Source organism: Cnephaeus nilssonii (genome assembly GCF_951640355.1).
Source record: "Cnephaeus nilssonii genome assembly, chromosome: 2".
Taxonomy (NCBI): Eukaryota; Metazoa; Chordata; class Mammalia; order Chiroptera; family Vespertilionidae; genus Cnephaeus; species Cnephaeus nilssonii.
This window is the reverse complement of record NC_137073.1, coordinates 83252780-83396958: the sequence shown is the minus strand read 5'-3', so window position 1 is coordinate 83396958 and position 144179 is coordinate 83252780.

Here is a 144179-nt window from a genome sequence, read left to right as displayed (position 1 = left end):
ATTTTATGGGCTCCCTATGGGACTACACGTGTAAATTAAGATACATATTTAGAAAGCAGTAAATAAACTTCGGAAAGCAGCAGTACAATTAATGAACGGACAGAAAATTGCATATGGGAGGAGAAATAATGTTTTTATATAGAGAGTCAGAAGCTAAATGGGCTTTAAACATTCTCGTGTCACTACCATTAAGACATTAATAGCAAACATGATATACTGAAATTCATAAGGAAGAGTCTTTTGGAACAAAATGAATAAGCAACTCTATGTATAACAGAGAGATCCAGCAGGTGATGACTTCCTCTGCCTTCCATCCCACTGGACTACAGAACTTGTCTAATTATCGTAGTCTCTCCAACAGAGCAAATGTTTTGATCAAAAGAGTTATAAAGGAAATATTCCAAGGCCTTCTTCGAATGCCACCAGTTTTCTAGCATAATTATGGCCCGTGTCACTTTTTCTTTACCACACATTCTTACAGAAGACACAGTCACAGTCCGATTCCAATGTGCCTAACAAATCAGGGCCAGTCACATTGGCACAAAATCCCGAGGCCGAGGGGTTGGACTCACAGGCCCTTCCCATGCAGGACCATCACGCTTGTGAATGACTGGTGCTCACTCTGAGCAAGACTGGCTGTACAGGGACAAGCCCCTGACTCTGGTAAGATTCCCAGGAAACTGCAGTTCTCACATTTCACACATCCCTCCTTCCACATGCCCTCAAAGATAACACAGAGGAAAGCTTGCCTCTCATCTTCTCTAGCAGGGAAATACTGCCTCAGCCCCTGCTTATTTGTTATGCCTGCGATCAGGTCCCATGCCTCAGAAGGAGTAGGTGTGACAATGTGATTCTGGCCGTGATCTGTCCCCATCCCACCTCCCCCAGGCTAGCCCTCACCACCAAGGCTGGGCGATGAGTGTTTTGAACACAAAAGATGAGTGTTTTCACTTTGTGGCTGTCCAAGACGAGGCCACCACTCATGCCCTCACTCCCTTCCCAATTCTCTTTCCTTCCAGCTACACTTCCACACCGGTTGGGCCTGGCCCGGAGTGCTGGTCTCCCGTCTCTCCCAATTTGCCCTTGAAATGCTGCTTGTACTAAAGGTGGTTAGAGCCCAGGAGGCCATTCCCTGAAGTATCGCTGAACCGAAACATAATTCAAAAGATAGAAAAGGTTTTGGTCTGATGCTTTATATTAGAACAAGAATAATCATGGTAATGGCTTGCCTTTTCTTTGATTCCTATCCTTCAATAATATCAAGCAATTTGTACACAAGTAATTAAGAAAACTCTCCTCTGTGGTAAATTACTAATTTAACTCCCATTTTAAGGAGAGACAGAAAGAGGCTTAATGATTCTCCCCAGGGGAGACCTGAGTAGGTAGCAGAAGCATTGGGTATGCAGTGATTTGTGGCATAAGATCTCTCCTGCTCGTCTCTAATCCCCAATATTGGGCTCACAAAATTGCTTCAGAGAAGAGTTGGTCTTAAGTCTCTGGGGTGGTGTTGCTGTGTTCTATTCGAGAGCCGCCTGGTTCTGCTCGGAGGCAGCTGCATTCATAGCTGCTGGTGAATATTTTCTTACTCTCCTTTCATCACATGATGTATATCATTCCCCTCGCTGGCATTTCCAATCACTGAGAGCAGTAGAAGCACAGGATGAATTGGAGCACTGTAATTTTCCCCCTCATTGATTTGGGGGGAGGGAGCCAGAGGCTGGGGAGGGGAATGGGTAAGGTAGAATGCTCTTTCAAATCTCCCAACCACAGCACAATTCTCTGTTTCTTGTCCTCAGAACTGCTTATTCGAGCTCCCTCATGGCTCCATCCACCTGCCCTCTGCCAGTAGCTTCACCAACCCGGGATGCCTCCTTCTCGGAAAAGCCAGAGTGGCCTGGTGACCAGGGCACAGGGCCTGGGCTCTGCCTCGCCTGAGCTGGTCCCTTCCTGCTCACGAACTCTCTAGCTTGTCAGGAAGAAGTTTTGGATTCGGAGTGGAATATGACATGTGAATTAGAGCGGCATTATTTGATGCTAGTGGTCATTATTTGTAATTATCCTTTTCATGTTGGAATGCTGCGGATTGAGGCTGTTGTTACTGGAACATATGTTACTACATTTCTATCTCATTCGTGTGAAATTTAAGCTGACAAAGGGGAAAAGACAATTACTAGATTGCTTTTGAATGCATATTTTCACTCTGAGGCTGAACCAAGAACTTGGATAATATTGGGTAAAGCTATACAATTTCTTTGTGAAATAGACAGAACTTGGAGATGGAAGCGGGAATTTATAGTTGCTATTAAAATGGTTGCTGGGGTTCTTGAAGGTAACTATGAGTTGTGTTCTTAAATAACTTCAATAATTATAGCAGTAATTAGCACAGGTAGGCACACATGAAAGTACAACATGCAAGAAGATAAATATACTGGCAACCATATAAACAAAGCACTCTACAAACATAAACTGCTATATAAATGCTAATTAATTACGTAAGTAGGCATACAGGAGGGGATGGTTATTCATATTATGACAAAGATAAACAGGCAGTGCATTCATTTGAGAACGAGGCTTCTCCCCTCCTCCCATCTCCTGCCTCCTGCAATGGTTGGCCCTTGTCAGAGAGGGTGGGGACACTGCACCTCCACTGTCCAACCAGCTGCCACCAGCCACATGTGGCTCCTGATGTCGCTAGCCCCAAATGAGATGTGTGGCAGATGAAAAACAGACACCAGATTTTGAAGGCTCAATTTTTTTTTTTTGGTGTGGGGGTAGGGGGGAGAATATAAAATAAATTAGTAGTTTTTTATATTGATTACAAATGGAAATGATAACATTTTAGATAACTTGCATTGAAATATATTATTACAATTGATTTTACCTATTTCTTATTACTCTTTTAGCATGGCCCCTAGAAAATTTAAAAATATATCTGTGGTTCACATTTATTGCTTGAAGTGCTTTTATTTGGACTACGCCACTCTGGTCTATTGCACCTGTTTGCAGGAGCTGAGAGGAAGCTACAGACAGGAGGGTACCACTCGGCTCCCTGGGCCAGTCTGTTCCCTGGGCCAGTCTCCTGGCTGTGAAATATAAAGGAGACAGATGAGGTGGCTTCTCCATGTTGAGAAGGATGGTGGTGAATCAAATCAACAGGCAACCCCCATCACCCTGAGATGCTCACCTTTTGGGGCACCAAACGTTTATTAAAATAAAGGAGCCTGAGGCAGGTGGGATATTGGGGCTATTTACCTGCAAAATGAAGAGGAAGCAAACCACATTGCTCCATTTTGGTAGGTAACTGTCTGCCAGCCAGACCTGTCAGCTAATTGTTCATGTGGGGAGAAGGGACTGGGGCATACATGAGGGGTACTGACCTGGGAGTGAGAAAGGGAAAGATTTGTTCAGTGTATCTTCTGCAGTAGTTTACCTCAAAATTCACCACACACTGAGTTTGCAGGGCACCCATTTGTTGTGAATGAAGAGGACTTGTAAGAATTCATTCATAAGCTATGTCACCTAGTACAGTGCTTAATTGTTGGGTAAATGTTGATAATTTGTGAGCTCTGGGTTAAGGTGCTATAGTCTTTGGTGGGTTATTTAAAGCACTCAAAATTCTAATTTGCATGTTATTTGCATAAACTTGCATATTAAGTTCAGAAGGCTGTAACTCCAAGTATGCACAATTAAACTGAATTAAATTGATTAGTGCAACACCTTACAATTGTGTGCAAATCTAATATTCCAAGATTAATGCAAGTGATGATATAACAGATTTTTCAATCATAGAATCCCATTCCAACCCAGAAACCATGAATACACAGCCTGCATAGAACCAGCAATACACACCCTCCTTTTTTATGTCCTTGCCCCAGGATATGTTTTTATTGATTTTTAGAGCAAGAGGAAGGAAGAGAGAGGAAGAGAGAGAGAGAGAGAGAGAGAGAGAGAGAGAGAGAGAGAGACTGAAATGCTGTTCCACTTACTTATGTATGTATTGGCCTATGAGGACAATGCTCTAACCAACTGAGTTACCCAGCCAGGGCCAAGAGGATGTTTTTAAATGTCCTACCTTTCTTAGAAGTGTTTATCTTGTTTATCTTTCAAAACATTTAGTTCTCACCTGGTCCAACCTTACCCTGAGACTCTTATTGACCAATGAGAGATCTCAGACCCAGAGAGGAAACAGGGCTGACCCAGCACTGGAAAACATTCCCTGGCCAGGCCCGCTCCTCACAGTGGTGGTGCCTGGCCTTGAGTACTGGAGGAAGCTAATGATGTACTATGGGACTGGGCATCTAAATGTCACAGGACAAACTGGAAAGTGGTAAATACAGTCTATCCCTCTCTCTTGCCAAGCATACCTTGCTAACAGCCAGTAGGCCAGACTCCACACTAGAATCCTGGGGTTTCTCAGGGTACCCAGACAGACTCAGAAGGAAGATGTGAGCTCAGGAGAGGCAGGTGCCTTGTACCCACCGTTTCCTCTCTGGTAGCAGAGACACAGCCCAGAAGAATGCCAGAGTTGGGTCCTTTAAAGCACTACCCTGGCAGGGCACCTCCTGCTGGCATTAAAGGGGAATTCTTCTCCAGGCCTGCCTCCCAGTCCTGTATGTACTTTCCATTTTACAACACTGCTTTCTGCACAATTTAATGTTTCCTTAACCTTATGTTACCCTGATAACAATTATTATTCCTAACAAGGGAAGGAGTTCTTTGGACTCAGGAAATAGCAAATAGTGTTGAAGTGCTAATTTCTTTGGTGCATTATTATGTCATTGCTTTTCCTGTTACACTGCAAACATACATACCCACACATGCACTAAGATACACACACACACACACACACACACACACATACACACACACACACACACACACACACACACACACCTGGACAACCCTATGAATCAGGAATCCTCCATGAGGCACACTAATCACTCCCTTTCCTGTCATTTGTTTGTTTTTGAATCACTAGAATGATGCTGATTTGCATGTCATTTTCCTAAATTTGCATAGCACATGCAAGAGGCCCTCTCTGTTCAGGATCCCATACTGCTGTGGAAATGTGGCCAGCTTTCCCAGTGTTACAAAGGAACACAAAAGAAAGCTTTATTTCCACAAACATTTATTACAATGAAGCTTTTAAATGCTAGAGAACATAGAAGGATTTTGTTTTAATTAAGTGCAGCAGGAGGAATTATTATAAAGCCATCCTTTCTTATTGTGGTCTTATTGAGCTGCTTGGAAACATGAGAGCAGGTGACCTGCATTGGACCCAGCTGGCGTGGCTCAGTGGTTGAGCATCGACCTATGAACCAGGGGTTCATGGTTCGATTCCTGGTTGGGGCACATGCCCAGGTTGCGGGCTCAATGTCCGGTGTGGGAAATGCAGGAGGAAGCTGATCAATGATTCTCTCTCATCATTGATGTTTCTACCTCTCTCTCCCTATCCCTTCCTCTCTGAAATCAATAAAAATATTTTTTTTAAAAAAAAAGAATGTCCGGCATTGGGAATGAAGTTTTTAAATGATCCATCTAGGACAGTGTCTAGAGATCCTTCAGGATGTCTGTCCTCAGAGCCTCCGAAGTCCTGCTCTCCCAGTGGTTTGCAATCAGGACTCCCAAGATAAGGGGCCTCATCGCTGGAAACCCCTGCCTACCTGGCTTGGCTCCATGCTCCCTGCCCTTAATGCACCTATTCAGGCTTCATTTTTGGAATAATGATTACTCTGTAGATGAATGACCACCTGATCCTAATCACCCAAAAGAATTAAGGAAAAGATTTTTATCAGCCCTGTATATAAATATGCATATGCTTGGGTCGTAGGCTCGATTCCCCGTAGGGGGCGTGCAGGAGGCAGCAGATCGATGATTCTCATCATTGATGTTTCTATCTCTCTCTCTCTTTCCCTTCCTCTCTGTCTAAAAATCAATAAAACATATTTTAAAAATAAAAAAATAAAGACCTTCCTCTGGGCCAGTGCTCAGGGAGCTAACATGCATGAGGTCAGGAATCATGGGCTTCTTTCCTGTAGAGGAGTGGGCAGACCTCCACCCCGCCTGGGACTCAGGCTGACCTGGGCAACTCCTGGCTCCACCAGAATGGGCTATGTGGTCTTGGCCAATTTGCTTGGCCTTTCAACCTGAATTTCTGGACCTCTAAAACTGGGATAATAACACTGTAACATCCTTGTTTACTGTATAGAATAACAGAGATGATTAAATCATTTCATGTATCATTTTTGAGAGACACCTGTGTTGGGCTTTTATGAGACTGTGTCTTACAGATTTTATATTGCCTATCACAAAGTGACTGAATTTTGTTTCTTTTTAAAAAGTCAACCCACAAACATGTCTGAACATGTGTTTAATCTGTAGTATGTAAGCTGCAATATACAAAGGCATGAAGTACCCTGCCCCTTCCAGGCCTCCCAGCCCCAACCACTCTCCTCCAGGGGCTGCTGTTATGGTCCCAGCAGGCTTCAGGGCTGAGGTCATCATGGCAGTGGATCACCAATTTTCAAGTCATTCACTTGAATTTCTAATCTTTGTGAATACAAGCAAATCTATGAGGAGTAATGTATCCCAGCACATCATTTTCAAATACCAACGGAATGATTCAACTGTTCTTGTCAGGTTTCTGATCATCTCCATCCAAGTGATGAAATCTAATGGACACTTCTCTGTTCTCATCTTATTTGGCTCCTCGACCAATTTGACCACTTCCTCTTTTCTGGAACACTCGCTTCTCTTGGCTTTTGTCACAGTACTCTCTCTCCTGGTTTTCCTTACCTCAGGGCTCTTGCCTTTTCCCCCTGTTGTCTTTGCCTCCTCTCATTTCCACAGGCTGAAAATACTTGGAGCCAGTCCTACCCTCCCTGCCTGCCTCTCTTCTTTTTTCCCTTCTTGTTTCCTTCCTTCCTTCCTTCCTTCCTTCCTTCCTTCCTTCCTTCCTTCCTTCCTTCCTCCCTTCCTTCCTTCCTTCCTTCCTTTTCCTGTCTATACTCTCCCCCTAGGTGATCTCATCAACCCCAGTGTTTAATTCCATGAATATTATAACGAGTGACAAATTTACAACTATAGTACTTGATTTTCAGAGATCCATATTTACATATCCAACCGCCTATTTGATGTTCTTCTCTTGAGTGTATCAGAAACATCTCAATTTAACATGTTTAACATTTTCAAAACAAAAACTTGGTCCCCAAACTTGCCTTGCCACCTCCCCATGTACATACCCAGTACCTGAAGCCAAAATCATAGGGTCATTCTTGATTCTCCACTTTCTTGCATTCTCAACATCCAGCCTATTTGCAAGACCTACAGAGTCAACCTGAAAACTGTCATGAATCCTTCATCTCCACCACCACTGTTTCAGGCCAGACCACCATCATCTCTCACCTGGTCCACGTTACTATCTCCCAACTGGTCTCTCCACTTCCACTTTTGTTCCCGCTCAATTCAATTCATTCTCCACACAGTAGGAAAGTAAGTTATAATGTAAATCAGATCAACATTAAGCATAATGATTAAGCATAATGAATGATGATGCCATTCCCGCACATAAAACTTCTAATGGCTTTCTATTGCAGCTGGAATGATATCTAGTTTCTGTACGCTGGACTATTGAGCCCTGCATAGTCTGGTCTCTGTCATCTCTCCCACCTCCTCTCAGGCCAGGCTCTCCCCTTGCTCAGTGATTTCTAACCACACTGATCTTCTTGGTTTCCCAAGCACACCCAACTCCTGATTCAGGTTCTTTGAATGTAGTGATTTTTCCTATACACTGTAGCGCTTCTCTCTTTTATTCTTTTGCACTTAAGTTTCAATGATATATGCTCAAGAGTTCTCCAACAATCCTACCTAAAGACAGTTTTCCCCCAACCACTTCCATTACTTTCTACCTTAGCTCTTTTTTTTCTCCTTTATTAAACTTGCCGTAATATTTAATTTTTTTTCCTGTTGAAAAATTTCTGATGAAACTTCTATTTCATCTGTGTCCTTCAGTAAAATGTGAGCATGAAGGCAAGAATGGACAATTTTTAGGTTGTTCCTATTGCATTCTCAATGGGAATGAATAAATAAATGAAAAATTGGATCTCAATACTATTTCAAGGGTTTGAATAATCCTTTTCCTCAAATTATAGTTCCAGTTTGATTTGAAGACTTAGGGCACCCTTGAGACATCTATTCCTGTGGAAACTTCTAAATGCCGTCTTCGGTAGCATTTAGGCCACACTCCTGTACAGGCCACACTCATAGGCACAAAAGTTAGATACTCCAGAAAATGACTGAAGTTGAAATGACGTATGTTTAATTTGACTTCTCCTTCCCAAATAGCGTTTTGTAGCCATAACCATCAATCCAATATTTAATTAGGCCCAGGTCTCAGCTTCTTCAAAGCCCATCTTTTGACCATTGTTTCCCTCTAAAACCATTTGTATTCCTGACTTCCTTTCCTTGTTGCCATTTAGACATCAGATTCAGCTCCTGTCCACGTGGGTTGCTCTTCTTCCAACTGGCAGGTGTTGTGTCTGTGCTGTGATGAAGCAAGCACCTTCAGGTAGAGGGCTGCCTGTCTTGGACCTGCCTGAGGAAATGAACCACACACTGAGGTGGCTGGAAAGGATCTTGGATATTCCCTTTGCTTTATAACGAGAAAATCAGAGAAGTGAATTGACATGTCCAAGATCACACAGCCTTGTAGTCAAAAGCCAGAATCAGAACTTAGGCCTAGGCCTCCAGAAACCCTGTCCAGTATACAGTGGTGTAGAAATAATATTCAGAATATAGTATCTTTAGAAAAATGTTTCCATGTAAATATCATGTAGACTGTAAAGTAAATAACCTATTTAGAAGAACAATGTAAATATTTTATAGGCTGTGGTATAGCTGTCAAGTTTGAAATTAGATCTACAGTTCCTAAGCAATGCCGCACACATGTGGTATGATACAATACGCTGGGGTTTGGGCAGCCATCCCTAAATTGTGTCTGCAATTTCCTAGAGTGGCAGAATTCAGACTGCACAGCCAGCTGCTTTCCGCCCCTCATATTCCCACTGCACAGCTGCCAGGGGCATGCAGCCACAGGAAAGGAGGCTGAGCAAAGAGACTGCCATCCCTAGGGGTTTTGCTGCTGCCCCTGGGGAGTGGAGCTCTGGCTTCCTAAAAGACTCAGCCTAGAAAAAAAATCAAAGATGGCCAGACCTCCCAGGTCACTCTGGAGTGCTGTAAGCGAGCATACTGCTGACCAGCCGAGCCACTTCCTCCACTCAGTGTGAAGGTGAATGGAACCACACTGTGACACTAGGGAATGGGACCATGCGCTTCACCCTGTGGCTTAGAACTGCTCAGAAAGTTCTTACTCCGGAATAAATTTCTCTTCCTATTCTTTTCCCTAAGATCTTTCTTCCCCATTCCTACTGCACTGGCCATCTCTCTGTTAGTTATAATGTTGAGTGGCAGTGGCCAGTAGGCACAGAGAAATTGACCTTCAAAAAAAACACAGTACTTTATTTCCCTTAATAATTCTGGCCAAATTCTGTCCTCTAAAGGTAAAATCCTATATAATAAAAGCCTAATATGTTAAGTGTCTGGTTGTCCGTTCAACCAATCAAAGCATAATATGCTAATGATATGGTGAGGCTGCTCAACCACTCGCTATGACATGCACTGACCACCAGGGGGCAGACGCTCCGATCGGTAGGTTAGCTTGCTGCTGGGGTCTGGCCAATCGGGACTGAGTGAGATGGGCTGGACATTCCCTTGAGCCCTCCCATGGTCCCTCTCTGGTTGGCCAAACTCCCGCATCCCTCCCCGGCCCTTATCATGCACTGGTGGGGTCCCTCAGCCTGGCCTGCACCCTCTCACAATCCGGAACCCCTCAGTTTCGGCCCAATCTCATAGGCATAAAAGGCTAATATGCAAATCGACTGAACGGTGGAATGACTGGTCACTATGACGTGCACTATCAGGGAGCAAATGCTCAGTGCAGGAGCTGCCCCCTGGTGGTCAGTGCACCCCGATAGGGGGAGTGCCACTCAGCCAGAAGCTGGGCTCACAGCTGGCGAGTGCAGTGACGGTGGCCAGAGCCTCTCCTGCCTCCACAGTAGCACTAAGGATGTCCGACTGCCGGCTTAGGCCCGCTCCCCAGGGTAAGCAGTCCTAAGCTGTCAATCGGACATCCCCCAAGGGCTCCTGGACTGCGAGAGGATGCAGGCCGGGCTGAGGGATCACCACTACCACCCCCACCCCCCAGTCTGCACAAATTTCATGCACCAGGCCTCTAGTAAATATATAAAAGCAATAAGAAAAATTCCTAATAACTGACAACCAGGTGGGCCCTCCCCAAGTATTTAACACACTTCCCTCCGTGGCCCCTCACATTAGCGCCTCATCTTTTTTACCATCAAAAGGATGCTGCTAGGACCAGGGGCCCTGCCCAGCTCCTGGCTCCATATCTCCTACTCTCAGCTGAGTGTCTGGCTGCTCCACCAAGAAAGAGCAGCCCAGCCCCGGCTGTGAAACCAGCTGCTCCCTTCTCAGCAGACTGGGAACTCCAGAGTAATACTCACTTAGCCCATCTTGCTGTTACTCTCTGGGTCTAACCGCAGGGGGTTGGCTCCTGCCCTATTGCTGAGACCAAGGTCCCCTCTGCTACCCCCACTCCAGAAACCAGGGCCCTGTCTTCATCTTTGCAGTTCGGGTTTTTCTTGATAACCAACCATCAGGAATAGACTTGGGAAATTTTAGAGGAATTTTAGAATCTTAAGCACTCAAAATGTTATATAATTTCTTTACTTCTGAATTAGTCAGGTTTTGCAGAGAAATGGAACCAATAGGATTATATATAGACATATAAGAGGAGATTTATTCTAGAAATTGGTGCCCGCGATTATGAATGCAAAGAAGTCCCACAATCTTCCGTCTGCAAGCTGGAGACCCAGGAGAGCTGGTGGTGTAATTCAGTTTGAGTCCAAAAGCCTGAGAACCAGCAAAGTCAATGGTGGGTCCCAGTCTGAGGCCAAAGGCTTGAGAACCAAGAGTGTCAATGCCAAGGGCAGGAGAACATGGATGTCTCTGCTCAAGCAAGAGAGAAAACTCACCCTCCCTCCACCTGTTTGTCCTACTCTGGCCCGTTATGGATTGGATGCTGCCTGCCCACATTAGTGAGGGTGATCTTCTTTAACCAATTTATTGATTCAAATGCTAATTTATTCCAAAAACATCCTTATAGACTGTTTCACCAGCTATGTGGGCATCCCTTAGCCCAGGCAGATTGAAAAAATAAATAAATAAACCATCACAGCTTCCTTCCATTCCCCACCAAACGTAAAATTCAAAATTAAAAAATACTATGTCATGAAATAAACTTCTGGAAATGACAAAAAATTTACACCCATATTAATGTTAAAGTATCTCCTTCTTATACTAGTATTTTCTATCTTCCTTTGTTTTGCTGAGGCCAAGATTGGAGTCTAGCCTAATCAGTCCCCACTCCTTAATCTGCAGTATTATTCCTAAGCCCCTGAAACAAGGTCAATATGACAGTGACAGTATACACACCTCCTGGCCTACCTACCTATGATAGAGATGCAGCTATTCAAAAAGAATGCTTCTCTTCCACAGTAGTATACAATTGTAACTAGAAGGTGGCTTCTAGCCAAGGACCATATTTCTCATCTAACCTGGTGTCTAGCTATGAACATGTAACTAGTTGTCCAAATATGTACAAAATTCCCGCATGCCCCTTACAGACAAAGGGTTTTCAAAAACAGGTGCACTTTCTCTGTTCTTTCTTCCTTCTTCCACTGGCTGGATGAAGACATCCTTGGGGAGTAGTGGATCCACATATGGAAGGAGTTCTGGTCCCCCAATCTCCACATGTAGGAGAGCTGTCATGTGATGACAAATACTCAGCTTGCTCTGTGATGTGCATGAGATATGAACTTCTATTGTGTTGGAGTTGTTACATACTTAAGGGTGCATTTGTTACAGCATGCTAGTCTAGCCTCACACTGTCTAAACCTACTCCTATTACCGGCCCTAGAACTCCCCTCCCCCATTGCTTTGCTCCAAACCAGTTGCTTCTCAGGGTGATGTGCAAGCAGTACCTGCCAATTGTAAACTCATATTAGTGCATAGCTCCTTTCTTTTGCATTTTGGTCAACCAAGGAGTTCTCAACTCTCCCTGCTCCTCACATTTTATGTTCTTTTAATCTGAGATTAGAGAGGAAAAGGAGAGCTGTGCTCTTGCTGAGCAAAACTTGAATCTTGTTGCAAAAACTCGGAACCTGGAGCTTAAATTTAGTGTGGGAACACTGAGGGACCAAACTTGCAATGTCTTTCCCTTTTCCCCCCTTCCCAAAGTGAGTGGGGAGGAAAAGACATTGAAGGAGCTTCTGTTAAGGTGAGTAATTTACCTTCAGAGTTGTATGGCTCAACTATGATGCATGGGATCTGGGCTGTGAGACACTGAGCAATGACACATGCTGAGGTCGCCTGGCGGAGAGGCACTGAATGATTGCAGCCATGTTGGGTAGAGGCTGCTAGCAAAAACAAGATCAAGCTAGTGCTGCATTTTGTTACCTAGACCATCTGCTGGACAACTTAGGAAGCAGAGGACCATTTGCTAAGGGACAAACTGATGTCACTTTATTCTAATGTTCAATAAAAGAAGAACTCCGCCAAGAAGCAGACAATAAACAGACTATTTTGCCACTTTTCATCAAGCAGTTTGGGTGATGTTTACAGCCCCTTAAGTATTATTCTTGCATTATGTTTATACTGTGGTAGCATCTGTAGAACAGGAAATGTGTTTCTAAATGTTAGATGCCATTTTAAGTAGAGTGTTGTTCATTAAATCTATTGTCGACAAAGTTTTGCCTGAACTTGTCTAGTTGCTATTGGGAGTTATCCATAATTTCCTCTGCCTATCCTGCTCTCAGCCTTTCATGCACATCACATCACCTCATACACCTGACAGCTGGTGGTAGATGGGTGCATTTCATGATGGTGCCCAGACTTGGACTGTTCGGCAGAGCTAGGCCACCTGGAGCTCCAAACAGGTGATCTGCATACCTCAAAATAGAAGCAAAATCTTTAGAATTTCCACAGGCCCCATACCTACTTTTATCTCTGTCATTGGGGTGTATATGCTTGCTCTGCTATAAATGATGAATATTGCTTCTGGGGAGGCTGGTTTTCCTCAGTGTTCTGATCAATAGCTGTTGATCTCACACACACACTCACAAATGATAATTCCTTATGCAGAATGCTTTGTCTCAATCTCCTTTACATTTTACCATTGTCTTTGTCACCAAGACATCTATGCATAGTGTATGTTACCAGATTTATAAGTGATTTGAGGATAATTGTTTGTGTTTAAAATGTGCAAGTTCTACTTCTTTACCAGATCAACTGCATGAAGTTTGTATCAAGCAGTGAGATATATGAACAATTATGAGGAGCAAGAAGGAGGGTCATAGTGCTTTAGGCATTTAAATGTCATTTGGGCGAGTCAGGAAGTGCTGTTGAAGGGCTTCTCTATGAATATCATTTGCACAATGATTCCACAGTTGTCAAAACTTTCCATATTCCAATTTGGAAACAATAGCAATCACTAATATTCTATACTAGAGGCCCGGTACATGAAAATTCATGCACTGGAGGGGGGGGGTCCCTCAGCCCAGCCTGCCCCCTCTCACAGTCCAGGAGCCCTCAAGGTCAGGAGGTGACCCAGCAATCAGGGGAAGGCGACGCCCCCATCACATCTCTGCTGCTGCCACTGCCGGCAGCACAAGCTTCGGCTGGCCCTGGTTACCTGAGCCTTGGGCTGGCCCTGGGCAGCTGGGCAGCTGCCATCTGAGGCTTGCCTGCACCTTGGGCAGGCCTTGGGCAGCTGGGGAGCTGAGGGCACTGGGCGCTGCCTTCTTGTGGCTGTGGGTGCTGCCATCTTTGAGGGTATGGCAGTCAATTAGCATATTCCCTCCTCATTGGCTGTGGGCACTACCATCTTTGAGGGCAGGCCAGTCAATTAGCATATTCCCTCTTTATTAAATAGGATTAGCCCTTTCTACATGCCAGAAACCATGCTAGGCTTTGACTGTATATGTCACTAATCCCCAGAGAATCCCTAGAAGGGAGATACTGTTACTGTTTTTGCTTTATAAATGGGGGTTTAGGGAACAGAGTGGTTAAGTAACAAGCCCGGTGTTGCACAGCTAGCAAGTGGCTGAGCTGGAATTTAAATTTAGGGACTCTGACTCCAGTACCTGTGTGCTCAACGTCACTAAGAAGACCTCCTTCGCAGCCCTGTAATATTCTGCAAAACTCTAGTAATGTCTGCACCAGGCTTTTTATTTCATTTACAAAATTTACATTATTGAGTGATGAGTTGTAAGACTGATAAAAAGATGAATTCCAATCATTTCAGATATTCAAAATGGTAGCTTTAGGAATAAGCAGGAAGTGGGAAGACGTAACCATGGTAAATCCTAGAGACTGCCCTCAGGAGGACCTGTCCACCCCGGCCCCTCTCTCTCTGCTTCTGTTTACTTCAGGAGAAGCCTCTCAGCATGAGAACCACAGGGATCGGGGGAACAAATATAAAACTTTTCCAAGTTAGCCACAGAGTGGGTCTGTTTGAGGGCCAAGATCTGGTCTGTATTCAGTTTCAGGCCAGTAACCCTGGAGAGTGGATTTACCCAACTGTGGTCACTTGGCTTTGAACAGGTATCCCATTCTCAGACCTAGATACTTAACCAAGGGGAGTGGATTCTCAGCAAGATCATTCCTTATTGCACAGGCCAGCAAACTTTTCTAAAAAGGGCCACCGTAGAGCAAAATCAGCCATAGACAACATGCAAACAATGAGCCTGGCTGGGTTCCAATAAAAATTTATTGATGGAGACTATAATTTGAATATCATAGAATTTTCAGGTGTCCTGAATTCTTCTTATTCTTTTGACTTCTTTTCAACCATTTAAAAATGTAAAAACCCTCCTTAGCATGCTAGCCATACAAAACCATCCCAAGCTACCAGAATACCAGCAACTGATTGGGACACCCAGGAGCCCTGCTACTCAAACTCTACCCAGCTCTCCTGAGGGCCATCTCCCTCACCCTGGGGCACAACGCTTGGCACGGGAGGCTTGCTGGAGGAGGGGGAGTTTACTGGCCACTCTTCTTACTGTGCTGCAGTGAACATCTCATTCAAGAGGGGACATCCTGGACTGAGGTGAGCAGGCTAGAGCTCCTGGTAAGAAGAAACACCCTTTCCCTCCAATTCTTATCGTCAGTATCCCTGACAGTAAGAATCACAGGGTTGCTCTTCTGTCAGATTAGGTTTCCATGAATTGGAGATGATGTTAATGAGCATCTTAGCAAACACTCCCTGTACTGTTTGCCAAGAAATAATCCTCACCCTGACAATAATAATTAGAGAAAAAAAAAGTTCTCTCTCTTTCCTTTTAAAAGACGGGTGTTTGAAACTGATGTGTGTTTTATGATTAGTTATCTTTTGCTTTAAAAAAAAAGTGGATGAAGGTGATCTACATGTTGATCTCAAGTTTTCGCTTCTTGCCTCTGAGAATTTCAGGGCAAGTTTTCTCATCATAGTGGAGAAGGGGGAGGCTTCCTGCTTCTCCTCTCTTAGTAAGTGGTGGGAAAATAAGATTCAAAAGCAATAAAAAGAGGCTAGTAACTCTGTTGGTGCCTGCCCATAGTCCCACCCTTACCAATTCAGGGCACGAAACTGTCTGACTTGCAACTACCAAGACTGGCATCTCTTTGCTGGACGGTTTTCCCTGGCAGCCTGGCACTGAGCCATTTTGTCCACCCATGTAGCCCACTGGAAATGCTGGGAAATTAAGGCCCCCTAGCAGTAGCATCTCACTGACTAGCAGGGATTGATGTATAAATACCCCACTTCCTCGCCCCTTGAGTGGAATAACCCTCAGGCTTCATTGTAGAACAGTTATCAACAGGATAGCTATGTTCTTCATTGGCTCCCAAGGTTATGTTTCCCTGGGGTGGTGGCTGGTTTGGAAACGCACCCTTTACTGGCTGCCTCCTTACTTCCCTCTTGGTGCCTCCTTATGACCCAATAAATTCCTTGTATTCAAATCCTTGAATCAGTGTCTGTTTCTGGGAGGCCCATCTTAGACTCTAACAAAAAATAAAACAAAACAAAATCCGGTCTACTTGGTCGGTGTGGCCAAGGGCAGTGGTTTCCTTGGTGCACTTCGTGACATCTTGACATACCAGGGGAAGGAGGATCAAGCAAATTCCAAATGCGTAGAAGACTTGCTCTGTGTTTTCCAGAGAAAAATGTATGTTCTTTGCAGAAACCATAAAGCCCGACACAGTCTGGGCCTCCATTACCTCCTGACTTCACCTCCTACTGCTCTCCAGTGGACGGCTGCATTCCAGCCATTCTGTCTCTTTGCCATTCCTAGAAGATGCCTGGCACACACCTGCTCGGGGCCTTTGCTCTTGCTGTTCTGCCTAGAACCTCTTTTCAGATATTAGATGGCTAACTTCCTCACTCTTCCCAAAGGGCTTTGTGACCTTCCTAGACTACCCATGTAAAATTGCCACTGTCCTACCCCATCCCGAACACTTCCCAACCCCTGCTCTGTTTATTATTTTCCATAGTACTTACGACCTTCCAGCATGGCCTGCCTCAGGCCTTGTCTTGTGAAAGTTTGTTGGTCAGTGAGAAAAGCTTGGATTCAGTGAGGTTAATTTGGCCCTTTTTTATTTTTATTTTTATTTTCACTAATTCTATATTATTTTGGCTTCAGAATTTTGTTTGTCTGTTTAACTCAACAGATTTATACACAGAGAAATTACCTTGAAATTGTCCTGGGTGGCAGAGGGGAGCAGCTTTTATAGTAAAGTTTAGGCTGTAGTAGAACTATTAATTTTGATAACTGTGTTTAAGTCCCAGCCACTGACTAATGTGTACCCATGAGCAGTTACTGACTCTCAGTTTCTGCATCTGGGAAACAGAGGCATGGATGTCCACGCTGCTATTGTAAAGATAAATGAGCTAAGTTAGATAAAGTGTGCCTAGCAAGTTGGCACATGGCAGGCACTCACTAAATAGTAGCTACTTTGATTATTGTCCAGAATCATTTGTAGAGATGGCCCTGGTCCTTGAAGCTTAACTATCTCTTTGAAGTTATCATGGGTCTCAGCAGGGAGTTCAAATCTCTTCTCAAATGCTAAATGTCCTTGGCAAGGACCTTTGGGCATTCTTTTATTCTATAAAAGACTATATATTAATCGGCCCCAACAGTGTTTTCTCCCTATATAGCACAGTTCTTTTGTCCCAAAACTTTAGAAGGTTTTACAAGATCTCACCCAACGACAAGAAGAGAAGAAGGTTTCCCAGATACCCCTCCTCAAATGGAGAGAATTGGTGCTCCCCAGTTAAAGCTACAGATAGAGAGCTTGCTTTGGCAATACCCTCACCTACAGTGGGCAGGGTGGGCCGCAGCACTTAGCAATACAAAGCAAAAGTGTAGATCAATGTCTTTGAAGAGAACACTCGAGAGAAGTTAGAAAGCCAACATGCGATCAATAACTCTTTAGCCAAGCTATGACATCTCAACTATCTCACAGCGTGACGGCCATGACATGACATCAGGTACCATCTCTCTTTGCTCACTAGTTGGCTTACCTGCACTGAGGAGCTGCCCATTGTTTATAAACACTGCAGTCAAGTCAGGTCGCTCTGCCTGCCTGCTCCTTGGCTGTCTCAGAAGTCCACAGCTGTTCTGCTCGGCATGGGGTCGGGCCATAGGCATCATTAAGGCATGTCTTCTCCCACACTGCTTACAGCTTTCCCACTTAGCAGCAGCTCCAGAATCCTTGTTACCTATTGTCTGAACTTATATAACTTGCATGTATGTTCCTGCAGACCCTGCTTGAAACTATTAGACTGTGGCTACTTTCCAAATTGTGGTCATTTGTGACTTCCAGAGGTGAGCTGAAACTGTTCAATCAGCCAGCCGTTACAAAGAGTGCAGCAGATAGAAAGCTTAAGTCAGAAAACCTGTTTCAGTCTCAATACTGCCACTAACTCTGTGTGACTTCACCTTGTCATTACACATTCCTGATTCTAACATTCCAACTATGTATAGACCATCTTTCAATACCTGGTGCTACGGGAGATGTAGAAGAATAAGGCAAGATACTTGTCCTCAAAAGCTTAACATCTGGTTGAAGATACAACATCAATATGCTTGTGATGATGAAGGGAATAGTGCAAAATAGGGCAAAATCCAGTGTTAAAGTGTGTAGTATAGATACTCGTAGGCCTCCAGGTCCCAGCAGCGAAGTTCAAAGATCTTCCCTGGAGCTGCCAGGGAAGGTCCCCAAGAGGAGGACGGGCTGGATTTAGGTCTTAAAAGATACACCAGACTCTACATGCCAAAGAACAGTAGGGCTGACATTTCAACTAAGGCATTCAGGAAAAACCATGTGAGGGCTAAGGATTTAGGGAACCCTAACCACTGTGGAGGACATTAAAAGCCAGAAAAAAGAGTTTATGTGACCAACTTAGAGGTCATATGAGGTCACGAAGCATTTATATAATGAGGAGTCAAACAGCTAGAAGGTAATTTATAGGCCATTAAATCAAGTAATTTCTGGCCTTTCACATCCACTCTTTCCTTACCAGCTCCACCCCCCATTCCCCCCCCCCCCCAATAGAGCCAATGATTTGAAACAATGTATATTTACTTTGTAACAATTCATTATTTTCATTCATCAGAAACACTGAGTTGTCTACTAGGACTTCTGATAAACATGAGCTGACCCTGGATTTTTGCACCAAGCGATATAATTATAGCCAAAAATAAATCAACAGCATGCTTTAATGAGCCTATGTTCACTGAAGAATTATACAGCTTATGTTTTTGAAATACAATCAATGGTCCCAGATTGGGATTCAAGGATTTAGATGAAACTCCTTATTTTGTAGATAAGAAAAGTGAAGACCAGACCCAGCCTCCCCCAAGACCTTTAAGAGATTTAGAACAAACCCAAGGATACAGGAACATGGGTGCCAGACCTGGTCCAAGGACTGTTGGCCCCAGTGGATGAGAGGCTGAGACTGCAGAGATGCTGGGAAGCTAAAGAAAAACACTCATTAAGACAAAAATAAGCGTCTGCATCCGGATATGGTGAGGAACAAATGAATCCCAGGCATTTTGAAGAAAGAATCAAAAAGGACTTGATAACTAGAATTGTGATATATAGAGGAAGATGTATCTTATAGTTCTTTGAAAACCACAGAAACTGACGTTGACTGTCAAAAGACAAAAAGCAAAAACAAACAAAACAAAACGAAACAAAACAAAACACCACCACAATAATAAAAGGTTCTGGGCAGCTCAGAGAACCTAAGAAAAAGCTGAAAAATCATGGGGATCCAAAGATCTAGATCGCAAAAATTCTGAGTTTCTTCAGGACCCTGTCACCAGGGAGACTCCAGGTTGCTGTTTCAGTAATTTTTGGCTGTGCTCAAGATTCAAATTCCGGGTTTCCAGGCAGAGTAACTAAAACAATGGTGGTGATATTAGTCAAATTCAGAGACCTGAGACAAATACAAGGTTTTTGACGAATCACTTTCCTTCCTAAGCCTGAAAATTCTAAAACTTCCAACTCTAAATTGCTATGAGGTAATAAACTGGAGTTCTGTTCTTTAATATTTCCTGTCTCTCAATTAACCTAGTGTTTTAGGTTAGATTCTCCCAGAATCACACTCTAAGACAAGGATTTGAGTGCAAGCGATTTATTTGAGAGGTGATCCAGGAGGTACCGGTAAAAGAAGAAGGGAGATGGGAAAGTCAAGGCACATGTCTCATGAACAAGTTGTCATTGTGATCATCAAGGGGTCAGCCCCATTGGGAAGCTCTGGGAGACTGTAGAGAACCTACCTCAGGGTAAGGAGGCTGAGCTATTTATCCACCAGCTTTCTTTGGTCACCAGTAAGGGCTGCTTCCAGGGGCATTAACTTATGGCCTGTTCCAAATGAGCTGAGCGAGCTCCCAATCTGACAAGAATTGTAGGAGCTGGTAGTAGAAAGCCATTGGCATGTAAGGGGAACAGTGGATGCCAAAGCTCTATGAGCAGGGCATCAATAGCAGCTACTATTCAAGTGTCCCCCTTGGCATCACAGCATGTTCACCTTGGAGCCATAATAATGTTCCATCAGAAGAGCCAATCGGGACCATCTGTGAGAAGTTCACAAGCAATACTACGGAGCTCAGAAAGAGCTTAAGTCTGTGCCCGCCTTCCCTACCGAGTTCCTGCTCCACTTCATGGTCTCTCAGATGCTTCATTTCTGTGGCTACTTGTTTGTTTCACTCCTAAAGCCAGTGCTCCTTTTCTAAACAGCATTTTAACACCACTGTCCCACCATAGCCAGGATGCTCCTCTCTGCTGGAACGTGCAGAGTAGATGAGGGGGGACAGTGTTCCAACTTAAATTAGAAGTATGGAAACAACACTGGGAAACTCCTTGTGAGGCTGTGCCTCTTGCTCAGTAGAAAAATCACCCTTCAGGAGAAGCAATGCTCATTTTGGTGAACGAGTGGTGGCAAAGGTTTCGCTCAGGTTTTGCATTCATTGCCTTTGGAAGGTCTCATCCTGCCTCTGCTCTATGAATCTCAAACCAAAAGTGTGATGAGGATGTCATAATTGTGTCATGGCAGATCCATGAGCTCATGGTTAACCCATTACCTGTCCTGAGGGGCCCACCAGTTCATATGTTCCACTGTCCCAGCCAGGCCCTGCCCTGCTACTCCTAAGATAGTTACTTGAGCTGCCATTTCAGTTCAGAATGTAATGGGGACACTATTACAGAATATTCTCTGGATGTGCCATATGTATTAGTTATTGTTACGCAGTCACATTATTATGCATATTTTTACAATCCACTTATCTAGCTCAGACAAATTGGGGAAGGTTGGCAGATACGTCCCTAAAGTGACTTCCCTCCTCATCTGTCTGTCTTTCTTTGCTTCAGTAAGTGACATTTGATATGTAATTTATATCATTATATACATGAGACAAATCAAAACAAAATAGAGCCAGTATTTATATCTTCCATTTATTTAATACTCAACAAACAAGAATTTAAAAAGTGATGGAAACCATAGCCTAAAACATAATATGTATAGGAGATTAATATATTATTTTAAAATTCCTTTATAATTTAGTAAAACCCCTAATTATGGGGCTTCAATAGTTTAACTGAGACATGAACCCATCCCTAATCAGCTCTATTTTCAACATACCCTGGTCTAGATATTCCACCCCAGGGATCCAACTACGCTCTAGTCCCCACATTCTTTGCCTGCAATGTACCTAAGTCTTTAACTCAGTCATTTCCTCCAACATGAATACCTGCTCCTAGGGTGTCTCCTCAGTGTGGCCTCTGTGTCCACACCCTTTCCCACTTCCATCTCTAGAAAGGCAATGCAGAAGAGAGGTTGAAGACATGCATAGAGTCCGGTAGACCCATCTTAGACAGAAAAGGTTTAAGTCACAGTTTGCTCTTTATTAGTTGCATGACCTTAACCTAGTTAGTTAAAACTCTGAGCATCAGTTTTTTCATCTATTCAATGAGACCAACTACCCAATTCCTAGCATCATTTATTTCCCAATTCCTAAGCTCCATGCATAGCACAAAGGTGTTCTGATGTTTCCCCCTTGGCATCAAATTAAAGTCCTACTCATTAAATCATCAATATAAATAAAAAATAAACATCATGAAATATGTGCTTTCCTGGTCATCATGTTACTTGAGAGGAGATCTGTATACTTCATGCTAAAGAAAATCAGTTCTCAAAAGCAAATACCGGTGTACCTGGTAACCTTGTGCCTTCTCTTTACTCACTCCAGAAATCCCACTAAATTGATGGGTAAGGGATTAAAAGTTGCAAAATTTACAAGGATTATATATGCTTCTACTAGACAGAGCTAGTCTAGACCATAAGGTTCTGAGCATCTGCGAGCAATATTATCAACACCGGGGCAAGCCAGGATGCTCATTAGGCAGAGCAATGGAGGAAGAGACTTGTTTGCTTTGGAAACTCTGGCTTCCCAAGGACCCACCAAGCCAAGTTGGGGGTGGAATTACCATGGTGATAAACATAGCCTTTGACACTGACCCCAATCTGTGGAATAGCTGAGGTCATGAGCCCCTCTGGTTTCCTTTTTCCCTCTGGAAGGGTTTTTCTTGGAGACTACTCAGAGCAGCCATGGTACTGCTTGTCACTATTCCTCACGGTGGCCCTAATCCATAGTCAGAGATACAACCACCACCATTTACTGAGGCCTTATTGAGCACCACAAGTTGGACAGGTAAAACTGTGGTTCTCATCATTTTCACATCATTGCCTACACAGGAATTGATAATATCTTCACAGCACATTAGTATAAATGCGTGAGGCTGCCTGGGCTGGAAGTGACTAGCTTAGAGCTCCAGCTGCTCTAGGAAGAAACCCTGAGGGCTGAGGGGACAGTGTCTCAACTCCTCTTTATCCCTTTTACAGTATAAAAGTTAGTCCTGGCCCTGACAGATTGTTTCATTTACTTGCATAATAATACTTGGAGATAAATATTACCTATTAGTTGTTTCACAAGTTCATATACTTAGTAAATGGTAAAGCCAGGATTTGAATCTGGTCTGTTTGATCCCATGCTATCTTTTCTCTATCATGAGTCAACCTGCTTCTCTAGCTGCTGACGCTGACTCTAGCAGCTCTGGAGTTGTGGTTGGGGGATCTTGCTAAAATGGGAGAAGGCCAGGGTTTTAATGGCCTGGCTGGCACCTGGGCCGGGCATCAACAAGAGATGTCCCTATGTGTTTTCACATATGGATCTGAAACCATTAGTCTTAGGGTCCTATGAGGAAGTCCGAAGAGAAACGCAGGTTGACCTTTTATAGATGGCATCTGTCCAAAAGGGCTAGACATCAAGGTACAGGTCACCAAGGAAAGGCAAAAGAAACCAGAATGAAGTGAGTGTCAAAGCAGCAGGTGAGAGGTGGGTACTGACATATCCCTGTGCCAGGGACTCTCAAACTTGAAGACATCAGAATCATTTGGACTGTTTGTTCAAACACAGAATTTCAGATTCGATAGAGTTGAGGCAAGGCTGATCATTTGTATTTCTAACAAGTTCCCTAGAGATTCTGATGCCATTGGTCAGAGACCAATTGCCTTAGCCAAAAAGTAAATGTGGCTGCTTGTTATGGAGAGATACAGTCTTGTCAGGGGCATAAAGGGAACATATTAAAGGACAGAAATCTAAAGTGTTACAATTCTTTGTCCCCAGCCATTTACACTGCCCTCACAATGTACCTGAGTTAAGGTTAAAAGTCATTAGAATGACTTCATTGAATATATTTAAGCAACACCTGCTGTCAGATGTCAACCAGCATCCTAGTGCCCCAGCATCCCAGGCCTTGACCATCCCCTAGCTAAGGGGACTGAAAGAAACATGTATTAGTATAGCCACTGATATGTTTAACCTTTGATGTCTTTGCCAATAATCCAGCATTCTTCTAGTTCTATAATTTATTTAAAACCCAAAGCATATAAATATAGTTTTCATTATAAACAAACAGAAAAATAATGTGCGGGGGCCTGATGCAGCGGGGGCCAAACATGGCAGGGATCTCCCTTTTCCGAGTCCCGCGCGGAAAGAGAGATGATGAATCGGTCCTAAATGGAGGCGGCCAGGGATTGAGAAATAATAGAAATAAAGAAAACAAGACGCAGAAATAGATTCACAAAGTTGGGGCTGGGTAGGACGCCATCTTTCCTCTCTGATGGAGAGGCTGCATGACGACGACGACCCTGAGCCACACAACAGGTTTATTTTATATCCCCAAAACCCAGGAAATAACACCAAAACTTAGGATCAAAGGAGCTTATTTGCATTCTTAACTAGGCCCTAGCACTACTGGATTTACATATCTAGACCCGCCCCTGCTGACACCTGGGCTGCTATGAAGTCAGAACTGATTAACGTGTCCAGCTTCATTGGGGAAGCATGTTCCCAGGGCGTGACTCGGCCTACGCCCTGAGTTCAGCGGACGATAATTAAGGAAAAATGCCCATGTGTCTTCCCAGGCGGCCCTCTACAATAATGGATCGCCCCTCCATTAGCTAAAAAAGAATACTAGATAATAAATCCTTTCATTTGAGTTCTGGGATTATTCATGCAATGACGTCATTACAATGATGTAGGATCTTGAGTCTTTTAAGGGCACCTCTCCCAACTTAGCCATGATTTCTTTCTTTCTTGTATCCCAGGCACAGCTAACACAATTAACTGTGTGCCGATTGGAGGCCCCTGAGCTGTTTCAATCCCCATCTGGCTTCATTCCCTGTTGGATAGCTTGTCAAGGCAATCCGACTCTGAATTGGAGTGCGCCTCTCTTCACTTACAGTCCTTCAGGGGGAAATTGAATTTCTTCCGGAACAGGTGTGTTGGTTGTTTAGAAGGATGCAGGTAAGGCACAGGCAATTGCACCTTTATCCCTGAACTTTAAAGAAGCCATAGATTTCAAGAGAAAATAAATCTTTTAATCCTTCTATAGCTATCCTCCCATTTACTAAATAACTGGCATTTAAAAGAAACCATTATTGAACATGCCTCCTGAGCCCTTCCCTAAGTGTTAACAAGAACTTCTCCTCAGAGACAAGGGCTCCTGTCTTTCCAGAGTTAGGTCTCACTGTATTTAAGAAAAAGTCCTATTTAGTCAAAATAGGAAATTATTTTTATTTCTTTTAAATATCTGTTGACCGGAAGCAACCTCAAAATAATACCAAATTGCATTATAGGCAGTTTCAGGCTCTTGCTAGAGAATCCATGTTCCAAGGAAGGTGGTGCATGTGTATCTTGGAGAGACCACCTGGCAGCATCTGCCAGTTCCAGTGCACAGCAGAGTGATGATGTGTGAGGGTCCCAATACCTGCCTCTGTCATAACCAGGTAGTAGGTACCAAGGGGAAAATTGTATCATTAGCAAAAGTGACCAAAAGAAAAATACTTATGAGGAACCTACAAAGAAAAGGACTACATCAAGAAAATTCAAAAAATTTACTAAGAAATATCAATGAAGGTTTTTATACAAGGATAAATATACATATACTGTTTCTAAGTGGAAAGACTGAAGAGAATAAAAACACCAGGTATTTCCTCTTTAATATTGTGATTTATAATAAGAAATAAATATTTGATCTTGTCCAGTCCCGGCACAAAGCTCCTAAAACCCCTGAAATTTCCCAAGCGATAAGAGCAATAAAGGTGTCTTTTGTTAATCATAACAAGCCCCTTTCAACTATACCTGAGTTTATGCTAATGAGGTGATTTTTGGAAAGCCCCTAAGAATGGGGACTGGTATGCCAGGGGAGCCAATACTGTGATTAGAGGGTTAGAACTTGCAGCTCCACACCCCAAACTCCAGGGAGGGGAGAAAAGCTAGAGGTTGAGTTAATCACTATTAGCCAATGATCAAATCAATCTTGCCTTTATAATGAAGCCTCCACAAAACCTCAAAAGGATGGGGTTCAGAGAGCTTCCAGGTTGGTGAACATAGGGAGGTGCTGAAAGGGTGTGGAACCCATGGAGGGTGGAAATTCTGCTCCCCTTTTCAACACAACTTGCTGTGTGTCTCTCCTCTATCTGGCTGTTCCTGAGTGGCCTCATTTTATAATAAATTGGTGATCTAGTAAGCAAACTATTTTCCTGAGTTCTGTGAGCCACTCTGCCAAATTAATCAAATCTGAGGAGGAAGTCATGGGAGTCTCTGATTTATAGCCACTTGGTCAGAAACACAGGTGACAATCTAGACTTGTGATTGGCATCTGAAGTAGGAAAGGGAGGTGGTCTTGTGGACTGAGCCTTTAATCTGTGGAATCTGACACTATCTCCAGGTACATAGTGTCAGAATTGAGTTCAATTGTAGGACATCTAGTGTTGCAGAATTGTTTGGTAGAGTGGAAAAAAAAATCCCTGCACATTTGATGATCAGAGTACAGAAGTATTGAGACTGGAGAAAAAACACACAGCAGTATTTTTCCAAAACAAATGTACACATTTAATGCCATTCTAATAAAAATTGCAATGACATTGGTGGGTGCATTATTCAGAGTTCTCAAGAGAAACAGAACCAATAGAATAAATAGAGAAAGAGAGATACATATGAGATTTATTATAGGAATTGGCTCACATGATTATGGAGGCTAAAAAGTCTTGCAATCTGCCACCTACGTACAGGCTGAAGACCCAAGAAAGCTGGTGGTATAATTCAGACTGAGTTTGAAGGCCTGAAAACCAGGGGCACTGATGTCCAAGAGCAAGAGAAAATAATTGTCTCAGCTCAAGCAAAAAGAACTAATTCTCCCTTCCTCTGCTTTTGATTCTACTGAGGCCCTCAGTGTATTGGATGATGGCCATCCACACTGATGAGGTCAATCTTCTTTACCCAGTCTACAGACTCAAATGCTAATCTCTTTTAGAAACACCCTCAGCAATACACTCAGAAACAGCATTTTACCAGCTACCTAGGCATCTCTAGCTTAATCAAGTTGACACATAAAATTGGCCATCATAGTGGGGTTTGTGGGTTAGAGGAAGTTGATAAAACTACACCAAAGTTCATTCAGAAAAATTGCTGAGAAAATTTGAGAGGATAACTGTACCGCATGTAATATCAAAGCTGTTAATGAAGCCATAAAAATAAAAACTGTGGGTGTCTTGATGTAAGAAACAACAGACAGAAGAATGAAATTGATTAAACAGTCCTAAAACTGAGGCCAATGTAGGTAGATTTTTTGAACAAATGGTGTTACAAGAATTGGCTATTTAAAAAAAATTTCAAATGCTATCCTTATTCATAGAAATGATACCCCCCCCCCCAATCAACAAGAACAGTAATTTAGCTATAAACAAATTTTACAAATCAAAAGTCACTCCTTACTACTGTGCCATGGTGCCCAAAATTTGCATGGAGAATCTAGGAGTCTTGTGTCGGAATGCAAAATCTGCAAGAGTCAAAGATGATATTCAGCAATTATGCGCCATGTGGCACTTCTCATTCATAAACAGCAGCTGCCTGAGACCCATCCAATGCCTGCCTTCCCTTTACCACCCACCCACCCAAAAGATTCATCCTGACTACCCCAAGAGCCAGCAACTAGAGGAGCGGCACCTGGCTAGAAAGAGCCACGAGGCTGTGAAGCCTCCACCTGTGTCCTTTCTGATCCGTCAGTGCCTGTGTCAAGTCAACTGTTACTGCTCCTGATAAAACGTATGACAAATTGAGCCATTATTAAGGTTTAGTTGATGTAGTAAATGCCCTGTTGGGCAGAAAGTAGGACCCTGAGAGCATAGGTGAAAAGCCAGATCCATTTTGATGGATGCTTGGAGAAAAAAAACAAGGTCAGCCAGGAAGCTACTAGCAGTAACTCAGACATCCAAAGGGTAACCAGTTCGTTTCTGATTTGTAGAGAAAGCCTGCAGAAAAGAAAAAAGAAGGGGGAAAGGAATATTGAAGACTCCTAAGTCTAGACTTCTTCAATTTTATAATTTTGCCAATCACTGACCAGGTACCTGGGTCAACTTTCCTCTTGCCTATTCTACCACTTCATTGTGGGTAAATTAAAGTTGCACCAAGCCAGGAAACCAAAGCCCTCCTGCAGGGTGTGAGTGAAACAGACAAGCACGAAGTGTGGAGTCTTCCTTGGCCAACCCGGCTCCTCTGGTTTGTGAGGGGAAGAGAGGAAGGCAGGTATCAGGTGCATGAGCACTAGGAATGCCAATGTATATCCTGCTTTGCACAAGGCAGGTCTGCACCCAGATAATTGTCCCAACTAACATGCCAGTAGCACCCCAATGAGCAATACTGAGGAGGAAGTTCAGTGCTATTTTACCTTTACAAATCTTGCTAGCTGAGGTTTGGCACTTTTTTGTTGTTGGGGTAGGGGAGGAGCATTTCTTTAATAAAAAATAATAGAGTTCAAGAAGTTTTTTTTTTAACTCAAAGCATTTTTTTTTTTTTACAAAACTTTCTTTGGTGTTAAAAGAAAAAGATTCTAATAATGACATTTTGTGCCAAGAGTCATTAGACCAAAATGTCTGCCTGAAGCAAAACTTTATGGCCAAGTTATGAACCGGGAAACAGAGCCTTAACTATTGTGATAGGAACTGACTGTAGTAATAAAAGTGAATTTGTTAAATAAAACATGTTTATAATTCACTGGGCTCAGAATCAGGTAGGTGAGCAGAAACCTCTAGTGAGTTGTTACGATTTTGCAAAATAGTAAAGAGCAGTTGGCTCTGTAGGCAGGTAAAGGAGAGCATGCCCTATTGTCATTATTACAGTATGCGATTTCATTTATTCATGGGGTGCCAGGCATATGTGGCCCTTTTGAGCTGCTAAAACACAGTGGACAAAAGCAAGAAAATGAAATGAAATCCAGGCCTTAAAGAGATTGCAATTGAAATGTGTGAGCAAGTCCAGTTGGCTGATGACAAGAAAAATTGGGAGAACATTAATGCAATAAGCTTTTACAGATCCTGGTGGGTTTTTGCAACAATTTTCAAAGAGAAAAGTAAGGACATGATATAGATTCATTTGGAAGTTATTCTGGGTGGCCAAGGCAATGTGAAAGAAAACAAGGCCTTGAGGACAAATATGTAATACCTTGATCAATAAAGAAATTTTTTAAAAAGCAAAAAAAAAAAAAAAATGAATCTCATTGGGGCATAAAAACTAGAACCAAACAAAGAAAGGAACAAGGTTTAATATTGCAGAGGATGGAATTCAGAATTCTTTTTCTGTAGGAGAAAAGCCATGGCTGATGTATGAAAGAAGAAAAGGCAGCTCCAGCCTTTTCCACAAATGGATGACCTATACAATCATATAAAAGTGATATGAGGAGCAAACACAAGTAAAAGGCATAACAAAGAGAATCAAAACTTAGGGAAGATCATGCCTCCAAATAAGCCCAGATGTTTCTAGTTTCAGCGCATTTAAGATCAACACAGATTTATAAAGAGAAAGAATTATTAGCTGAATTATGTTCCCCCCAAATTCATATATTGAAGGTCTAACCCCAGTATCCCAGAATACAACTGTATTTGGAGTTAGGGTCTCTAAAGTGTTGATTAATTTTAAATGAGTCCATTAGATCAAGCATGTCAAACTCGCGGCCCATGGGGCACATGCAGCCCACAATGAATATTTTTGTGGCCCAGCCAATATAATGGTATGTAAGAAATGTTTTAGTAAAAATCTATAACTTAATTTTTACAATATCCTGTTATACATAATTATTAATAACGAACTACAATGTTCCCTAATGACTGATTACTATAATCATGTTGCATTTGTTTCCCTTACATGCCTTATGTGCAGGCACACCATTTCTCTCCACTAATACTAGCAGCGAATATTTTTGCAGCTGATCGCCACGTCATTAGTCTTGTACTGACTTGGTTGGTGTGCGCGACAGGAAATATTTCGTTTTTGGAGAACAAGAAAAATTGGTTTATTTGCATTACACTTATTAATTTGTGCAGTTATTCAGTGTCTGGTAAGTTAATGTTCAAGAAAAAAATATTAATTTTTATTAAAATATTCTATTATTTTATGGTAATGATTACTCATTTATTTCAGCCCTTTGTATTCAGCATGTCTCTATTGAAATAAACCTACGTTTCTATGAAAATTGAAGCTTTTGTTTTTTTTTGCGGCCCACATAAAATTAAACCTTGTTTATTTGGCCCATGTTAGCCTCTGAGTTTGACATGCTTGCGTTAGATGGTCTTTATTCCAATCTGACTGGTAATGTATAAGAGGAAATGTGGATACACAGAGACACCAGGGATATGAGTGCACAGAGAAAAGGCCATGTGAGGACAGAGTGAGAAGGTGGCCATCTGCAAACCAAGGAGGGAGGCCTCACCCGACCTTCTGACATTTTGATCTCAGACTTGCAGACTCCAGAACTATGAGGAAATAAATTCCCATTGTTTAAGCCACCTAGTTGGTTGTATTTGTTATGGCAACCCCATCAAACTAATACAGGAAAGAGAAAGAATAAAAGAAAATTTAAAATACAAAAAAAAAAAGAGAGAGAGAAAGAGAAGAAGCTCATATAAATAGTAGGGCTTAAAAATGACATAGAAATAGAATTCTATGACCTTAGAAATCATCATTTACAGTAGAGAAAACTGAAGGCCAGAGAAAGCAAAATTAATGTGCTAAGTCACAAAATTAATGTGCTCATTATACTACCATTAGAACTCACGTATCCTGACAGTGATCCTGAGCTATCTCTTTACTCACCTTATCACCTTTGCCCCAGTATGGCCTTTATGGGTGCAGGGGTGCACAGCTGCCTCCACTCTGGGATCCCCCATGTACTCTTCTGCTATGAGGGCAATCTTTCTAAACCCCAAATATCATCTTGTAACTCTCTCACTCACAGCCATCCTTTGTCCTCAAGTTCAAACTCCTCCCCAGGCCGACTCCTCTTCCTCTATCTGAAAGTCATTATTTCAGGTCCCCGGGCAGGGCTGCACTCTCTCTTCCATGCAGACCTCTGAGTACTGTCCTTCTGTCTGAAGCATTCCTGACCTTCCCTCATCCCCTGCTTTTTGAATGGTAAGTTCCTGTCATTTTTCAAGTCTTTAGCTCTTCTTTAAAGATCACTTCTCCTTCTAAATTCTCTTCATATTTCCCCCACTTTAATGCTCATCATATTACATTGCAATTAACACTCCAATAGCCCATAAACTGGATAAAGGCGAAAACCAGGTTTTTCTTATGCTTAATAAATATAAGTTGAGGGAATTATGTATTATGTATGTTTTGGAGAGGTTTCATTTGCACTGCCTCAGATTTCGGCAGACATTTGTTAATCTGACTAGCCCATTATAGCCATATAAATGCTTAATGAATACTGAATAAATGAAAATGCAGATAATACAATATGCACTATCAGGCTATAAAAAAAGGGCCACATGTTGTAGCTGTTTCACACTTCATCAGCAATTTGTTCATCTGACCCATTTTATCCATCCTCACACAAAGCAACAGTGAGGCCACAAAGCGCATAATGGGAGGATTCCTGGAGGTCATCAAGGAAATGGACCTGAGAAGGGGTTGAAAACCTTGAGAAAAAAAATGGAAGAGCCTTTGGAAGCCTCTGGAACAGGTATTTCTAGTGCTGGCCTACCTCTGGCCATGTTAGCATCTGCCAACAGCATCCCCAGGGAGCTCAGGAGAAGGGAAGAGAAGCAGAAGTGGGCCTTTACTGAACAGCCTCCAAATCTAGCCAAAGCCCCAGACACTGAAAGGTTAGGTGACTTACCCAAGGTCATGAAGCTAACCAGGTGGTATGCAGGGGCTGGGATTTGAACCCAGGAAGTGTGGCTCCAGGGTCAGAGCTATTAACCACTACAGTGCATGGGAGGATGGATTTCCTGAATTCTTCAATTGGTGAGAAATGGTGGCCAAGATTTCCTCACTGAAGCCTGTGAGTTCTTGCTCCACCTTCTTGCACATGAGACAGACTGGAGGAGTCCAGTAGGCCTTTACAGAAGGAAAGATTTTTCTCTCTGCAGGTCTGGATTCGTACCAGTGGAATGTCACCAGGCAGAAAAGGCAGGTGGCAAATTTAAGCAATTAGCGAAAATCAGAACTCACAGTCTTGAGAATAATTAATGTTGTCTTCTAATCGCTTTCCATATTGCTTAGAAACTTTGCATATTGCTTACAAGAAATGTCATCTACGCCTCACTGTTTCCAGAACCCGACCGTGAATAAAAGCACTTTTTTTTAGAACTCTGCAAAAGCATCATTTAAAGGGTCTTTCCCTCAATTACCAGCCAAGTACACACACTTGCCTGCAGATATGATACTCCCACGCCCCCCACCCACTAATGGTAGACTGCCAGGATAATCAGATATCCTATATAATGAAAGCCTAATATGCTAAGTGTCTGGTTGTCCATTCAACCAATGAAAATGTAATATGCTAATGATATGTTAAGGCCGCTCAACTGCTCGATATGACATGCGCTGACCACCAAGGGGCAGACACTCTGACCCGTAGGTTAGTTTGCTGCTGGGGTCTGGCAGATCAGGACTGAGCAAGATGGGCTGGACATGCCCTGGAGCCCTCCCGCTGTCCCTCCCCAGCCAACTTCCTGCATCCCTCCCCGGCCCTATAGTGCACCTCCTTGGCCTGGGCTGTGCCCTCTCGCAATCCAGGACTCCTTAGGAGATGTCGGAGAGCCGGTTTCTGCCCGATCCCACGGGCATAAAAGGCTAATATGCAAATCGACAGAACGGTGGAAAGACCAGTTGCTATGACACGCACTGACCCCCAGGGGGCAGACACTCAACACAGGAACTGCCCCCTGGTGGTCAGTATGCTCCCACAAGGGGAACGCTGCTCAGCCAGAAGCCGGGCTCATGGCTGGCGAGTGCAGTGGTGGTGGCAGGAACCTCTCCCACCTCTGCAGCAGTCAGACATCCCCTGAGGGCTCCTGGACTGCGAGAGGGCACAGGCTGGGCTGAGGGACCCCCCTGCCCCTGAGTGCACGAATTTCATGCACTGGACCTCTAGTGTGGTTATAAGATGACAGGGAAACTCCTGGCCCCTGTTGCCCCATTGTTCTCCCATTGCCAGTTGGCACCTCAAGGACAGTGATGGGGGACCCAGAGAAGAATTCAACACCAGAGAAAATACAGAAGAGCTTCATGGAAATGGTATCAGGTGAAGTATGGTGAATGGTGAGAAGAATATTCACAGATGAAGCAGGGCAGAGACTGCAGACAGAGAAAACAGCAAGAACAAAGGAAAAGAAGCAAGAACATACAATAGAGTCAAGAGAGTCTCTTCAATAAATGGTGTTGGGGAAATTGGTCAGATACATGTAAAAAACATGAAACTAAACCAACAAGTTACACCACACAAAAATAAACTCAAAATGGATAAAGGACTTAAACATAAGTCAGGAAACCATAAACATCTTAGAAGACTCCATAGGCAGCAAAATATCAGACATATGTCATAGCAATATCTTTACCAACACAGCTCCTAGGGCAATGGAAAATAAGGAGAAAATAAACAAATGGGACTACATCAAAATAACAATATTCTGCACAGCAAGAAAAACTATCAACAAAATAAGAAGAAAGCCCACTACATGGGAGAACATATTTACCAATGTTATCTCTGATAAAGGTTTAATCTCCAAAATTTACAAGGAATTCATATAACTTAATAAAAGGAAGATAAACAATCTAATAAAAAATGGGCAAAGGACCTAAATAGACACTTTTTGAAAGAGGACATATAGAAGGCCAAGAGACATATGAAAACATGCTCAAAGTCACTAATCATCCGAGAGATGCAAATCAAAATGACAATGAGATACCATCTCACACCTGTCAGAATGGCTATCATCAACAAATCAACAAACAACAAGTGTTGGCGAGGATGTCTCCACAGGAACCCTCGTGCACTGCTGGTGGGAATGCAGACTTGTGCAGCCACTATGGAAAACAGTATGGAGTTTCCTCAAAAAATGAAAAATGGAAATCCCATTTGAACCAGTAATCCCACTCCTAGGAATATAAGTTCTTTGGTTAGTATGTTCCCACCCCAACCCCCTTCCCTCTGGCATCTGTCAATCTGTTCCATGTTTCCATGCCCTTGATTCTATTTTATTCATCAGTTTAGTTTGTTCATTAGATTCCTTGTTTATTTTGATTTTTATATTCAGTTGTTGATAGCTATGTATTTATTGTCATTTTATTGTTCATATTTTTTATCTTTTTTTCTACTTCTTCCTCTTCTGGAGAGGGCCTGGCTATTTTGTGGTGAGCCTTTAAGACCAAAGAAATGGGTTCAGTTGGGAAGGCATTAGAGAATCATGGAAAGTTTTTGAAGAGAGACATGGCATAGAGTGTTAGGAACTGGAAGGAATCTTAGAGATGGCCCAAGCTCCTCATTTTACTGGAAAGGGAACAGAAAGGAGAGAGGACTTGGCCAAGGTTCACCCAGAGTTATATGCCAGGTCTCTTGACAACAGTCCAGTAGTTTTGACACCAGTCATCTCCTCTTTGCCAGTCCACAATTATGTCTGATTGTGTGGTACCTAAGTGGTATTATCCATGGTGGCTTTCTGTTTGTTGTTTTTTGTTTATTATACTCCCACCCATCCCCACTTCATGAATGGGACTTGTTCATATATTTAGGAGGAAGCTAGAAAACTACCCTATCTTGGTTGCTTAGCATGTCCCAGCCCCTAAGCTAAACACATTACACATTTTTCCTCTTTTAATCCTTACAACATCCCTATCATAAATTATTATCACAGAGTATTTTGCCAAAGACGTCACAATCAAAAGAGATGAGGCTAGCCAGATATGGAAACAAACTAAGTGTTCATCAAAAGATTAATGAATAAAGAAAGAAAATGTGTCTAACACATATAGAATGGAATATCACTCAGCCTTTAAAAAGAAGATGATCTGGCCATTTGTGACAACAGAGATGAACCTGGAGCACATTGCGCTAAGTAAAATAGGCCAGACACAGAAAGACAAATTCTGTATGATCTTACTTATATGTGGAATTTTAAAAAGTCAAACTCACAGAAGCCAAGAGTAGAATTGTAGTTGCCAGGGGTTGGGGGGAATATGGAGAAATATTGGTCAAAAGTTGCTAAGTTTTATTTATGCCTGATGAATAAGTTCTGGGGATCTAATGTATAGCATGATAGCTATAGTTAATAATACTGTGTTGTACACTTGAAATTTGCTAAGAGAAAATCTCAAGTGATTTTACCACAAAAAAAATAATTATGTGAGTTAAAGAATAATTAGCTTAATTGTGGTAGTCATTTCACTATATATATATATATAATGTATTTATTTGTCAACTATACCTCAATAAAGCTGGGATGGATAGACAGACAGATGGATGGGCAGGTAGACAGATAGATAGATAGATAGATAGATAGATAGATAGATAGATAATAGATAGATAGATAGATAGATAGATAGATAGATAGATAGATAGATAGATGTTAGTGAGGAAAAAAATAAAAAGAGGTGAAACTAGGATTCCACCCTTGTTTTTCTTTCTCCCAAGATCAAATTTCTTCCACTATGCCAAATGCATGTTCCACTTCAGCATGTGTTGATGCCCAATGCCCCTTAAAAAACTCTGAAATAAAAATAGGTAGACATAATTCCACTTTTCTCACAACTGAACAGCAGTCATCTCCATCCTGATACCCTCTGACCAGAGCAGCCATGGCAGGGTGTCCTTACAACTTCCCTCAGAGCATCACCCTGATGATGTGTGATCCTAACTCTGATCAGTATAAACAGCAATCTCCTGTGGTCTGGCCAGATACAATCTGCCTCCCCAGTATTTCTCTGGGTATAAAGAAATCTTATCATATGTGCATTATAACTTGAGGGAAATCAACCTCACATGCTGGGCCAATCAAGAAAATTTGAGGGAGGGAAGAAGGGAAGCAGAGGAAGAAAGAGAAAGTGGTATTTCTCTGCACCACTCTATTCAATGGTCAAATATCCTAATAGGGGACTGAGGGAGGAGGGAGAAAATTACCATCCTTTAGGCAGTCTCAGTCCTGGGTTGTTTTTCATAGTGAAAGCATATCACTGAGTGGAGTTCATTCTAGTATTTTAAAATATTGTTTTTATACAATACAGGGTGGAGCAAAAGAAGGTTTACAGTTGGTTGTATGGAAAATAATACAATAATCTATCTATATAAAACCCTAATATGGAAATCGACCGAACAGCAGAACAACTGGTCGCTATGCCACGCACTGACCACCAGGGGGCAGATGCTCAACACAAGAGCTGCCCCCAGCCTGCAGGCCCTGATCAGCAGTGGCAGTGGGGGTGGGGCTGGCAAGCAGGCAGCACCAGGCCAGCCAAGGTGGGTGCAAGCGGGGCCCCCCCAACTCCTGATTGCCCCACCAATTGCCATGCAGGTTGGCCCTGATGGTCGGCCAGGCCTAGGGACCCTGCCCGTGCATGAATTTCATGCACCAGGCCTCTAGCTAATAAATAATAATATAAGAATAAACTCTGTTTCATGTACTCACAACTGTAAACCTACTTTTGCCCAACCTGTATAATCCCTCAGTTCAAGGCAACTTCAATGCTTCTGATGCTAAATACAAGAAAGCACTGGCTGTTCCAATGGTATAAGGAAACCAGTATGTTTTATACATCACTAACGCAGTACCTTCCTAAAGAATTTTCAAGGGTAATTTGCAGTGCATGACACATTTTCTTTGCATTCTGCCTTTAAAACCTAACCTCCAGTAAGATAGAAATAAGTCCACTCTATGTTCAAATTGTTATGGAGAACTCCCTTCTGCTTCTTCTATCCCTCCACATAATCTCTCACTTTTTGCTCTCAAAGTCCAAAGCCATGAGGTATATATGGTGGTAGGAAAGAGGGGTTGATGAAAAGGCTAGCCAGGGTTCAGGACATATAGACTTTTTTAGTGGGATACTAACTAATCTAGTAACATTCTTCATACATTCTACCAGCATTTTGTGAGCACCTGCTTATGAGTCAGACTCTGTGCTAGAAAATGAGTGTAGAATTGTGACTTAGCAACTCCGTGTTACTACAGAAGGAAGTACAAAGTACTTTGTTTTCTCTGCCTCATATAATGGGTACTACAGTCTCCATTAGCATTTCATCATGATGCTCTCATCATGCAATTAAATTCACTTTAATATTAGGTGCATTAGAACCATTGGAAATATTACTTCAATGGCTTTACTTCAATAGCTTTAGAAAAAGAAACAAACTCTTGCATTCTTCACATACTCATTTATTATGGACTGAATGTTTGTGTCCCCCCACAAAACATTTTATGTGTTGAAGTCCTAATCACCAGCCCTCTCCTATCTTGTGTCTTGTGTGTTTTTTTAACTTTTCACCCATAGGAAATATTAGACAAAAAGCACTGATGGCTTGTCTTTGTCTACCAAAATCACTGCCTGAACACTTTGGTCCCCATAACATCACTCAGCGTTCTTTGCTTGCTTTCTCACTGACAGCCCACCTGTCTTTAGACCAGTCTAGACCCCGCTTTCTGAGCATCCCACACTCCTGTTTGTCCACCTCCACACCACTGCTTTCTGTCCCCTCCCCCTGGAATGTCCTCCTGCCTGCATTCACCAGAATCCTATATTCACTGTCAAGGCTCATCTCCACAGCTATGAACTTGTCCCCAGTCTCACAAAGCAGATGTGACTTCTTTCTCCTTCCTTTGAATTTCATTTGAACATCCCTTTTGGGATTTATCTCACGTCCCCTTCCATTGGTTATGTTTGTTGTGGCTTAGCCTTCCTGCTAGACTGTGGGTTCTTTAAGACATGAAGGTGCAGCTCAATCACTTTTTCCACTTCGGAATGACACCTCACAATGCTCTGCCCCTAGTTGATAAGGGAAGATCCTTGAATGATTTTATATTTTTCTGAGTCATTTAAAAACAATCTTCAACCATACCTTTCCTTCTTGACTATTTGGAAGCATCATTCACTCACTGTGAACATAGTTCATACATCCCATTGTGAGCCAGACAATCTCGATGAGAAATGGCCAAAGTGAAAAGTCAGAATGTTTCATTTAAACATCCAGATTCCCAAATTTCCCTGGCATGCTAAAACACCTGATAACACTGTACATTCCTCGAAACTATCATCAGAAAGGGTAAATTCTCAGCTACCCTCTTTGGGTGGGGCATGCCCACTACAGTTTCCACCGTCCACTGGGCCTCTTTTACTTTAGTCACCCACTGGGCCCTCCAAGTATTAGAATTTGCAAGCCTTGGTCTAAGTCATGCTTGGCCTTTGTCATTCTCAAAGAATCTAGTATTGGATGTTACTAGAACAAAAACTCTACACTTTAAGCCTTTCGTGTCATTTTTTAAAAATATCCTCCTGTGAATATTAACACTGAGAACCCTGAATGATTTCCTGATGTACTTCTTTCTGAAAAGGTGTCTCCAAGTACCTTTAGAAATTGTAAATCGACAGCACACAAAGGCAGCATGAAAGTCACTTCAATGAGTATAAAAATAAAACAAAATTGTAACATGTGAAAATGTCAAACCCTCATTAAAATACTAGAAATGTTATTTAATAAAAGCATCTTGGAGATTCACACTGTTAAACTGAAATGCTGAGGAACTTTATGCACATATTTTAACATATAATCAAAAGAAAGAACTGAACTGGGAACAGTAAGGAAAATAATTTTGCCATATGTACCCCAAAATGTAGTAAATAAACAATGAGCAGAGATGTGTTTTTACAGTTTGAATACAACATCAGGTCCCTAGAGCCGTGCTACAAGTCAACAGTGTGTATTGTATTGAGAAAAGGAACTCACTTTATTAAGCATCAGGAGCAAAATCCTCCACAAATGTCTTCTCTAATAGAAATCACCTTCACTGCTAATTTGGAATCTGCAGCAATAGCCTTTTATTAAACTATTTACAAACAGCATTTCATACGTCAGAATATATAATCATAAATCAAGCCCAGGTTATTGCATTAGCCTCGAATAGACTCAGTTAGAGAACCTCAATGGAGATTTTTAAATGCCCTGCCTTCCAATTTACCCATAATACCTTGCAACACAACTTAATTTTGATATTGAGTCTTTCATAAAAGTTCTATCTTTACTAACTCAAATAACAAAATTTAAATGAAAAACAAAACATGGTAAGGGGTGGAGGGGATTAATAGGGATAGCCAAGGGACTTTAGTATATCTTCAAGTTTAAGTGAAAATAGGAGATATATGGAAAGTCAATGAAGATGTGGGACAGAAAAGTAGGTTCTCATGTTTAAGCAACAGAGCAAGTGAATTTTTACCAGCTGTGGCCTACTGGCTTGAATAAACAGAACAGATATTTGGAAGAAGTTAACTATAACATGAGGGAGTAGCAGGCAGGCATTCAAAACAAAATCAGTGCTATAACTAGAGTTTGCAATGATCTTTGAATGCATTTCTAACCCAGTGGTATAACCTCATGAACAGGGGCACAGGCTTTGGAGTCAGATTTCCTGGTGATGAAGGACAAGTACTCTCTATCCCTCTGTTTCCTTACCTGTAAATTGGAAATAACAGTGCCTACATCATACAGCTGTTATGGGGTTAAAGGAGTAGTGCATGGGACACACTTAGGAGGATTGTAGTTACACTGTCATTCTTCATGTTGGCATCCAGGCAGATTGATATGGGGAAAAGTCCACATTGGTATTAAACTTCAGAACAAGTACACTCAATCTGTTGACTTATTTCATTTGAAATAAGAAACTTGTATTGAACCAAGTCATAAAACAAAAATCCAACATTTTTTAGCAAGGAAATAAAAAAAGATCTTAAAATAAAAATAACTGAGTAAAGCACTTTAAGCCATACGTAAGCTGACCTAAACCCACTGGACCAGAATAAAATCAGAAATATCAAAATGTTTTCCACACTAAAAGTAGAATAATTATTTAATTAGGTTCAGTCCCTGGGAGAAAAATGATGAAAAAGAGGCAAATAATTATGTGTACAAAGTCAAATTAATTCGTGGTTAGTGACAAACTGTGAGTCCAATTTTGTTGTTCAACTTTCCATGTTCCTAAGTGCTGTCCTCAGCACCCATGACTTGGCCTTTCCATTCAGCCTTTGTCATAGCCATTCTTTTTTTTTTTTAATATATTTTATTGATTTTTTTACAGAGAGGAAGGGAGAGGGATAGAGAGCTAGAAACATCGATGATAGAGAAACATCGACCAGCTGCCTCCTGCACACCCCCTACCGGGGATGTGCCCGCAACCGATGTACATGCCCTTGACCGGAATCGAACCTGGGACCTTTCAGTCCGCAGGCCGACGCTCTATCCACTGAGCCAAACCGGTTTCGGCTGCCATAGCCATTCTTATGTAGGGGTATTTTACTTCTGCTCACAGTGGATTTGGTAGCAGTGGGTTGTAGGTGCCAGCAGGGTATTGATTTGGACAAAGGAGGTCTCAGAAATAACTTAGCAGGTCTGATGTGGAGATGAAAACATCAGGCCAGGCTTATCAACACGTAACAGTAGTTTCTGATAACAAGAACCAAGAGGACTAACCAAATCTAACACCTATAGAGAAAGCAAAGATCATAACCAGTTATGAGTCAGAAGTCAGGCCAATAGACAAGAACCAGAGAGGAAGCAAAAGGAGCATCGAAAGTTCAGGTCCAGAACCAGGCATCTGAAAATAGACTGGCCCATAATAGAAGGTCAATAAATGAATGAATAAATTAATGACTGTAAATAAATGAAAGGATCATGGAAATGCCTGGGAGAGACACGGTATTCAAAAGCTTTCTTTTGTATTGCCATTAAAATTAACTTCAGGAGAAATTAATATGGTGGTGTAGGCAAATGCCTGTACTCGCCACCTCCCACAACCACAACTAAAATACAGAAAAACCATTATCCAGAACCACCAGAGAGCTGGCTGAATGGAAGTCCTACAACTAGAGAAATAAAGAAGAAAGCACACTGAGACTGGTAAGAGGTGCGGAGGCACGGAATAGACTGGTCTGGCACCCACATGTGCCTTTTTTTTTTTTTTTAATTGGGAGGGAGATCATCTCTGCGGAGGCTGCCCAGAGGAGCAAAGGGGTCCCAGCCAGACCCCAGCCCAGGGCCCCAGAGCTAGGAAAAGAAGTCCCTGTAACTATGGGCTGTAAAAACCAGTGAGGATTAGAGCTCTGACACAGAGGCTGCTGGAGACCCAGCTGTTCCTCTTAAAAGGCCAACACCACAAACTGAACTTACAAGGTCCTGCTTCCTCTGAGTTCCAGCACCAGGGCGAGGCTCTAGGGGACACATTTGTCTGACATCAGGGCAGAAAGTTGGGGGCAGCTTACTCCCAGATGGAGGTACTCCCAGGGATCACTGTGCCTGTGCTGGGACCTCCCCAGTTGCCATTTTTGTTTCATCCTGGTGATTTCCTAAGACCCCCACCTAATCCAATTTAGAACCTCACCCAACCTGCATGCAGTGGCTTTTGCATATGAACGGCCTGTCCTTGAAAATCTCAAACAAGCTGCAGCCCCAAACCTATCAATGAAAGGCTCAAGATCCGACACCAGCACCAGCACCAGCCTGCCTTGCTTTATAGCTGGGCCTCACCTGGGCACTTCCAAACCCAATACAAAGAGGAGGAATCTGCAGATCTCTCAGTAGCTCAGGCAGTGGCTGACTTTGCACCTCCCTGGAGACCCAAGAGCCAGTGTACCCAGTGGTCAGTGTCAGACCATACCAGATTACAACTCTACCCATCCACAAATGACACACTCAAGGGGCAGACTTGAGCACCAAAGCCCCACTGAAGCAAGTCCTATTCCATAGGGGTGTCTCCTGCATAGTAATTCTCCCAATATAGTCGCAGCTGATCCTCACAGCCAACTGGCCTAGAGGTCAATTCCTTCCAGTGACTCAAACAGCAAGCAAGTCTCAACTACAACAAGACTGTGCTCACAGCCCACAAAGGGGTGCACCTAAAGTTCCTAGCTAAGGTGACTGGGGAGGCTGAGCCACTGGGCCCTATAGGACACCTACTACACAAGGCCACTCTACCAACTCAAGGAGACATAGCAGCTCTACCCAATACATAGAAACAAACACAGGGAAGCAGCCAAAATGCGAGACAAAGAAACATGTCACAAATGAAAGAAATAGAAGGAATCAAACTATTGGATATAGAGTTTAAAACCAGTTATAAGGTTACTCAAGAATCTTCTAGAAACCTCCAAGGGACATAGTGAGACTTTCTTAGTGAGAATGCTAAACACATGAAAAAGGACCAGTCAGAAATTAAGCATACACTGATTGAAATAAAGAATAATATACAGGGATTCAACCAAACAAAACAACAACAACAACAACAACAACAACAACTCAGCCAAGAAGAGCAAAAAGAAATAAGAACCCAAAAATATGAAGATAGTGTAAGAAGCCTCTGGGACAACTTCAATCGTACCAACATTCACATTATGGGGGTGCCAGAAGAAGAAAGAGAGCAAGATATTGAAAACCTATTTGAAGAAATAATGACAGAAAACTTCCCCCACCTGGTGAAAGAAATAGACTTACAAGTTCAGGAAGCACAGAGAGTTCCAAACAAGAGGAATCCAAAGAGGATCACACCAAGACACATCATAATTAAAATGCCAAGGGCTAAAGACAAAGAGAGAATATTAAAAGCAGCAAGAAAAAAGCAGTTAGTTACCTACAAGGGAATACCCATACAACTGTCAGCTGATTTCTCAACAAAAACTATGCAGGCCAGAAGGGAGTGGCAAGAAATATTCAAAGAGATGAATAGCAAGGACCTACAACCAATATTACTCTATCCAGCAAAGCTATCATTTAGAAGTGAAGGTCAGATAAAGAGCTTCATAGACAAAAAAAAGCTAAAGGAGTTCATCACCACCAAACCAGTATTATATGAGATGACGAAGGGTGTTCTTTAAAAAAAAGGAGCCTTGCCATACTAGCAGTTAGCAGCTGTGCATCACTGCAGGTTGCCCAGGACCAAACCAGAGAGAGTCGGACCTGCATTACCACCATTTGTCCACCATCCAGAATTGAAATGTCATTGCTGACATGTACACATAAGGAACTGTTTGACATTGAAATTGGGTCTCAAAAGAACTGTTGGCCCAGAAAGAAACTCACTACAGACTGATTCATTTGCCTGTCAGCATAACCATTATTGCTTGTCTCATTTTCAGTTCTTATAAGTGTATTTCTAATAGCACATGATCTCACTCATCTAGGGGAAATAATGAACAACATAGACTGATGAACAAGAACAGACCCAGAAACAAGGAGGCATGGATCAGACTGTCGGGCCTCAGAGGGAGGGGAGGGGAGGGTGGGGGTAAAGGGGAGAGATCAACCAAAGGACTTGTGTACATGCATATGAGCCTAACCAGTGGTTAAGGACAACAGGGGAGTGGGGACATGCGTGGGGAAGGGTGTGGGATGGGAATGGGAGGATGAGGACAAATATGTGATACCTTAATCAATAAAGAAATTAATTTTTTTAAAAAAAGAGAAGCGGTAAAAAAAAAGAAGAAGAAAAAGAAAATGAAAAAAGATAAATGAACAAATAAATACATACCTATCAACGATTGAATCTAAAAATCAAAATAAATGAATAAGAAATCTAATGAACAGAATAAACTGGTGAATAAAATAGAATCAGAGGCATGGAAACGGAACAAACTGACGATTCTCAGAGAGAAGGGGGGTGGGGGTGGGAAGTGATTAAACAAAGATTTTATATGCATTACCTATGGGCACAGACAATAGGGTGGGGAAGGCATGGGGTGGGGCAGGAGCTGGGTGGAGGGAGGCAATGTGGGGGGGTGGGGGGAAGAGGGACATCTATAATAATCTCAACGATAAAGATTTAAAAAAAAAACAACCAGTTAAAACCACAAAATTTCTCCAAGATATCCTAAAAGCATCTGATCCCAGTAATACTAGTGGACTTTGCCTATAGCAGTGGACTTTAATGAATAGGTAATATGTCATTTCAGAATTTGTCAAAATTCTATTCAAAGTCCTGCATAGAATTTGAAAAATACTTCCACCCCAAGTGTGGTCATTTTTATCTCGTTTCCCAAGAGTAAGTAAACTTTTAGTCCAGCCATTTATCTTGACGTATATGCCCTAAGTGCTACTATATATCCCACAATTCCATGTAGGAAGCAGGAACTCTATTCCATTTGTCAGCTGCCATGACCAGTTTTCAGGGAAAATGATAAAGTAATCAATGGCTCATTAAAGTATAACATGGTATCCCTTTATCTGCCTTATGTTCCTTCACAGTTGTTTATAAAGGACTTTGCATCTCACTTATCAGGAAAATCTGTATGTTGACTTTTCCCCCTGGCAAACCAAAAGCTTGAAGTCTGAGTCTAAGGAGCTCTCAGCGCCCTACATAAAATAAACTCTGGCTGCTGTTAACGCTATGAAGATAATGTGTAGGTAGAAAACTGAAAGGAGGGGGGATGGTTTCACTTTAATTTGAGTGGATATTAAAGTTTCTTTTGCAGTGGATGGAAGAACTTGACAAGTTTGTAAAATCTTAGTACAAACTTATCTTTTCTAATAAAAGCCCCATTTTGAGAATATTTGTTTTAAAAGAGGATCCTGGAAAAACAAACAGTGGGACAGGTACAAGGTATATGCCTGGGGGAAGGAGGAAGAATGCAGGAGGGAAAACCTTGATAGCAAGGACTCTTTTTGCCCCTTCCTGAGAGCCACAGAAAGGAGCCCCCTTTAAGACTGGAGGGAGCAATTAGTGTGACTGGCTAAGGAGAGGCCAGTGTAGGTGCATCTTGCTTGCTTCAGTAAGGCATAATGAGAGAACAAAACAAATTATTGCTTATAAAACTTAAACAGCTTATTTTCCTTTTTTAAGTGCCCTTTTCTGCACCATCTCTAAGCAGGTCTTCATAACTCCACCTCCAAGGAGAGTTCCTGCTAAGTCTCACAGAAGTTCACTATATTGCTACACTATTATTCTCCAGGGTTGAAATTCTCTGGGCTCTACTTCATTTCATTCCTGGCCTTGTTTAGGAAAAAGCTGGGAGAGAAGGGAAAGGAAAAAGAAGGGTAATAATTTTGTTATAGATTTGAGTTAATCTTTACTGAGAAAAGAAACAAGACTGTATATAAAAGAAATAGTACCACCCATCCATATCTCAGTCTCTGTCACTATTCCTCACCCAGGTTTTCCTTAGAATGATAGGTGGTGCTCCAGTGCTCTTTAGTGGTTGGGTGCTACTCCAACATCTCCCCCTTAGGACGAGCTCCTCATTTCTCCACTGGCTGCAAGTATTGGTTGCTGATAGCTCCCTAACAATTGCCGTTGGCCATGGGGTCATGACCCCTTCCAGGGAGCAACCACAGCCAGCGACTGGTTGATGCAGGGATACAAAGGCCTTCCCACCCTACCAATGTGCCTGATAGGATCAACTAAGCCTCAGGTGCGTTGCCAATCTTCTACCAATCCTGACTTCCTCACTTCCCTACAGGATGCATCTGACAAATCTCTGTCTCAGATTGGGGATTCCAGAGACCCCAATCTAAGACATGTTTAGAAGCACATTATATAAATTACAAGAGAGAAAATACACTGGCCATGTATGCTATTTCCACCAGCCATTGACCAGACAATAATGATGTCAAGAGATGATTCTTAAAGGAATGCTTCTAAGCAGCAGATTTACATTTGGACAAAATGGAGTTGGTCCTTTCCCCATGGACAAGAATAGATGACAAAAGAAAAGAAGCTATCAAAACAAGGGCACAACTGCTATCTAGAAATAGTTTATGGTTTCTCCCATTGCTATGCAATTGGGATGTTCTCTCATTAAATATAGAATAACATATAGTCCCTCATTGAATCCAAACAATTTCAGTAATGTTATAACCCTCAAAAGCTCAGCATGAGTAGTTTATGTAAAGCAGTGGATAGCTGGGATTTAACGACTGTCTTGGGGCCTGGTAAAACTGTGTGGTGTTATTTGGATGATTGTGTCCAGGAATAATTGTTTCATTCATATTGAATACCAGGAAGCCTTTAGAAATTAAATAATTTATATTGAATTAAGTTAAATAATCTAGCCAACAAACCTAATGAATCATGAACTGCACTCTGATTGGTGGAGAAGACACATTAGCCCCCAGAGAGTAGCTGCTTTCTCTGCATAACTGTCCAGGCATGCTATAGATAAATTTGCAATTTGGCCAATAGAGTTGCAAAAGATGAACTGAGTATACAAGATAGATACTGAATTCCCCAGAGTCTGAGCTGACCAGTGGTGGTGAATACTAAAAACTTATTACAGAAACAATTTTAAGTTAACCCTCAAATTTATGAAATCAATGCAAGTTATGCAGCTTGAGAAATTAACCGTGCTATTCATCGTAAGATTGCTAATTAATGTTAGGGAGAAATGTGTCTTTAAAGCAATAAACTTAAAACAGAAATGCTTGGCACAAGAACAGACATATAGACCAATGGAACAGAACAGAGAACCCAGAAATCGACCCAAGCCATTATGCTCAATTAATATTTGACAAAGGAGGCAAGTGCATACAATGGAATCAAGAAAATCTCTTCAATAAATGGTGTTGGGAAAATTGGTTAGATACATGTAAAAACAATGAAACTTAAACCATCAATTTACACCAAACACAAAAATAAACTCAAAATGGATAAAGGACTTAAATGTAAGACAGGAAACCATAAAAATCTTAGAAGACTCCATAGGCACCAAAATATCAGACATATGTCATAGCAATATCTTTACCAACACAGCTCCTAGCGCAATGGAAACTAAGGAGAAAATAAACAAATGGGACTACATCAAAATAAAAAGCTTCTGCACAGCAAAAGAAACTATCAACAAAACAAGAAAGCCCCCTGCATGGGAGAACATATTTGCCAATGTTATATCTGATAAGGGCCTAATCTCCAAAATTTACAGGAAACTCATACAACTTAACAAAAGGAAGATAAACAATCTAATAAAAAAAATGGGCAAAGGACTTAAATAGACAACTCTTGAAAGTGGACATACAGAAGGCCAAGAGACGTATGAAAACATGCTCAAAGTCACTAATCATCAGAGAGATGCAAATCAAAATGACAATGAGGTACCATCTCACACCTGTCAGAATGGCTATCATCAACAAATCAACAAATGATAAGCGCTGATGAGGATGTGGAGAAAAAGGAAACCTCGTGCACTGCTGGTGGGAATGCAGACTGGTGCAGCCACTGTGGAGAACAGTATGGAGTTTCCTCAAAAAATTAAAAATGAAACTTCCATTTGACCCAGTAATCCCACTCCTAGGAATATATCCCAAGAAAGCAGAAACACCCATCAGAAAGGATATATGCACCCCTATGTTCATAGCAGAAAATTTACAATAGCTAAGCTTTGGAAACAGCCTAAGTGCCCATCAGCAGATGATTGGATTAAAAATCTGTGGTACATCTACACAATGGAATACTATGCTGCGGTAAAAAGAAGGAACTCTTACCATTCGCAACCGCATGGATGAACCTGGAGAGCATTATGCTAAGCGAAATAAGCCAGTCGGAGAAAGATAAATATCACATGATCTCACTCATTTGTGGAATATAATAAACAACATAAAACTGATGAACAAAAACATCCAGAGACAGAGAAGCATCAAACAGAATGTCAAACTTCAGTGGGAAGGCTGTGGGGAGGAGGGTAAGAGATCAACCAAAGGACTTGTATGCATGCATACAAGCATAACCAATAGACACAGACACTAGTGGGGTGAGGGCATATGCTGGGGGGTGAGGGTGGACGGGAGGAGGTCAATAGGGGAAAAGGAGACATATGTAATACTATATGTAATACTTTAAACAAAAAAATTAAAGATGGATTAAAAATAATAAAATAGGGATGCTAGATTGGTTTTTGTCAAAATATTGAGCATCTATAAAAATAAATGGAATAGTCAAGAATAAGAATAGGAAAATTTCTATGACATACACATATGTAAAATCACCTTTTATTTGCTGTAGCCATTGAAATAGTCAATACAGAGTTAGAATATTATTTTTCTCTGGGGATTGTGAAGAATATCATGTAAAAGCTAAAGAATAAATGAAAAAGATGACTAGGTATTTGACATGTTTTCCATAAAGACAGTTAATTTAAGAGTTTACATGAGCTCTGCCTGATGGCCAGGTGGGATGTCAATCTAAGTTGGAGTCTGCAAGGTTTGTCCTCCTGAATCTTTTTATTTCTCCTTGGAGGCTGTTTTCTTCTAGGAAAATAGTCATGGCCTCAAAAGTCCTGCGGGGTCAGTGCTATGAGGAGAAGGATGACTTCCTTGGCACCAATAACCAGGACCCATAGAGCAGTGCTCTCCCTCTTTTTCATTCTGTTTTTTTCTAGAGAGTTGAAATCATGATTAAAACAACCAAGCATAAGATTTACTAATCACTATGTTTATTAAATAAATACATAACTTGAACAAAAGACACAAAGAGACCCGAGTGTCTTTCTAATCTTTAATAGTAGCAGTCACTAGATTTTCTAACGCTGATTTTTTTCTTAAGGGTAGAATATAACTTTCCAAATTATTCCCAGACATTTTCAGTCTAGACTTTAGACTTGTAGGTCACCTTATTATTATTATTTTTTGTATTGTTCTACTTTTTTAATTTTTATTGTTAAAAGTATCACATATGTCCCCTTTCCCCCCCCCCCCATTGACCTCTTCTAGCCCACCCCTACCCTTCTACCACAGGCCTTCAGGTTTTTTTAACTGTTGGTTGTTGTTTTTATTTTCCTTTCTTTAACAGAAGCCTTTTCTTGCCTCCTTACCATCTGGTAGAGAAGAATGACTATAATTACCTTTCCAAATATCTAGTCCAAAGTCCCTGCTATTTCATTTTAAAGAGTATTCACATCCGTTTTCAGCACACATTTTTTCTCACCTCATAGAGAGGATATGTGGCAGGATAATAAGAAGCTGGGAAAATTCCTAGGCAAGTGGAATGGAGAAACTGAGACAAGAAAATTAAGCAAGGCCAAACAGTTTGGGCAGCTTGCAGCCAGTCTGTGAATCACAAGACCTATCTTCCCCAACCAAGGACACTTGAAAGCAAATGGTTTATACCTCTCCTCCATAACCAGAGAATAACATAGCTTAAATCACCCTGACCTTGGGAAATAGAGAACAAAGACCCAATCAATACCATTTGTGCCACCTAAACCCAAGGACAGATAAAGTCTGGGGGACATAAACAAAACCCCAAAAGCATTTGGATGGTATTACTTGGGAATGTTAGGCAGGAAAGTAACTCCTAGGGCAGGAAAGGAGGGGAGGAGGAAAGAAGGGGGAGTTTATCTCACCCACTAAACAAAGAAATCAGCCGTCTTAGGACTTGCCAAACATGACCAGATGTATGTACAAACATTCTGAGATAAGCCACAACAATGTAGAAGGGGACTTTGAAACCTAGTCTTTTACACAGAATGTCAGGCAGGGGAGCTTTGAAACCTATAGGGGGGAAAGTATAAAACCCTTGAACCTCATTGGGTGAGGCACTCAGACTAGCTGAGTTGCCCACTTGTGCTTTATGCCAAGTGTATTCTTAATAAATTTGCTTGCTTTCCTTCAATGCTGTTTTTTGTCACTAGTCTGAATTCCTTCTTGGGAGATTGACAAGAGCCAAGGAGTGGGGAGCCCCCCTCCCACTTAGGGGGTTCTCCAGTAACAGAAGCACTTATCAGAAGTTGGGTATTACAGATGTATTGCCAGAGGGGAATAAAACTGAGGCTGTTTCTGAAAAGTCACACTTAAGAAATAAAAAAAGCAATTGAGGTTATTTACTTAGAAATGTATTTTAATAAGTATTAGTAATTTTATAAACTATAATGCTACATAGTACAGAATCAGGAAGTTTTGTAATTACCAGTATCACATGGGCAGAGAGAAAAAAACTTCATCTGACAGGAATGCAGAAAGAAAAAACTATCCAGTGACAGTTGAGTTGAATAACTCTTTCTCCTTATTTTACTTTGTTTTGTTTTCACACATTTTGGCATCTTTCTAGACAACCTTAGGAGAGGTGATGACCTTGCAATTCAATACTAGTAATAGTAGTGCAAAAAATCACAAAGCTAGTGAATGATAGCAGTTGCATCTGAATGTAGACATTACCTTTTGGTTGGAAAAAAATTAATGTAATTTATTTTTTTAAATGTGTTTGAACATTTAAATGTTTGGGTTTGACTCTACTAAAAGACCAAGAAGCACATACATTTCCAAAATGCTCCTTAGGGGAGTACCATGCCTGGTGAGAATTGCTGGTTTATCCTTTGCTGGTAACGCATCGTAAAAATAAAAGCTAAAGAAGCTGCAAGAAAGGACATGAGAACCAGAAAATTACATCAGAAACAAATACGACCCAGTGGGAAAATGTTCACTTCAGAGACCTTGCAGCGGAAAAGGTATTCTGCAGCCCAGTGAGCAGGAGGGCTCATGAGTTTTCCCATGCTGCCTGGGACGTTTACAAAATGAGCAGTCTTCAAACCTAACTTCACAAAATGCAACTGTGGTACTCACAGATTCGCAAAGTGTTAAAGATACAAGGAAACTCACAGATCATTTGCTTCAACCTCTTTGTTTTATCAATAAGGAAATGGAGCCCACTAAGGGTAAGTGTGAAGCCCAAGTCTCCCTGTTCACTAGCCCTCATCTTAGCAGCATGAACACACTGGAATCAAGGTTCAGGTTTTGTTTGGTTGGTTTCATTTTTACATTGAGAAATCAATTGCCTTCTGAAGACTTAATGTAGTTAAGTTGATTATCAGTTTAGTTTCATTTTTCGTTGACAAAGTTCTCATAGTTACCCCCATTTTTATATTATACTAGAGGCCTGGAGCACGAAATTCATGCACGGGGGTTGGGGGGGAGGGGGAGAAGGTCCTTCAGCCCAGCCTGCACCCTCTTGCAATCCGGGACCCTTCGGGGGATGTCCGACTGCCAGTTTAGAGGTTAGAAAGAAACTTTGTGAGAGAAAAAAACACACACACAAAAAAAAAAAACAGGCCACTCCAGCGAGGGTGGGTTCTGAGGAGCTAGGTTAACTTTCCGTGTGAAGATTCGCCAGGCCAGGGAAGAGGGGAGGAAGGTGTGTGTGTGTGTGTGTGTGTGTGTGTGTGTGTGTGTGTGACCCCCCAAAGACTCCAGACTCTTCTGTTTTAAAGCACAAAACTTTGCTTTCCCTACGTTTATCGCATATCTAAACACAAACCATGGTGTACTTGAAGCAACATGTATTAGGGAAGGAGAATGCAGCCTTAAAGCAAAGGGTGGGGGTGTCAGAAGTGAGTAACTCCTCTTGTCCCCCCAGCTGAAGCTCCTCAGGGACCTGCCTCTTTGTGAACCCACATTCTCTTGGCACAAGGGAATTTAGGGAGCGCAGCATTATCCTGGGAGAGGAAGGTCACAGGGACTGCACCCGTGGTACTCACCCCAAGTTTCATTTCCTCACCCTCCCAGGTTGCTTTCCACCCCTCCACTGATCCAGTTAATGTGGTCAGAGGTCTGCAGCTGGATGCCTCCAGGCAGAGAGCATGCTGGGGGCTGGGTGGTCCAGTTCCGAGGCCCCTGCATCTATGCCCCACCCCCACCCACTTACTGCCTGCAGGTAGCAGCTCAGGGTGTTCCACCCTAAGGTGCACCAGACCCAATCCGACTGGGTGGCTCCATGGCAGGCGGCTCCTTGGCTAGCACCTTTGAATTGTGCGCCACTGGCGGCGGGGGGGGGGGGGGGGGGGGGGGGGGGGGCGGAGAAGAAAAGCCTCCCCAGAAAGAGGTTTTTCAAAAGCCTGTAGGGACTGGGAGGTTGGCCGGCCAGGGCCTTCCTTCCCCCTGGCTGCCGGCAGCTGGCCCCTCCCCTGCCCACATCCACCTTGGCCTGGCGCCACCCAAGTCTGCTGCCACCCACTCCCAGTTCCCCATTCCAGTCGGGTGATCAGCACCTGCCAGCCAGGGGGAAGCACCAGGAGATTGGCCGGCAGGCCCCAATCAGGCAATTGGAGTGGTCAGTGCACATCATAGCGACCGGTTGTTCTGGTCATTCAGTCATTCCGCCGTAATGGTCGCTTAGGCTTTTATATATAGAGATGTAAATCTTAGCTAGCCCTCACAATGGTCTATACAGTGACTAGTAGACATAGATAGTGGTCTTAAAGGAGTTAGCATTTTTTTCAGATGGCAATGTTTTGCCCCAAGAGTTGGTTTCTTACTCTGAAACACACCTTGGGAGGAGAAAGAGAGGCTGAGGGCCTTCTTTGAGGGCACAGAGTTGCACCTACATCGCAAAGACAAGTGCTTAGGTACAACCCACAAATTAAAACCAGTTATTTACACACTACTGCCATGAATCTACACACATTTTAAATGTATTAAAATATTTTGTATTTCACAATAACATCTTTTGTTTGTTTGTTTGTTTGTTTTAATCCTTACCTCCTCAGGTGAGGATTAAAACATCAATATGTTTTTATGGATTTTAGAGAGAGAGGAAGGGAGAGAAAGAAAGAGAGAAACATCAATGTGAGAGAGAAACATGCACCCTGACGGGGGGGTAGAACCTGCAACTTTTGGTGTACAGACAACTCCAACCGATTGAGGCACCCAGCCAGGGCACAATAACAACTTTTAATTGTTATTCATTTTTAATGTTCCTCTTTTATTTGTTGTGATTTTATCTTTTTTATGGAAAAAAAGTTTTATGGCCAATTAGTTACGTGGCAAAATGCTTATAGCAAAGATGTCTATGACAAAGATGCTTAAGGTGAAAATACCGGACATGCTCTTCTAGAATGCAGATGCTGTCTTCTAGCTGTGTGCTTTCACGTGGCAAAGGGTGGAGAGCTCTCTGGAGCTGCTTTTTAGGGGCACTGATCCCATTAGAGCCCCTCATGATCTAATTACCTCCATAAGGCCCCAGCTCCTAATGCCATCACATTGAGGGTTAGGATTTCAACATATGAATTTTGGAGGGACACAAACATTCTGGTCCATGGCACTGTATTTTATCTGCACACTATTATTGAAGTGAAGCTCTGTGCTTGTGTTTTTAAATAGCTTGTCCTTATCTAAAAAACCATGGTACTTTTATATCATTGAAGCACACCAAAATCAGGATGATAGTTCTTGAGAATATATAATCTGCTAATAAATAGGGTATTTCAAATATGTTAACTAATTTAACTACATAAACTCCATTAAACAAAATGCAGACAGAGAACTACTAAAATAGAAGAATCTACCTGTTAATTATCCTATATAATAAAAGACAATATGCAAATAGACCAAACGGTGGAACAACTGAACAACCAAACAACCAGTTGCTAAGAAGTGTGCTGACCACCAGGGGGTGTGTGCGGAACATGGCAGGCGTTGGCCGCGGCGGGATGGTAGAGCACGTGAGCAGGGGCGCCAGACCAAGGTGGGGCGCCAGTCACTGTCATTGGGGCAAGCCTCTGGTGGTTATTGAAAATTCTTTGCTCCCACGGGCTGCAGTCCCACCCAGTGCTCACACTCTGAGGGCTTCTCCACCTCCCCCTGCTCCTGAGGGGTGATCGGGGCAGCAGCCGCTGCTCGCACCCACTGACGGTGCCAGCCCCACTCGCACCCGCTGCTGGCACTGGCCCCAATCGCTCCGCACCATCAGTGGGTGCAAGTGGGGCTGACACAGTCAGTGCATGGGAGCGGCAGCGGGAGCAGGGCTGCCAGCAGACAGGGTACCAGGGGGTCGTGGCAGGAGGGGCTGGGCGAGGGTACAGAGGATGGGCTGAGACCTGCCCCTGTGCCTACTGCAGTCTCTCGGCCCACAGTTCCTTTCAAGGTGCATGAATTTGTGCACTGGGCCCCTAGTAGATTATATAATGCTCTTTGTTAAACAAAATATAAATTTCCGTGGAAAAATATTTTCTCCTCCTACATACTTTTTACCCAATCTTCCACATCCTTTTTTATGCTATAGCAGATATACTTTAATATTATAAAATGTTATAATTGATTAATATATCCTTAACAACATTATTAAACTACCATTTATTTACTGCTTACCAAGTGCCAGGCATGTTGCTATATGCACTTTATTTACTAGTGGTTCTTCGGCCTAATACATTAGAATCATCTGAGAACTAGTCCTAAAAAAAAAAAAAAGGTCAGTGCTCTCATGTGCATTCAAGGATTGAGAAACACTGATATACACCATCTCATTAGAGGTAGAAAGGCAGGCACTATCATATTCATTTTTCACATGAGAACACTAAGATTTATAGTCCAGCCAACTTGCCAAAGGTAACACATTAAGTGGCTGAGTTGCAGTCTTAACCCAAAGAAGATGGGTTAGGTACTGCTATTTATTTAATAGATACTGCTATTTGCCATCATGATGATAAATCAATGATAAATAAGTAAATGATAAATGAATTAATAGATTAAATAGCCATTTTTATCAATTAGGTCTATGTACTTAATATATTAAAAATCAGTTCCCAGCCAAAAAAAGTCTTTAAACCTATGTTTTAAAAACAATTTGCATTGCCATTCCTCCTCCTCCAAATAAAATTTCAGATTAAATGTATATGTTAATATGGCTTTCTTACCACTTAACTTTTTTTAATTGAAGGAAAAGTCGTATAACATAATAGTCATCATTTTAGCCATTTTAAAGTGTACCATTCAGGGCTTTTAGTACATTCATAATATTGTACAACCATCACCACTATCTAATTCCAGAACATTTCCATTAGTGTCCCCCCCCCAAAAAAAAAAACCCATACCCAATTAAGCACACTCTCCATTCTCCTCTCTCCCTCAGTCCTTGGCAACTAATAATCTGCTTTATGTCTCTATAGATATTCTGGACATTTCTTTCATATAAAAGGAATCATACAATATGTGGTCTTTTGTGTCTAACTTCTTTTACTTAGCATAATATCTTCAAGGTTCATCTATGTGGTAGCATGTATTAGTACTTCATTCCTTTTTATGGCTGAATAATAATCTATGGCATGTTTATACCATTTTCAGTTGATGGACATTTGGGATCTTTCCACTATAGGTCTATTATGAATCATGCTGCTACAAATATTGGCATACAAGCTTTTTTGAATAATAATAATTTTTTAACAATAACTTTTTTAGTCCATACTTCAGTATTCATTCCAACCAGGCCTGGCATTTAGTATTGAACTATTTTATCAAGTCATTAAATTTTATTTATAAACTTACCTATAACATTCTAAGTTAAATCATTGTCTGTTTTACAAAATAAAATTATGTTTGACACAAAAGAGTTTTTTTCAAATGCTCCTATTTCCATTTTGAGAGCAAAGCTACATTTGACTTAGGACTTTTAACTTTCACAACGGCCTAATTCCCTTCAGCTATTGATTCTGTGTATCCTTGAATGAGTCACTTCCTCCCTTTGTTCATTCATTCATAACCAGTAACCACTGACCACATTTCAAGTTTCAAGAACTAGGCTCAATGGGAATGTAGCATGTACAACACAGACACAGACCCTACACTTATAGATTTTATACTCTAATGGGAGACAGACACTAAAGACTTAATTATACATATAGCTATCCTATCTAATAAAAGAGTAATATGCAAATTGACTGTCACTCCAACATACAATATGGCTGCCCCCATGTGGTCAAAGATGGCTGCCCCCATGTGGACACAAGATGGCCGCCACAAGACGGCCAGCAGGGGAGGGCAGTTAGGAGGGACCAGGCCTGCAAGGGAGGGCAGTTGGGGGCGATCAGGCCAGCAGGAAAGGGCAGTTGGGAGGTACCAGGCCTGCAAGGGAGGGCAGTTGGGGGCAATCAAGCCTGCAGGGGAGGGCAGTTAGGGGTGACCAGGCCGGCAGAGGAGGGAAGTTGGGGGCAACCAGGCCTGCAGGGAAGGGCAGTTGGGGGTGACCAGGCCTGCAGGGGAGGGCAGTTAGGGGCAATCAGGCTGGCAGGGGAGCAGTTAGGCATCAATCAGGCTGGCAGGGGAGTTGTTAGGGGGTGATCAGGCTGGCAGGCAGAAGCAGTTAGGGGCAATCAGGAAGGCAGGCAGGCAAGCAGTTGGGAGCCAGCAGTCCTGGATTGTGAGAGGGATCCCAGATTGGAGAGGGTGCAGGCTGGGCTGAGGGACACACACCCCCATGCATGAATTTCGTGCACTGGGCCTCTAGTTTTGTTATAATTATAGTAAGTATTATGAAGAAAAAAGTTGAGAATGCTATGAAAGTAAATAATAGATGTACTTTCCCTATGTCTCCATTTCCTTATCTGAGTATTACAAAGAAACAAAATGAGGTGTTTTTTTTTTTAATGTTAAATAGAGCAGCTTCACTGAGGAGTCTACCATAATGGTGGGTCACTGCCCCTGTGGTGATATTGTCCCCAAAACATGTTCTCCAACAACCCTAAACCTGAATATCTACTGTAAAAATGCATGGTTTAGAGTCTTGAAAGTACTTCTGTTGAAATTGATAAAACTTCTTTAGACATTTTCTGTTAGTAGATCTAACCCTTTGCACTCGCTTGCTTTTTTCTCGAGCTGCTACCGATGCTAACCGTGTCGGGTCACACTCGACATCCAAGTGCAAAAGTTTAATCTTAAGAGCAGCTGAGTAAGAAAGGCATGACAGAAGGGCACTTTCAAATTGTGATCCAGGCAATCAGAAATGTGTATGTGTGGGTAGTCACATAATTTAAATTTTGTTTATTTTTCAATTACAGTTGACATTCAATATTATATTAGTTTTAGGTATACAGCACAGTGGTTAGTCATTTATATAGTTTAGAAGTGTTCCCGTAACAGGTCTAGCACCCACCTGACACTACATATATTATTACAGTAGTAGTGACATGATTTGTAATTGATAGGATGATTATGTCTAAATACCTAAAAATTCAAACTTTAATAGCATCATGAAAATATTTAAAAATCAATTTATTCACTCTAGCTATTAAAAAAACTAGTCTTTGAGAACTTTTATCAAGTTAATAAAAATATTGTAATTTAAGATGCTAAATTAGACTGATTTCAACAATAGGAGGCTTTATCCCTACAGAGCATACCCCCATACTGACTCTAAATTTGCATCTCAGCTTTGAAGTCATTGGTTACTTTAAGAAAATGTATTTTCACAAACCCAACTAGTTCCAAATATTGTCCTGAGTTTGACCACATCATTAGAAATCTTGGGTTAGCTCTGAGATTCATATATGCCCAAATTCTAAGGGATGTCGAGTTTCCTGGTGGACCCAATTCACATTGCTCATCAGTCCCTCAGGAAAGAGCCATGCCGCTAGGGCAGATGGTTGATGGTGCCTATCCTCCAATATTCATGCTCCAGGAATAGCTGTGGAGCAAGACTACCTATGAAATTACTCCAAAATTGTGACTTCATTTCTATCAAAAATTATGCAACTTAAAAAAAAATCTGTGACTTCTCAGGCTCAGGATATTTCTGCACTGGGAAGTGACTACCAGGTGCCACCAGCTTAATCCACACATCTCTGGTTTAAATTGATAAGCCCATACTTCCAGAAATAAAAGCACTGTATTCTATTTTTTCCCTTTAGTTTCAAATTCAATTTGTCCAATAGCATGGCTCATCAGTAAGGATATGAATGGAATCCCAAAGCTTTGGTTTCCTAGAGCCCTTTAAAAAAAATAGGCCTCCCCAACCTGGTCCTCTGGCCACACTAAGGAACATAAGTGTCTACACTTGGCTTCTATTTCCATATAACCCATAAACTGTCAGCGATTAACAGCATGAACCTGAGATTAGTGAAAGTTATTTACCTCTTCGTTCATGTCATGCAGCAAACTTGAACCTTCTCTGCCCACATGCCTGATTTCCCTCATGGAAGATGCTCAGGAAACCTATCTCCTCTTTAGTCTTGAATAAACTGGAGAATTTTTTTGTGCTATTTATTATGTGACCCATGATCTGTGGCAAGGGGACCCAGTTCTTTCAAATTTAGACTCAATGTTTAAAAATTTCTTATAGAAACCCTCACAATTACTGTGTGTTAATCAATGTGGTAATTTTTCCCTAAAAACATCAGGTCAGTCGCTTTGCCCCACTGGCACCAGGGACTTCCCCATTAGTGTAGCACTGGTGCTAGTTTGGAGTCAAACAGAAATAAGATTGATTTCCAACTTCTCCATTTATTACTTTGGTTACCTTGGGAAAATGACTTTTTATCTGTATGAGACTCAGTTTTCTCACCATAAAAGGGAATTGTAATTTCTACTCTGTTGGGTTACTGGGAAGATTAAGTAAATTATTCATGCTTAATAAAGGTTTGTTGCAAATAATTTTTTAGGGCTAATTAACATTTTTAAGGGTTTGTTAATTGTGGGTTACATAGGTGTCTGAGGTTGGGAGAAAAGGGGTGTAATTGTAGATATGTGTGTCATTTATTGGATTTCAAACATCCATTCCCCCTTCCTAACACCACCTGGATTCCCTTTTGTAGAATTGCTTCCTTAGTATTGTGTGGGATGCTGGTGGATTACTAAATCCAGTTGCTAGTCTCCCACTCAGAATCTAAAGAGGCCAGAGCCTGCCTTTCCCTGGCACAAGACAGCCAGAGATTGGGCTGATGATGAAAGTCACCAGAAAGACACTCTACTAGAGGACTTGAATTCTGAGCATAGGTGAAAGAGATGGCTAAACTTACCTATTTCTCATGGTAATAAATTTTCTCCTGGTGCAACTAAAACTATAGGCTTCCTATTTATGTCCAGGATACAGAGTTGAATCTACATCATCAAAAAACAAAAAGGAATTATTGTGCTTAAGACTGCTTGAGGTATCTCTGAAACAATCATTGTGCAAGAGAGATGAGATTGTCTTTATTAATTCTGACTAGTCAGGGCCCTTCTCTGAAGCTGGTGGCAGAGTATGTGTCACCCAAGTCACAAGACTATTCATCATGGTGAAGAGATAGAATAATCATTGGGGAACTCCCACAATGTCTACTATGGTACATCTTTGGCTGTCCAACTTCACAAAGACTGTCCTTTCCATACAAACCCCTTTTAAAGTGCTCATAAAACACTGCCACTCCTTTCCCCGCAAAAGATCGAAAACCTTATCCAGTTAACACCTTAAGTTGCCAGGTCACACATCTGTAAATGATGTGCCATCTATTCCATCAGTCCAGATGTGACTCCAAAGGGTGCACAGACCTTAGGCTGAATGATGTTGTTCATCCTTAACACATGCAATATCCAGTGGTAGAGAACAACAACTCACCTCTTTGAGGGTAGAGAAAAATACAAGCGGTCACTAGCTCACAGCACATATTGAATCCTAGAAGGACTCCCTGCTTGGACAGTAAAGACAGTGCTGAGGTCACCTAATCTCGACACCCCCAGATCTGCCATCCAAGAGGAGCTCCCTTGAACCTCATCTCCTACAACCACAGCAAAAATAGGCATAAGGGAGAATATCCATTTTGAACGCTGTGCCTTTTTAGCAGTGTATTTCTTATTGGTTCTATTTCTGGGGCCTGTGGAAGAACTAAAAGCAGTCACAGCTGTTGTTAGTCAAGTTTGGGATTTCTTTGGTAATACAGGTCTCTTAAAAACTTAGCAGGCTTCTGTCTTTTTGCTCCCTGTCATTTTTACAGATCTTTAACCAAACCCAGGGGTCCTACTTTAAGTCTGGGAAACGTATCTCCTGATACCAACCCTCTGGGTTCTGCCAATTGAAATGGCACTAGCCACTGCAGAGTCATAATGACCTTTAAAGAACCCTAAATGATGCAGACAGTGGATGTCAAGGGCCAAGGGCCACACTTGACCATTTTACTTATGTCATCTTTACCCATTGCTTTTGTTTCTTTCCAGTGATATCCAATGGACTGGAATACATGGAATATAAGTAGGATGGAAACCCAGACTTAAGGGAAAGGTAAAATAAGAGGCTGAGAATTTCTCCTCCATCAGCCAGTTAGTCACTGCAGTTTATTTATTTTTCTATCATGTACATGGGTGTTTGGGAAATGCCTTCTATAGAAATGTGGTCAAATAAAGTGGTTAATTAAAATGACTGTAGTTCAAATACACCCACAAATCTATATGGCAAAAGTCAAGAATCCTCCAATCTTTGAAAAAATTGCTCTCCTGAAGAACCAAGAAAGTTTTCTATATATTCAATGTTTTCTCCTTGAGTCTCCAGAGAGACCTCAGGAAGTCAGGCTTGGATGTTTTTAAAATGTTATTAATATCGGGTGCTTGGGCCGAGCAAGCAATGGGTCCACTGATCATTTGAGGGACTGTGTATTCTAAATGTTAATATTACTTGGGAAGATTACTTTGTGGAGGTCATAAAAAAGAGAACAAATCACAGTTTGCCTTTGGAGAAAGGAGGATAAAGGAAGATATGTCTTGTGTATCTGTAATTAATGGGGTTTACAAATGACTCAATCTGCTTCCCACCTGAGTCCAGGGCTTGGGGAGCAAAGTGATAAATGGCCAAGCGGATGATTTTAGCCAAAGGTAACTCTGCAGTGCAACACAGAGGCTTATTATTACCTTTTTTTAATCTGCAAAGAATTTAACATGTATCTGGCTTTCAGTAGGACTTCTTGGTGGATGAGAAGAGGAGGTCCTGAACAATGAGCATATCCATTACTTTCTTATCATTAAAGCTCTAGGCATCATTCTCTGGTGATGAAGTGCCTCTGCCATGATTAAGACTGTAGAATTATTAAACCACCTTGAGTCACAAAGATGACGTAGATGTGCCTATGGAGAGTTGTCCAGCCAGGTATTCTCAGAGGAAGAGCTATCCAGCCACGCACACACTTACCCAGCATGACCTCCAGAGAACAAGCATTACTTCCTCATTAAGCAAGTGCTTTCACTTTCTTATCCATTTACTTTCCAAAATTCTTTCCTTATATTTTTAACCTAGTTCTCATGTTTCATGAGACACACACAGAGTTAAAAGACACACATGGTTCTGTAAGACAATCACTGTGGTCACTCTTCCAGGACTGACTCATTACTCAAAAACATGTTTACAATATTTCTTCTTGATCTTTCCATTTTACACATTCTCTATTCACTTCCCACTCTCTCTCACTGCCTCCCTCCTCCCACTCACCCATGAGCCTTCTCCATCTCCCAACATTCCCATCAGAGCTATAGAGCTACGGCATAATTTTGGTTGGAACAGTTTTATCGTTGACGTTATAACTATAAAACTTCTGGGCCTTGATTTCTTTTCTTGCATAACTTTCTAACCTCAAGGGAATTAATAGCTGTGTGTGTGAGTATGTGTGTTTGCTCAGATTTTTAGGAACTTACCACTGAATCAACCCCAAACTCTCCCTAGGAATCTAAATCACTCCCAGAACATTCAAACATGGCACATAGTCAGTCTCTCAATTTCATCTTCTTGGAAACATCTCTTTTAGCACCTCCTGATCTAGTCCATTCCTCAATTTTTGTCCTCTACCCCTAGTGCCTAGTTTTCCTCTGACAACGGTGGAGATTTCCTTTGCCCCTTAGATTGTTGTTTCCTAGGTCCCATCTCTTCTGTCTTGGTTTACTGTCTCATTTTAGTGTCATGCCATCTTGGGTGACTTCCTAAAAAATTAATGCATAAGAGGAAACCTGAGGCCTTGCACATTCCAAAATGCTGATAGCCTAATGCCTTCATCTTTGATCAATGGTTTACCTGAGTACATAATATTAGGGTTGAAATAATTTTTCCCTCGGAATTTTGAAGGTATTCCTTCATTTCCTACTAATTTCCAATGTAACTTTTGAGAATTTTGATGCCAATCAGATTCTTGATCTTTTGTAAATAGTTTTCTTTCCTTAAAAAACTTTTATCTAATCTCTTATTGTTGGTGTTCTAAATTTTTGTACATGCTTTATTGGGGTCTTGGTCTGGGCACCAGATGTGTTCTTTTGATCAGAAAAATTATGTACTTTAATTCTTAGAAATTTTAAAAATCATTTTACTTTACTTGTTCTTTCTTTCTCAAATTCCTGGTATTGAGATTTGAGCATCCTGAAATGATCCTCTAATTCTCTTTAATTTCTCTCCAATCTTTCTTACATTTTTATAATACTTCTGAAAGATTTACTCAGTTTTCTCTTTTAACCTTCTACTGAGTTTTTGTTTCTTCTAATATATATTTTATTTCTAGCAATCTTTTTTGTCCTCTGATTTTTTCCCATTTTTTATGGCATGTTATTCTTGTTTCAGAGATACAGTATCTTTTTTTTTTTTATTTCTCTGAAGAGATTATGTTTTTTAGGTTTGCAGATCTATGCATGGTCTCTGTTTCCTACACATTGCTTTTTTTCTAGTGCTTTTGGCTTCTGTCTTTCACTTTATAGAGTCTTCCAATGTCTTGTGCTCCTTGTCTATCATCTTACAGGTACAGTGGAGCACTAAAGAGCAGCTTGGAGGCACAGGGCATGCATAAGCCCAGTCAGCAGGAGGCTTTGTCCTGCATAGGCTGACCTGGCTGTGCATTTTTTGGTGAGCCCCTTATGTCAGTCTCTTTAGGGATTTTCTCCTGGGCTGCTCAGATTCCCCAGAGAACAATCTTCCAGAGTGAAAATTCTTTTTTTCTTCAGTTTACAACCTCTGATCTATATTAAAGCGTCTAGCACCAAGTCAGGCACATAGCAGACACACAACCATTAGATCCAGTATATTTTCACGTTGCCTTGGGGCAATTTTGAAGTTGGTTCCCTCAGGTACTGATGGGAAGAACCCAAGAATTAGAAGCTCCTCCAGACACCATAGAAGTGGGGAGATCTCCTCCCTGTGAAGCAGGAATTCTCAATAAAGTAGTTTCACCTTTGGGGTTGAATTCTGCAATATCAGCAAAAAAAAATTCAAAGTGGTTTCAAATTTTGAACATATTCTATAGTGTCACGTGTTATTTATTTTATAAATGTGATCTATATCCTATGCCTTCCTCTCCACTTGTTATTTTTGAGTGACCTCTGTCCCTTTTGGTTTTTACTGTGAAGGTCTTTTTGTATTTGTCCCCTTCTTCCATCTATGGGCTTGTGACTTCTATTTGTAAAACTCTCTGGCCTTCTTTAAGAAAAACACCATTGAGAAATAGTTGTGAGTAGTCAATGACCAATGACACAAAAAATGTGGCTGAAAAAAATGCTGATCCATTTAACAGATGCATACAGCTATTACACATCCAGAAGATTCCAATAGCCTCAAGACTTCAGGAGCTGATCTTACTTTTCAGAGTCAGTATGAAAATTGGGATAAAAGATTCTCTGAGTAAGCTAGCAAGTCCCTTGAAGCCCTCACCATAAATTAGGTTAATACTGTTTTAAGGGAAATGGCCCAGCAAGATGACACCCAAAATTAGATCTCTATAATAAACCAAAGGCCATTCATTATTCTAAATACTCTTAATGTTGAGTGAAATCTAAGAATTTATTAATCAGGATCATTATTATTTTTTAAATGTCCCATCCCTCTATCACTAGGAAGCTAACTGGAGCTTAAAATTATATGCCTGGGTACAAAGTTTGTGTACCCTTAATGACTGTACTTAAATGTCATAATTATATTGTCCTACCTGCCCTCATTATCTAGCTAATGACCTTACCACTCCATTGAAGTTCCTAATGTCTATCTCTGCTAGGGCTAGTCTGATTTCTCTGACTAAAAAGTTCAAATGAACTTGTTCTTTCTACAATATGTCACACAAGATACATTCAGTCATTCGACAAACATTCACTCAACAAACATTTATTGAGCACTTCCATGCCTCTGGCACTGTGAGAGGTACTAGGGCTACAAGAGTGAGCAAAAAAGGACCTAAGTGCCACCTTTATGGACCTTATAGTCTAGGGAAATGTGGGCATTAATCAAATACTCACAAAACTAAATGTATCATTATAAAAAATATATAGTTGTTCAAGGGCACATCATTAGGGAAACTGTGCTAGGCTAGGAGAATATCATAAAGGCAAAATTTGGAAGGTCATTTGAAGGAGATGTAGGTGGTCACTAGGCAAAAGGAAAGGGAGAAGACCAGATGAAAAAAAAAAACTGGCTCAGTACAAAGAACAGTCTGTGTTGGGGGTAAGTATGCACTTTTGAGGAACAGAAGAAAGGGCAATAAGGCTAGAACACAGAGCCAGGGGGAAAATTGAGGCACAACTGCAGTGATGGTCAGATGGTCACCTCCAAGCAGGGCTTTGCAAGGCAAAAAAAGGACTTCGGTCCTAATCCAAGAGGCCATTTGAAGTCACTGAATTGTTTTCACAGGGAATGGTGCAACATTAAAACATTACATCTTGCAAAGGTCCCTCTGGCTCACTGAGGAGAGCAGATTGAAGAGTGAACGCAGAGACTGGTTAGTGAGCTACTGCTGTGGTCTAGACCCGTGGTCGGCAAACTGCGGCTCGCGAGCCACATGTGGCTCTTTGGCCCCTTGAGTGTGGCTCTTCCACAAAATACCACGGCCTGGGCGAGTCTATTTTGAAGAAGTGGCATTAGAAGAAGTTTAAATTTAAAAAGTTTGGCTCAAAAGAAATTTCAATCGTTGTACTGTTGATATTTGGCTCTGTTGACTAATGAGTTTGCCGACCACTGGTCTAGACAATAGCGATAAATGATGATGGGATCTGGGACCAGTGTGATGGCCATGATGGAGTGGATGTAAGGAGAGAAAGGAAGATGACATCTTCATTTTTGTATTGTAGAACTGGATAGGCACTGGTGTCATTTACTAAGGAAGAAAATACTAGAAGAGGACATTTTGGTTTGGGCAAGCTGAGTTTGAAGTATCTTTGAGGCTTCAGTGGAGATTTTTATTGCCATTTTGATATATGGGTCTAGAACTCACAGGATGCATTTGGGACATGAATAGAAATTGGAGAAACATAATATCATGGTCAAGAAAGAGACTGATTAATCCAATGTTTTTCTAGGCCAGTGGTCGGCAAACTCATTAGTCAACAGAGCCAAATATCAACAGTACAACGATTGAAATTTCTTTGGAGAGCCGAAAACCGACTTCTGCGCATGGGCCACGAAGTTTCAATCACACTGTACGTGCGCGCCTGCACGTGGTATTTTGTGGAAGAGCCACACTCAAGGGGCCAAAGAGCCGCATGTGGCTCGCGAGCCGCGGTTTGCCGACCACTGCTCTAGGCATATGAAATACCTACATTAGAATTCCCTGAAACTCTCTGATTAAAATGCAGATTTGAGGAGCCATCTCCAAATTATGGAATCAGAATTGATGGGAGTAGAATCCAAATCTTTATTTTTGAACAAGTGCCCCAAACGATTTCTCCAGTATCTATATTTGCAATCCATTGACCTAGAGGCAGAGCTGCCCTGAGGAGCTCCGTTTACTGTCTCAGTAGAAGAGGGGGAGCCTGCAAAGAGGTACTTCCATGTGTTTCCTTCTCCTTTACTTATTAAAAACAATAAAAAATAAAGCTTGGGTTTCCGTTTAGAGCTGATTAACCTTCTAGATTAATCTCACAATTCACATAAAATTAAAACTCCAGCTTCCCAAGGTCCACAGGAAAGTCAGCTCCAACTCAGCTAACTCATGCTGGTGACCGTAGTGTGAGCCCTTGTTCTTTGTCTCGTGGGCTCCCTTCCCTCTCTCCTGAGTACTGACCTTCTGACTCTTCCCTTTCCCTAGAAAGATAGCATTTCTAGTGAGCAAAATGTCACATTACCTTTGCTGAACAGGACATTTCAAATAAAATATTAGCAATAACAATTACCTCTAAGCCACTAATCCGTCAGAAGCTACTTTAAACCACCAAAGGATTTAAGGCAATTCCTTGAAAATATCTCAGGCTTAATAGATTATGGTACTGGGCAATGAAATATATTGGCTCACATTGCCTTAACTTGAATTATGTGGCATTTTCACCAATAAAAAAATTCATGACACAAACTGCTTCAGCAATTATTTAATGTAAAAATCAGGATATAGAAATATATATAATAATGATTATGATAATAATAATGAAGGTGATGATTATGATGATCCTGCAGCACACATCACACTGTGGGTATGGCTACTTCTATAATCAGGGTATTATTGGCAAGAGAAACCAGTAGAAAACAAAATAACTACCCAAATGCTATTTCCTCACATTTACAAGAGAATTCTGAAAGAATACTTTTCCCTGGCAGTGCAGGAAAGAGCATAGATTAGAACAAATGTTCTTAAATCTGAGCTTTCGTCACTCAAGCTGGTTTCCTTTGCCACAGCCGAGTTTCTGAAGACAGGCCGTACCACATGCAAACAACAAGCTTTCTGGGGCGGGGAGGGGGAGGGTATGTAAGAATGTAAGATCTTCACTTTTAGAATTACTGTTGTGTATTTATTTTTAACTCATTTAGCAAATATGCAGTGCATGCTTCCCATTAGCAGGAACTGTGCTGGGAGCTGCAAATTGAAAGAGAAACAAGATACAGTACCTGACCTCAAGGAGCTCACATTCTAGAAGGATAGACAAGGGAAGAGAGAACCCATCAGTGCAACAGTCGGGGCTATGAAAAGTCTAAGGAGAGGAGCATGAGAGCAGATAGGAGGGGCACCCAACCCATTCTGGGAAGGTCAGGAAAGGCTTCCCAGGGAAAGTGAAATAAGGACCTGGGTTTCTCAATCTCATCCCTTATTAACATTTGGGGACAGACAATTCTTTGTTGTGGGGGTCTTTCATGTGGGGGTCATTGTAGGTTATTTAGCAGCATCCCTGGCCTCTACTCACTAGATGTCAATAATATCCCCGCCCAACTGTGACCATCCAAATGTCTCCAGACATGGCCAAATGTCCTCTGGGGGACAACATCACCCCCAGTGGAAAACCACTGAACCTATACTAAGACTACAGAGAAATAGAATTTATTAGGAAAACTAACTTAGAGAGAAGGACATTAGGGAGGCCTGCCAAGCAGAACCAAGACCATATACAAGAACCCAGAAGCAGAGGATGCCTTTAGACTGTAGAGATAGAAGAAGCTCAACAGGGCTGTACTGGAAAGACTCAGGAAGGAGCAGAAAAAGATGAAGCTGGAGGGGAGGGAGGCCTGTCCTGCTACTGGGTTTGACTTTATCTTCACACCAGTGATGAGTTCTAAGTAATGGACTATAAAGAGGGTTAATGTGTTGTCAGAGGTGAGGGAGAGAGATGCCAAGCAGTCACCTTGGTTTTTATTTGATCAATATCGTGGACAGGGGATGAGATGATGACTATAGGAGGAGGTGCAGAAGCGTAGATGGACAGAGAAGTTAACCAGCTCAGTCTGGACTGTTGGCTTTGAGAGTCTCTAGTCATCCAAGCGGAGTTGCCAAATACAGGTTTGTTGTGTGTTTGTTGTGCAGTGTGGTACAGAGAAGGGGTGCCAGAAGGCACAACATATAAAGTATGGGTGAATGAGACTGCCCAGGGAGAATGTGTGCAGAGTGAGGGAAAAAGAGGGCTCAGGACACAATTCTGAGAAGTATAACCATTTAAAAGGTAAGTCCAGACACAGCGTCTAAGGCCCAAAGGAACCTGGAACCAAACTGTAAAGTTAGTCAAGTTTGCCACTGGCTTCTAGACTCTCCTTTTCCAATGCATGCCATCCCCATGAACACATCATTATGTCTTTCCTCCCTGTCTCTAGTACATTTATGCCTTTTCCTCCCCTGCACTTCCTCCTTACAATATGCTCTCCAGGAATAACTTAGTAAGTCCATTCTCCCTAAATTAGGAAGCACAAACAAAGCTTTTTTTTTTTTTTTAACTTATTCCAGATAGGCACATTTTTAAAGAAACAAAGCCAAAGAAATACTTATTTGTGAAATTTCAAGTTCCTAGAAAAAATATATTCTGGCCAGTTTTTACTGTGTAACAACATTGATATCTCACTGGCTCACAACAAGTATTTATTTTGTTTGCTACTGGGTCTTCAGGCCAGTGCTCCTTCTGGCTGCCAGCTGGATTTAGATCTCTTCTGCAAGTCTCTCACTCTCCTGTAACAGCAGCAAGAGGACTTGTTCTCAACGTGAATGGCCAGAGTGCAAGATAGCAAGTGATATGATGCTAGAACATGTAAGGGCTCTGCTTCAGAGGCACAGCCACCACAGATCAATGGCCAAGCCCAACATCAATGCAACAGAAAATACACTTGCCCTGATTGGTGTGTTCAGTAGTTGGAGCATCAGTCCATGTACCAAAGGGTTGCAGGTTCGATTCCCAGCCAAGGCATGTACCTGGGCTGCAGTTTCAATCCCCAGCCCCTGTGGGGGCACATGCAAGAGGCAACCAATCAATGTGTCTCTCTCTACATCAATATTCTCTCTATCTCTCTCTCCCCCCACTACTTCTCTCCTTCCCACTCTCTCCAGAAAAATCAATGGAAAAAATACCCTCAAGTGAGGATGAACAAACAAAAAAAGAAAATACACTTTGCCTGCAGAGGGAGACACAGTAAGGTTACATGGCAAAGGGCACAAATGGGTCTTAAAAACAGGGGACATAATCCAATCTACCAAACAAATGAGTATCATAGTCATTATTCCCCTTTTTCATGGGTCTTTCCTGGTCATACTGGGCTATGGTCATCCATGAGTTTGTTATCTTTGCTTCAATCTACAAGCACAGGATGTGTACTGCTGGTCAAAGAAGGGTGTCTGGCAGAGAAAGCATGGATGAATTACGGCAGACTCTTCTGTGCAGTGGGTAGACCACCCAACAGCCATATTCTAGTCTGTTACAAGTCAATAGTGTCTATCGCCTTTGGGTTTGAGCAGCCTATGTAAATGGCATGGTAATAAATACATTGTTAGAAATGGCCATTAAACTCAGTTCTGTCTTTTTTAGAGATGAGTAAACCAACGTTAATAAGGTGAAGATATTTGCCCAAAGACCCCCTAGTCAGTCAATGAGAAGGCAGTACCCTTGCCCAGACTTCCCAGCCGCCCTCCATCATGCCTACTGTTCTGGGAAAGTCTCCTGACCCACTGAGTCAGGCATCAACAGTGGCACATTTATGAGCTTAGACTTTCAAAACAGGCTGAAGGCATTGTGAGCCCAGATCCACATCCTCTTGCAGAGGTACTTCTGTAATCTCTTGATCATGGCTCACCTAATGTTCATTTTCTTGGCAGCATAACATACAAATGAGTATCTCTTGCCACCAATACTCCCAGGAGAAACAGAACCCAGCCCCTTGTGTCTCATCACTCACCGTGTAGTAAGAAACAGGGGAGATGGTTCAGCTACTTTATGTCCTTACATGACAGATGGGCAGCGCGCATCTTTCCTTGTGTAAAAATGTCACTGCGGCTATAGATATAGTCGGTGGCTGAAACTGGAAAATGATGCAGATTAGCTTTAACCTGGGAGGACTGACAGGAACTCGAGTGAAACACCCTGTCCCACATTCCAGGAGCAATCGGTCTCCAATCCTGACAAGCGATTGATAAGCAATGAAAGGAAAGTCAGAGTATCAAATATCTGGAGTATTTCCAGGTGGCTGATATTCAATTTACTGTGATTGTTATGTATCCTAAAGAAATGGGCTTGAAGGCACTGAAACCTTTGTAGCTTTATATATAAAACAGATTGGAGAGATTATGAAAAAAATTCACAATAACCAAAGGATAGTCACTGTCCCTTAATCATTTTCTAATAAATTTTTTTAAATATAAATAAAGGCCCTAGGATTTTCCCTTTCCCGCTAATATAAAAGTATATGTATTTATCTTTTTACATACTAAGTGATATATTTTGAGTGACAATAATGAGTGAGAATAAAGATCAGTTTTATTCTACTACCAATAGTTAACAAATATGAAAGAAACATTACATAGATCTTGGCATTCCCTGGGAAAGTTTAATATCAGGATCCGGATGGGGACAAAAGGGAGAGAGGAATAAAACCAACTAACATTTTTTCTACTTTCTTTTCTAAACTCCTATCCTTTAGCCATTTTCAGAGTTATTTATAAATAATAATAATTCACATTGATAATAATGTCATTCAGCATTAACATCCTAAAGACAAGGTTTACTCACTTTATGCAGATAATTTATAGGGAAATTCTACTTCTGGGTGATACTTGGTGCTTTGGCAGTGTTATTTCACTATTTTCACTCACATTTTATTGCTTCTAAGAGTAACTTGAAATATGAAGAAGAATATTAAATAAATTGCTTCTAAAGAGAAAATTGAAATATGAATATGGCTATTATCAAAGAAAGCATAACAAATAGTCCAAGTTTTTAAAATGGGCAAAGAAAAGTACAGAGAGGACGCAGTAAATAGGTAACTAAACAATAAGAAAATGTTTAAGCTCAGTAGGAAGGGCTATAGCGTATGGGGAGAATACATCTGTTTGGGAGCAGTAGAAACATGACCATACGCAATGCTGATGTGGCTGGGTGACAGGAGCACTCCAACACACTGCTGGGAAGGCTTCTAGAGACCAAGAGGAGAGCTGGGTTCAACCCATGCAGTCTAACCCTAAAGCCACACTCATGACTAGATTAGGATGGAAAGATTGGGGAGATACTCTGGAATTAAGGTTAGTAGAACTGTGTGATAGATCAAGTGAGGGTGATGAAGAAGGAGAGGTAATTATAGAGTAAGGAAGGAGAGTCTGCAGTGACTCCCAGATTCATGATTCTGATCAGAGAGTGGAAGGTGGTGTCATTAGGCAAGAAAGGAAATACAGCTTCTAATTTCCAAAGGCTTTCAAGTATCCCAAAAAAGAAAACTACAAGAAAAAAAGGCAAACTTTTAGAATGCCACCGTAACTTGGCACGTGCATTTGTATTGCTTACTCATTTAGAATGACTGCTGACAGCTATTTTAAATTTTCTCCCTCCAATACGTTTTTTGTTATCCAGTTTCCCAATAATAATTATTCCCCATAACTCGGCTTTTGGGGTAGATAGTTTCAGATATCTTCTATGATAAGGCAGCTCTCTCCCTCCTATGAAACCGGCCTACATCAGACATTTCTAGATGACCAATGGAAGTATCACATGAGTGTATACAGGGAAGCAGGCAGGAACAGGAATGTGAGAGTAGAAAAAAATCTGCTCCCATCAAATGGAGCCAATGGCTTCTCTCTCTAAGCAGCAGGTTTCCTCTTCAGTGAGACAGGAATCTCCAAAGTTACCCCATAGAGAGTGATGAGGGAGAACAGTGCAGCTGAAGAGCATCCTCCATGTGCTTCATTCTGGGGTCAGAGATGACCTTTGCAGAGAGGTGAAACTGATGGTTCCTGTGTGCTGTGTCATGTCTATGAACCTTAAAGCTCCCCAGTGCTCTGCCAAATCTTAATCCAGGTATAAAATTGCCTTTTGCTACAACTTCCCATCTGAGCTGACAATTCAGACAGTTAACTACCTGATGGAGCATTTTGCTGAGTGGGTTGTGTTGCAAAATGAGGAACTGGGAACAATTTTGCTGCACATTAGACTAGGTAGGAAGGAAAGCAAAAGGGCAAGTTAGCACCAAAGGGAAGATCATGCCCTGCAATATGTAAAAGCATGGCTCCATGGATGGAGATATATATATATATATATATATATATATATATATATATATATATAGAGAGAGAGAGAGAGAGAGAGAGAGAGAGAGAGAGAGAGAGAGAGAGAGAGATCTATAATAATAAAAGCCTAAGCGACCATTGCAACCTAACGGATGACCAAACAGGCTGCCTGGGGTGACTAGGCCGGCAGGGGGGTTAGTGAGGAATGACCAAACAACTGAGCAGCAGGCTGTGTGGGGTGACCAGGCCGGCAGGTGGGTTAGTGAGGGGCGACCAAACAACTGAGCAGCAGACTGTGTGGGGCGGCCAGGCCTGTGGGGGGGGCAGTTTGGGGTGATCAGTTCAGCGGGGGGGGCAGTGAGGGGCAACCAGGCTGGCGGGGGGGGGGGGCAGTAAGGGGCGACCAGGCTGGTGGGGTGCAGTTAGGGCAACCAGGCTGGCAGGGGGGGGGGCAGTTGGGGGTGACCAGGCCAGTAGGGGGGGCAGTTAGGGACGATCAGGCCAGCAGGCAAGTGAGCAGTTAGGAGCCCATGGTCCCGGATTGTGAGAGGGATGTCCGACTGCCGGTTTAGGCCCTATCCCCAGGATCAGGTCTAAAGCGGCAGTTGGAGATCCCCCAAGGAGTCCTGGATTGGAGAGGGTGTAGGCTGGGCTGAGGGGACCCCCCTCCCATGCACGAATTTCGTGCACTGGGCCTCTAGTATAGATAGATAGATAGATAGATAGATAGATAGATAGATAGATAGATAGCATCCCAAAAGAACTTATACAGTTTGAATGATTATAAAGTCAGTATTTATAAAGTTCATTTGCAAAATTTAAAAGAATCTACAGAAATGAATAATTTTTTTGTCAATGTCTGTTTTCAAACTGATGAGTGTTCTGGTCCAGGCACTGCTGAAAACACAAAGCAATGGAATCGCAAACATCAAGAATCATTTTGTTCGGTATTTGTGCGCCCTCAATTCATAAACTGTTGCCAGTTTTGTACAGTAAACTTTATTTTTTATGTATCCCCATAAAAAAGCCTAGTGGATAAATTTTCTTTGTTCAAAGCTTAGTCTGGCTTTACCCATTATTTCAAATCAGTTAAAGAGTGAAAATTAAGTGAGTTATCAGCTGTTAAACTGTGTACACATTATTTGGGGGATATATAATCATCAGGGCACTTCTACTCAGTGACATTCTGCTCAGGGGAAACCTTTCAAATTAAAAGTACAAACTTTGGGAACTTTATAAACCTTGAGAAACATGATTATATAGTAGTAATGACTACATTTTAATTATTAGCAAGTTATTCCATTTCACTTTGAGTCTTTAATCTTGTCAACGGTGTTGTTGAAAGTATTACAGATGTCTCCTTTTTCCCCCATTGATCTTCTCCACCCGCCCAAACCTCCCAACCCCCACCCCTGGCCTTCACTACACTATTGTCTGTGTCATGAGTTATGCATATATGCATGTAAATTCTTTGGTTAATCTCTTCCTGACCCCCTCCCCAAGGTTTTCATATTTTTTGAAAAATTGGAAAACCCAGCAAATCAGGAGGACAGGCTCTATTTCCAGTTCTATTCATGGCTTATGAAACTCAAAAAAGCTATTCAACTCTCATGTAACTCAATAGCTCACTTTGCAAAATAATAATAATAGAACTATGTTCTCTTGATTTAATGAGAGAATGTCCATAACTGTAAGCTCCTTATAGCAAAATGGGAAAATATAAAAAGCAAAATTTTGATTGTTATCATTGGAACTGGGGTCTTTATTACAGACTTGTATAAAATACAAAAGTAATAATCTCATGTTATTAGGTTATGTGAACAAAAGACTAGACATTGAGGGTCAAAATGAACCATTTCCCACCTGTCAGGCACACTAAGAAGTTCAATTAGAATATGGCCTATAGACTAGGACTATAAGGGTGCTGACCTTTTTAAGCAGTTATCACACAGAGCACAGAATGTGATGCAGCTTCCATTCTGACTGGATAATTATATGAAATTTAACATCTCTCACTGTTTCCATGATTGAAGAGATTTGCTAGAATTTTCCAAGCCATAATTTCGACCTAACACAAACATTAGAGTTGCATGTTTTACTGCACTTTTGGGGATCGTTTCTAAGCTGAGTATTTACCAAGAAGCATTGGGAAGTGTCTGGTCTTGCAGATCCCAGAGGAGATTAGAGCGTTCTTTCCTGACTTCCTCACCCCAGAACACTATTGCATTTCATATTGATTAATATTAGCAATATCTTATTAATACAACTTTTGTTTTCCATTATGCTTTTATCCAAAGGGTCAAACACACTATATCAGTGAGTCTCATAACAGCTAGGAGAGAGAGAAACTATATTCTTGATTTATTTGAATGAAGAAAATGAGGCAGTGGGAAGACAAGTTCCTTGTGTATGCACTTTACGTATTGATAAATACCATCGTGCTGGTTCTTTATGAAGTAGAAGGAGTTTCATAGTAAGAGAAGGATGCTGGAATAAGCATTCTGGAAACTTGGTTCCTCACTCTGGCTCAGCCACAAGCTGGTCAAGTTCCTGAGGGCACCAAGCCAGACAGACTCATGTGAAAGCTACAGACAGGCCAAAAATGTGATGCCCCTTCAAACCTAGACCCTTCAAATACTTGTATAAAATTTACGGGGAAGGCTGAACACTAGGTATATAAAAGAGAGACAGGAAAAATGCATATATCCTAGGTATCAAAACAAAAATGTGCAGTTTCTTGATTCCATCCTCCTTAAAGGCAGTTTTGTGGCCCTGACCTCCCAAGAACCTCTTGAGGTTGTCACATCCCACACCCTTGTGGCTCGTCTCCATATTCTTTTCAACTCTATCTATTGTGCAGAGGTCTGGTAAACGTAATTCACTGTATCTCCTCCAGGTTTGTATTTAGCACTCTACAAACTGCTGTCCCAGGAAATGCCCAGGCTGCACTGCTTCCCTCCCCATCCAGCTGTGCCTGAACATGTTATTTAACATCACTGGGCCTTGTTCACAGAGATTTTAGACTAATTTTAGCAGTGAAACTCTTGTTTAAACAAAATCTAGACACAAGCTCAATACAAAAAAAAAAAAAGACAAAAACACACACATAAAAGCTGGCGAAGGAGAGAGGGAGCTGCCAGAAGCCCACTTGTTCTGTTCCCTCGTCCCTCCCTGTTGTTGCTCTTATGTTGCAGGAGGAGAGCAATGAAATCTGAAATGGTCTAAGAAGCACAGTTGGAAACCACTGAACTAGACACTCTCTAGGGTGAATTTCAGCTCTCACATTTTATAATTCTGCTTGACTATGTTAAGAGACTTGGGGTAGATAGGAGAGGGGGTAGGAAATAAATGGAAAGTTATATAGTGTCACACACTTCCCTCAACCTTTAGCTAGTCAGTTGGTCTACAGAGGGTAGTTGTACATCATCACTGGGTTGATCCCTTCTTAGTGCAGCAGAGGAGAGAAGTGGGTGATTCCCTCCTGAAAACCAAGAAAAGGAGAGAAACCCTAAGCAAATGACTCAAATCACTCAATGCCTGGGCTTGACCATACAGGAACTCTTTCCACTATACTGGGGACTATTGGGCATCTCCACCTGAAACCACTGGGCTGCAGAGCACCTGAAGCAGCTGGAGTATTTACAAAAAATGTTGAGGGGTAAATGTCAGCATTCCCACAATTAGGCACAGAGAAGATACACGAGTTTCCCCTGGGTAGTGTGGACACTACGGAAGACACCTGAGCCTAAGCCATTTAAATGGTATCCCTCAATACTCAAAGAACTTCAAAATGGGCCATGTGGTATATAGTCTCCAATCATTCCTCACACCTCCCATCAATAGGTGAAGTCTATTTTCTTACCCCTTGAATCTGAGCTGGCTGATGACTTGCTCTGACAAAGAGAATGTGTTATTTTACACTTAAATGAACTAGAAAAAGAACAACAAAGTCCAAAGTGAGTAAAAGGAAGAAAATAATAAAGATCAGAGCAGAAATAAATAAAATAGAGTCTAAAAAAATACAAAAGATCAATGAAACCAAGAGCTGGTTCTTTGAAAAGATAAACAAGATTAACAAACCTTTAACCAGACTCATCAAGAAACAAAGAGAGAGGACCCAAGTAAATAAAAAAAGAGAAGTAACAACTGATGTCAAAGAAATGAAAAGGATTGTAAGAAAATGTTATAAACAACTATATGCCAATAAATTGGACAATATGGAAAAAATGGATAAATTCCTAGAAACATACAATCTTCCAAAACTGAATCAGGAAGAATCAGAGAATCTAGACAGATAAATTACACCTAGTGAAATTGAATCAGTAATAAAAAACACTCCCAACAAACAAAAGTCCTGGACCAGATGACTTCAGAGGTAAATTTTACCAACCATTCAAAGAAGAACTAATACCTATCCTCCTCAAGCTATTCAAAAAAAATTCAAGAGGAGGGAAGATTCCCAGCTCATTTTATGAGGCCAGCATTATTATAATTCCAAAACCAAATAAAGACACTACAAAGAAAGAAAATTATAGGCCAATATCCCTGATGAGTATAGATGCTAAAACCTTCCTTTCCAAGAATATAATTTGTCTTTTTATTTTTCAAGTTATCTTTTGTGCCTTTTAAGAGCACATAATGTGTTTTTATATAGATTCTTAATACATTTCTTATTTGTTGCTATGCTAATGAAGTCTTCCTTTAGTTCTTCTAATTGATATTATTTATACATATAAAGGGTATTTTTCTACCTTAGCTGTGCACCTACTGACATTTCTCATTTTTTCAAGTTAGAGTACAATGTAAAAATATAAATTAAGTTGAATTGGAAATCTTTCTCATGCATTTTCCAGTTTTCAATTATGGCTTCGCCTCATCTGGTTCTATCTCTGGGCAGGAGAAAATACACGCTTGTATTTCATCCTAACCTTTACTGGGCTTATCATTCTTTCTTTTCTTTTCTTTTCTTTTCTTTCTTTCTTTCTTTCTTTCTTTCTTTCTTTCTTTCTTTCTTTCTTTCTTTCTTTCTTTCTTTCTTCCTTGAGGTATTACATATGTGTCCTTATCCCCCCACAGCCTCCCCCCCACCCCCGGCTCATGCCCTCACTCCCCTGGTGTCTGTGTCCATTGGTTATGCTTATATGCATGCATACAAGTCCTTTACTGAACTTATTTTGAAGTGGCTTATGGACCAAATTTTTGCTATGCAATGGAGGAGACCATTGATTTCTTCTATTTGCCACCCATTCATTCTCATTCCCTGACTCTTCCTTTCTTAGCATTGATATTAAAATCTTCCAGGTTACTCATAGCTTAAATGGTTTTACCTTGGAATTTTAACCTTCTACAGCTCCCTTCATTGCCCCCAAATGTCTCATGTCTAGGTTGGCTCCCTGCTAATCCTAGAAAATGGCTTAGGTTGCCTTTGCTCTGGTTGCCAGAACGCATGCTTCCTGCACCTGCCAGGGAAAGAGAAACCACAATGACTGCCTCCTCGTTTGCCTGCGGGTCCTTCCACGACGAGTCCCTCCCCACCCCCAAGAGGAAGATAGCTCATCATTGCCTTTTCCGTTCATCGTTGGGCCCCCTTCCTTCCTCCAGAAAGATGCCTTGGGATCACGTCCCTTGTTCAGAATCCTACTTTTAAAATAATAAAAACATAACTGAGTTTTAAAATAGACTTAAGACAGTAAAGTCTAACATATGTATGTGCTAGAAGTGATTACATATGTTATAATTTTGAGAAAAAAACAGAAAGCTTATCTATTCTCAACAGAACATTTCACATTATCACCCCAAATCCTAAAATTCTGCCATTATTTCTGCACTCTATTGCGTTGGCATTACCTCCCCTCTGAGGACACTGTATTCCAATGGGGTTACCTATTGAGTTCCCAAACATTATAGTATGAATGAGATTATCAGATCCTTTCTTCTTTTGCCAAGAGTGATCAGAATAGTTTCAAAGTATGGTAAAAGACTGTGTTAGTTATCTATTATTTATCGATAGCTGCATAATAAATTACCTCAAAATCTGGCAGCTTAAAACAGCACACATTTATCTCACAGTTTCTGTGGGTTCAGAATTTGGCATAGCTGGGTCCCCTGCTTTGGGTTTTCTTAGAGGTTGAAGTCAAGGTCTTGACTGGGATGTGGTTATCTCAAGACTTAGGCGGGGAAGGATCCACTTCCAAGTTCATGTGGCTGTTGGCTAGATTCAGTTCCTCACAGATTGGTGGACTTCGGGCCTCAGTTCCTCTCTGGCTGTTGGCCAGAGACCACATTTGGTTTCTTACTACAGTGGGCCTCTCCAGCATGGCAGCTTGCTTCATCACAGCTGCAAGATGAACGGGCAGTGGAAAGATGCTGCCTGTCTGGAAGTCACCATCTTTGAAACCTAATCATGAAAGTGATACCCATCACTTTTCAGGAATTACGCAGACATGAACATCAGGCAGTGGGAGTCAACAGGGACCACCTTGAAGTCAGCCTCCTCATTTACCTGCAGGTCCTCCCGGGGTCCACACAGGGACAGTGCTCATCACTCAGTGCTCATCTGCTCACCGTGAAGCTAGAGGTGCAGAGATCCCAGGTGTGAGCAATTCCTAATTAGCTGTGAGGAAACCTGACTTAGAGAAAATCCACAGGCCTCCCTTTATTTGACACAATGCCCACTCTTCTCTCGTTGACTAACAGGTAATAATATGGCAAAGCCTTTGTTTTCTTTTCTTCTATTATCTCTGTCCTTTTTTTGGTATAGGTGCTAATAAGCAGCAAAATCTCTAAAATTTAGGAGTCAAGGCAAATAAGGGAGCAAAGGGGCTAAGTAATTTATTTATTTCATCATCAGCCCTTGGATAATCTACATTGACTAAATTGTAATTTCTTGTTTTAAAAAATGAGAGCCAAGCAGATACCTCAACCCTACTCAGAGAAATAATATTGTAAGAAAATACATAGATAATAATTTGCTAAGCTATTTATTACATGCCTGGCTACAAAGGACACAGACGATTTAATATGGAAAAGCAGAATGAAAACTTTACATCAAACTTCATTCTAGCCACAAATAATGTCATAATCCATAACGTCCTCTAAGCTTTTATCATCCCAGGTAATATACCCACCAGAAAAATAAAAATTTTTGAATTGAAATAGTTTCTAGCCCTTTAACAATTTTTTTAAATATATTTTATTGATTTTTTTACAGAGAGGAAGGGAAAGGGATAGAGAGTTAGAAACATCGATGAGAGAGAAACATCGATCAGCTGCCTCCTGCACACTCCCTACTGGGGATGTGCCCGCAACCAAGGTTCATGCCCTTGACCGGAATCGAAACTGCGACCCTTCAGTCTGCAGGCCGATGCTCTATCCACTGAGCCAAACCAGTCAGGGCCCTTTAACAATTTTAATCAAATGTTTTCTTTAGAGTATATAAGCTATACCTCAGATGGAGGCAGAAAAAAGAATATATTTATTATATTTGTACTTCCATCCATATAATTTTTAAGTTTTATTTGTGAATGATGTAACCTTCTAAAGATTCCTTATTTTCCTCTACATGTGTTATGACAAGACTAGAAATAGAGTATTAGTTAATTCATTTCCCCCAAAAAGCACAGAAGTCGCACATACTTTCTTGTTAAAGACAAATAGTATTATCTTCACTTTTCAGATGAAAGGAGAGACCTAGTGTCACCCAGTGAGGGAGGGAGAGGGCAGCAATTCTGATTCAGAATCCTGGACGCAAGGCCTGGGCAGAGAGGCTGGTGGGCTAACCTGCACAACACAGATAAACCCTCAGTAAAGGTGGGATTTGTATCTGACAGCAACAACTGTGTTAGAGGTGGGGGAAATCGGGCCCACACATTTCCTGCTTCTCCTATTTGCAGCTTCTGATCACCTCTCCTGAATATTCAATGCTTGGAAAACTTGAAACCAGCTCAAACCTTCTAGTACCAGGTCTTCCTTTTTTCCCCAAGCAGGAAGAGTATCTACTCACCCTTCCACTCCTTCTCAGCAGAAGTGTGGCTCCACTTTTTCCTCCAATGGATATATTTGCCCCTCAACCTGATCTCTAGAAGATATATTATTATTATAAATAAAGTTATCACCAACCTATTTCAATTCCATGAAAACCCCACCCCGTTCTGAGCCAAATCACACAAAAAGTTTATTGGAAAACAGTAGGTGCTCTTGCTTGCACATTCAGAAAAAAATGGGGATGGGGGGAATGTGTTTTAAAACATCCAATTTGGGCACTGCTTAGTGTGTAATCTCATCTAAATGGTTCTCAATTTAACATGTGACAGGAAGGAAATTCAGGAGATTCTTTTCATTTCCCAAAGATATGCTTATTCTTTTGGGACACATTCCTGGTTTTCTTTTCCATAATCATTTCTGACATATTACTTATCAGACTCCAAGTTTCCTCTAAGAATGGAATTAAATAGTCAGCCTCCATTAGAAATGCTATGAACCACCAAACAATTTTAAGAGCCTTACTCTAGATGTCACAAAAGGTATGTGTTGTAGAATCATTGTTTCAGGGTTTTGATATGTTACAAAGTCTAATTATCAATATATAAGTGAACATATAAATAAGACAATGATTATAAATTATCTATATAAAATAAAAGCTGTGTAATGCATTGCACAGAGATAGCATCTTTTACTAATAAGACCAATTTTACTTACACACACACACACACACACACACACACACACACAGACCCAAACATTCACAATTCTCAAGTAGATTGAACAAGAACTCTTTGTAGAAACTGCAACACATTTTTGCACAGGCATCTCTAAATTAAAACTGTGGTTCTATGTGGATACCGCCTAGTGGCCTAGAAATGAGGCATCAACCCAAAAAAGTTGTATCTAAATTTTATCAAGCAATAGAGAACATTTCATTCACAGCATGTTCTAAAGCAGGCGTCCTCAAACTACGGCCCGTGGGCCACATGCGGGTGTTTTTGCCGTTTTGTTTTTTTACTTCAAAATAAGATATGTGCAGTGTGCATAGGAATTTGTTCATAGTTTTTTTTAAAACTATAGTCCAGCCCTCCAATGGTCTGAGGGACAGTGAACTGGCCTCCTGTTTAAAAAGTTTGAGGACCCCTGTTCTAAAGTCTCTAATCTGTCTTTACCCGCCTAACCTTTCTCTGCACTGGTACCTTCCCTACACCAGGAAGAAATAGGTAACAACTGTAGCCGTATTTCCACTTTCCTCTTAATAGCTCATTTTATAAAACAGCAGCTCCTCCCACATAATCCTATATAATAAAGAGGGAATATGCTAATTGACCATCACTCAGTCACAAAGATGGCTGCACCCACAGCTGAGGCCAAGTTCCCATAAGGAGCCTTAACAAGCAATCAGCAGGGACCTGAGGCTATGCCCTTCCCCGCCTCCGTGGGGCTTGACAGGGGACCTCAGGCCGTGTCCGATTTGCCTAAAAGCAAGACATATAGGGGTGACCTTCTGTACCTCGCCCATCATCTTTGCTCTGCTCGTGTCTGTCTAACTGCCCACCACAGTTAGCACTTAGAATTTGAAGTGGTAATTATTATTAAGTTAATAAAAAATAAAAAACTGTAAGAGAATACAGGAAGAAGGAGAAATCACAGAAATGGGTGAGGCAAGTAAAAGATTATCACCAGTTCTTGTTCAAATACTTTGGACGACTAAACCCTTCAAACATAACTCTCTATGTGGAGATAATCCTTTAAAGGATAAGTGAGCGAGAAAAATGAGGGTGAGCCTGGTAAGTTATTTCAAAGCTCAAAAGCCAAATTTTATGGAAGAAAATCATTTGATGTAGATGGTCTGGGACTTTTTATTAAGTGCTGGCAAGAGCTGTTGCCCTGACAGCTAACAACACTCAGCCCGTGATTTATTCAAAGATCTGGTGCAGCAAAGACACTGGCAACTTGCACTTCATGCTGCCCAGCACTGACTTCAGTCCACACTGGAGGGCCACCTCCAGCGCTTAATATCCCCATTCATCATTCCCTCTTCACTGAGCTGCCTCCTTGAGTTCAGAGGCAGCAGGGTCTAGTACTGGTTAGCAATCCTGCTCTTTGAAATCTGTAGTTCAAGGTAAAAAGCCACATACTTTGTGACTAACAGTGCACAAAGGTACTCAGCTACAATGATGGGCTTTCCAGCTACCAAACGACTCTGCATGGGGAACTGGTGAGCCACCTTGGTCCTGCAAGGGCGGCGGTGACCTACTCAGTCACTATGCAATGACCAATTCTCAGTAGTTCCCTTAGTCTTCCTGAACTTACCCTGACCTTTTACCGTGTCCAGTTAAAGGACTGTCAGAAACTGTGCAGAAAATTAGAGGTAGTATTTATAGACTTTAAAGGAGCTAATCTCTCCTTACTTTTATTTATTCCAAAAACTAGCTAGTTCTGTGGTTCTTTCTTTTCCTTTATTGGGGGAAGAGAGGGAGCTTATAGTCACTTGTATGTATTTTTAACTGAAAGACCCAATAGCTTCTTTTTCTACTAACTCTCAGAAATGCATCAAGGGTATGAATAAATCTGAGCTCTGATCTGACCTTTATCTTTACGAGCACAATAATAATTTATAGGGCTCGGTCCTAAGTGTGACATTTCAATGAGCTGGGTAAATATCATTACCTGAAGCCAGGATGCAGACTGGGGGCAGGAGAGTGCGGACATTTTTCCGAGGAGAATCATTAATCTGATGGTAGGTACAGTCCTGAAATCAGCAAAGGTTTCACTCATCAGCATTATGTTGGTTAACAATTGACAATAAGGCAAAAACAAAACCAAAGGGGGGAAATAGGCTTTCACTTGGCTAAAGAACAAGAAAATCTCTAACCCTAGCTATGTCAGCTTGATTGACCACTGCACAGCCCCGATGCATGAATAATCACTCAGGCTCGCTTCCCTCTCTGTGCTTGTAGAGGGAAGGTCAAGGAGGCCAGACAGGTTATGAATGGAGCAAAATCCCCACGGGGATGAGGGTCAGGAAAGGGGGAAATTTGGAAAGAAGAAAAGGGAAATTAATTTATGGCTCTGCTTGTCTTCAGAGCCCAACCAACATATAAATCATGGAAGATCCTTGCCATTCAGTGCTCTGGGAAGGCAAGATATCAAATGTCCTTTCTTTCTACCTTCCCAAATTCCCAATGCCACTTAAGTCTGACTTTTCTAGACAACATGTCTTGAGCAGCCTGAAGGAGCAGATCGTCAGGTGTGTTTTCTACCTTCACCTTCTCTGACTTGAAGGAAACTCTAGACTTGTAAGAACAAGTAAACAGCCCCTCAGCCTGGTTGGTGGTCATCAAATTCTTTTTTATAAAGAATGAAGTGTAGCCCTAGCCGGTATTGCTCAGTGGACAGAGCTTCAGCCTGCAGAACAAAGGGTCCCGGGTTCGATTCCAGTCAAGGGCAAGTACCTTGGTTGCAGGCTTCTCCTTGGCCTGGGCCCTGCTCAGGACTCGTGCAAGAGGCAACCAATCGATGCGTTTCTCTCACATCGATGTTTCTCTCTGCCTTTTCTCTTCTTCCACTCTCTCTCTAAAAATCAATGGAAAAATATCCTTCGGTGAGGATTTAAAAAAATAAATAAATCAAAGAATTAAGTGTAGAAACCTTTGAGCTAGCTGGAAATATTTAACGACCTACATAATATATATGTTTCTTCCTATGTTTGCCTATTTTTGTTAGTGTAGGTGGCTAGCTAGTTATTAACAAAGGAAGGAAGCAAATGGAATGAGACATTAAGTCTGACTAACTAGGAAGTTATAGCATTCAAAGACTCCCCAGGGGACAGCTGCATCCTCTACCAAATGGACCTTAACCCCCAAGCAGGCAGGAAGAACCTGCTTTCTAGTCTCCCTGGGGGGGGGGGGGGGGGGACACCCAACCTATTAGCCGGTATTACCTGGGGGAAAAATAAAACTGTAGGTGAAATTCCTTTGCTGAGAGCTTGGGCAGTGGAAGCCTGGATGGTGCAGGGGGAGGTCCTTCAACTATGAGGCATGCGCAGTAGAAGCCAAAACGATGACCTAAAGCTGTGGTCGGCAAACTGCAACTCGCGAGCCACATGTGGCTCTTTGGCCCCTTGAGTGTGGCTCTTCCACAAAATACCACGGCCTGGGCGAGTCTATTTTGAAGAAGTGGCGTTAGAAGAAGTTTAAGTTTAAAAAATTTGGCTCTCAAAAGAAATTTCAATCGTTGTACTGTTGATATTTGGCTCTGTTGACTAATGAGTTTGCCGACCACTGACCTAAAGGGAAGGAGTCTAACCTGGGAAGATCTGGGGAAAGGATCAAATAGGATAAGGGCATGGAACTCAGAAGATCCAAGAAAGGGATTGGGTAAGGAGAAGTCCCAGTATAAGTCCATTAAGAATTAGGAAGAAGATTGGTTAGTTTGAAAGGAAGCTTTCTCCTTCCCACACCCAAGGAAAAATAATCAAAGCTTCACCAAGGCCCGAGGCTGGTTGGTTTGCATGCACTCTCTTTGTAGCAGCTGTGGCGGCTGGAGCGCAGCCGGGAGCAGAGACTATGCTGGACTACCAGAGCTCAGAGTGATGGCATTACAGTTCTGGATCCTGGCCCTCACCAGGCCTAGGACTTCGTCCACAGGAGACAGAGCCGAGCCACCCGGTTATCGATGAGACATCAGGCACCTGGGGTCAGTCCTTTGTTTTCAATCCAATAAATCCTACCACTGTGCCTCAAGTCCTCCTATGCATAGGTCCCCACAATGCATTTCCCATGACTCCGCGAAAGAATTCCATTTCCAACGGCAACATTTTCATCCTCTTACAAGAGGCACAGCGTCACTCCCATTTCCCGTTTCTTGTCAGTTTATTCTGTCTCTAGCAGAGAATGGAAGTTCTCCCTATATTACATCTAAATGATGTACAGAAAGCAAATTCTCCAAAAACAAAACCTCTATTTAAAAAGAATGCTAAAAAAAAATAAACAAACAACAAAAAACCCCACACACGATATGTTCTGATAGAAATTTGAGCTTTAATAGAGGAATTGCTCTCCTAGAGACTAAAACCATCTTCATATTGCAGAGTAACCTCCTTGGTTCAGTGGTTTCTGCCTCTAAAGCTTCCCTTCAGGCTAACCAATCTTCCTCTAAGCAAGCTCTGCCCCTTCCCCACAACAACTTCAAATATCATGCTTTGGTAGATTTCAGCAATATCTTGACCAAGCTTTCCTTTGTATTGGAAGAAAAAGTTTGCTTTTGTAAATACATTCATACACTGTCTTGCCCATAACCAACAGATTAAATACACACATATCACTTGCGAGAGTTCCAGCTGTTTAGATTTTCACCCAAACATGTGAATAAAAACCGCAGGCAAAACAAGTACTGTCTCTCATACCTTTTATGATTAACAAATAGCCCTTACCCTGCTGATGCCCGTTCTTAATTGGACTATGCTGTGAGGAGCAATTAAGCCTAAATGGCCACTTGCTGAGTGCTGGTGAACGAAATGCTGCAGCTTGAGGCATTTGCATTCTCCAAATAGAGCACATATGCTTTGCTTTGCTTTGTGCCCATAAAGAAAGGACATTTACTTCTTTTTGTGTGCTTTACAAGTGAAAAGGGGCCATTGTTTCATGCACTAGGTGGAAATTACTTAAGGAAATTCTTTAGGCATAAAATAATTTTTGTAACTTTTGTGCAAAAATAAGAGATGTGGAAATGAAAGAGCTTTGTTCCTCCATGAAAGAGCGCAGTAACTGTGAGAGAGACCTCTCCCCTCCCTCCATTCCACTGCCTGTCTTCACTGTGTGTACAAAGGACAGATCAGAACTGGCAAAATGAAGCAATGAGACAATTCCCTGAACACAAACAGACCCTCACCTAATTGGCATGTAAAGGGGGAAGAGAAGTTTTAATAAAGAATATTCAGATGCATTATTTTTCAGTGTGTGTTCTTGTTCTTGAAAATGGAGTAGAGAAAGAATAAAGAGGTTAAGGTAGGTCTTATCTGCCCCTGTCAACACAGAAAGGTTATTTCAAGTCGCCCCAAGGTGTTTGAGATATAGAGTGAAGAAATAAAATGGAGTCACCATAGTCAATCTGCCAAATCACTAAAATCAAGTAGGTTGAGGCATGAGGAAATATTTATATTCTTGTTTTAACTAGTCAGAGAGTGTAAACTTTGTAACTTTCCAGTCCTGCATCAATGCCTGGATATACATCAGACCTCCAGATAACCCTCTGATTAACCTAAATGACTCGAAGATCCAGACCACCTGACATTCACTTGACATCCATTGTCCAGACCACTGAACATGACCAGACCTACGGCTGGCATCCATCTTCCAGGCCACCTGGCATCCACCATCTAGACCACCTGATATCTGACTGAAAAATGTCCTGGACAAATCCTAGGGCTAAGAATACAGAACTGACTATTCTCAAAAATATACTTTTTACTATGTGTTAACGGTGAACAGCACCAGATGTTAGACCTCCATCCTTGAGTTCTGGCTAAGAAAGAATTCAGAGCTAAGACTCAAATACAAATGCAAGTTTATTTATGAAGACCACAGAGGTAAAGAAGTAAGCCATGGAAGAAGGGAGCCAGTGGGGCTGCATGAACTCAGGAAACAAGTTACAGAGGTGAAAGAGGGGCCCTTGGAGCTTAGGAGAAAGAAAGGATAAAAGACTGTGCCTGAGGGGAAGGAGAAGCATGGGAAAAGGCACATGTGTGCTCAAGGGAAGATAGAGCATATACTAGTATTGGGTCCTTCCTCTGAAAGCCTTTTATCTGGAGGTCTCAGGGGAGGATCTCAATAGAATATTCATCAGCTTTCCAGGTGTGTCCTCTCAGGGTTGTAGTCTCCACTGATTGGTCATCACCAGGGCAGGGGGTCATTAGTCATCACAACTGGTCCTGATGTCAGCTATGGTGTTGCCCTGCCTGGCCTTGCTATTTTTCTGAGCCTGGAGCTAAAACAACTGAGGCGTTGATGTTATCTCTAGAGCTTAATGCTTATGGGAATGGTCACACAAGGGAATCATATAAGGCTATTCTCTAGCCCACTTGTTCCTCCTCTAAGGGGGTCTACCACATGGCTATCAATATGCTAGGGGAGGAAAAGTCAGAGGAAGGTCTGAACTGCATGACCAGAGAAAAGAAAGGTCAGGTGTCTAAACCTCATGACCAGTGATATGCTAGAGGAGGAAAGTTTACCCTGGGTGTGAGAGCCAACCTTACAATTGTCCATTGCTAGGCATGGGCTTTTGCCCTGGTGACCTTCAGTACTTGGCCTATCATTCCGACTTTGCTCATGTCTGTCTAACTGCCTAGTATACCGTAAGAACTCGTAACTTCTTTCTTCTTTGGAACACTTCCAGAGTTTTGCCTGGTAGTGTTTCTGATTGCAAACCCTAAAATCCTTGAATAAATCTTTATCATTTATTTCTAGCCAAAGCCTCCAGACTCTTTTTGAGTTCATTCAACACATTCCTCAGCCATGGAGACACATGCTTTTATTGGACTAGGTTACTGATATATGTGTTGTTTTCTTTTAGTATGGACAAGGGCCAGAGGAGATAAGCTGGTTCTCAATTGTGTTTAGCACAAAGTAATTCATATGCCAAAGGGGCATACTTTGGTACCCATCATTCTGGTATCATAGGTGCCCAACCTTGGAATTTAAAGAAAATGAGAGTCAAATTGAATGTGAGATAGAAGAAGCTTTACTGGATTTTGAAGTGAGGGGATCAGGCCAAGATATTGTTAAAATAACAAGAAAATAAGATTTGACTAGGATGGTTTGAAGACTGAAGAATGTAAAGAAAGATTTTATATTTGGATTTTTTAAGTTCAACCCATTCAATAATGTGGTTACATTTATTTTGAATCATCTTCTGATCCATTGGATTTATATCTTCCAAGAACTCTTGTATACCGTATTGCCTAAAATCTGGCATTATTAAGATTATATGTGCTTTTAAACTTGAACTTCTATAGTTAATAAATTATTTACACTTGGTTTGCATTGCTTTACCATCTTTTGGCATTGAATATTGCTATGAAGAAGTCTAAAGTCAGCTAGACTTTCCCCTTCTTTGTGACTTAAATTATTTTCCTTCATGCCCACATAAATCTTTCTTTATCTCATATTCAGTGACTTTTTAAGGATATCGCTGGATGTTGGTTGTGTTGTGCCAATCTTTACTGGGTCATGCTTACCCTTCAATGTGCTTATTCAAGCTTTTATTGAAGAAAACTGTTTTATATTATTGAAATTATTTCTGTTCCATCTGTTCTGTTCTCCTTCTCAGAAATGTCAATTGTCTGTAATCTTTTTTATGTCTTTGTTCCTTCCCATTTCATTTTAGGTAAGGTTGTCAAACCTACCATTATATATTTTACTTTTCAGTCCCATTTATTCTTTCTGTGTTGTTTTTATATTCCATTTCTGTTGTTTTTATTTCCCATGTTTTCCTATTGCCTTTTAATTTTTCTCTGAGATTTTCTATTGTTTTTTGAAATCTTTTTCTGACTATAATATTTGTTTTGGGTAACTTCTTTGAGATTCTAGGAACAATTTCTTTGTACCCTTTTTCCAGTTAGTAATGATAATTAGTAATCTTTGAATCATTGAATAGCTTGCTGGTTCTGTGTTAAAAAATAAAATTACCTGTGATTTTGCTAGAAAATGTGATATGACTCTCATACTCTCACTCAAACTTTATTTCCTATGCCCTGGGGCACTTCTCTCAGCTCCAGGCCAACAGGAACTTCTGTGGGGCATTACTCTCTTCTTCACCTCACCTGTGAGAGCCTCCCTCAACCTGGAGTTTAGAGCATTCATTGAGATTTTTGAAGAAAATACTGAGAACTGTATTAATGGGTGAGTAACCTAAAAGTCAACACAGGCATATAACATAAGAGAAAAATGAAGAGCCCTGGCTGGTTTGGCTCAGTGGACAGAGGTCAGCCTGTGGACTGAAGGGTCCTGGGTTCGATTCTGGTCAAGGGCATATGCCCAAGTTGCAGGCTCAATTCCCAGTAGGGGGCGTTCAGGAGGCAACTGGTCAATGATTCTATCATTGATGTTTCTATCTCTCTCTCCCTCTCTCTTCCTCTCTGAAATCAATAAAAATACATTTTTTTAAAAAAGAGAGAAAAATGAAGGCAGTAAAAACAATTACTTCAGCCCATGAGTTTTAGTCTTCCCTCCCTATCCCTAATATATCTCAGCAACACATAAAGCTATCTTCACCCAAGTTTTAGCTTCTCTTTTTTAGGAATAAAAATGTATGGAATTGCCCTCTGTCTAAGATTAGAGGAGTGAGCGCAGTGTCCTTGTACCAGGCTTAGAGAACAGCCACACTAGACCCCTCTGCAGACTAATTAGGGGTATCTTATTGCTTAACATTGGCTACCACAGTGCAAGCATTCCCCAGGTTTCTCTCCACCTATACCTCCGACTTTCCCTCACTTGTAAGAAATTGGCTAGGTGGAATTTTCCCATGGCCAGCTTGTACTACCTAGAATTATACTCTAGAAACACTGGGGAGGGGTACAGAGGAGGAAGGATTACGTGCTGTTTCCCATGGTCAATTTTCCACTTCATCAATGCATTAGAACTGCAGGGAGGAGTGATGATATTATAACTCTCTCACTAGCAATGAAACGGTCGACTTATTGAGTGACATTTCCCATTCAACACTCAAAAATTCCTAGAAGGCAAAGTGGATAGAGAGGAAGACCATGAGTGCAGACTTCAATTTACCAATAATCAGAGCAAAGGTAAAAACCCAGACTGACTGATCCACTACATTCCAGGCTGTTCCTCCCCATAGAAAAATGTGAATAGATAAAAGAAACAAGGGTCCATCCTTATAAAATGATAAGGAAAACAAATCAATATAAGCCCCCACCCAGTTCTGAGTAAGGGAAAACTCACACACCGCAACTTGCTTCAATCAGATGTGTTTTAGAGGTGTTGTTGTTCTAACATTCAAAATGGAAAGAAATGATAAATTTTGGCTAAAGGTTGGTGAATATAAAGGTGTATGCTTCCCCCCTCTAAATTCACTGACTCTTTCTCCCTCAAATTCTCTCCATGAACCCTGGATAAAGAATCCAGAGGTGCTACACATCACCAGGTCCAATTTGGAATGTCAGAAGTGTATCTCCCCTGCTGAACCACCAAGTTGCCTGAGATTTCTCCAGGAACCAAGACAAGCACTAATCACTACAGGGAGAAACTGGAAGAGCTCAGGAGGCCAGGGTCTGGAGCGAGAGTGGGGTTTCTCAGGCAAGAACTAGGAAGCAAAGGATTGCAGCAGGAAAGATGCCTAAGAGTAAAGAAAGATCCCAGGCTTGCAGGGGGATTCCTAATACTACTTCTTGCTCTCTTTCTCCTGGATCCCCCTCTTTCTCCTTGCAGTAGCAAGAACAGGAGGTATGGCAGAGGTCTCCTTCTTGCAGAGGTCGCCCTCTTGTAGCTATGGAAAAGTACAGAACAGCAAAGTCCTCTTGGAATCATTCAAAAGATATGACAAAACACAGATGATGATTTGACCAAAGTTGACATTTAATTAAAATGTCATCAATGAGGAAATGGTTATGAATTAAGATAGCACAGAACACAACGAAGATCTGATCGTCTAATAAGACTCACACACATCAGAGAGCTTGCCCAGTAACAAGCTTTACTAATAATTTCAAAAATGCAAATAATAAAGAGGCACAGGTACAGCAGGGCAGGGGTCCAAAACTCCTAGCTGCACTCCCTGGGGGGTTTTCTCCCTGAATCGGAGATACCTAAATAATAAATGAGGTATCTAAGGAAGGTATACAGCCACCTTACTTACCCAGGAATTACTCAGTGAAGGAAACATCGGAAACATCTCCATTTTATACTCAGATATTTACATAATTTACATGACATTTTCCAGAAAGCCATGCCCTGTAAATCCGTAGATTCTAGGTTTGTTTACCTAAGAAATTCTAGACACTGAAATACATTCTGTTAAAAGCATTCCATGGACAAGGACTCTTCTGCCAGCAAAAAACCATTTAGTTTGTTGGGAGATCTGTCATTAGTGTGTTTAAAGATTAACTATTTGACTTGCCATCTTTCTTACCTAGGAATACACCCCCTCACCCCAGTGAAGGAAGAGAATGCCTATTTCAAAGCATATTATGCTACATCCAGGTACTTTCATGGAATCATAAAAGTTTACATTAAAGAGGATACTACTTTTGTTATACTAATCAATGACAAGTACATAAGCTACAGGGGTTACATTATTATTTCAACTATGTGTCAATATAAGAAACATCCAAACATGTAGAGAATTTTTATAAGTGTTTACTTGAGTCAAACTTGATGACATATGCTGGGAGCAAGATCAAAAATGCTCCAGGAAATAACAGTTTTGCAGTTACTCTTATGCATTTGAAATTAAGAAGGAAATGTAAGGAAGATTACATGAAGATGGGAGAAAGCAAGGTAGAGATCAGATTACAGGCTTGTTAAGATCATGCTTTAGAAGGAGGGGTGTGAAAGAGGGCATTTCAATGGTGTGTTAAAGTAGATGCACAGAAACAGTGGGCAGGGCTTGCTTACAGCAAAAGACAAGCCTTTTAGTAAAGAAGTTTTGGCCTGGAGCATGACTACCCAACATGACTTGCCCAGTTAGGAATTTATGGTCAGATCTCCCTGGGAGGTTACTTTCTATAGAACCCCTTTATTAAATCCACATATGTAAAAATATTACAGAAAAACTAAAAGATAATTATATAGAAAAATTATGAATATTTTAAAATGATTATTTCTGGGTCTACAAATTATAGATTAATTTGGTTTTTATATTTTCAGTATTTTCCACATGAACTTTGTATGACTTTCAACCATTTTCTTTTCAATTAAAATTAAAGCATGCAGGAAAATCTAGGTAGCTACTGGACAGAGCATAAAATTTTAAAGCAAACTGATTTGGTTTCAGACTCTGGCTCAACTACACACTGTTATGAGATCTTGGACAAACTAGCCCGTTTCCTCAGCTGTAAAGTGAGAAATATAATAGCCACCTTTCAGGGTTGTCATGAATTATAAGTAGAAACATCAACCACAAATGTTATGCACCTCTTTAGACAGGCTCTGCCAGCTAGCCACCCGTTGGGGGCCAACCAGTTACTTGCCTGGGTAGAGCCTCCTTGGCTACCTCTACAGAATTGGGCCAACCAACCACATGCTCAGAGTTGCTCTGTCTTCCTGCCATTTTCAGATTTGAATGAATCCCAAGACCTAGGATTTCACATTCCAGCAGCAGCTGAAGTGTGAGGAAATTAACTTTCAATTGGACAAAATTTAATGTGGAAAAATAGATATAGAAGAAATACAAGAAAATAAATTGCCCTCGCCTTCTGCTCTCCAATTAATGACTCTGAGGCATGGTTTCTCTATAGAGTCTTTCTAAAAAAGCCCCACATAGTTTTGCAAACATATCTGCTGAGTGACCTGCCTTGTCTTTCTATGCTCACTACAAAGCACTAGTCAATAAAGTCACTTTGCATTGCTTCGTACCTCTCTTTACCTTTTCTTCACTTTTGCTGCCCTGGGTTTGTACCTCAAAATAAATGATTAGTCCTTAGCACAGAATTTGTACATAATATAACTTAAATTATTATATAAAAATTGTTATTAATATTATTATAAAAACGTATAATATACATTCCAAATCAAGCCTGGTAACATTAAAAATGAAGAGTAGGAGTTAGGATGAAAGTAGAAAATAATTTATTCATGGGTTAATTATGTTTTAATACTTTTGTGTGGTCCAAGGAGGATCCAAGGAGACATGCATCAGAACTGTCATTATCCAATGTGTGGCATGCTGACAAACTAGCAACACAGAAAGATGGAGACAAGCAGGGTGGCAGGGGAAGGCTGCACACAGCAGCCCGGGGTCTAGAAGTAAGTCCAGAACTATACCTGGTCCTCTGGGAACAGATGTGGAAGCTGCTAGAAAAAGCAGAATCCATCACTCTCACCTGAGGATTCATAGACCAAGCCAAGTTGACTGGGATCCCAGTCCTCCTTTATGCAATATAGTGTCAGATAGGGAAACTGAGATAGCAATCCACTCTTCAGGGGAAGCCACCATTCCAGAGCTCAGGGATGCTCTACAGTGTACCGCCAGCCCACCAGCCAACATGCCTCAAACAGCACATCTAATCATAGATCTCAGTGGTCTGGGCTGCTAAACTATCTTCCCGACTAGTTGGATTAACTAAGGGTAGGGCTGAGCTTGCAGACAGAGGCATGAAATGATTCACATGTGAGAATTGAGAGCCACAGAGGGTGATAAATAGACCTATGTCAGAAGAGCAAAGCCAGAGCACTTACTGAAGAGGATGAAGGAGGCCAGAAGGCATACCACACCGTGTCCAACTTACCCTTCGAAGCCTTTGTATCCTTTGTGTCATAAGATCAGAGGGTCTTCATTCATGCCAGTGCCAACTTCCTGCAGGGACATTTTAAACCCAAATCATTACTGAATTCTTGTCCAAAATAAGTCAATTAGGAAACTATGGCCTAGACACACACACCCTTTTTAAAAAAGATTTTTCTAGGGTTCCTTATCTTTTTCATGCAGAAACAGTGTACTATAGAACAAAACTTCTGCCAGTCTTCCACTCCCAACAAATATTTCAAAATTCAGTATCATTTGCATCTTTTCACATCAGTATATCATCCATCTCATGGCTTAACATGATGATACGATGCTAGAGGACATTATTATTTCATGTTTCTATTCTGAGAAAGATGTCTCTCTTCAACTTAACTACTAGCTGACAAAAATAATGTTGAACATCTGCAAGAGATAAAACAACTTGAATCCAATTTCCTTTCACATAGATTAAGAGCCCCATTCTCCTGTCATTTATGTAGCATATAACTCAAATTTTTTGCAATATTTAAATGAGAGGCTAGTTTTTCAGGTCTGTCATGCAGATGACATAAATTTTTTATTTTGTCCCTTCCACTGATGTAGTGGATATATGAAACCCTGTCAAAATGTGGCAGTTCAGAAAAGAAAAAGGGGAATCACACACTAAAAGACAAAAAGACCAGTAAAAGGGAGAGGTTGTAAGAAAATCTCCGCTTTTAAGAATGCAAAATAAGTAAATTACATATCAGGATATGTGACTTTCTAATGGAACCTGAAGATATCTGCATGAATCAAAGAGTAAATGGTCCATAATTTGTAATTAATTTAATGGTCAGGATACCTAAACAGAGATGTAACAATTGTGACTAAAATAAAGAGCAGTTTGATTGGTTCAAGCAACTGGAATGTCCAGGGGTCATTCTGGTAATGGTTGATCAAGGACTTATTCAATGTCACCAGGATCTACTTCTTGTCTTTAGGCTCTATTTCCTTTCAATCTCTGACATTCTTTTTTTCAGATGGGAGACATTTGGCTACAACAGCTCCACGTTTATGTAACAAGTTTAAAGAAAGTCAACTTGTTGGACCTGAAAATGGATCAAGTAGGGAAAACATAAAACATGCTGGGGTTTTTAAGTAGAAGAATTTTTTAAATATATTTTTATTGAGTTCAGAGAGGAAGGAAGAGGGAGAGAGAGACAGAAACATCAATGATGAGAGAAAATCATTGATGTGCTGCCTCCTCTGCATGTCCCACACTGGAGATTGAACCCACAACCTGGGCATATGTCCTGACAGGGAATTGAACTGTGACCTCCTGGCTCATAGGTTGACGCTCAACTACTGAGCCATGTCAGCTGGGCTAAAGCAGAAGAAATTTAATTCAAGGAATTGGTGACATGGGTGATGGAAGAATTAAAAACCAGAATGAAGGCAATCAAGAAATTAGAACTAGCAGAAGGTCACTACCACTCTTGGAGCTGGTAGGACAAAGGGAAAAGGTGGTGTTATTGGAACCCAGAAACATAGATCAACTGGAGGAATCCAGAACCATGACAAGTTTGCCAAACAAAAACTAGAGTCATAGAGGAGAAATAGCCACTTATGGAGATATTGCCCAAGGTCGAAGGAAAAGTGGAAATTACCCTGGCTTCTTCCATCTGCTCTCCAATCCCTTTTCCATGTCTCCCAGTGGACAAACCTAGCTGGAAGCCACTTGGCAAGGCAGCATGGAGTATGTAGTTGCCTATAATACATACGCCAAAGCAGGGAAAAAGTGGGGGAATATATCTGAGAGCACCCAGGCAAATGACCAACATAGGATTTAGAATACAATTATTTCATTTCTGTCACAATTACCTTCAAACATAATTTGTTTACTCTCCCTTCCCTGATCAATAAAGGATACTGTAACAATATTTGGGGCATATTTCCCTAATTTACTGATCAATTTCAGTTATTATACTTCTGTTCAGTGCCCAAGCAGCATGAGTTGGTACACTTCTGGGCTTAAGGGGTTACTTTTGACCAGTAAGCAACCAAGACCATGGTAAATTCTCAACCAGCACACAGGGAAGTAAATATTGAGGAAAAATCTCAATTATTGATGGACACATTGTTGAAGCTAAAGGGAGCTCCTGGCCTGCATGCAACAAGGGCTAGGGGAGAACTGTCAGCTGGTGGGGGCTGGTGTCAGTCACATGCTGGGCCAGTGGAGAACTCCAAACTAATGATCAGTCAGGGCTAGCTCCTGGTCCAAAGACCATTAGAGGCTGGATCAGGGGAACTCTCGATAGGTATGTGCTGGGGATGGAAATTCTGATGTGAGTCAGTAATACAGGGCTAAGGAGATGGCACATGCGACTAAGCAAATTATATACAAGGGACTGAGGGAAAATATATACAAGGAACTGAGAAAATAGGGACTGAAGATAATGGGAGGCAGGATTCTCACTGTCTTCAAATATGGAAAAAGGGAAGGCCAGAATAAACCATGTGATATGACTTTATCATTTGGAGGTGTCTGTATAAACTAATGGTTTTAATATATATGTATAGAAAACTATAGAAATAACCATAGGTGTGTATGTGTGTATACATCTATTCTCTAGCTCTGTTGAGAGGACCTAGAAGCAACACCCCCATAGCAATGAGCACACCTAGCCCCCAGATCTTGGTTTTTAAATAACATTTTCCACTAAAAGGAACCAGGTGATGTTGGAGAAATAGCTGACTCCAGGGCCAGAACAAGGAAAGTACAGATAAGCCTAGAACATCTTGTGCCAGAACATAAGGAAGTTCTCAAAGAATGATAGGAACATGTTAAGAGGATATAGGAGCCAAACTGAAGGGGTTCCCACTAGCCAAATCTGGGACAATTGAGCATTAAAATAAATAATGATAGTATTGGATCATAACACATTGAATAAAATGGGAATCCATGGATCCACACAAATGTAAATAAATACATAAGTAAATAGGATTTTTTAAAAGTCTACCTTACAGTAAATTGCCAACTAATAAATGTAGAAGGAATGATGGAATTAGATAAAATTCTTATTTGACGATCATCACGATAGTAATTGATTTAGTCAGGGATTATCAATAAATAAAACAAGAGGATAAAAAATTGATGAGGAAAATGATATTTACATAGTCTCAATATAGCACTCCACAAAACATATTAATTTTACAGCAGAAAAATCTGGCAGATAGAATCTTAACCATGTGAAAAAAGTTACATCACCAGTAATAGAACAAATCAACATCATGTGCATACTCTCACTTCTGGGTTATGCCTGAAAAAAAAAATTCATTATGTTAATATAATCATGTAAAAGAAGTATACAAATCCAAATTTAGGGACATTCTACAAAGTAATGGTTTGGACACTTCCAAATTATGAAGACCTTGAAGGGCAAGAAAAGACTAAAGAACTGTTTCAGTCGAAATAAACTAAAAAGAAATGACTAAATGAAATAAGTGATTCTGGTTTGGATTCTCAACCTGTAAAGAACATTATTGTGAAAACTAGAGGCCCAATGCACAAAATTCATGCAAGGGCTTTGGCCCCTGCCACCATGGTGGCCACCTCTGCTTTGGCCCCTGCCCTCCGCAGCTTTGTCCGGAAGAAAGGATGTCCAGAAGGACATCCGGTCTAATTAGCATATTATGCTTTTATTATTATAGATTATTATAGATGGGTGAAATTGTAATGGGATCTCTGCATTAGCATAAATTCAGTGTTAATTTCCTGATTTTGATGGGTACATTGTGGCTTTATTAGAGGATGTCTTTTGTTTAATAAATATACACTGAAGAGTTTAGGAATAATGAGTCATTTGTTTTCTATCCACTCTCAAGTAGATGAGGATAAAAAAAGTGTGTGTGTGTGTGTGTGTGTGTGTGTGTGTGTGTGTGTGTATGTAAAAGACAGAAATATAAGGCAAATGTAGAATGTTAACAATTGGGGAATCTAGATGAAAGATATACAGTTCTCTATACTATATTTGCAACTATTCATCCTTCCCTATGTTATACTTTTAAAAGGATCCTACAATAAAAGTGCCTGGACCTTTGACCTGGCATTGCAGATATTTTAATTTTATACCCATGGCCTACTCTTTCCTCTCAGTTTCTGCATGTCTTCAAAGGATTGGCCTTTAGGGGTTTCCTGTGGTAGCCCAACTGGTATGTAGGAGTTGGCCCAAGCTTTGTGGGACCTAAATTTTATGCAATTTGGGGAACATTCCTTAAGAAAAAGAATAAAATTTAAAATTTGATATGAAAGTGAATACTTATTTAGAAAGGACTCAAGCCACTGAAGGGCACTGAAGCTCAAATTGCATTAGCCTGGGAGTGAATCAGCCTCTACTGGAATGGGGAGGTGGACCAGCTCTGCCGCCTGGATGTTGTCCATCCTCAAGAGACTTGGCTGAGCACATTAGACTAGCTATACACTGAGCCCTTAGGGAGAGAAATGTTCTTTCTCTTTCCCTATTGCTTGGATCTTTCTTACCCACAGAGAAAAAACTACACAAACTTGGGTTTGGGCCTGTGGAAGAAAGCACAGAGACCACTCAACTTCTCATTTGTTCTAAGCCACAAATGCCTGCCTCCAGCCTTAGCAAATGGACTAGAAGTATAGCCTTGTAACAGCTGAATAGAAATAAAGTGCAGTGAGAAGCAAGTAAGAGGCTACCATGTGGTCGGGTCTAGGTCTCCAGGGGACCATATCAGTTTTTGGTTGAACACCTTAAGAGTAATAAAGATCATGCATTTACCTGATATTTTTTGTCTATGTCTTTGAGACCTCAAGAGGCGGGGTGAGGGCCAAGAGGAAGTTAGTTATTGCAGGATCTCTTTCCATCAGCCACATAATGTCCTATATATATCCATTACTCATACTAGCCTGTGTGCCGAGATTGAAAAAATGGCTTTCACAACCCCTTCCCCTCCTACCCTCCCTCTTACTAGTATATAGCAGTAACAAGCAAACAGAGGTTCTTGTTCTTTCTAAGAAGGTATGTTGTTTGTACTTACCTGTGCATGAAGGAAAAAACAAAACTGAAAAACAGGGGAAAAAATGTAACTAGATAATCAGATTGGAAATACTGCTCCCTTCCACTAAGCATTTCACCAAGATGAAACCTGCTTCACTTTTATAATACAACTCATCAAATAACCGAGACAGCTCATAATATTATCCATCAAGCTATGGTAGTGTCCTTGGATGCTACAAAAGAACATGTGTGGGAGATTGCCAATTTGTTATTTTTAGTTCTTGAAAAATTTGACAATGGGGGGAAATTTCAAGAAAATCACCCAGTCCCCAGCCTATCTAAAGAGAACTTAAAGCACATCTATCAGAAAGAAGCACCAATTATATCCACAGACATTGCAGGTGACCAAAAGATATTTCCCAGCCTCCTCCCATCCATCCTTCTCACATGGGCTTATAGAAGAGCTTCTTATACATGTCATCTAAGAGTGTGAAGCCTGTCGGGTGGGAGGAGCATATTTCTATCTTGAGCTTTTGCATTGTGTCCCTCTGGTGGAAGCATTCATCCCCTGATACTCATATGGTGGGTTCCTTTTCGTGCTCCAGATCTCACCTCGGGTTTCATCTCCTCAAAAGACTCTTTCCTGTCACCCAATCAGAAACTATGCCCATCCCCAACAATCACTCTCTGTTATTTCACCCCAGCGATTAAATTCATATCCCTCACTGCTATGCATGACTATTTATTGCCCATCTCCCCCTACTAGGTAGGGATTTTGTCCTGTCCACCACTGTATTTCCAATGCCTAGCATAAGGCCTGGCATGCAGTGGGTGCTCAATACACTGTCAATTCAACAGCTGTGGGGGAAAAATAGAGGATGCGAATAGAGACTCGTGAGCTGTATGAATGAATAGGTGGTTGATCATTTCTTTCAATAAGTTTCTTTCATGAACATGGCCAAAGTAATTGGTACCTCCAAAGGGACTTATGATTGGAGAACAAAGTCTGAAATAATTCTCAGAATGAGAGATTATAGTTTCAATAAAAGCAACTTATTCTTTCTCTGTCCAATTTGTTCAGCCAGCCTGAAATCTCTAGGAACACAAAAAATTATGAAAGGACCAAAAACACTTTACTGTGGTGTCTGAGAAAGTGTGTCAAACTCATGATAAACAACCTGTGGTAAGAAAGTTGAAAGGGGCCTGTGAGATATATAGAACTCCTATCCAACTCTAGATGCTCAAAGAAACAAAGCAAGGCCCTGGAGCCACCAACCATGAACTGATGAGAGTCCAGATAATTCCCTAGAAGTCCTATAAGAATTTGAACCAAAGTTGTTAGATGCGATTCAATGAATGTAGGGCCTAATAGACCAGGAGGGCCAGCAGATTGTTCTGATTATTCTACATTGTTCTGTCATTGGTGTTTTTGCCCATTTTACCATGCCTAATCTGTGCCCTGTAGTAGCAATACTTATTGAGCACTTCGTGTCAGGTAAGGTGCTAAACACTCTATCCCTAACTTTGTTTTAATTCCATTCCAGATTTTGCAGAAGGATTGTTGGATCTGACACAATCTTAGAACTGAAGGCTAAAACACATGCTACAATAGTTATTTATTAAGCAAGCATCCCCCCGGATCCTGTAAGACTCAAGCTGGGAGTTAGTTATGAGACTAATTACTTCAGGCTGTGGGACACTACCCCAGATGACAATGAGCTGCTCCTAGCAGTGGTTCTGATCCTGATCTAAGCCTGGGAAGACCAGCTGACCTGAGGTTACATTGGAGGGAGAGACCTAGAAACTCCCCTAGGACATGAGGCTGCTAAACACAGATTAGGCCTCTAAACTCAATCCAAATGAAGGGAATTAAAATTCTAGCTCCAAAAATTCTGAACCAACTGGTGGGCAAAACAGTAAGCCAAATCCAACCTTTACCTGATCTGTGTCCTCCTGCCTCCCTTGCTAAAACCTCATTTTATGTTATGTGGGTCTACAATATCAGACAACCTTTCAGATAAAGTGCTTGTTGTAGATGCATTTTTCTACCACCCTAATTTTTTTGCACCACACTTACTCTTATCCAAAACACCTAAAAGCCATTGTTGTTTTAGAACTTAGAGCTCCTGACAGAAAATTCATATGATCCATGAGATAACCTGACTATAACTAAAACTTTTTATCTGTCTCTGAAACTATGTAGGTCCCACAGATGGATCTGTAACACTTGCGACCACCAGCATGGAGAGCAGAGTGCTATTTGTCCTGTGTATATTGAGAAAGGCAGTATGGTACAATTATTGAGATCAATTTTAAAAGGAAGCGCCATACTCACAGGTGAGGTGCATTAAGATGCAAATTACTCTCCACAGGGGTGGAGTGCTACTAGTTATAGCTGAAACCAAACTCTATGATCTCATTATACCCTTTCTCCTTGCTCCCTTGGTTGCTAGCCCTCTAGCTAAACAAGATGGGGCATCTGTTAGTCCCCCAAAGAAAGTTAGAATGTCTTGGGAACCCAAGGTGTGCTTGCAAAGGTCACCCTTCACATTTTGCAAAGCTGCTGCTGCTGTTGTGAATGTTGGAAACTACATTATGACACCCAGATAGTGTAACAGCCTCCATTTTGCAAAGTTTGTTCCCGGGGTTCTCCATGTCAATAATGGTGCCAATAGAAATCTCTAGCTTGGGATTCAGGACTAATCATTAATGAGAACGCGTGTAACTCTGAGGTATTCAGGCAGATACTGACTTTAAATGCACTTAACCAATTATAGGTAACGTCCATCTGAAACAACTGTGATTAGGATGAGGCAAAAAAAAAAAAATGTGGCCTTGAATAAACTTTGTGTGCTGTTATCTAAACAGCTTAAATTCACTGATGAATTGGCAGCTTTCCACTTTATTCCATCCTATGAATAACTAGACTAACATAAGATCTAGAAGTTTGATGTCTAAGTTAACGTTTTTGAATAAAATCAAACAGTTGTGGTTAAAAACATAATATTTCCTAACAATCCAATAATTTTTTTTAATGTATCTAGACATGGTTATTTTCCCCTTTCTACTTCTTTCCCTTTATGATTTTATAGAAATATTATTGGTGGTGGATACCTTTATAACTTCATCTTTAGTTACAGAATACTTTCATGGGTCCATGACTCGATCTGAAGAAGAATTTACATTTTCCAGAGGTGAAGACAATGACTGTCAGGACTTTGTGGCACCCCTTTTGGAAGACTGGGAACAACTCTATTCTGAGAAAGGGTATTTTCGTCTAGTTAGGCAAAAGCATAAGCTGTTATTGTTGCTCTACGGGAGTTCAGTGGATGCTGAATAGCTAAAAGAAAGGCTGTGACAATTATTAAGCCATTATATTATTATATATGATATGTATTATTACATGCATTATTGTTATTACTAGAGGCCCAGTGCACGTATTTGTGCACCAGTGGGGTCCCTCAGCCTGGCCTGCACCCTCTCGCAATCCAGGACTCCTCGGGGCATATCGGACTGCCGCTCCCACCTGCCGCTCCTGCTCATCCCAGCTCTGCTGTGCTTGCTGTGCCTGCCGCAGGCTCACGCACAGTCAGTCCCAATCGAGAAGAGGGTTGTGCTGCCACAACAGCAGCGCTCGTCAGCCATGAGCCCTGCATCTGGCACCCGTTGGTCAGCTGCACCTGTGGGAGCGCACTGACCACCAGGGGGCAGCTCCTCCGTTGAGTGTCTGCCCCCTGATGGTCAGTGCGCATCATAGTGACTGGTCGACCAGTTGGTTGTTCGGTCATCCACTTGCTTAGGCTTTTATATATATAGACTAGAGGCCTGGTGCACGAAATTCGTGCACGGGGGGGGGGGCAGCGGGGAGTGTGTCCCTCAGCCTGGCCTGCACCCTCTCCAATCTGGGACCCCTCATGGGATAACCAGCAGTTGGACATCCCTCTCACAATTCAGAACTGCTGGCTCCTAACCACTCACCTGCCTGCCTGATTGCCCCTAACTGCTTCTGCCTACCAGCCTGATTGTCCCTAACTGCTCCCCTGCTGGCTTGATTGCCCCTAACTACCTCTGCCTCGGCCCACACCTGGTACCCAGGATTCCCTCCTCCAGCTGACCACAGGCACCCAGGATCTGGGCTTCTCTCCCTCTGGTCAGCCATAGGCGCCCAGGCTGGCTGCAGCCTTAGGGGATGGTGGACAGGGGGCTTCGCCTGTGCTGCAGCTGCAAGTGCTGGCGCCCAGGACTGCAGGGTGGGCGGCTTCTTTGTCTCCCAGGCCACAGCCAGCCACAGGTGCTGGTGCCTGGGACTGCAGGGTGGGCGGATTCTCCATCTACGATGCTGTAGCCAGCTGCAGGTGCTGGCACCTGGACCACAGGGTGAGCGGCTTCTCTGTCTCCCAGGCCACAGCCAGCCGCAGGTGCTGGTGCCCAGGACCGCAGGGTGGGTGGCTTCTCTGTCTCCCAGGCCACAGCCAGCCACAGGTACTGGTGCCCAGGACCGCAGGGTGGGCGGCTTCTCCATCTCCCGGGCTGCAGCCAGCCACAGGTACTGGTGCCCAGGACCGCAGGGTGGGCGGCTTCTCCATATCCCGGGCTGCAGCCAGCCTCAGGTACTGGTGCCCGGTTTCTCCATCTCTCCCAGGACGTGGGGCGGGTGGACATGGGGTGGGCAGCTTCTCCAGCTGGCTGTAGCCTGGGATCATAGGGCAAGTGGCTTCTTCATCTCCCAGATCGCATCCACCCTCAGGTACTGGCACCCGGTTTCTTGTCTCCCCCAGGACGTGGGGAGGGCGGCTTCTCCAGCTGGCTGCGGCTTGGGATCACGGGGCAGGTGGCTTCTTCATCTCCCAGGTCGCAGCCAGCCTCAGGCGCTGAGGCTAGGTTTCTCAGTCTCCCCCAGGAGGTGGGGCAGGCGGACCTGAGGTTTCTGCTGCTGGCTGCAGCCTGGGATCACAGGGCAGGCGGCTTCTTCATCTCCCGGGCTGCAGCCAGCCTCAGGCACTGGCACCTGGTTTCTTGTCTCCCCCAGGACGTGGGGTGAACCGCTTCTCCAGCTGGCTGAGGCCTGAGATCACGGGCAGGCAGCTTCTTGGTCTCCGTGGCTGCAGCCAGCCTCAGGTGCTGGAGCCCAGTTTCTCCGTCTCCCCAGGACGTTGGGCAGGCGGACCTGAGGCTTCTGAGGCTGGCTGCAGCCTGGGATCATGGGGCAGGCGGCTTCTTGGTCTCTGTGGCTGCAGCCAGCCTCAGGCGCTGGCGCCCGACTTCTCCAACTCCCAGAGACCTGGAGAGGCTGGGGGGCGGGGCTGCCGCCATGTTTTCAGTTTAATTGCATACTCACTCAGATTGAATGGTGGGCGTGGCTGGGGCGTGGCTGGTGGGCGTGGCTTGTGAGTGTAGCGGAGTGATGATTTGCATACTACTCTATTATTAGATAGATTATTTTGAGTTCCACACCCATTTATATGGGCATGGGGAGGGTCTCTGCAAGCCACATTTCTCCTCTGTCTGCTGGCTCCAGGTTAGATCCTACCAATAGGGGCTGCTAGAGATAAACTGGGAGGCTCATTCCTATTTGCCTGCTGGCTGTTCCTGTCCACATTGCTCCCTTCACCCCAGGCAGCCAAGATTAGTTCTAGCAGCAGTTATTTTCCATGTTCAGTTTCTTTCCACACCCTCAGAACCAGCTTCATCACACCCTGCTTAGTAGTACCAGCAACAGAACCCCAACTTCCTGAGCCCCCTTTCTCTGAGCTTCTGGATGTCAGAAGCTCTGCCTTCAATTCCTGAACTAAAGCAGCAGTTGGTTGATACCCGCTCCTCTAAGTTTCTATATTCTGATCATTCCAACCTCTCCCCTTCTTGCAGTTATTATCTCTGAGATCTGAGTGTTCTCTTTCATGTTTTTTTCAGTACTACAATACCTATTACCAATTTCTTATATTACATTTTCTCCATTAAAACAGCTAATGGGCCCTAGCCAGTTTGGCTCAGTAGATAGAGCGTCTGCCTGAGGACCAAAGGGTCCCAGGTTCAATTCCAGTCAAGGGCACAGACCTTGGTTGCAGGCTCCTCCCTGGCCCCGGCTCTGGTTGGGGCTCAAGCAGGAGGTAACCAGTCAATGTGTTTCTCTCACATCAATGTTGATGTTTCTCTCTGTCTTTCCCTCTTTCTTCCACTCTCCCTAAAAATCAATGGAAAAATATCCTCAGGTCAAGATTAACAACAACAACAACAAAACACACACACACACACACACACACACACACACACACAAAAAAAAAAAAAAAAAAACCAGTTTGTGTGTTGTCCCTCTTCCCAAGTCCTGATGGATTCTTGAGTGTAATAGTGTAATAGGTATCTTCGGGTGGGACAGGTACATGATGGAAGGAACAGGGACTGGGTATGGTCAAATAATTTTAAGAAACACCAAGTTAAGCAAAGTTTAACAGATTTCTCTGCAACAAGACTTACCAAAGCCTGTGCAAATGATACTGTGCATTGCAAATTTCCAAGTGACAGATATTTCCCAAACTTAATTGAGCATGGAACCCACTTAGTATGAAGTATGTCATGCGATTAATGTTCCATAGAGCAAACATTCAGAAATGCTGGACCCACATAATAGGTCCAGGAATACCAAGAAAAACTTCTCTAGTATCAATATCAAGACACATCATATCCTCACTATCCTGCCCAATAGAAGGTAATTCATTAAAACAGAGTAAAAGCCTGGGGATGAGCTATAATACATTCAGTTCAGACCAGACTCCCACAGACAGAGCAAAGTGGAAAATAGAGGCAATTCTTCTAAAAAGAAAATAACAACATTTTGGTAAATATTCCAGATATTTAGATAGCTAAAAAAAAAACTGACATGCCCTAGCCAGATAGAGCATTGACCTGAAGGGTCCCAGGTTTGATTCCAGTCAGGGGCACATGCCCAGGTTGCAGGCTCGATCCCCAGGAGGCAGCCAATCAATATTTCTCATCATTGATGTTTCTATCTCTCTTTCTCTCTCCCTTCCTCTCTGAAATCAATAAAAATATATTTAAAATAAAAAATAAACTAATTATAAAGTACATTCTCATAACAGTTTCAACTTAAAGATTGGCCTTTGATTCTCTTTATATTGATGTGTTATTGCTAATTATTAGTAGCAAAAATTCTACCCAGGCCTCTGATCCAGTTAGCTATAGAATCTAACTCTCCAATACCCTGCAATTGTGAATTCCACTGGCTGAGAAAACAGTATTTCCTATTTATAAACCAAATATACAATTGTTTAAATGTTTAACATCAAAGGGAATTTGAGGCATAAAGAATTACCATATGAGAGCCCTTTGTGGCCAGATTCACAGCCAAAATTAAGTAGAAACTGTCCAGTGAATGCAGATGCTGGCAACAGGGACTACTCATTGTCTTTTGTTATACCTGCATTCCTATTATTACTCTGCATTCCCATCATCATTTCCGCCATGAAAACCCTTTCCAATTGCACTATTAATTCTCTCTTCTCTGAACTCTGATGGTATTTATTTTTTGCATCCTTAATTCGAATGTGTCATAAAGGCATTCACATTGTTGTTTATTTATAAACATAAATGCTGTGTTTCTAAGTGAATTGCAAATTCTTTGATAGCAAGAACCATGCTATATGGCTACAATAACCGTAACATCTGAACATGATCTGAAAATAATTTGTTTCTGATTTCTGAACTTACTCATTTAAAAAGTAGTATACGAAATGAATACTATTCACAGATTTCTAGGACAGCAGTAGGTTAGGAAGTCAATATGAATACCTGTTTGTTTTAGAACTTAGTGCCTTGTTTAGAAAGGTGCTCAGTGGATGGCTGTTGATGATTCTCGTGGAATTAGATTGGGATGCCATTTGCTATCTCAAATGCAACAGACTAAAGGTGTACTCATCTGAACAAACATTTATTAAGTTCCAATTATAGAAAGAATAGGTGAAGTAGTGATATGCAAAGAACAGTGATTTGAAATCAGTCAGAACTCCATTCTGTAAGCCCCCACTTACTCACTGTGTGACCTTGAGCAAGTATTTGCCTTTTCTCAGCATCAATTTCCCTACCTCTGAAAGAAAGATAATAACTACTTCAAGTAGCTATTGTGATGGTCACATAAAATAAAATTTTGGTACATTTACACATTTGATACACAGTAAGTTCTTAACAATCGGTAGTAGTAGTTGTTCTTGCTATTGTTTTTTTAAAAAGCTTGTACCCAGGAGCATAGAGACAACAATCACCCGCCCAGGTTGAAGTTATTTACCTGCCTGGTCCAGTGTCTAAAATGCAAAACAGAATTCATTCCTCTGTGTTTAAGGATTATTCCCTCTATAATCCAACTCATTAATCTACTATTAGTATTTACTGCTTAATGTGAATTTGTTTATCAGCCCTAATAGCTAACTGATGCATTGGTTCACTCTTGTAGTAATCATGCACTAAGGCATTACTATGTCCCAGACATACTACAGAACAACATGCTCAGGAGCTTTGTCCTCAGTGGACTTGAAGTCTCATAGCAAGGCAACTAAAAGCTGAAAAGATAAAGAACATCAATGAGAGCTTCAATTGCCCTGGTTGACTTAACAGGTGAAGAAACCATGTATGTAAAATATTTAGATAATTATGAAGTTTTAAAAAAATAAATCAAGATCTGGCTTTGTTATCCAGAATAATGAATGGTTCTGAATTCCTCAAAAAGCTGTGCAGCTTTCTGACCACTGTACATGAAACAATGAGATAAGTAGGACTGTGGGGACAGATGTTTTAGCCTTCTGATGGCTCCTAAAAATACAAGCACATCAAAAATTGGGGATATCCTTCTCAATGTGGCTGAAATTTTCTTCTGAATAATAAAAAGGACTTTGTAAGTACATTCATTTTAAAAATATTAAAGGCAACAGTAGACCTATTGCAAGACTAAAGTGTTTTAGAGTTTATCATTTGCATGCAAATAATAACTAGGATAATTAAGCAGTCTTGATGGACCTATATTTGGCCCCTTTCTCCTATCCATTAGTTTTGCATTTTTTTATGCTTGAAAAAGAATGCAAGAGGATGTCTTTCAAAACACTTTGTAATTCAAATTTCTATTAATTCAAACTGACCTTAACCCCAAACTCATCCAAATTAATAAGGCTTAACTGTAGTTTTTCAAAGCCTTTGGGGATGATTTAAGGACACAGATAATTTTCTCCAGAATTATTTGGATTTGCCCTCAAGTCCACCATATAATGGCAGTCCTCCCCTCCCACTTCACTTTGGCTGCATCTACATATTGAGAAATGTGGGGCTATTTCTCCTGCCCAAAGCCATTTCATCCTTCCACCGAGAAGAAAATCAAGTTATGGCCTTAAATTAGAATTAATCGCCTGACATATTTTATAATTTATGAGAGTGTTGCATCTGATGTGAGATGATCAAGTCTCATGATCTATGTCTGAGTTTGCAGTTTATTGACTCAGAGTTTGGATATTTAGCTTCTAAAAATGGATTTAATATGGCCAGATTAGTTGGCCCTTTTCACGAAGGCCATCCCGACTTGATACCCAATAGTTACAGAGGCCCTCCTAATCCTTAAATATCCCTTTAATATTAAGGCTGATTCGAAGCTGCATGTGTGCTTCATCAGAATTACAACGGCAACAATTCCTTGTATTTGTATAATGCTTAATATTTTTCAAAGCCCTGTTGTTAAATGTCATACCCTCCCAAACCGGGTTCAGTGATAGGAAACTGAGAAGAATCTCATTTTCCTCATTAAAATAAAGTAAAATATGTTAATACCAGAGGAAATGGAGCTGCCAGTCCCTGGGTTCCACATTCATTAGCAGAATCCTGCTAAAAATTGCTGAGACGCACCAAGCAGTCGTGGACAGTCAAATCAGTCTTGCTAGCTCTCCTGAGCATCTCCAGAGAGCCCACTGCTCTTCTCTTAGCTCTCCTCCGTTGCTACACTGTGGGCTCTGTCTGGTGCTGGCCGTGAGGAGCAACAAGCCGCTGCCTCCCCTCAAGAGGCCCCTTGCCAGCTATAATCAGTGTCACTAGGCAAAGCCCTCTGAACTGCTCTCCGAATCTGAAAACCTTAGGTTTTTCCTATGCTCACTGCAATCAGTCCAGAAATGTCAGGCCCTCAAAGTGGGCACAGACAGTCATGATTCTTCACCTGCTAAGTGGTTCTGGGACTTGCCACAGTCCTTGAGATCTAACAAAACATGTTCTGCAATCACAGCTTTGCTGAGGTCCCCACCACCAGCGAAATAAGTCAGAACAGGCTCTACTGGCAGACGCAGTGCCCACAGAGATGCCGGGTAGCCTAGCAGAGACAGCAGGACGCAGGTCAGCTCCTCGAGTAACATTTTACCAGTTTTCCCACTTGCTCGATTCTGCCTGTGACACTGTGTGTGTGCGACCTCGGCCCGGCTCCGGAGACTGAAAGTGGAGCAGGCGTCTATGTGCCTTTGTGCCTTTCACCTTACTCTCCCCAATCCGGGTTTCTTTAAGCAGTGACACTGCTTTTAAAATCTAAGCGTGTTTTAAGACAGTGCTATTCTATGAGATGCCCATATGGAATAGCTCCAGTCCTGTGGTGTCTTGCTCTCTTCCTTCAACAGCACCATTGATACACCTAAAAAGTACCTGGGCACCTCAATAATAGCACAAGCACTTGTCCACTCTTTTCATAATTCTGGCAGGAGACATGCTAGTCATTGGTGCCAGTAGCAAAATACTTACAGCTCCCAGCCCTTCAGGTATCTGATCAGATATACTGTCCTGCTCTTCTCTGAAGTTAAGCATAGCATGAGAATTACGAAGTAGAGTGAGAGCAGACGTGAATTGTGTCACTTCAAGGGCAACCTCTCATCACCAGAGTGTGACCTGCCACGTTCTGGCCCACGGCTGCAGAGATGGTGGAGGGACATGTCAAGCCACAGCCCCCATCAGTCTGGGCCTAAATGACTGTGATGCGCAGTCACTGACGTTGGACACATAGCATGAATAGGAAATAAAAAGATACTGCACTGTGCCACTGAGAGCGTTGAGTTATTGTTGCACCAGACACTGACCTAACCTGACTAGTATGTAAGTAGAGGGAGGAACTGGCACTATCTGAAAACCAGCCCATGGAAACAGTCAAATGCCTCATCCATGCAGGAAGCTGCTTGACCTCTGTTGAAAAGAGGGTGCAAACCAACTCAGCAGTCCCAATTTAACCAGATAAAGCAGCGGATAGTTATTGCTGCCACATGCCGAAATATGTATAAAATGTGTGGCTTGTTGTCAAGATACTTCCACTTCCTGAAAGTCTCTCTCATTTTGGAGAGGGTGCACATTACACATTTTCTTCACTACATTTTCAGAAACAAAGGAAGATAAAAAAGGATCCTGCCAAACAGCATTTATATTTAGCATGCACCATATGCACGTGTGCGGTACAGAGCACAAAGACATGTGGCAGTCCCGCCAGATTGAAATCTGCAGGAGAGAGAGCAGGAGATTTAATATATAAGTGTGAGACTCTCAGTAGTATAAATGTAGGCATTTCTGAGAACAGAATGGCTCTTTGTGCCTTGACTTCACAAGAGTCTTCAGTAGCCACTGCAGAATATTCTAGGGGAGCATAATCTTCAGATGTAAGGCCATGAGTGAAAGGAGGGCTCAGTGGGCAAGTGGTCTTTGAAGGGGAGTGCAGTTACTGAGGCCCCGCAGGTTCTGGCTAATCCACTTTACTACGTCCTCCCTCCCTCTGCTCTGTGGAGCTAGGGTCTGAATGGGAAGTTTTCTCCTCAGAGTCACAGAGGAAGAAAATATTTTGAGGGGAGGACGGTGTCTCCCAACATCAAAGCCACACTTACAGCTACTGAGGGCTTCCTGATTATAATGTTAGAATGAGAAAGAATGCAAATAAGCATGAGAATGAAGTGCTCAGGCCCTGTGAGGTAGAAAAAGCAAACGTGAATATACAACTGGAAGCAGAATGGTATAATAACCACCCCAGCCACTGCCAACCAGGGAGCGACCCTTAGCAGAAAAGGCCATTGCCCACTTCCAGGTTCCACGGGAGAGGTTTTCCCTAAACATACCTAGCTGTCCACAGCCCTTTACTCACACCCCCCCTACTGAGGGCGAATGATTTATGGGGTGAATTCATTTGGAGGGAAAGCAAGGCATGCTTAGTTTAGCAATGCCATTCCGCCCCTGGGCCTGCCCCGGCCCAGTGCTCTAGTGACTGGGTTGGTCAGTCTACCTATTCATCTTGTCTAATAGATACAAAGTCACACCCTCCCATCTGATGTCTATCAGTAAGCATGGTAATATTTTGGTTCTCAATCTGCCTCTCCTACTTCTTTATTCCTCAAATGATATCCATTGGTGGGCAACAGGTGTTAGACTAAGTAGATTTATCCACCACTACCAACACACTTGGAATAACTAAAGTGCTAAAGGTGTGTGTTTTGTGACCATAAGGCAATTACACAAAGGTTAAATCCTATTGAAAACATAGTGTGTTCCAAAGCAATATCTGTTTTTAGCCTTTGAGTGATTGTTTTAAAGTTTTAAAAATTATAGGCATACCCACACTTCCTGATTCATAGAGTTGCTAAGGAGCCTCTCTGAGAAAAGACTTGACTCAGCCCACCATACAGATCAGACTGATATAACGGTGTTTGGGTTAGTCCAATAACAACCAGGGGGAAATGGACCTTCTGAGAGGCTTTACCATGAAAGAGGAAGAGAAATTAGACCCAGCAACAGATCCTGCTTGCTGATGGTGAGTGATCCTTCCCAGAAAGCACAATGGCTGATACTGAAACTCACCTAGACATAGCCCCCTGGAGATATGGATGCACACTGGTGGAAAGGGGCTACGTGTACAAATCTTAAGAACTATCATGGTAATCCCTATAATATAGGGGGCTCAAGAAGTCTTCATTTGGGACTTCCTACAGCCAAGCATGACACATGGGTAGCATTTTTGTTTTCAAATGCAAATAAAGCATTAAAAATCATCAGCCTTGAGACATAGCAGGTGAGATCCATTTCTGTAGACAAGAAAATTTCCAGTTCCAGTGGTGTCCAGGTGGCAGGAATGGCAACATCCAAAGTGATGGGGCAGAGGTGGACTTAGCCGTGAAAAGCACTCTGTGGAACTGCTGCTCCTAAAGTTACAGAGTTGCAGCCCACCTAGACTGTGTCATGCAACAGCCAGAGCTCATCACTGGGGATATGAGCGCTTCCTGGGGAAGTCCCAGAAGTACCTGGAGAGGACAGTACTGCCTGCGCTTGTCCCTATATCCCTTGGAAGCATTCCAGTGGCACTACCTTAGTCTGGAAAGTAACAGTTTATAGAAAATTCATTGATATCTGTTTAGACCAGTTTGATGATTATTTCAAAGCTGAACTTTTTCTCCCTTATGTCTTTGATTCTACCTTTGTTAAAAGTGATCCATCTGAGCCACCACCCATGTTTGACTTACATGGTCTATAAAGCAGAAAATCTGAGCCACCACCTCCCTTCCCCCAGCATTCTTTTCCCCACCTCCTCTAGGCATCTCTCCACCCCAGAAGTGAAGCAGCATAAGTATCCCCTCAATGATAAAAGATTTCAGGTCACACATTAACACTCAATCATACCTTTATAGAGGCCAGCCTTAAGAGGAAATAGAGTAAGAGAAGGCTTACATGATGAGAATTTAGAGATGCCAGTAAAAGCTCCCCTGACAACACAGTGCCTCCTACTCCCTGACCAATATCTGAAATTCTATGGCTGAAGATTCATTTATTTGATCTTAAGCTTGATCCCCTGTTAGAATGCAAAACAGAAGAATACATGTGGTAGGGACAGCTGATTGCCTACTCAATATCCATTCTCCCCTACTTTCATACTAACAAACCCAATTTTATTATGGATAGGGATGTGTCTGGATAAAAGACTAGGCAACCAGCCTCCTTTACAGCCATGGACAGTCATATGACACAGTTTTGAACCAGGCGTCATCAGGTAGAGCTTCTGGAAACGCTCTTTAAAGTAGGCTGACTTAGCTGACCTTTGCCCCTTCCAACTTTGCTGCTTTCTTCTGTGTGGAATACAGATATGAAGGTAGGAACAGAAGCAGTTATGTTAGAACCATAAGGAAAAGGTAATCACAGAGACCTTGAGCTGCTGTACCAAAACCATCACTATTGGCTTCCAGATCTCTCATTACATGAGAAAAAATAAACACTTATATGCTAAAGCCACAAAGTGATATCTTTTTTATTAGTAGTTAAATGCAATTTACTTTATGCACACATAACCATAATCAGAAACAAATTTTGTCCTTCAATGAGTAAATGTATCAATCTTTTCCTAAGCATAGTTTTTTATGGGAAAAAGTGAATTAAAGCATGTAGATTATGGGGGTCACAAGGTAAGAAGAGAATGTACAAAGTAAAGATTGGAAGGAGAAAGAGGAAATGGGCATTCAATGCAATGGATAAAAATATGCCACGTTAATATTCCTGCCAAATACTCAAATTGAGGCAGAATAATATTTAATTAAAAAGGCAATCTGAAAATAAAATTGTAGAAGATGAATGCCAGCTCAAAGAAGCAAAAATAAATAAATAAATAAATAACTCTGCAAATATACATTAAAGGAAATAAAGAGAAGAGTAAGGGTGCTGGGTAAAATGACATTCACTCCTCTCTCCCTCTTAGACTGTTTCTGCCAACTTTTTTTTTCAGAGACAGTGAAGAGTTCTCAATTTCCAAGGAAACTTCATTGGTCAGTAACAGAGACTTTCTATATTCTATTATTTTTGTTACCTTTTATCCTTAGGTTTTTCAGTTTAGCTATTCTTATAACCAGATCATCAACAATCAGAAAGTTTCAGTTTGTGTGGCCAGAATCCTCAAACCTTTGGTGATTTTTTTGCTGCATTTGACCCAAAGTCATATAGCCATTTAGCACCATCACCCAAACCACAAAAACGTTCTTTACTCCTCATCCAAGTTCATTTCCTATGATCATTCCATGTCTTTTTCTTTCAATGTCAATTCTGAGTTAGGTTTCAGAAACTAGACCCATAATAAAATAAACTTTAGGAGCAAACCAAGCCAGATACATATTCCCACTCTTTTGACACTCTAAGCCAAAACTATGACTGAAGTGGAATTTGTATTTTGTAGTTGGAGAACCCATCTATTCCTGATAGGAATATTTGTGTAACAGATTAGTATGGTCAATGCTCTAATAGATAAGAATTATTTATTAGGTCTATGAATTATCCATTTAATGGATAAAATAGATGTTCAATTCGTTTAATTCAATTCAAAATACATCGATATGCATATATATATATATATATATATATATATATATATATATATATATGCATATCGATGCATATATATATATATGGGTTTATTCCTAAATTATGTTACCTGAAATTTCTGGGTCATTGAAATATATATTTTATTAGATACTGCATCACTATACCTGGACTCCTGACCCACAGAAACTACAAGGTGATAAATGTTTGTTGTCTTCAGGCACTACATTTGTGGCAACTTGTTACAGCAATAGACAACTAATAGAGTTCTGCTAACTATCACTATACTTATTTTTTCACTCTGGATGGAGGGTAGTTATAGACACAAAATCAGAGTAATTTGTAAACCTGCTTCGATGTGGACTAGTGGCCCTCTAAACCTGGTGCACAGTGGTCATCCGGGGATCCTCCAGAGTCCTACAGATCCCTCGCCTTCATATTTCCTTTTCCCAGGTATTGCTCTTTCTTACTTACTTCCCTCTTTTAGTGGCACACCTTTGTCAACAGTTTTCTTAGAAAGTATGTCTGAGAAATACAGTTTTAAGATCTTGCATATCTAATATGTATCCATTCTAATATTTTTTTATTGGTAGTTGGCTGGATATGATAGTTGGCTAGATTGGAAATAATTTTAAAGGCATTGCTCCAACAATCTTGCTGTTGAGATATTAGAAAAAATTATGATTTCTATTACTTTTTAATTTTGCTTTTCTCTGCTCCTTTTATTCTTTTCTTTTGAGGTTTTATCTACATGACAGAAAACATGGTCACTAATAGCTCCAGAATCTTACAGCATTAGTCACTGGTGAGAGTCTGACTCAGATCTCCAAATTCCAAACCCCTCAAATCCTGGGCAATGTGTTGACTAGCCAAGTTAGACTTAGGTGCCCATTCTTAAATCACTCAACTAAAGACAGGGAATCAAACCAGTTTGGCTCAATGGATAGAGCATAGGCCTGCGGACTCAAGGGTCTCAGTTCGATTCCGGTCAAGGGCATGTACCTTGGTTGCGGGCACATGTACCCAGTAGGGAGGTGTGCAGGAGGCAGCTGATCGATGTTTCTCTCTCATCGATGTTTCTAACTCTTTATCCCTCTCCCTTCCTCTCTGTAAAAAATCAATAAAAATATATATATTTTTTAAAAGACAGGGAATCAGAGTCACTGCAAAATAATGCTAATTGTGTAGACAGTAGGGGAGGAGGAGAGTTCCAAATTATGGGCACTGATGCTCAGCAGGAAGTCTCATAGATGTTCCTGATAGTAAACCTTCCTTTCCAGGTGTAGGATATGGATGTTAGATGCTTAACAATAGGCGTCACTCTCCCCTAAGACACTGGGGCCAGATTCTTCACCTTCTTAAATGACATTTGGCCTCCAGATCCTTCTGGGCACAAAGTTCAGTTAGAGAATGACAGCCCAGAGCAGCAAGTGGGTTGAATCACTCCTGTCTGTTTTCCAAAATCATAAAGTACACTCAGTAAAATCTCAGTAACTTCTAGTACTTCCAGGTGACAAATATTTTTAATAAAGGACAGGAACAAACATAAAGATTTACCTTAATGAACTTGATTAGTAATTAACTACCCCCAATTCACCAGATAACTGCCAACCTTCAATTTCACTGGCTGTGTACCTCTAACTCAAAAGGCCTGCATAGAAAATAATGCCTATTCCTAAGTGGCTGATGAGCTCCCTGAATGCATTACAATTTTGTGTAGAGTAAAGGAGACCTTCAAAGCTGTAAGCTCTGATGTTAATAAAAGTGGGAGGAATATAATTTTGTGTCAAACTCCTTTTACTCATTTTAATGGAATGCTAGCTTCTTAGGTCTTTCTGAATTCCTTTTAGCTTCTCCCAAGTTATTCAGTATTTCACTCACCTTTTGTTCTGTTCTTTATTCTTCTTCTAGCTATTGCTTTCTCTTTTTAACTGCTCTCTCTTTTCAGCTTTTGGTTGAGATAGTTATCTACACAGAAAAGCAGAATTTCTTCTAAAGAAAGCAAAAATCTAACTCACAAGTTGTAAAAAGTATTTTACACTATATTTTATAACTACTTTCATTTTCAGTATTGGAGCAGCTGAGAGAGAAAAAAAATGCTCTAATTGTGTAATTTTCTGCAAATACTCTGGGACAAAAATCTTGGTAATTGGATTTTTTTAAACTAGCAAGTCGTCACAATTGGATAGTTCTTAAACTATTTGTGCTTATGCTTCAGAAATTTTGAGTGGATGTACAGTGTATTTTAAATGTTTTGCATCCGCTTGTGGTCTCAAATTTGATTTATTTAACTTTGGATTTTAAAATAGATTGACAACTCTGATTATACATTGTCTCCACTAAACGGACCTCTACTAAGTTTGTAGCATTTTCATCCCGACCCCACACTACGCTGTTGCCATGGAGCTGAAATCTTGGTATATGTAGCTCCGCCCTCAAGTGGCTCTGTCTCCCAGCGTGCTTTGCTGTTACTATGGAAATGCCTGCCCATTAATCTTGCTGTCCTTTTACTACCAAAGCACCTTTAACTGTCTCAAGCAATCAAGTGATGTTACCTACAGCAGGGAAAGGAAGGAGAAGACTGCTTCCCATCCTACCTGCAGCACTGATTTTAATCAAGATTTAATCAAGAAGCAGGAGGAACTAAAGCTACTTTAACAGCTTTCTTTTAAACTATACAAAGCAGGCTCCTGCTTGATGCATAGGCTCCTGCCCTTGTTCATGCCCTTGCCTGATACCTCTGAAAAAGCTATGTATTTTAAAGCTACTTTTGTATTTAATATACATTACAAAATAGCAAGTGGAATCAGTAGGACAAGTAGTCACTCATTTGTACTTTTGAAAAGAATGTAAATACTTATTACAAATGTATTTTGGGGAATAGTCATGAAAAGAAAACAAAAAATGTGCTTGCTGACTTGAATAAACCCTTATCATCCTATAGAACTTGAGGGGTAGTAAACATATGTCAAGAGAAAATTAGCTAATGAATTAAAGATATTCTTCTAGCCCTAGTTAGTTAGACTCAGTGGATAGAGTGTCAGCCTGCAGACTGAAGGGTCCCAGGTTCGATTCCGGTCAAGGGCACATGCCTGGGTTGCAGGCTTGATCCCCAGTAGGGGACATGCAGGAGGCAACCGATTGATGATTCTCTCTCATCATTGATGTTTCTATCTCTCTTTCCCTCTCCCTTTCTCTCTGAAATCAATAAAGATATATATTCTTATAAACTTTGCCGCTTTCATCTATTAGTTTTAGGTTAGGCATCTATGAAATTTTGAATGTGACTGTATGGTCATTTGTACAAAGTGAAAATAGGACTTATTGGTAATTCTGGAAGGGTTTTCTAGGTTATTAGGGGGGGAAAGTTTTGAAAACAAATAAATCTTGGCCTGGCCATCCTGGATCTGAGATGACAACTGTGGAAAGATTAAACTGGCCCTAACAAATGGTGTGTGTCCAATAACTGTTTTTAGAACTAGGAAAAGTTAAGTGATATAAATATATGGTGCCTGCAGCACAAAACGGGCTGTTTTCCTGTGAAAATAATCAAATGGTATTGAAGTTGGGGAAATCAGCACAAAAATCAGACCCACAGGAGCAGGAGTGGCTGTAACTCTGGATAATCTAAACAAGGCTCACTGTTGCTTTGGCACTCTGCTCTGATGGGGTGAAAAATAGAATGAGGCACAAAATTTGAAGAGGTTTCTTCAAATGTCTGATAGGAAAGAATGTATGTCCATAAACCTACTACTTAAATAATGGTGAGAAAAATCTTCCCCTAAAAAAGAAGATCTTGGAGATAGATTAGAATGAGAGGGAGAAAAAGATCAGAGTGTAGGATTTTGTCAAAACAGTTGTAGAAAACCTAAAATGACACCTTTGGCATTTGAACATTACTCTACGCTTCCAATACCTGATTGGTTAAGTCTGAGCACTGCATTACCTGGTCAGTTGTATTTTTTTTTTATCCTCTTGATTTAGTTTCCCATGACTATCATAACAAAGTACCACAAAAAGGTGGCTTATAACAACAGAAATATATTGTTTCACTATTCTGGAGACTAGGAGTCTAAACTCAAGATATCAACATGATCATGCTCCCTCTGAAACCTATAAAAGAAAATCCTTCCATTCCTCTTCTAGCTTCTGATATCTGCCCTGGATTCTTGACGTTGCATGGCTTGGAGATACTTCACTCCAATCTCTGTCTCCATGATCACGTGGCTATCATCTCTAGTGTGTCTTCATGTCGTCTTCCCTCTGTGCATCGCTATGACCAAATTTCCTTTGACTAATAAAGACACAGTCACAGAGGATTAGGAGCCCACCCTACTGCAGTATGACCTCATCTTAATTACACTGCAATGATGTATGTAACGAAACCCCTATTTTTAAGTGAGAACACATTCTGAGGTACAAAGGACTTCAACATACCTTTCTGAGAACACAATTTAACCCATAACACCTTCTTTCAGAAATAGTATCAAGAAAGGCATACAGGAAAATTAGTGAATAATTATAAGTCAGTTATTAAAAATCTTCATCACCATAGGCCATCTGAGCTCCTTCAGTTTTGGGAGTACAAGTTAATAGAATCATAATTATTAAATTCAATTTACTTTCATACCCAGTAGGATACACGTGAAATAAAGATGATCATGATGATGATCATGATGATGATGATGATAATGATAATGATGATTATGACAGCTAACACTTATTGAATACTTATTATGAGCCAGGTGGTATTCTAAATACTTTACACATATTAATTCATTTAGTCCTTCTGACCATCTCAGGAGAAAGGTTGCTATTACTGTCTCTGTTCTACAAATAAGGAAACTGAGGCACCGAGAGTTTAGTTATTTGGTTTGGATCAGAGCAGCCAGCAGAAATGCCACTGCAGCATCTCCATAAGTCTAGCCCCCTTATCTACTCTAAAGGCCTGAATGTGATTGCACTGAAGCCTGGAGCTTCCTGATTTAGAGAACAATTTTACCCACTCAATCCTCAAAAAAAAATGAATGCAGGAAAGAACCACTTGTACATCTCCCCTCCCATGTGAAAAGGAATGTGCATATACATGCCCACAATGGTCTTCCTGGGAGGCAATGCAGCCAGTATCTTGACTTGCCCAGATGAACCTCAAATGCCATGTTATCTTCAGCATTTCTTTCTTATTTTTATGCCTGTAGAACGGGTCTACTTAATACTACCAGTAAGCTTTTCAGTACTTTTACATATAGAAATATGATTTAGCTCGCCAATCCCCCCAAAAAAGAATTCTGGGTCACTAGTCTAAGAACAATATGCCAAAAAAAGTTTATGTTATGATCATTATTTACCTAGATATGGGAGCACCAGGGTGATTTAGATCAATTAAGACATCAATAGAAATAAATCTCATTCTCTTGAATGAATTAGAAGGGCAGATTGATTTGACTTGTTTGTCTATCCATGTATTTAATTAGTTCCACAGACAAAAACAAAACAAATTCTTTGCTATATGCTTATCAGATCGTCAATGTCCGAGGATGACTTTATATAAAAGCAGCATCCTCAAAAATTCAAATTTACATAAATGCACTTGTCTTACCATTGGAGCCTGAGTGAGAGGGACAGAAACTCATTGTGCAATGTAAACATTTTTCCAGAAAATTTAAAAGCTTAACACACTGTGGGCATTCATCAGTTATGAAATAATAACCAAGTTAATCAATTAGCCAGAAAATTTAAATTAGAAGCAATCCTACACCTTGGGTAGAATTATAGAGGTTAGTGTCATTCTCCATGTCTTGAGACATTTCCCTCTGGAGAGATCAGAAATGTTTGCCTTCCCTGCCCACTATCTCAGAACTTTTAGAATTCGTGATTTACTTCCATATGATCTCACATAGGATTGCCTTTGATGAAGGGACACATTTTGCAGCAAAGGATGCATATCAATGGTAAGGGTTCATGACCACAGGGTCCATTTGTCCTACCATAAGCCAGCTCGTCCAGAAGCAGCAGATCTGACAGAACGCTGCAATGGTCTATTGGAGATTCAAATAAGACAGCAGTCCAGAGACAGAACCCTCAGGTTGGGGAGCTCCCTCAGATGTACTGTGCCAACATCTGATATATGGTGCTACACCACAATTGCTAAAACACATGGGTCTAGGGATGAAAGGATGGAAATAAAATTGACCCCTCTTACCATCACTCTCAGTAATTCACTTTATTTTTGTGCTTACCATTCCTACAACTTAGGTTCTGCTGGGTTAGAGGTCCTGCTTTCCAGTGGGGCTACCCTTCTACCAGGGGTAAGAGTTCCATTCCACTGAGCCTGCAGCCACAACTGCCACCTGGTCATTCTGAGCTCTTCATGCTTGTGGACCCACAATCAAAGGAAGGAGTCACTAGCCCTAGAGGGTTTGGCATCAGCTCACGGACTGAAGGGACCAGGTTCAATTCCAGTCAACATACTTTGGTTGCAGGTACCCGGGCCCTGGTCAGAATGCATTCAGGAGGCAACCAATTGATGTATTCCTCTCACATCAATGTTTCCCTCTCTATTCCACTCTCTCTCAAAAAAATTAAAAAAGTCAATGGAAAAAATATCCTCAGGTGAGGATTAACCAAAAAAAAAAAAAAAAAAAAAAGGAAGGAGTCATTATACTGGTGGGAGAAGTCTCTCTTAATTATCATGAGGTGCTAGAGCTATTGTTACATAATAAGAGCATGGAAAAGTATTCACTGAGGTGTCTCTTGATGCTACCATTTCTGATAGCAATGAATGAAAAATTGTCATAATCATGGCTTAACAAGGGCATGATAACCAGGGAGTCAGACACTCAGAGATAAAGGTCTGGGTTATTCCATCAGGCAAGCAATTTAAAGCAGCAAAAGTAATGCCTAGGGGAGAGGGAATCTAGAATATGTGGTGGAAGAGGAAGATGATAAATATTGATTGCATCCTGGAGACAACTGCAATTGGCAGTACTGTACCTGTTCCGCTAACTTTCTTATATTGTTTTAATGAGATTGTAGCTGACCATGACCTTGAAGAGGTCATGCGACATAGTGACAGAATGGGCTTAATGAGGGGCTCAAGCAGATCTGAGAGGGCAACACAGCTGTCAGTATGTCTGAGATTTCTTTCAAGTGATGTCTTGAAGAACTAGAGATCCACAGATCTTTGGGAAGTGCTGTTTTTGTTTATAATTTAGGCAATTTTGTTTTAATAATTTAAAGGTATATCTCTAATGACTCAACTATATCTTCCTTAAATTACTGATAGATACTTTTTTTAATCATCTAAATTTTAAAAGAAGAATGAAGAAGAGAAGGAAGAGGGGGAGGAGGAAAAGAGGATGGAGAAAGGAAGAGAGAGAGAGAAGAAGAATTTTGAAGGCAGCAAAAATTTACTGCCAAAATTGTTGTCCCATTGTGGGTCCTCAGTAAACCTAAATAACTGCTTCAGTATACCTAGAAATCACACTGCTTCAAGAATTCTGGTGCCCACATTTTGAAAACGAACTCTCTCTGGCCTAGTAGAATATTATCATTCAGAATCTAGTGTTTTCTTAGAATGTGTGCCTAGATTTATACTCATTACAAGGATTACTCTAAAGTGATGGGGTCACTTAGTTGAAAAAGCAACCTTACTCTAGTGAATTCTAACATTTGAAGAGATCAGCATGATCTTAAGGATTGTAATGATGTCTGTCTTTCATTTAAGGCTTTTCTGTCTCAGAATAATTTAGCTTGTAAATATGAGCTTGCTTGATAAGGGTATACTGAAAAGAAATGTGCATTTGTTAAAGTGCAGAGTGAAAGATTCACTTCTGAAAAAGGGATAAAAAAAATAACAGCTCTCTCTTTCTCTCTCTCTCTCCCATAACTTTCAATAACTCCATAGCAACTATATATGTATGAATGTCCTTGGTCTTCATATTTCTCTGATTCAGAGCTTAGTGGTCTTGGTAATTGTGAGCTCTTTTCAGAACATTACTTCTTCATTTGGTTTTTCTGGCAACAAACTGCATGACATGTATCCATAAATATACTAATTTATCTGTGTCATTTTTTTAGTTTTGCTTTCTTCTTGGATATTGGTGCCCTAATTTTTTCCAACCCCTTGCTCATAATAAATTCCAGAGCAATGCAATATGTTACATCTTCCACACAACTTAGAATTCACTGTTTCACATCTGTCATTTGAAGATAATGAGGATTCTTTCACTACAAAATGACTAAACAGTACATCCTGAAAAAAGCAAATGATGGATTTGTTCTCAAAACACAAAGAGAAATGTCTTGAAAATACTGCATCCAAAACAGTGTCAGAAAAGTAACATTAATTAAATCTTCACATATAATATATGGCTTATCCTACCTAATTTGCTCTAAATTCAGTAATATTCTTAAAGCCACTGTTATGTTGAGCCATTACTGCTTCAATTTTATTTTATCAAGCCAATAATGATGATGATGATGATAATCAGAGTTGGATTTGATTGAGTGCTCACTGTACATCAGGCGTGGGCCCAAATGTTTTGCATACACATCTACAATTCACCACTTCTTCCCATCTGGACACCATAACCTTGGTCCAAGCCATCATCGCCTATAGCTTAAACTTCTCGAGTAGCCACCTAATTAGTTTCCTTGCTTTCATTCTTGGCTCTTTACAATTCATTCTCTACACAGCAGCTGGCGTGATCTTTTACAAAGTATTTTAGAGTACATCACTCCTCTCTTTGAAACACTTCCCAAAGCCTCCGACTACTTAAAATCCATTCCAAGCTCCTTATGGTGACCTTTCAAACCATACTTGCTGACCTCTTGGATCCCATCAGCCACACTGGCATTCTTCAGACACATCAAGCTCATGCCTGCCTCAGAGCTATGGCACTAACTATTTCCTCTGTCTTGAGTTTCAGATCCTAAATGTCACCCCCTCAGAAAGACATTCCATGATGACCCCGTCAAAACTAGCCATCCAGTCACTCTCTACCTATTGCATCATTCTATTTGAAATATTTGCGGAGCACTCACCACCACCTGGTATTACCCTGTTTTCCTATTTGTATCCTGTCTGATTGCTCTTCCTGGCATATTTGTTCCTTGTCTCTTCTGTTCCCTGGTACATAGTAGGTCCTCTAAAAATATGTGTTGAATGAATAAATAAATGAACAACTTAGTGAGCTAAAAGCATTATACTTCAAATGAGAGGAACATTATATTTAAACATGAAGAAACCAAGTATTTGAAAGGCTAGGCAAGTTGCTGAAGCACAAAGCTTTTGTATGATAAAACCACAATCTTAACTCTCGATTTTGAGTAGTGAGGTTGACAGAAGGGGGTAGGTGGGGCAAGACAGGTAAGGAGGCCATTGATCTCTATTGTAAAATTAGGAAGAAAGTTGACTTATATCCACCAGGCCTCTCTTTGGCAATGACAACATCAGCAGACACAGAGATGGCACTGATCCGTAGAGGAAAATAAAATATTCCAACAGTGGCATATTCAATATTTTTTATGTGTGACAATATCAAAAGGGACCCCTCTGAGCTCTTTTAAGGAAGGCTCTGGATCAATGATTCTTATCCTTTGGGAGTCATAGACAACTTTGAGAATCTGATCAAAATAAGCACTCTTTCTCTAGTCTAGGGGGAAAGGGATATTTACATACAATTTCAGAAATTCTTAAGCCCCAAGTGTAGTTCTGATATGAAAGGAACAGTTTTGCTGTTTTTTCTCAGGAGTTTTTTGGCTCACTCTTCTGTGCAGGGCAAACAGATGTCCTCCTCTCTCTGGAGAAGCAATTGAACAATGATAATGTCCTGAAGGCTGAGCCTTCCTTAACTTTAAAGAGGAAGCCAACTCATTCAACATATAGTGTGAACACTTATGATGTGAAAGGCATTGTACTAGCTCAGAGAATACTGGAGAGCAAGGTGTGGTCCTTGTTTTTAATGGAACTCACCGACCCAAGAGGAGGGCAGATATATGCAGGCAATTTCACTCAGAGCACCATGGAAATCCGCTCCTTCTCCCATTGCAGTAGGTGGTGAGCATAATTTATCAACTGTAGAGTAAGAGAAATCCACGGCATCAGACTCGGTCTGGCCAAAGGGTTTCTAGGTAAGGTCCATAAAACACATTTTCAAATATACTTTTTAAGTTTTTTTATATAATATGCATGATTTACTTGAATTATACACACCATCTGGAACCTATACAGCTATCATACTCAAAAGCCAACCTCGGAAGGAATGGGAAAAAAGCCGGATGAAGTTGCTTGGAACAATGTGATCTTACCTATTTTAGAGCTCAACAGTAACATTTTACTAAAAGCTGGAGGCACCTGGGACTTTGGGGAAAGGAGAATCCTTCCTTTTTTTTTCCTAAAAGGACTTTTATACTAAATATTTATAGTATAAATGTATAAACAGTTTATACTGTTTAATCACATTCCCACAATTTAGCCTCCAAAAATGTGAGAAGGTTGACATTAACTAAAGAATAAAATGCTGTGAAGACAAATACAAGAGGCTCCAAAACCAAAGTTTGGGTGATTAGAGAAGCCCACATGAAAGATAAACAGGAGTCAGCCAGATATTTTAGCAGAAAGTGGGAGTGATACAGATTGTATCCAAGTGAACAGAAATAGAGCACAAACAAAGGCACAGAGTCCAGAAGATACTCAAAATTCTGCAGCCCATCTCTGTACTGGTCTTTCATCTAACAATAACACTGGTTAAACTTCCATATTTCCAAATAGCTCATCTAGTATCTAATAGATACTTTTTTTGCCTTCCTTTCATCTGCAACATAAACAAATGTTTTACATTCTCATTCAAGTATAACCTCAAAATGTGTCCCTATTGTAACACTGAGGGGGAGAAATAAACTCTTCTCATGCTGAAAGATGAAAAAATGCTTTAAGAGTAGTTGAGTTTCCTTGACCATCTATCAGGTTATGAATTCAGGGTGTTTATGTTCAACAGCTTAATGCTTACTCATTATGAGTTTATACCATTCTTGTGTTTATGTTGGTTAGACCAACCTCATGTATTCTCTATCTATAATAGTACTTGCTACCATTGATTAAGTGCATTTCTTATGCCAGAAAATTCACTTGTGTATATATCACTTAATGCTCACAATAACCCCATGCAGTAGAAATCATTTTCCCTTTGGTGCAGATGAGGAAATTGAAGCCTAAAGACATTAAGTAACTTACCCAAGATCAAACAGCTGGACAGTGGCAGAATCTGACCTCTAAGCTCTGTTACTGTTCATTCTGTAAGACTGGCAGTAAAATGTTCTAATCACAGGTTTATATTGATGTCTCTCTCATGGATCATCTCAAAAAAAAAGTCTCTGGACATTGAGTATTATTAGTTGTTCTTTTTACTGGAATTAACTGATATAAGAAAGGAGAAAAGTATTGCAAGTTCAAAATTAAATTGTGAGACAAGATTGCAATGATCCTTATAGTTTCTTGTGGGTCTCATTAAGTATGTCTATGAAATATTGTGAAAGAAAATAATTCTGTTCCTTATGAGACATAAAACCATATTACAAAGGATCACTCATTACAACTTCTGGGATCCAGGTTCAAAAGAGAAGCCTATTCCTTTGGAACTTGAGATTGGACAATACAGAAGCAGCATTGGCCTTGGACTACTCTAACTGAACCTACCTTCTCCCTAGGCCAGTGGTTGGCAAACTCGTCAACAGAGCCAAATATCAGCAGTACAACGATTGAAATTTCTTTTGAGAGCCAAATTTTTTAAACTTAAACTTCTTCTAACGCCACTTCTTCAAAATAGACTCGCCCAGGCCGTGGTATTTTGTGGAAGAGCCACACTCAAGGGGCCAAATAGCCGCATGTAGCTCGCGAGCCGCAGTTTGCCGACCACGGCCCTAGGCTCCTACCGTCCTTGCTGGCCCCCTTATTCTCCCTCAATTCTCCTGATCTATAGCTCCTGTTAGGCTGCTAGGAATGGGTGGGTCAGGGGTTAGCTAAGGTGTTCTGTCATCTCACTCGGTGTTTCCTTTCCAAATCCCTTCCATCCTAAAAGAATCCAGCTCAAAAATCACCTCTCCAATAAAAGACTCCTACGCCTCAGCTTGTTATGATTACTCCCTCCTCTGAATTCCTGACGTACTTATTGTTTGTAGCAATGGTTAGGATCTTTCCTTATTGCACTGTGTGTAAGTCATGTCCCTTATCTTCCATGAAATTGTAAGGGCCTTGAAGACAGGATCCAGGTATTTACTCCTTTATATCCACAACTGTGTTACCTAATGCAGTACTGGTCACATCACAATGTCTCAGTAAGTATTCATTGATTTAACTGGCCATTCATCTGCCTTCTTTCCTCAGGTCATAATAAGCTCTATGCTGCTAGGGTTGGCTCTCCTTTACGTTTGGTAATACCTTACACTAAAGTGAGTCAATGAGTATGTGAAAAAGTTAGGCCATGAATTTACAGTGAGAGTTTGACCTGCAATTATGCTTCTTAACATAAGGATTTCCATTTTGTTGTAAAAATTATTTCCTTTTTGTAAAGATAATAATAACAATAACAATTTGTATGCACACTGCAAAAGGAATGGGAGGAATTATATCAAAATAATAGTTCTCTTTGGTGGCAGAATTTATGGGTAATTATTTCCTTTTTTAAAAATATTTTTGTATTAAAAGTATTCCAATTTTCTACCATGAATAGGCATGCTTAAGTAATTAGAATAAATTATGTTAAAAAGTTGAAAAATCAAAATTAACCAGTTAACATCAAAAACGTTAAAAGATTCCATTCCCCTCCAGATGTCATTGCCTTTTGTTTGGAGAAGTTCAACTCCTTTCGTTTGGAGAAGTTCAACTGCTAATGATGCACAACTATTTTCTCTGGAGTACTTTACACATCCCTTTATTGTCCTTTCTCCTTGGTGACTAGTGCCCAGCACCTCTTGAATTCCTTCAAATTTTGTGCTAGAAAAAGAAAAGTCAGGTGAATCAAATGTGTCACTTTCAAATTGGACAATTTTGCAAATAGATTACTGATGTAGACCTGAATATATCAAGCATATTGAATGACACTTTGGTCCAATGCCACAGGCTTTCCAAGTTGATGAATGCAGCCACTAAAGTTGACACTAAAATGAGTTGGATAATTTTAAAAGCAAAACAAAGATTAAAATAAGAAAAGTGGGCATCCAAAAAATATCAAGAACAAATAAATCTGCAGTGTTTGTTACCGTCATTGTAAGTTTGCTGTCACTGTTATTGCTGTGGTTACTATTTATCATTAACAATGATAAATAACATTATTCAACTTTCCTTGCAAAGTGCTTTTCTATCGCTTTTGCTAAGTGTAATTTCTATTATCAGAAGAGAAAAGTCAAGGCTAATGTATGTCAGTGCAGGCTGTGAAATACTCTTCTAACTTTCACTATATTTGTAACTTAAATGCCCCGCTTCACCAATTAAGTTACAAAATAAGGTCATATCTTTTCATGTCCTAACCATAGTGACTCTAGGCTCTCGAATGCCCACAATGAAAGAAGGTCAAAACTTTCTGTAGGTTTTCCCCCAATCCAAATAACTTCTGGGACTCTTAGACCATTTGTACATACAGGTTTTACAAACCAGCCCTAGTGATTACTTTTCCCAGTCTACCCTTCAGACCTTACAATACCAGAGCTTTCATGTCTCCTTGTGTCATCACAGAATATACTTCCCCAAACTGCTCACTCTGTGCAGATTCAATCCACGCATGAACACTGTTGTCTCCAATTGTCTTGAAGGTACAGCGAAGTAAGATTAGTTAGTTGTGCTGGACAAAGATATAGTGCAAGTTTGGATGTATGGAAGGGAGTGCTAAGAATAACCTACTCTTCCATGGCTGTTGCCCCTCCTAGAACTCACAAACCCTAAAGACAACTTCAGGGCCCCAGCCTTGCTCTCAGGTGATTCCATGATAATGGAGGGATCAATTCCTCTTGGACTCTTCCTTCCACCACCTTTGATGGAACCTAGACCACCCAATGGTCATGGGCTCCTAATCCTCTAGCCAAAATAGTGAAAATGGTTCTTTCCTGCCCAAAATTCAAAGCCCATTCTTCTTCCACAAGCATGACTGAGAGTGGAAACAGCCAAGACCTTCAGGGGAATCATTCACATCCACTTACAAGTTGAAATCCAACCTTTGTGGTTCAAACAAGGCTATCACAATACGAACAGTGCATTTCCCAAAGTCTGGTTGTTCATTATCAATTAACTCTGTGGCAGATACAATGCTCATGATCCCCATTTCCCTTTCAGCTTCCTCTTCCTGAGCACGCAAGAAGATAACCTTTCCCAGACACCTTTGCATTTAGGCTGGACCCATACATCCGTCTGGCCAATGGGCTGTATATGTGGTCTTCTTGGCTGAGACAGTGAAAAGTCCTTATACAATGTTTCATCTCCCTTTTCCTCTGCCACTGTGGTCATAGAAAGTAAGTTTTCCGATATAAATGGCCTGTATGCTTCAGTTACTTCCTTTAAGGAAGCTGCCCTAGAGAGCTAAAGTTACCTTAGAGAGGTGGCTAAAAATAAAAATTTACTAAGTCCTACTGTTTCATAGTCAGTGTGCTGCATTTGAAGACATATTATGAGAAGATAGATATGGTTACGCTAAGGAGTTTGGAATTCATCTTCAGGGCAACCATGAGAGCTTGACAGATTTAAGCAAAGATATACCATGATACAATATTCTTCTTAGAAAGATCTCTGTAAAAAATATGCGAGAAAAATATTTTAGGGGAAATACTAAAGGCCATGATCCAGGGCAGAGCAGATGATGGCCTAGTGTGGTGACAGCAAAAATAAGTGGAGATTAAAGATGCGGTGTGCATGGAGAGAATGGATGGATGTGATAGGTACAATCCACATACACATACAAATTTAAAGTCTTGTTAAATACTTTTTTTGCAGAAGACTGCTTGATAGAAATTTGTATTCATTTTTACAATTTAGAAATACTGTTTCGAAATAACCAAAAAGAAACAGCCTTAGCTCTGAATTGGCACCATAGTGTTCTCGGCAGCCCAGCCCAGCCCGAGGCCTCTGGTGAGAACTGCTCTCTAGTGTTCAGAATCATCTGCTAGACCCTTCCTTCTTCACAGCGCAGGGAGATCCCTGCCTCTGATAGAGAAGAGCCTGAAAACTCAACATGGTGGGAAGAACTGCATGTGGGGCTATCACAAATTGTAGATCTTAAAATAAAGGAGCAATAAATTACCTTCAATTCTCTTTCTCTCTCTCTTCTTTTTTATTAAACAAAAGCTCTTTATCTCTTCCAATCAACCAACTACAGCTCTCTTCCTTAGCCCCTTATGCTTCTCTACAACACTCTTAGAGTAAGTTTCCTTTGGCTTCATGAGAGGATTTAGATTTAGATGTCAAATCCTATGAATCCAAGGAGTTTAGGGATTCATCACCTCTCCCATACACTTCTCTCACCTTGTCCTCACCTTCTTAGCTTGACTGAGTCCCCCCATCTCCCTCCTTTATCACACCAGCAAACCTCAACCTTTCTCATTACACAGTCACTGTACTTAAACATGTTTTTAAAAGTTAACTCCTTTTTATTTATGTTTTAAAATTTACCTTTATTGTTGGAAGTATTACAGATGTCCCTTTTCCCCCCACAAGTCTCATTGGTCAGAATTGTAATCTCACGCCCATACCTAAACTAATAATTTGGAGGAGAAATTTGAGTCCCTAATTAACTTCGACCAACATGTTGGAGCTAATATGGAAGCATTCCCAGGGCACAGGCTACAGATTTTCTTATCAGGAAGGAAGCAGAAAAATAGAAGGAGGGGAAGCAGGGAAAGGAAGAAGACAGAAGGAGAAGAGGAAGAAAGTAGATAGCTATTGAGGAGCCAGTCCACCAGGTATGTCACAGGTGGCCTAGAGGTCAGAGTGATCTTTTCTGCCTGGAGGCACTGGGAAAAGCTTCCCAGAATAAGAAAAATTAATGTTAAAGGTTGAGTAAGAGTGACCACAAACACAGGCCCAAACCTGTGCCTCCGCAAAGAACCACTCCAGCTACATCCAGACCCTCTTTCTCTTCATGACTCTGCCAAGAACCATGTCCGTGTTAACCTCAATGAGGCAGCAGGTGCTGTCTATCCATGAGCCTAGATTCTAGGGTAACCATTCACTGATTCTGTAATTTTTTTAAATAAAGAGGTAATTAACAATGACCTTTAAAGTTTTTTTAAACTTTACATAAAACTTGGTACCTCTCAAATAGTTGACGAGTGCCAATAAAGAGCAATTTTAAAAAAGAAAAAAGAACTCCACAATGATATCAGAGTGAACATTTTGTAACCCTGCCATTGACCCTTCTTTAGAGAAAAGTGGGCTCCTAGGAAGGCAGAGTAACCCAGAGCTCTCTGAGCCCAGCGAATGCTGAGAAACGGCCGGTCAGAAAAAAAGGGGAAGTAAAATTCACACAAAGTCCTCACACTGTTCCACTTGAATAGAAAACGGTACAAAGATGAAGATAGAGAAAGCACATGGCAAAGCCTGGTAACCTACAGCTCTGCTAAATAGAAAACGCAGAGGCTCACCACAGGGCAACTTCATAAAGCCACTCTGGATGCCGTTTTGCTAATTGTGTTTGCTATGACACCAAGCACCGCTTCGCTGTGCTCCCAGAGTGTCTCCAGAATGGCAATCACTTGCCAGGAGCAAGAGTGATTTTTATTTGATATCCATACAAAGCAGAAGCAAATGAATTACCATAATGAGAAGCAACATAATGATGTGGAGATGTAGAAACTGCCATTGTGTTTAATAACAACAAAGCTTTCCCTTTTGAATTAAATTTGCAGGGAGATTCTTATTGAAGCATCATTGTACTGTAACCAAGTTGTTTAAAAAAAAAAAAAAAAAAAAAAAAAAAAAGCACTCCAAAGTATTTCAGGCCTATGATTCCTGGAAAGGTTGTTAGGAGAATTTTTTTCTTCAATTTTCATTCTCAGTAAAATCGACTTAGTTGCAGCGCTACACAGCTGCGATTTGTGAAGTAAATGGCAAAGCTAAATGTGCCGAAACCCAACATGTTCCCTGAGCAACAAAGGGATGGAAGGCAAATGTTACAGTATTATTGACAACACTGGTAATGCTTGTATAAGCATCTGCTTCATAAAGGGGAACAACCTACATTATAAACAAAAGGAGTTTCCAAACAAGGCCTGCCAGCTCAAATTCTGGCTTTGATTTGCATTTTCACTTGTTAAAACAAATATTTCCTCTTTTTACCTTATCCCTCTGAAATAAAAAAATTCTCCGACTTACATTCTGGAAAATTCCTTATAACTGACTCCTCTTTTTTTTTTTTTTTTTTTTTTTTTTTTTTTTTTTTTTTTACTTTTTCTAAAAGCATTTCCTATTTTTTTCTGGTATTTACCTGTTTCCCACCACTGGGATTTTCAACAATGGATGAAAGTATCATTTAATAACACGGTATTCATTTAAACCTGTTTCCATGATGATCATCATGAGAGTAGTGTCCTTCTCTTAGACTGAGTCCAATGTCTGAATGGGATGTGTCCTTTCCCCTCTTTCCCCACCCCAGTCCTTTCAATGCTACCATTTATATCCATTTACAACAGAACACCCTGGTTTCACTAATGGACAAACCGATAGCCAGATCACGGCTTGCATTAGACTGAGCCAGACTTGAGCAAAATCTGAATATTATAGGACTAGAAATCAAGAGCATGGGATATGGGTCCAGCTCAGCACTAAATGCAATGGAAGTAAGTCACCTTCTTTGTGTCTGTCTCAGTTTTCCCAGCTGTAAAATAGGCATGATATCTGCTCCATCCACATCCTACAAGGTATCATGAGAATCAAATCATATTCATACAATGTTCAAGAGAAACAACAGAGGTCTTTTAGTAAGCCCAAAACACATTCAGGGACTCATTTTATTTATAAGAATCTATCATCTGGTTTTTGTCATTTTATCATCCAATAAATATTCATTGAGTTGCTAGTTGATGTAAGGCACAATCCTTCATGCTATGGAAATGTGTGCATCATGGTATGTATAACACCTGTCCTGAAAAAACTTATAAATAAAATGAAAGAAAAGGCACACCAGGTAAAAGACAAGTAGAAAGAGAGACCAACATGAGGACAAAGTGGGAGACAATATAACACAGTGATCAAAAGTACAAGCTTTGGCATTATACCTTCAGGGTCTGAATCCTGGCTCTAGCATCAACTAGCCATGTGACCTTGGGCAAGTTACATAACTTCTCTATGCCTCAGTTTCCTCATCTTTAAAATGGGCATAATAATAATACCTACTTATAAGCTTATTGTGAGGAGTAACTGCTAATACTATATAATAAAGAGCTAATATGCAAATGGTCATCACGCCCTTACGCCCTCTGGCCCTCGCACCCTCGTGCCGGGGCTGAGGGACCTGAGGCTGGGCTGGGGGACCTGAGGCTGTGACTCCTACCCTGCGGAGCTTGACGGGGGTGGGGCCAGCTGTGTCTGGGTCTCATGCAATTTTGAGGTATGGGTGGGTGGGCGGGGACTTGACTCTGGGTCCCATGCTGTGCCCCAGACTCTGACAGGAGGAAGATTTTCATATACATTTTACTAATTTTCTTTCATCTCTGACACTTCTACTATAGAGAAAGGACAAATAGCAATATTAAAATCTTTCCTCTAATTAATTCCCTTTTATTGTGCACGAATTTTGTGCACCGGGCCACTAGTATAGTAATAATTCTTAGAATAGTGTCTAGCACATACACAGGACACACTAAATGTTAGCTAGACATAAGGACATCTTAGAGTACAATAATTGAGAGAGGGAGAGAGCACTAAAGATTATGATCAAGAGTACCTCAGGGGGTTCCAATCTAGGGGTTGAAGGTTGGGAAGGCTCAGTGGAGGTAGAGTGAAGGAGAAAGGAGGGACTACACAGACATTCCAGGCAAGTCAAATGGCTGCACGAGGGGTTAGAGCCAGGTTTGTGTGAGGCACATTTGGGGTAGAACGAAGAAAAGGCTCAGCCCTAGTTGGTTTGGCTCAGTGAATAGAGCATCAGCCTGTGGACTGAATGGTACTGAGTTCGATTCTGGTCAAGGGCACATGCCCAGGTTGCAGGCTCAATTCCCAGTAGGGGGCATGCAGGAGGCAGCAGATAAATGATTCTCTATCATTAATGTTTCTCTCTCTCTCTCTCTCTCTCTCTCTCTCTCTCTCTCTCTCTCTCCATTCCTCTCTGAAATCAATAAAAATATTTTTTTAAAAAGAGAGAGAAGGCTCAGAGTTTCCAAGTGGAGACACAGGGGGAAAGAGGGCTGTAACTAAGTACTCTAGATAGGGTAGGGGCTAATATCTGCTTATACCCCCATGGTCAAAAACTGGAGTGAGCAAAGGGTCCTTATTTCAAAATGCCAGCAGACTTTCTCTTTCTCTACAGACTACAGTTAAATTTTACATTTAAAAGTATATTGCTTTTGTGTTTTGGTGGTAAAAACAAAACAACCAAAATGTCCCACGATAAAGAACTGGATCAAGAAGATGTGGTACATATACACAATGGACTACTACTCAGCCATAAGAAAGGATGAAATAGCGCCATTTGCAACATGGATGGACCTTGAGAACATTATGCTAAGTGAAATAAGTCAGTCAGAGAAAGCTAAGAACTATATGATTTCACTCATATGTGGGATATAAAACTGAAATGTAAACACAAACAACAGTGTGGTGATTGCCAGAGGGAAGGGGGTGGGGAGAGAAGAGGTTCCTAATATAAGGTGACAGGAGATTTGACTTTGGGTGGTGGGTACAAAGTACAATATACAGATCTTGTAATATAGAAACCCACACCTGAAACCTATATGTTCATGTTGACCAATGTCACCCCAATCAATTTAATAAATACATTTTTTAAAAACACTTTAATGATTTTTTTGATCCTAAGTCTAAAAATACTATTTCTGGAACTATACAGTTCTTGACATGAGATGCTCAGCTGCTATGCACATAATGTTGAGGCCATCCCACCAGGTTTGCATTAAATACAGGATTCTACCTATAGACATCTAGAGAGGGAAGGGGGAAGAAAGGGGCACAGGGAGAGAGCGAGAAACCAGTTAAGAAGTGTAGGCACTTCTACCAGGAATACATAGCAATTGAGATGCTGCTCTTCTCTTCATGGTTTTCAGTCCCTGTGCCTTAAACTGTATGAGTATCTCACTGCAGTAAATGGAATTCTGATGTTAAAATAAACCTTAAACCCCAAATACCTACTTCACCTGGTGTTCTGCTGAGGAAATGGTGACCTATTCCAAACTTAAGGGCCAGCCAGGCTCTGCAAGGCTCACAAAGAAAGATGTGGCTTGTTCCCCTTCAACTGGTTTCCAATGTTAATTTCTTGTACAAATGCTGCCTTACACACACACTTTAGAACCTAAACCTTAGCAAAGATCCAGCTCCACTGTACAGAAGGTTGTTTTTCTGTATGTGGGTAGAATTTACCCCAACAGATCATGTTTATGGAGATGGGCTGGTGAAGACCAGGTATGAAGAGAAATATGGGCCTTCTTCTACCCTCTCTTTTGGGGACTTATGTGCTATGGCCTGAACTCCAGATAGGAAAGACAGCTAAAGTCTGTCTTAATGAAGGGAGGTAATCAGGCTCCTGCAAAAGGTTGTAGACCAGTAGCTAAGGAGAGAGACCATTGGGGATCCTGTGGGAGGCCTTGGCCTCTGGACTCAAGAAGGATTCATGTCTACTATTCAAATGAAAGGGTGGAGGAATCTGTATTATAATTTCTTCCATTATCCCTTACTTGTTTAGTTTAGTACTTGTTTTAATCATGAAGCATGACCTAGGCCAGCAGTCGCCAACCTTTCAGACCTCACGGACCACCAGTGGTCTGCAGACCACGGGTTGGCAACTGCTGACCTAGGCTATGCTTTGAGCCAACTGGTAAAGAATATCAGAAAAGGAAATGGAACAGGAGCCTACGGAAGCCAAAGTCAAGATTAGATCATCCGTGAGGAACAGAATAGCTGACTGGGCCTGGACCCAGGTGCTGTAGCCCATGATTAGGAAGCTTTCTATCAAAAATATTCCACTTCAGATAATACCTGTACTCTACAAGCACGTGTTAAATGGAAGTCACCGTACATTATCCCTGATTAAAGCAACGAGGAAATTTCTCTCAAGGGAGGTAGGACTGGCCCTGAGAAAGAGCATTTCCTTTCCAACTGGAAGCCTTTGGGGACCACCCAGAGCCTGCCTTGTCATCCCACAGCATCCCAGTTGTCCCCTCACTGCATTGGGCACTCATTATTGTAACCATTTTATTCCTGGAAAGAAGAACCACAGTGAGAGGCACTATGAACAACAGACAGAACTTGGTTGATGACTGTGGAGAAAACCATAGAACCTTCTTATTTCCTATTTTTCTTCCTTATCCATTCCCAGTTCCATCTCAGTGAAATCTGTCATTATTTCTCAGCTCAGATTTCACATGTCGACAAAAAATTAGAACTACTTTATAAACATTGGTCCTACCATGCCAGGCACTTGGCCAGAAGTTACAGGAGTGCTGTGTCTACTTGCTTTTTATTGCAGAACAGCACATTCCTGGAGACCGCGTCATAAAGTGGATCATTGAAAAGCAAATTACATTTTCCCACAGGAACAATGTTATAATTAGAGGCTGTATTCCTGACAAAGGACTTGGCCTCATGTAAATAGTAGACATGAACAAAAATATTTCACAAAAGTAAAGATTCAAGAACTATAAATCCTTATAATTGTTTAAAATAATAAAATTTTCTCCAAGTATTATAAACCAGGCAGGATTAGAGGGAGTGCACATTGATTATTCAGGGACTCCAATGTACCATAAAGTGTACATTAAAATATAACTACTGTGTCATAAATTAGAACCTGAAACTAACTTTAATATAGTCATTACACACTTAATTAACAACGGGAAGGCAATGAGGCGCCATGGTTAAAACGTGGAACTGGGCGTGCAGAGATCTGAAGTGTAGCCTTGCCCTCTAGACTGTGAGCTCTATGAGGCTAGAGGCTGGAGCTGCCCATGTAGGTAGTTACCTGAGCCAGAGCCTGACTCAAAATCAGTTTTACAATGATTGATCCAGGTTTGGGTTGTCGCATTGAGCAAGTAAATCACTTTCTCTGGCTTTTCATTAGCTCATCTGTAAAACAAAGAAGCTAAACTTTAGCTCTTTAAGGTCCTTACTGGGTCCACAATTCTAGGACTGCCCTTTTGTTCTCAGAATTCAGAAGAGTTTTGGGGAGTGGTCTACTGTTATTTTGGTGAACTTCAATATGAACCTCCAGTATTCATGCCCTCGTGCAATCTCCACGCACATTCTGGACTTGGCCATATGAATGTCTTTGGCCAATGGGACTTTAGCAAGTGAAATATAAGCAAAGATTTAATGAGCACTTGGAACACACCCTCTTGGAACCCAAGTACCACGCTGTGAGGAGCCCAAGATCCATGTAGAGGCCACATGGAGGAGAACCAAGGATCTGGTAAACTGCCCCAGCTGAGCGACCAGCACCATCTGCTAGTCATGAGAGTAAGCATCTTGAACATTGCAGCCAAGTCAAGCCCCCAGATGGCAGCAGCCCCAGCTGACTCTTATGGAGCAGAAAAACCTCCTAAGTGGACCCAGTCAACCCTATAGGGTCATGAAAGGTAATGAAACAATTTAAGTTTGGGGATGGTATTATGCAGCAATAGCTAACTGCAACTCTAGGATGTGACTTTAATGGCTTTGGGCTTTTGTAGAAAACAGGCTGTCTAAGGAAGATTGAATAATGTCTACTTTTCTCTCTGTGAATTTTCCTATATCAAGAAACATTCAAAATATTTCAACCATCTTAAAATAGACTCAAAATACTATAGTAGTGTTCAATAAATATTTGTAGTAGATAAAGATGTTTCCTCTTCCTGAAAAATGTTTTTCCTCTTTACCTTCTCTTGAGAAAGTAGAGTTGTTCAAATGCACAATCAAGTAAAGGTCACAAGGAAATGATATGTGCTGTTCAGTCATTCTACTTGACACTTTGTTGACAGCTCTCAGAACATTCCCTCACTACTGATAATTCATAAAAACAATTGTCAAGCAAAGCACAGACTTTGAAATAAGAGTGTGGCAGGGTGTCTGGTAATGCAGAACTTTACTTTCCCTGATAAAGAAACTGCTGGCATTCAGAGCTGGGGAGATGTGAGGATTTCTGTTATGAGACAACTAGAAGCCCGGTGCACGAAATTCTTGCACTGGAGGGGTATCCCTCGGCCCAGCCTGCACCCTCTCCAATCTGGGGCCCCTTGGGGGATATCTGACTGCCGGTTTAGGCCTGATCCCTGCAGTGTAGGCTGTGTAGGTTACTAAAAGGAAAACCTTTCAAGTTGGACCACCTGCTCGATTTTGATGTGAAATTCCTCTGGGTAGAGATTAGTAAGGGGTGGAGGATGATCTTTCCTCAGACCTTGAAGAACCAGTGGGAGTAGGTGGCTGATGCCTCAAGAACCAGGTGCTTGAGGCATCAGCCACTTTCCTCAGATACTGCCACACTGTCATCCTTGCTGGGATGACAGTGTGGCAGTATCTGAGGAAAGTGGCTGATGCCTCGAGCAACTCCCCAGGTTTTGCTGTCACCAGGTCTCATCTTGGTGATGCATTGACTGAAGCTGAAACAAGTTTCCAGGGACAGTTACAACATGCTCTCACTCTTAGGGGTTATGCCTGAGCTCTGGTTCTAGTAGCAAGACAGACCCTTAAGACATCAAGGTTCCTACAGATTAGCCCAGAAGAGTAGAACCAGGGAAGCCAGACCTTTGGGTGGGTTAGATAGTGCAAACTATTTAATTGGAATCATAAAAAAATATATGGTGTCATAACTTACCTCTAAGCTGGTAAAGTAGGTTGTGTCCATTTTGGGCACTTCAAAACATCTCTCAGATTATTTAAGACTAGAGGCCTGATGCACAAAATTCGTGCACTGGGGGGGGGGGGGTCCCTCAGCCCAGCCTGCACCCTCTCCAATCTGGGACCTCTCGGGGGATATCTGACTGCCGGTTTAGGCCCATAGTTGGTCTTTACAGCCACAGCTCTGTTAGCACTGACATCACCTTCCCATTGGGCCTAAACCAGCAGTTGGACATCCCTCTCACAATCCGGGACTGATGGCTCCTAACCGCTCTCCTGCCTACCTACCTGATTGCCCCTAACCGCTTCTGCCTGCCAGCCTGATCACCCCGTAACCACTCCTCTGCCAGCCTGATTAACACCTAACTGCTCCCCTGCCAGCCCGATCACCCCCAACAGCCCTCCCCTACCGGCCTGATCTCGCCCCCAACTGCTCTTCCCTGCTGACCTGATCACCCCCAACTGCCCTCCTCTGCCGGCCTGATCTCACCCTCAACTGCCCTTCCCCGCCCCCCTTGCAGGCCTGATCTCGCCCCCACTGCCCTCCTCTGCCAGCCAATTTGGTTCTGATTGGTCAGTTTCTATGCCAGTCAGTGTCAAAAGTTCCGCCTCCTAGGCAGCCATTGGCTCCTCACAGTTGACCCAGTTTTGGTTCTGATTGGTCAGTTTCTATGCCAGTCAGCATCATTGGGCCTATCAATGGGGCCTGATCAGAAAGGCAGGGCTGATCAGCAGCCCTGGTGGAGGCCTGGAGAGAAATGGAGGTGCAGCTGCTGGCCCGGCCTGGAGAGAAAGAGAGAGGCAAGTGCTGATCAACAGCTGCCACAGAGGCTACGGATCAGACCCTGCTTCTCTCTTCAGGCCTCTCTCTGGGCCTGATTCACAGCCCCCTCAGCAGTCAGTGCTGGGTCACTGACTGCAGGACTGACTTCTGGTTGGTCAAGCCTCCTGGTCATTGTGGATGTGATGGACCCAGGGCTTTTAATATATTAGAATGGGTGAATGCTTCTATATGCCAGGCAGTGTTCTAGATTTTTACATATATTAGTCATTTAATTCTCACATAATTAGGAAATTGGTATTTTATAGAGGGAACTGAGGCACAAGGAAGTAACATAGCTTTCTCCAGTTCACACGACAAGTAAGTGGTGGAGCCAGAATTCAGAACTAGCAGTGTTCTGACCTATTAGGCCATACTTGCCGGCTCCTGACATCCCAAAGTTTGCTATTTGGCTCCACTGAGTATTAGTGGGCATAGCACGAGGAAGCCTGCAATGGACCTGAAGGTGAGGAAGAGCAGACTCAGAAATTATCTCAGGGACCAGCTTTCTCTGTATCTTCCGTCATAATTTAATTAATGTACTCAATAGGCTTATCAAGCGACTCTAAATCTGTTTTTAGCACCTAACCAAATCGAAGACCATAAACCACCTATCAACACCCTCACTAGAGGCTGATGAGATACCACACGGGCGATGAAATCAGTGATCTAGGAGTGTGGTCCTGCTGTGCAGACAAAACTCAGAACTCCAGCTCTCTAGTTTCCACTGGCCTGGTTCATCTTGCTCTGAAATACAGCTCCCTACAAGCTTTGGGCTCTGCATGTATATTATTATCAATTAGTGGCAGTATTTGCTATTGATTGAGCACTTCAGATTCCTTAAGTCCTCTCCTTCAGGTGTTTGTGCATGGTTGGTCTTTACAGCCACAGCTCTGTTAGCACTGACATCACCTTCCCAGGATGATTCCTATGGGTTAAATGATTTGCTTATGGCAATTGCAGAAATACGTGTAATAGAATACAAGATGAGCAATAAAGAGAAAGGAAAGGAAGAGCACCACAGCCTCCCGGTTTAGGGAAGCCCAGTGAAAAGTTCAGAGAATCAGAAGCTCGATTTTACTTATTTCTGTTTATGATCATAAAAGTATTCTTATCAACGAGGCTATTTTACATTTTATAGCTCCTTTTCAGCTGGAGAGATCCCGAGGGCTTTGAAAACTCTGTGTGTGGCTTCACTGTTTTCATTAGCCATTGCTCTTTCCTTCCCTATACTAGCAGCAGAGGCGATGACAGTAGCAATGACCAATAGATAAAACCAAAATTGAAACATTTTAGCTTTTCTCCCAACTCTACCCAGTGTTAAAAAGGGGCTCATCTTTGCCCCTGTAATCCATTTCATTTTCCAGGCAGGAAAAAAGGCGGCTCAGGATCCATTGGTGAGGGCTGAGTTCCTGCCCATTTGCACCACCGGGACAATTACAGCAAAATGAAACTGCAAACATCAATAGGGGAAAGGCTGCAAAGAATTCCAGCTAGAACTCTTAAGATTTGCTCCTGTTTGTTACGGTGAAATATAGATTGTAATGCCCTAAAGACACTAAAACCTTAATGCCAACTCTAAAAATGTGAAACACAAAAGAAACACAGGGTAAGGTCCTAGAGTATGAGATTTAGAGGAAATGAGTAGAAGGTTGAAATAGAAAAACACGGACAGGTACGGTGTGAAAGCAGAAAAGTCTCAAGGCTAATAGCCACATTAACAACTCTGAGCGAGTATCGAATTCCAAAGTCCCCAAGCCCCAAGCCCCAGAAGCCCAAGTACCTTTTTGCCAACATGCTGTCTTTGGGGCCTGTTTCCCAGTTGTTATTAAACCCAGCTCTCTGTGGACCCAGAATCCATTTCTTGAGAATCATGATCATCTGCTTGAATTGGAAGGAGATTTTTACTTACCTGAAAATTCTAAAGGCTGTATTTGGGTACTAGCTATAGCTAGTTGCCAGAGGGAGAAGTTCAAGAAATATTCTTTATTCTTTGCTCCCCTCTTTTTAAAATAAACAACAACAACAAAAACAGTGGGTTAGATTCTACACAGTTTGGTTGTGCTGTACTTTATTCCTCATTATTTTTTATTAACAAGTACATGTATAACACTTACCATGTACCAGACACTGTCCTAAGAGCTTAATAATATCACTCATTTGATTGTCATAACTACCCTAGGAGGCAGGTACTACTGTTTTACAGAAGAAGAAATTTATAGATGAGGAAAATGAGGCACAGAGAGGTCAAGTAACTTGCCTAAGGTCACACAGCTAATGAGTGGTGAAGCCAAGGTTTAAACTCAGGGAGTCTGGCTCAAGTCCATGTTGCTAACCAGCATTAGGCTATGCTGCTTTCCTTACATTTGCTAAATTATACTCACATATTTTGAGAGGCAGTTTTTAGTACAACACCAGGAAAATATTATCAAAGAAACAAATGAAAATTTAAAATTTAGCAAAATATATGTTCCTGAATATATTTTTATGAATTGCTTCTATCAAAATCTTATTTTTAAAATCATTATCTTATTAACCTTAAATTCTGAGACACTTTTCTCCTAAAGGAAGGAGTCATGCATTCATAAGTGGTGCTTCATTTTTGTCTTCACAAACTGCATTATAACTTGGAAGAGGGAAAGATGAGTGGAAGTTGAAAGAGTTTGGCCTACACAGGAGGACAGAATGGACTGACAGGCACTTGGGTTCAGATTCTGGCTTTGTCACTTACTAATGTGTATGACTTTGAGCAAAGTACTTAATCATTCTGTGCCTCAGTTTCTTGACCTATAAAATGGGAATGATAATATTAACTACCTCATAGGTTATTGTGAGGCTTAACTGAAATTATATACATAAAGTACTTGCAGCCCATGAAAACGGACAATTAAACTGGGATACTGGGCAGTGGACTGTGAGAACTAACTAAAAGACTTAAAACTGACAGCCAGTTTCTCCTTTATGTATATGGTGCCTACATCCACAAGGGCAACAGTAAGACCTGCCCAGCTTTGAGGTGTAACCTGTAGTTTAATTTCTGAAGTCCCCACCCCTGATCTTTGAGGGCCGAACTCATCCAGGGCCCTGCTTCCCTCCCTGTGCATCGTGTTCACTCAGCGCAGGGCCACACTCACACTGGCCGCCAAAGGCAGAGCTGCTGCTTGGCTGCCAGGCAGGTAAGTGGTCTGGAAATGTAGGAGGGAATGAGATCAGGGCAGGAATCAGCCAGTGGGACCCTGGTATCTGGGAAGAGTAGCACATCATAGTCAGCTGGCAGGATCACTATACCCCACTGCCCCTCCGGGGAGGAGGCAGGAGAGTCCAGCCTGAGACTTAGGCCCTAGAATTGCTGTTTCTACTTTTGGTTGTTTATTCTTTCCTTTTGCTTTTAATTATACAGGTAATGGATGTATGCTTGTTGAAGAAAAACTGTGAAATATACAGTAATACAGTGAAAGTCCTTCCTTACTCCACAGCTTGAACACACTCCCCAGGAAAAAACCTCTGGTTAGCAATATGGGGAATTCACACACACACACACACACACACACACACACACACACACACACACCACAAAGTGCTCCCTTTTACCAAAAGAAAGGAGGGTGGGGATGAGGAGAATCATACTGTTTACAGTTATCTTCACCTTGCTTGTTATTGGTGTTTTGTTTTTTTTTCACTTAAAATACATCACGTACACCTTTCCAAGACAGAACACATAGCTCATTTTTACTGCAGGTTCCTCCATTGTAGTGTTCCAAATTCTATTTAGCCTTTGCCCCAATGATAGTCATTTTGGTTTTTCTTGTTGTTTGGTTGTTGTTGTTTTGCCATGGCATTCAATGTGCCTGTGAAAATTCTCATACATGTGTACAAGTACTTCTGCAAGAAAGATTCCTAGAAATGCAACTGCTGGGTCATAACATGTATATTTTTAATTTTTTTAATAGATGTTCCAAATGGAGAAGAACCATTTCCTAAATCAAATGCAAACTTCTTTTGCTGTCAAAAAAGGAAAAGCTGATAAGAATTTTACATTTCAAAGAAAGGGCATTGATGAATACATTTTTGTTTTAAAATAATGTTTTCCTTATTTTAAGTAATTTTTAAAATTCTGCTTTGTAGAGTACAATATTAAGATATATCATACAGCAAACCACATTCTATAATTAAAGCTTAAAAGATAAATCAGGGAAAGACAAAAGGAGCCAGCTCTGAAGTATTGTGCTTAATAATGATATATGCTGGAACCTCCTCACTGCCTGACATTTCCCTACAGTGTTCTCACTGTTATTCTAAACAGTTGTTTAAGCCCCATACCAATTTGAATCAGAATCTCTGGGAGTGTGACCTGGGCAACTGAGTTTTAAAATGTTTGCAGGTGATTCTGAAATATGGTAAGATTGAGAACAACTACAGTCCTAATTTTTAATTTCTGAAATGTTAGCAAAAAGTAATACAATCATTCAGTGGCACTGCAATAATAAAAACATTAAATAACAAAAGAACATTAAATTTTCTGAATTTTAAATGGATGGAATTTATTTTAAAAAAATCAACTTCAAATATTTTCTTGATTTAATCATTATACAATATGTAGCTGTTTGCAATAAGGATAAGAGTAATTGCGATAGGCAGCTGTATGATTCTAAAGAAACTAAACATTGGAATAAGTTGGAATGTTGAAGAAAATAAAGAACAGATGGAGCTGGAAAAGGTTAATGAATATAGTGAGTCAAATAGAAGATTTTGAAGCCCAAAGCCATAGAAAAATTCTTTGGAAGGCCATGGCTCTCTGAGCTCAATTGTTAAAAGATGGGCACTACCCAATAAGAGGCAGATAACAAGCCTTTGCAAATGGCAGTGAAATCGCATCATAAGAGATGAAAAAATAATAAGGGAAGAGATTATCAGCACAGGAGGAGGTCAGTCCAGCAGCCAGCTCCAGCAACTTTTCATAAAGTCATAAAAGGTGATTGTGAAACAGGGGCTGGGAGGGGCAGTTACAGAATTAAAACCCAGGCCCTCTCTGCAGAGAGAATGAGTGAGATGTCCTTTACCTTTTTCTCCCACTGGAATCTTTGTGTCAAATGAAAATTCAGCTATTTTAACAAGGGAGATTAAACCAACAAGGGAGATTTTCTGTCAGTGTATGCAATGTGATTGTGTCTTCTCCTAGTAGTCAATGAGCACCCCAAATTTCAAGTCAGTTTGACTACAGCTTAATGCAGCATATCCAATGATTCCTAGGTGACTTAGCATTTAGAATTGTTTTCTAATCTATATCTATCTATCTACCTATCTATCTATCTATCTACACAGTATATATGGCTAATATGCAAAGTGTCCCCTCAGGAGTTCGACGGGGAGAACGGGAGTTCAATCACTCACTATAACATGCACTGACCACCAGGGGCAGCGCGGAACATGGCAGGCAACCAGTGGTGGCAGCGGGGCACTGAGGGAGTGAGGGAAGGAGGAGTTGGGGAGGCAGGGAGACGGGGAACCTGATAGGCCCTGATTGCCGGCCAGGCCTAGGGACCCTACCTTTGCAGGAATTTCGTGCGCCAGGCCTCTAGTTTTGTTATAAAAAGTGTTCCATACTTTTCCAACCTTTTGTTAAGAATAATGGTAAGGCCTGGCTGGTGTGGCTCAGTGGTTGAGCGCCCACCCATCAACCAGGAGGTCACCAGTTCAATCCCTGGTGGGGGCATGCAGGAGGCAGCCAATCAATGTTTCTCTCATCAATGTTTCTATCTCTCTATCCTTCTCCCTTCCTCTCTCTGAAATCAATAAACACCTATAAAAATATTTTTTAAAAGAATACAGTAAGATTATGAGGCTTAGAAAATTCATTTGGTAAAATTCCACAGATACAGTCAACCACATTTTGAAAAGTGAAACGGCACATGGAAAATAGTTATCAGGACAAGAAAATACATGTTAACTCCATGGATTTCAGCATCCCTGCTCCTGGTCAGGACCAGGCCCTAGGGGTTACAAGAACAAACAAATGAGGAGCCCAAAACAAGCTAATCAAAGACTCTGCATTCAATCTAATTAGAAGGATTAGCCCCAAACCAAACAAAGAACTTTGTGTGATAAATAAACAAAGCAAGACAAAAATAGAAACATCCAACAGTGACTTTCCAGCACCAACAAGACAATGACAGAAGCCGATTTGCTAGGAGACCAAATACTTCTGCTTGTGTCTCCTTCAAGCATGGATG